Source organism: Oncorhynchus kisutch, linkage group LG13 (genome assembly GCF_002021735.2).
Source record: "Oncorhynchus kisutch isolate 150728-3 linkage group LG13, Okis_V2, whole genome shotgun sequence".
In the NCBI taxonomy this organism is placed as follows: Eukaryota; Metazoa; Chordata; class Actinopteri; order Salmoniformes; family Salmonidae; genus Oncorhynchus; species Oncorhynchus kisutch.
Genome location: NC_034186.2, coordinates 50,021,591 through 50,165,769, shown reverse-complemented (window position 1 = coordinate 50,165,769; position 144,179 = coordinate 50,021,591). Strand labels below are relative to the sequence as shown.

The 144,179-nt window shown below is 42.9% G+C and overlaps 3 protein-coding genes and 1 long non-coding RNA gene across 7 annotated transcripts in view; 2 read left to right on the top strand and 2 right to left on the bottom strand.

Annotated features, from left to right (window-relative positions):
- Positions 1–1,360, bottom strand: part of LOC116353089 (uncharacterized) — a 4,574-nt gene extending 3,214 nt beyond the window's left edge. Inside the window, exons 1-2 of the mRNA XM_031786494.1 lie at positions 1,081–1,360; positions 1–277 (exon numbers count right to left, since the gene is read on the bottom strand). The exon at positions 1–277 is cut by the window's left edge and continues 3,214 nt beyond it. Of these exons, the coding sequence (XP_031642354.1) occupies positions 1–277; positions 1,081–1,099 (296 nt within the window). The 5' untranslated portion in view covers positions 1,100–1,360. The remainder of the gene's footprint in view (positions 278–1,080) is intronic.
- Positions 1,361–8,464: 7,104 nt separating this feature from the next.
- LOC109902229 (alpha-N-acetylgalactosaminidase-like) lies at positions 8,465–13,067 on the top strand. The gene is made up of 9 exons (XM_020498404.2): positions 8,465–8,595; positions 9,014–9,170; positions 9,576–9,716; positions 10,013–10,224; positions 10,422–10,516; positions 11,210–11,371; positions 11,755–11,952; positions 12,183–12,323; positions 12,510–13,067. Exons 2-9 carry the CDS (start codon positions 9,016–9,018, stop codon positions 12,732–12,734), a joined length of 1,329 nt encoding a protein of 442 aa, XP_020353993.1. The 5' UTR covers positions 8,465–8,595; positions 9,014–9,015; the 3' UTR covers positions 12,735–13,067.
- Positions 13,068–51,589: 38,522 nt separating this feature from the next.
- LOC109901517 (uncharacterized) lies at positions 51,590–104,531 on the top strand. The gene is made up of 3 exons (XR_002256746.2): positions 51,590–51,770; positions 98,126–98,369; positions 104,316–104,531. It is a non-coding gene; the product is annotated as an uncharacterized LOC109901517 (long non-coding RNA).
- Positions 104,532–117,689: 13,158 nt separating this feature from the next.
- LOC109902230 (vascular endothelial growth factor A-A-like) lies at positions 117,690–137,408 on the bottom strand. 4 transcript variants are annotated; one of them, XM_020498406.2, is made up of 7 exons: positions 136,645–137,354; positions 135,311–135,353; positions 130,477–130,673; positions 129,831–129,907; positions 129,289–129,321; positions 122,519–122,650; positions 117,690–119,956 (listed from the first exon to the last, which is right to left on the bottom strand). In XM_020498406.2, exons 1-7 carry the CDS (start codon positions 136,711–136,713, stop codon positions 119,935–119,937), a joined length of 573 nt encoding a protein of 190 aa, XP_020353995.1. In that variant the 5' UTR covers positions 136,714–137,354; the 3' UTR covers positions 117,690–119,934. The 4 variants fall into 4 exon arrangements, 3 of the variants coding, with proteins under 3 accessions (XP_020353995.1, XP_020353996.1, XP_020353994.1); XR_002256843.2 differs by lacking the exon at positions 117,690–119,956 and adding an exon at positions 123,870–124,133 and having other exon boundaries at positions 122,559–122,650; XM_020498407.2 differs by lacking the exon at positions 122,519–122,650 and having other exon boundaries at positions 136,645–137,408.
- Between the last annotated feature and the right edge of the window lie 6,771 nt (positions 137,409–144,179).

Here is a 144,179-nt window from a genome sequence, read left to right as displayed (position 1 = left end):
CTCCTGGCACCCAGCAATACGGAAGCCATAGCCGCTGCGAATATGACCCCAGCCACCATTGAAGTCATGACTGTGGTTAGTGCCGTTGCTCCCAGGAGGGTACCCAGCCCCAAGGGCCCCACAGTCTGGACGCCGTCAGACACATGCTTAAGCAGGGCCCCTGAGGTCATCACTGACATAGCCTCATTCACTGGCTCCTCAGTGGCCCCCAGCACACAGCCTCCCACCACTCCCAGGACAAAGCCCAGAACTGCTTCCAACATGGGGCTCCTGGCCTCTGAAACAAAGCAGGAAAAGGGGGGGTCACTGACAAAAACACTGGATGTGGTATAACAGTTTTGTGATATAGTTTCTATATATTGCCTGAAGATGTGTAATAAGTAAATATTGATGAAAAAGTAAATAAAGAGATCCAATCATCCCTGATGTTTAATTGTTAAGTGGTTGGCAATTTGAGTACATGAATCATATTCTTCTATTGTACTTACAGTATTGACAGTATAAATACTGTAGGCCTATGTATTTGTATTGTACCATGCAACTGAACGAAACCACCAACCGTGAAGTGCCTGTAGCAAGTGACTGTCAACAGACTTGCTGATCGGGTTTAACCAGCAGAGCTGCCATGCATGGTGCCATGATATGTACTGTATACGTTGTTCACATTGCTCACATGGTTCCAACACTTACAATACTAGGATTTAGCTAATGTTCAAGCACTTTACTGAATATACTATATATGTCCCATTGACTTCTCTCTGAAGCAGCAAAGTTGTTCTCCAACACTTGTTTGCTATAAGATGTCACAAAATAAGTGCATGGTCAACATTATTCACAGTGTGCTGTCTGCACATGTATATCAAGACAAAACAAGAGTTTCCATCTCATTGATAAATAGAATAATTTACCTCTTGCGAGGTGCAGTACTTAATGGCAAACATGTCAACTCAAAACCAGCTATCAAACTATTTGCCTCATAGGAAAAGGTTGTTGCACACTACCTTATACAGCATAGGGAAATCATTCACCACCACCCCCATTATATGAAATTAAAGGTTTAGTAAAATGCAAGTGACTTACTCAGCTTTGATGGAACCATGATGATACAGGAAGCTCAGTGTACAGTAGATGAGTTCGCCCCTTCTTCCAGTGATTACAGTGCAGCTTCTCCACCAGCCCTTTGCCTCAGGTGAGACTCTAGCTCTGTCTGTGTGTGATACAGGTGAAGTACTCCTCTGCTCCCTACCTGAGAGGCTGACTAGAACAGGATATACCCACTAACTGTTCCACGAATTCTCCCATCATTCTGTTCATACTAATCTCCAGGATCTCTAATACATCAAATGACTATCAACACTCACATGAGCATCAATGTTCTTCCTTTATCTGGCATCTGCCATGACTCCTCCCTGTCCCTGTCCTGTCATTCATCCACACCCTACTGGTGTGTGAAGATAAAATAAGATAAAGATATAGTAGTAATGTATTCATCAATGGCTTTCTTTCATAAGTGTAATAGAGTTCAAGTGCCCTTGCAGTTGTCTAAATGGGTTTGAATAAAAGAAGGCAGCTCAAATGACAAAATATTTGCCATTGTATAAGTACATTTTGACCAATTAGTTTTTCAGGGACCATGATCAGAGTGACATCCAGTGACATCCAATATGGATATATATGGATAACAGTATGGATAAAAATATACTGGATAACAGTATATTTCCAGTCCACCCAGATGACCCCAGTTCAGTTGTTAGTAGTTCTGCTGCTCCCAGCACCATAGCCCCGAATGCCCCTAAAGCCAAGGCATCTGACTATGTTCTCCTCATCCAAGCAAACTCTAGTATTGGCAAGGCTAGCGTTCGTACCAGAGCTGTATCTACTTTGCTCAATGTCACTGTTAGGTCTCCCAAAATGGTGCCAATCATTGACCCAAAAACTGCCAGCCCAAGTCCCATCTATGAATGTCATTTCCCTACGACCATAACAGCTGCTTCTAGATACACCCCCGATGCCCCAGCCATGCCCATCAGCAAACCTATCGCTCCCAAGGGATGAGTCTCCTTCATGGCCGACCAGTGACATATCCACCTGTATGTTGTTGAGCACCACAACCATCATAAGAGATATACTCACCCAGCCAGCTGTCTGCCTCCATGGAGGTAACTGAAACTGCCCCCAGAACAGAGCCAACTGCCCCAACTAGCATCACTGCAATATGAACCCATGTGTCATGGATGTTTAAAACTGAGGGTGACTGCCTTCCTTAGCACTCAGTCCGAACAGGAATCCTGCCAAACTGTCAACTGTCCACACCGGGCTCAATTCCCTGCAACTGTACTTGGTTTCCCCAAGATAATCTCTGCCAAAAAGGTCAGATGACCAGCTGTAGGTAACAGAAAAATGCCTGCTAAAGGAATGGAAGGCAGGATACCCCCAGCAGTGCCACTGCCAGCCAAACTCCTATATGCATAGTCATGAATGTCACAGCCATGAATAACAGCAACAGTCCAATCTGAGTAGTTGTCGTTGGCCTCTTTATTTGCCGTCTCAAGGGAAGTAAGGAGAAGCTGAGAATCAGTCCCATGACACAAAGCCCTTTTGGTCCCACTGTCATCAAAGTAGATTCTAGTACTGCTCCCCCTATTCTGGATCCCCATTGCAATTTACCAGACCAGTTAAACCCATCTCTACAGCTGATCCGACTCTTGTTCTCGTGACCAGTAACATAGCTCCAGCTCCAAAGAGATGGATAAAAAGACCATCTAAGTACTAGGAAGCCCAACAGTGTAACCAGTCCAGAAAATTGCCATGCAATCATCACTTCCACAGTCTTCATGGCTTTCACTGCTGCCATGATCAGAGCATAAGTACCTAGGCCTGTGCTCAGCCCGATGTGATATTACTTCTGTATTGATAGAAGCAACATAAGTATCAGCAATATGTGGCTAAAGCCTCTCTCTCTCTCACAGTTGTTTCATACCTGAATGAAAATTAGTAAGAAAAGCAAATTAAGCCTTACCCATCTGTGGCAGTCTGTAAGAAGATACAGACAGCTACTAATAACCTGTAAAAAAAAAGTGCTGTTCTCAATTGATCCCAGTTGGCTAGACAGTGAGGAGACAGTGCAGACTTCATCAGAGTGCAACGCATGCTGAACGCGGAACAAGAGAGAGCTCAGTTTGCTGTTTTGAATGTTTCTGAAAAGGTTTTTCCTTAAAAAAACTATTCTCTTTCCCAGGACACTGCCAAACCATAAAGTCTGAAGAGCTGATGCTTGGCGAAGCAGCTAGCCTAGCTGCTAGCTATCAAGCTAGCCATGTTTCCTTGACAGTTTGAACACAGCCCGCTACCGTGGATAGTCCCAGACTTGTGGCTGTTTGAATCCCTGCTGCTTGTTGCTGTTTCCATCGGCCCTGTGAGCTGTGCTGGCTGGAATTGCGTGGAGTACCAGTGTTAGTCTACGTTACTACCATCATGCCGCCCAAAGTTAAAGAAGGTTGGAGTAATGGAGGGGACAGTGCTTCGCTATCACAGGTGAGTGATCTTTTAAATCAACAAAAATATGTCTACAAACCATTGTTACAGCAACAGGAAAATGGCTGTCACGTGTCTCTCGCCCTTGTTTCCCCCTAACTGGAGACCGGACCATTTTGTGTTTATTTATTTTGAGTTTGCAGGGATCTTTATTCTACATCTACTATCTTTATTGGCATGCATTATTTTAGCCTGTGCTTTCCTTGGTGTTCTGTGCCTTTCTTTTGTGTGTCTCCACGGGGATCGGCACACCCCTAATTTACACACCTGAGTCTAATGTCCTCAACGAGCCATGTTCCCTGTACAAAAAGGTGCTCCCAGCTCACTTCAGCCCTTCTTCTGATGTTGAGAACAGCCATTATTACTGAGGCTGCCGCTGCCATGCCACCGCTAGACGACCGCAACAGAGCCATGCTGTCACCTAGAGGGGCGATGGAGGACAGAGCCGAATGAAGAGTGTTACGATGCACAAAGCCCGGACGGTCTTTCCTGAACTGAGTGAATGAAGATTAAGTGCTACAGAGAGAATGCTGGCCCCTCACCCCTGCTCTGGTCTTTGTGCCAGTGGCGAGGCAGCATGTACCAATGATGGAGTAATGTGACGGGAAATATACCCCTAAAAAATATATATATACAGGTGGACACCCAATGGATGGACAATGCACGGTGGCGGTGCCCATTTTTGTTCTACCTTAGCAGCAGCCAGGATTTAATTATAGGACTGAGTGTTTGTGTGGGCCGTTTGTGTGCTGAATTCTTGTAAACCCCTGTGGCCTCAAGTAAAGCGAATCTAAACTCTTATTAAACATTGTCTGTGTATTGACCTGGGATCGTACTTATCTTTGTCCAAATACTGCTGGGCTCAACTAACAAAATAATGGATGATCTGACCAGATCGGTCCAAGACCTAAGAACAGTTCAGAGTTCTCCCAGGATGAGGAGTGTTACGATGCACAAAGCCCGGACGGTCTTTCCTGAACTGAGTGAATGAAGATTAAGTGCTACAGAGAGAATGCTGGCCCCTCACCCCTGCTCTGGTCTTTGTGCCAGTGGCGAGGCAGCATGTACCAATGACGGAGTAATGTGACAGGAAATATACCCCCAAAAAATATATATATACAGGTGGACACCCAATGGATGGACAATGCACGGTGGCGGTGCCCATTTTTGTTCTACCTTAGCAGCAGCCAGGATTTAATTATAGGACTGAGTGTTTGTGTGGGCCGTTTGTGTGCTGAATTCTTGTAAACCCCTGTGGCCTCAAGTAAAGCGAATCTAAACTCTTATTAAACATTGTCTGTGTATTGACCTGGGATCGTACTTATCTTTGTCCAAATACTGCTGGGCTCAACTAACAAAATAATGGATGATCTGACCAGATCGGTCCAAGACCTAAGAACAGTTCAGAGTTCTCCCAGGATGAGGTGCATGTCCTGAAAGAGACTTGCAGCAAGATGACATCAGCACCGTCTGTGAATCATTATTACAGACTTGTCTAGAGGGACAATCCAGGGGGAATAACACTGTTACCAGACTCTCCACAGGTCTGGAAAACCTGTAACCAGCCCAGGTGACAGACCCAGGCCACTAGTTGTCAGGTTCAAGGACAATATGGTTGTTCTGGAGAGATGCAAGAAGTTGAGAGGAACCATCTTCCTCAATGCAGATGTGCAGAAAGAACTTATCCCAGCTTTGAAAGTTGCCAGAGATCATGAGGACATTGCTTACAACTGCTACCACAAGCTCATTGTCCACCTTCCCTCTCAAAAGCATGGGAGGAGTGACAGCCAAACTTCTGGGTCAGTAGCTTCAGCACATCACACACACCAACTGACGCAAGTCCCTGATTGACTGACTCTATAAGCTCAACAATGTTTTGTTTTTTTGGCGAGCTACCTAAGGGCTAAGAATAATCCATATTAATATATGTAGCTTTAGAAATAAGGTTCATGAAATCAATAACTTGCTAACATTGGATAACATTCACACAATGGCCATCTCTGAAACTTTCTTAGATAATTCCTTTTATATAGCAGAAGCAATACAAGGACATAACATATACAGGAAAGACAATAATTCTTATGGGGAGGTCTTGCTGTATATGTTAAGATACATATTCCTGTAAAGCTTAGAGGACCTTCTGTTGAAGTGTTGTGGTTGCAAGTTCACCTGCCTCATCTAAAGCCTTTTGTTTTGGGTTGCTGCTATAGGCTGTCAAGTGTTAAGTCAGTATTTGGACCAGTTCCCATTGGCTGTAGTGACCATAACATTGTGGCAATAACAAGAAAAGCCAAAGGGTGGGCCTAAAGTAATTTATAAGAGATTATACAAAATGTTTTCTCATGACTCTTTTGTTGAAGATGAAAATCATTAATGTTGGTCTAATGTGTATGAGGAAGGGAATCCAGATGCAGCACTGGAGGTATTTGTAAGCCAAGATAAATGACATAAACAAATGGAAAAATACTTTGGAGTACCTTAAATGATATCAAGGGCAGAAAACCCCATTTAAGCCCATTTAAGCTCATGTTCATTGAAATTGATGGTTCATTTATAACAAAACCTTCTGATATTGCCAATTATTTCAATGACTTTCAAGAGTAAAGTAGAAAAACTCAAGTGAAATGACAACATTAAAAAGTGAACCCTCATAATGAAAGGGAAGGATTGCTGTTTTGATTTTGGTCAAGTCCATGTGGGAGAGGTGGTAGGCTATTGTTATCATTAATAACATTAAGCCACCAGGAATAGACAACCTTGATGGGAAACTATTGAGAATAGTAGCAGACTGTATTGCCCCCTCTCCCTATTTGCTGTATCTTTAACCAAAGCCAAAAGGAGTGTGTTTGTCCACAGTTGTGGAAGGAAGCTAAACTAATTCCACTGTCTAAAAGCTGCCCAATCAGTTTGCTGCCTGTTCTTTAGTAAACTGATGAAGATAATTGTATTATCAACTGGAGTACAAAATCGAAAAGCCCCAACAGTATTATTTTTGGCTTTAATAAAACAAAAAAGGAAATGAACGTGTGGCTGCTGCCTGATGTCCCAGTCATCCATCCCTCTGGAGCAAGATGGAAAGGAAAGAGAGGAGATCCATCATGAATCCAGTACATCAAGGGAGTTTAATTCTACTATTAATGAATCAATCGCTAGTATTATAAATTGATAGTCAGTAATGGAGTTAATCGGTTCCTGTCTGTCCTCACCGTTCTCTCGTGTTCCTTTGACTTAAACTTTATGGCCAATGTTAGCAGGGCTCAAGACTAACCTTTTTCATCACCATCCCAATGGTATTTTGTTTTATATGCCATATTGGGTCTACTCCAGAGCCTATAGGTCATTCATAGTGATTTAATGTTAATTATCCTACATTATAGCTGTCAAACATAACTGGCGTTTAGCCAATATTTATGTAATTAAAAGTCTGTTTGGCTATATTTTCTGTTGCCTCCCTCATGTCAGAATTGGTGTGGACATGTGGCTGTAGCCAATACACAACCTAGGCTGCACTATTACATTTAGGCTAATTATTTATATACGTTACGTTTATGCTAAATATAATTCCAATGCTCTTTTTAGAGGCATTTTTGGGGGGAATTTCTGGCTCAGTTGACAGCCAATTTAGGCCTATCTATTTCTTAAGGGTCAAAAATGACCTTCCACTTTGTTTAACATTAGAGAGAACCCCATAAATGATCTTGGATCAGTTATAGAACCCATTGCCCTTTATGGTTGTGAAGTCAAGGGTCCACTCACCAACCAAGAATTCACAAACACCAAATTGAGACTGCATGTAGAAATCTGCAAAAACATCCTCCCTGTACAACGTAAAACACCAAATAATGCACACAGAGCAGAATTATGTCGATACCCGCTAATGATCCAAATCCAGAAAAGAGCTGTTAAATTCTACAACCACCTAAAATGAAGTGATTCCCAAACCTTTAATAACAAAGCCATGACCTACAGAGAGATTAACTTAGAGAAGAATCCCCTAAGAAAGCTGGTCCTGGATCTCTGTTCACAAACACAAACAGACCCCACAGAGCCCCAGGACAGCAACAGAAACACAGTTAGACCCAACCAAATCATGAGAAATCAAAAATATACATACTTGACAAATTGGAAGGAATTTACAAAATACAGCGCAAACTGGAATGCTTTTTGGCCCTAAATAGAGAGTACACAGTGGTGGAATACCTGACCACTGTGACTGACCCAAAATGAAGGAAAGCTTTGACTATGTACATGCTCAGTGAGCATAGCCTTGCTATTGAGAGAGGCCGCCGTAGGCAGACAAGGCTCGCAAGAGAAGACAGGCTATGTGCACACAAAATGAGGTGGAAACTAATCTGCACTTCCAAACCTCCTGCCAAATGTATGACCATATCAGAGACTCATATTTCCCTCAGATTACAAAGACCCACAAAGAACTTTAAAACAAACCAATTTTGATAAACTCCCAAATGTATTGGGTGAAATACCACTGTTTGCCATCACAGCAGCAAGATTTGTGACCTGTTGCCAAAAGAAAAGGGCAACCAGTGAAGAAATAACACCATTTTAACACCATATTTTCCCTTTTGTACTGTAACTATTTGCACATCGTTATAACTGTGCATAGCCATACTATGACATTTGAAATGTCTCTGTTCTTCTGATACTTTTGTGAGTGTAATGTTTACTGTTAACATTTTATTTATTTAACTTTTGCTTTATCTACTGTATTTCACTTGCTTTGGAAATGTAAAAACGTTTTTCCCATGCCAATAAAGCCCATTGAATTATATGGTGTGATTAGAATCACTCATGTTTCAGTCATGATCCTGCACAAAATGTGTGAAGCAGCATTCTTAGTTCAATTGCTGTGTGCTTGCTAAACTAGTGTAGCCAGCAATCCCTCCACCTCTGGTTACCATGTGACAGAGATAAGTCACATGACCAAGGCTCTATGTACAGGAAATAGAGACCAGCAAGAGAAAATAGAAAGAAAGTAGCGACAGTGAGTAATTTGCACCAATAAAGTGGGTTTACTGACTGCAAAAGTGAAACGTTGAGCAGGTATAGTACCCCAATTTAGTTTTGTAATATCATTTGTAATACAACATTATTGAAAAAGGACTTATTTCCTTTTACTGCTTCTATTGTTGGTGATCTGGTTCTTGATTGACCAGAATCTTGCAGGCTTCATAATCTGTTATTATGGTATGTAATAAACAACCCATGTGCAGACTCAGGGCAAAGTGCTTTCTGGCTAAACAGTTTTTTCACGTTAACCAAGATCAGTATTATAGACACCAAGATCAGTATTGTAGACACCACAAATATGATCTGTGCATCAAATCTGGGTGGTGCTTTCAGTTTATCTTTGCTGGGCAATACAATTTGTTGTTTGTTTTGCAGAGTTTGTTCTGCGACCTAAATATAAACATCTAGGATAAACCTTACAGTTGCTTTGCATATCACTATTTCTCCTCAGAGATGAAGCTGTTGCCAGTGATTTCCCTCCTGGCATTAACCTCAGCTACCTCTGCTTTGGACAATGGTTTGATGAGGACCCCACCCATGGGATGGATGTCCTGGGAGCGTTTTCGCTGTAATATCGACTGTGAGAATGATCCCAAGAACTGCATCAGGTACATAATAGTAGACATATTTATGTGCAGTTTTACAGACTGACTCTGCAGTCACTCCTATTGTAGAGCTATTAACCTCATCCCCAGGCTAATTGGAACCGCATATCAGGTAGTTTCCCTGTATACAGATTAAGATTAGTCTTGGACTAATAAGCACTTTCAATCGAGAATCTCTTTTGAACATCATTTTTTTGTCTATAACTAGGCTTAATCTGTGTCCGATAAACTGGCCAATGGAGTATAACTCGACAGATAGTGACCAAGCTGATAGACGAGACTATTTAGGTGTATATAGGCCTGGGTTACTTGTAGATTAATTTTCTTCTCATATTGACTCTGATATTAATAGGATGCTGGACATTTTACATCAAATAATATAATGAATAAATTAATATCTCCCTACAGTGAGAATCTCTTCAGAGACATGGCAGACAGACTGGCTGAGGATGGGTGGAAAGAGATGGGATATGATCATGTCATGATAGATGACTGTTGGTCCTCCATGCTCCGGGATAAAGATGGACGGCTGCAGCCCGACCCACAAAGGTTAGCCTCTCTCTCACCCTTCTCCTAACTCTCTGCATCTTTGACTTTCTTCCTTATTTCCTGGCCTTCTACCTCTTCCTTTCCCTCTCCATTTTTGCAGTTCCTCTTCTTCCCATTCAACCTTAATTAAAGACTGTAAATCTGGTGTACTAAAACTGTGCTGCTTGTAATGAATACCTTAGCATGGGTTAATAAAGGATATTGACTTGAGTTTAAGGTCTTATCTACTACAACATTATAAAAGGACAATATTAGGTATGAGACGCAAGACTTCACTGCCATCTCTCTAACCCCAGGTTCCCTGGGGGCATTGCCAAGCTGGCGAGGTACCTCCATGACCGCGGCCTGAAGCTGGGCATCTATGGGGACCTGGGCACACACACCTGTGGAGGGTACCCTGGCACCACGCTGGACAAGATTGATACTGATGCCCAGACGTTTGCTAGTTGGGGTGTGGACTTCCTGAAGTTGGATGGCTGTTACTCCAATGAAGAGGAGCAACAGAAGGGTGAGTGAATCTTGAGGGGGAACTGTAACTGTACATTGGGAGTTACTATATAGAGTGTATCAGCATTGGTGGTCCTTTGGGTAGACTGGCATGGTAGTATTTAAAAAGATGGTTACAAGAGAGGGTAGAGGGAAATAGACTCAGAGGGGGATAGTGTGGATTTCTATTGACGCGTACTATGTTCTTCTGTCATACAGGTTACCCTCTCATGTCCAAGGCTTTGAATGCAACAGGCCGTCCAATTGGCTACTCCTGTAGTTGGCCAGCCTATCGGGGTGGACTCCCTCCCAGTGTATGTTTCATTATGCTACCGGTGACACAATAACAGAAATAAGGGACCACGCATGCCCCCTGGCGACAGGGTTTGAGCCCTGGCTCGGCGGATTGTCTGTGCTCTTCCTCTCTGTCTCCCTAGCCTTTGCTTCCTACTGTGCTGTCATGAAAATAATATAATACAGAAGGAGATCAAAACAAAAATAAGGGTTAGTGAATAGCTAGCTATGTGTTGCAAAGATTTTTAGTTTTACAATAACAATTATGGCTTGGAGGAAAAGGTAATGGATGACCCTTCTCTTTGAATAATGCTTCATTCATTGTCATATTTTCACTGATTACATTAGGGTTTTTTTCTCGCGTGAGCTACTTTTGCATAGTTACAGGTATTCCGCGACAGCACTGCTGTAGTTAAATGAGAAACTGTTGCTCCTTCACGTTTGATCCATCACTCAGATCATTCTTGATCAGAGGTGTTTGATGATAGTTTTTTCCCCCCAGAAGAATCTGTTTTTTGATATGTTTATTCGAGATGTTATGAAAACACTGTAGACTGTTGAATGTTGAATCAGGATGTCTTCCAAAGACAACAGTATAAAATCTAATATCTTTATAACATTTGTACCATTTTGGAAACTAATCAAGGTGTATGTAAATACATTTGTATTGCTCACAAACACTCATACAGTCCATATCTCTTTTTTCTCTTCAGGTGAATTACACTCTGCTGGGGGAAATCTGTAACCTGTGGCGTAACTATGATGACATTCAGGACTCGTGGGACAGTGTACAAGACATTACAGACTGGTTCTTTGACAACCAGGAGATACTGCAGCCTGAGGCCGCCCCTGGACGCTGGAACGATCCTGACATGGTCTCTCTGCTCTCTTTCCTATGTCCGACCATTGTCTGTCCCTTACTTACACCAATCCCTCTGTCCTTCTTTCTGTGCTCTCCTCTCTGTTCATGTCTAATACTGTACTCTCCTCAGAATTGAATTGGTAGGGTTTTCACCCTATTTCACATTTACTTTGGTCTGTATCTTACATTTATTGAAGCCTGTATACATTACTTGCTACGTGTCACTCTTACCCCGTCCGCCTCTCTTGTCAATATTCACCTTGTTCTTGCATTTGGAAGGGACTAGGAGTCACTCTCGCTCATATTGTTTTATTTATTTAATATGTGTATTTGTTCCACCATCAGTATTGTTGTACAAGTCATTAACCTTACATATTTATAATTTTTCTCTCCCAGCTGATCATAGGAAACTTTGGCCTCAGTGTGGACCAATCACGCTCTCAGATGGCTCTTTGGGCGATCATGGCTGCACCTCTCATTATGTCTAACAACCTTCGAACCCTAAGCAGTGAGGCCAGGGCCATCCTGCAAAACGGCGCCGCCATCGCCATCAACCAGGACCCGATGGGCGTCCAGGGAAGACGCTTGCTACAGGTGACCCTCAATGACAAAATTACACATTTGTTTATGATTCCGGCAGTATGAAATTCACTTCATTCAGACAGTTGGGAGACAGGCAAGTAGGAGAACAGTAGGAAGTGGATTGAACCCTGGTCTCCAATTGGGAGTGGAGTATGTGACTGACAGGGAGCATTACTGCTAGACCACAAAATTCACTGTTTACTCTCCTTTTCTTTGGCTGTATGTCACTCTCTTTTTTTCAGGAGAGGAGTCAGATTGAAGTGTACTGGCGGCCCCTCTCCCAGTCAGCCAGTGCTCTGGTGTTCCTCAGCCGTCGCCAGGACATGCCCTATCGCTACCACACCTCCCTGGCCAAGTTAAACTACACAGCAGGCAGCTACGAGGTGTGCTCCTCTTTCCTAGTTCCATTCCTAGTTCTCTCCAACCACTTTGTAGCGCATGATGACTCTATTTCTTCCAGCGTATGATGACTGTGTTTATTCCTGTTGAGGGAAGTGGAAGTTTGAGCTGTGTTTTTGTAAGTGACACAGTATTGTACCTCTTCATTTGTACTCTTCTATATCTTTCAGGCTTATGACGTATTCACTGGGAAAACATTGAGTGGACTGTCTGCCGCCACAGAGTTCACCGTCTCCATCAACCCCTCAGGAGTCGTCATGTGGTACGTCTATCCCAAAATGCACTACAAGCATCAGCAGGATGATGGTAGATACCCCTACATCCGACAGAAATACAGGATGTCCTCCTCGCTCCGCTTCCACAATCCGAGGGTTGTGCCTCCTAGTCTGCTCTGAGGGGACTTGAAGTAAGCAAGCAGGAGGGCGAATCTGTTATTTTAAGAAGTCCTCCATAAATCCAGATCCAATCAAAGATATTTGAATCAGGAAGAATATTGATATTTTTTTTAAAGTTTTAACCCATATGTAATCTTGGTAACCCGGAACTTAAATCGTGCGCCAGCTACTTGGTTAAGGTCTTGGGGTAGACGAAAGAGAAAAGATACTAGAACCAGTGGCAGAAACAGGTCGGCAGCTTCATCACCGTCTCTGTCTGCAACATTTTATGTTATGTGTGTCTGCCCATGAGAGATTAAACCATGTGTAATGTTTGAACATTTATGAAAAGTAGATTTTGTATTTTGTTGTGTGACTTTATTCTAACAGGAAGGAGCGGTTCATATCTTGCCTATGTTTAAAAATAATAATAATAATAATAAAAAAGTGGTGCAATAAGGTGCAGAATTGAGACTGCATAGAGTAAGAAGATGAACAAAACATGCCATTTAAGACTTCAATGTTTGCACTTTCAATCATGCAATAGTGCATATAGTTTGGAGCTGTGTCAAAAGAGGAAGTGTGCCCATAGCAGTCATTCCCCCTTTCCACCACTGAGTGGCAGTGTAGACAGATGTCCACAACAACCATTAGTGGGTTTCCTTTACCCTTGAAACACCAGCATGGCTATATCACAGTAGATTAGGTTGCACAAGGAAATGAGATGTTGTGCTCCAGATTAGGCCAGGCATGTTTATTTGGTGATGGGATAAACTGCTGGTGATGTGTCAGTATGGAGAGATGAGATTGCTTCCCAGTCAATGCCGGTCTGATAGGGCTTCTGGATAAGCGATATGGTGTGTCTTGTTGTTGGTATAACCTCTAGGTAGGTATGCCTTATGTCAGTTCTGTGAAGGTGGCACACATGCACACACACACATCTACCCAGTACAGCCAGAAGAGGATGGGCCACCCCTCTGAGATGGGATTGATTAAACATGATCAAACCTGCACATCAAATCACGTGAGCATATGCACATGTTATACAAGGGACACCAATTCACTTATATATACCTCTGACGCTCTCACACACATACATGTTATACCAAAACATCACACATCCTTACTCATCTCCAGTCCACATACAAAAACAATTTAGCCTGTTCCTCTCTCTTCCAAATGGTCCTCTTCTTTCCTTCCTCTGGCGTCCCTCTGTTTCGGCGAACGTGCAAGGAGGGACCATCAAGGCTGGCAGGAGTCCTGACATCCTCTCCTGGTACAGAACATCTCTGTCCACAGTGCTTTGTCTGTGTATTTCTCTGTATGTTACTTTCCATGTGCCCATACAGTAAGCAGAACAAAATGTTTCACTGTGGGTGCATGTGTGTGTGTCTCATGCCATGCCATGTTCCATTCTGTCTATATGACACTGAAATTAGCAGGTTTATGTGTTGGCTGTGCTACACTGCAGTCCAGATCTCAGAGAAGGCCTTCAAACTGTCCTCCATACAATATCACAGACGTTATCCTAAATTCTAGAGGCAAGTCGTGTTTTTGGGCAGTAATAAGCAATTTAACCACTTTACCCATACCCTAACTAAGCCTAAGCCTACACCTAGCCGTAACCTTAATCCTAATTGTAACAGAATTCTTGTGCCTCATTTTTAGATAATTTCAGTCACTTCCAGGTCTGCAATAATGGTGAACGGGAGAGGTGGCAGGAGGAAGAGGCAAATTAGCCAACCAGAGCTCAGATCTTAGCATGTTGTGGCACGTTTGTAGGTCTACTCTATGTTTTACCTCCATATTTTCCTCCATTTGCCCTCCATTCCTCCACAGAAATCCTCCTGAACTCTTATACAGTCCTCCATACATTACCACAGAAATCCTCCTGAACTCTTATACTGTCCTCCATACATTACCACAAAAATCCTCCTGAACTCTTATACTGTCCTCCATACATTACCACAGAAATCCTCCTGAACTTGGAAGAAAGTCACAACAGCCAGGTCACACAGCAGATGCCTCCGAGTAGGACAGTGTCTCCCGGGCTGCTGTGCTGTATATGGCATCCACTGCTAGCCCCATCCGCAGACCCACGCATCCCCAGTGCTCAGCCCGGTCTTTATTGTGTCGTAAAACAGGAGGCATGCGGTGCCCAGGTCTCATAGAGGATGCCACATAGGTGTTCCTATGCAGCCCTGTGATGTGGGCTCTATGGATGCTCAGTTCTCATATACAGTTATCAGCCTGTCGCACAGCATTATTAGATCTTTGAGGGCCTTGTGGAACCGAATTAAAACCACAAAGAAGGAGAACTCTAAATTGCGTCATCCAGTGGTCACGTGGCCAACAAAATGGGCTCACGTACAAGAGACACATGCAACAATTACAGTGCTGCATTCAGAAGCTTTTGGATTCATAATTAGATCATGTGTTTTGCTGATATAGGATGGAAAGAGTGAGCATAATATGCGGTAGGGGACTATGTGAACTGCTTTGTTTTGGTGAAATGGGCCGGTCCCTCCTGCTCCATCTATGACAGCGAACAGATGAAGGGGCCGATTGTCATTCTGTTGCGGAACCCATCGGAGCTTGGCAAGGGCAGCTGCTCCACAAACTCTGTGGTCGACTTTGACTTTGAGGTACCCATTGTATTTAGTGTCATCTGTTCATCTGAGTTCAATGTTTCCGAAAGGCTGTATTGTAAATGTCATCAAGGGAATCAATGATACACCATACACACATACACATGCTCAGCCATACACACGAACACACACACACACACACACACACACACACACACACACACACACACACACACACACACACACACACACACACACACACACACACACACACACACACACACACACACACACAATGACACTGGTGATGTTTGTCATGTGTCTGATCAGGGCCCATGTGGGAATCAAACCCCTCCGCACTCTTCCGATGTCCGGAATCTCGTCTCAGAAATCCAACACTTGCCCCATTGTTACACTGTCTCATTAGGCTAGTGTAGAGAGAGAGAGAGAGAATTGTGGCGAGCGAGACAGGCTGGTATTGAGAAATGTATCCCTGACTGTACTCACGTAGACACTGTCTCTCTTTCTTCCTCTTTCTTCCTCTGACTCTCTCCTCTCTATTTCTCTTTTACTCTTTCTCCCACTTTCTCTCTCACTCCCTCCACCATCCTCACCTGCTGCATTGCTGTGAGGAGATGGCTTTATCCTGCCTCCCTCACACTGCTTCTTTTGAAGAAAAGCCTCTCTTTCTTTCCTCTGTCTGTTTCATCCTCAGGGAGCTGCAGGTGGATGAAATAGGCCATGCCCGTTAAGAGAGGAGTGGTTGAAAAGTGAGAGTGACTGATAGAGCTGGAGCAGCTCACAGTCACATCACAATGATGGCTGACATGGTGGAAAAGATATACAAAAATAGCCCGCTATCCCAACCACCATTTTCTAGCCACAACACAGCACCTGATGTAAACACCCACATCATAGCACCTACAATCACAGACGAGTCATTTTGCACTTTTCAAATATAGCCTAGTCTTCCAAAGCAGCTGAGTCAGACTAGAAACCACATATATCATTTGAAGAGAGATGAGCCAGTCTAGTTGTCTCCTCACATCTCCACCCCATCTTCTTGTCCGGCTGCTTTCTTCCCACAGATATCTGACACCTCGGCGGTTCTCTGCCCTATTGTGGCGTCCTAGCCTGCTTTTATGTATGGCCTCTGAAGGGAAGTCATCTGTTCAAATAAACCTGGAGACTGTTCTGCAAATAGGATTCAGGTGTTTCTTAAACGTTCTGTTGAAAAAAAATGGAATTCGTACAGGCTGCTAGGTAAACCTGCTGCTGTTTAAGCTGGGGTCACTGAAAAGGGGTGCGTGGGTGTGTTTATGTGTGCCCCGTGTGTACCTGTGAGTGTGTGTGCATGTGCTAATTGACAGCCTTAAGTAGTTTAGAAGAGTGGGTGCTTTCTAAAAGGGAATTTTCCCTAGGGGAAATAAAAATGCCAGGGTAGAGCGCATCCCTAAAACCCCAAAGCATTCAAATGTATAATCTCTTGTAGCTTGACCCCACTGCTCTTCTATCCTGTTTCCTCTTGGCCTATATTCAAGTTTAATATAAGCCAAAGACAATCATCTGTACAGCGCTCTCCATTGTGAATTAAACTTCTCCTCTCATGTGGTTTACAATATTTCTGAAGATTTATTTTACTAGGCAAGTCAGTTAAGAACAAATTCTTATTTTCAATGACGGCCTAGGAACAGTGGGTTAACTGCCTGTTCAGTAGCAGAACTAACAGATTTGTACCCTGGCAGCTCGGGGATTACAAACTTGCAACCTTTACGGTTACTAGTCCAACACTCTAACCACTAGGCTACCCTCCCACCCCGCAAGATGCTGGGCTAAGACCTGCATGGAACCAAATTCCACAGATTACATACATGAGGGAAAAGGTCTTCCAACTGTGTGATCTCAAGTTATTTTTCTGAAGAGATCCATAGAGCATATCCAATTGAAAACCCAGGTCAGTGCATGTATCCTTTGAGGTTGTAGTACAGAGAACGTTCTATAGAGCGCAGTGTTGCTTGGTCAACGGGGAGGTTGGAAAAGCAAAATCGATGAGGAGACTAGAACCAAACCCAGGTGCCTTTTATGAGAAGGACATTGTGTTAGTGCAATGCTATTTGTTTTAGTGCTCATGCATTGTATGGCCGCTCTAATGCTTTTCTGCCTCTGTGTGCGCTTTGGGCTTGAATACTGATTACTGGATCACTGTATTCTGATCCCAAAACTTCTCGCGGGAGATTAACCTGGGTGATCTTCGCATCGGCACTAATCCAGCCCATCATTATGACTTACTGCCATTAATACGGCCTCCGCACCTTCCATCCCCTCTGCTCTCTCACCCCACTGACCACTGTCTGAGGGCAGGGTAGGGATGTGCCAGGGATGGGGCCATGGGTCACACTCACCATGAAAAAATAGTACCAGCAGCAAGATGAAAGAATCTCACGCTTGCTTTCCTAGAACCCATTGCTGTGGGGCTGACATACAACTAACATACAGTTTCAGGTAGGCTTACATGGGATCTAATACTGACCCCACTGCTCTTCTACATTGTTTCCCCTCATATCTGTCTCCTCAAGGCCTACATTCAAGTCTATCCCTGTCAATAAAACAATACAAATACCTAAGGAGAGTAGATTCCACTACCACTCTCCTTTAAAATAAAAAGTTGACAGAAGCTGTTCTTGTGGCCTGGTTGTTGGCATTTACACTGTCGTGTTTAGATATTGACGTCATACTGGAGGTGTTGCGGAATTTCTGGTTCCTATTTTGTGACAAATGCTTGCCAAGACTCCGGGTCCCTCACCATTATGACCAGGCCTGGTGGCACTGGTGCCACCCTGTCCTGGCACTAGAGCCACTGCAAATGGGATCCAGTGACGCAGATTGACACTCTGGACCCGACTGCCGGCACGTACAACCAAACCAATTAACAACCTCAAATGACCCATTATATAACCAATTGCAACACACAATACAGTCCTCCCACTTAGGTGGACCCAACTCAATCACACAGCCACAATAAATACCATGTAATAACTCCATCACATTTAACCTCTGGTGAAGCAGGACGTCACTCTGTGGGTGGCCTGGATATCCTTGAGCTGCTGGCAGTGGCAGTGGTTGGAGGAAGTTGATCATATACTCACCAGCATACAGTCCAGTAAGTATTCTCTGTTTTTATGAATGGGTCTCTGGGTTTGCCCAGCAGTGGCTGCTCTTGACCTGTGAGGACAGACTTGGTTAACCCTCGCACCACTACACCCCACCCACCCCCCTCTCTTTCACACCCCAGCCAATCCTAATCCCTGGGCTTGTGCCCAGGCGCATACATGGCCGGCTGCACGTTGCAGCAGCTTAAGTCCCTTGGTGGCAGAGGGCCAGCCTGTCAGCTGCTTTCTGGCAGGAGAGAGTAGGTCAAAGTCAGAGCCACCTGCCAGTAACCAGCTCAGAGAGCAGCAGGCTAGAAAATCAAACCACACAGAACCTGCTTGGTAACCCTAGGCTAGAGCATGCTAACAAAGTAGGGCATACAGTAGCATGCTAGCAAAGTAACATAGTATATGCCAGCAAAGCAGCATAATGTAGATCAGGCGGCATAGAGTGCACTAGGCAAACATGTCCACATTGGCACGATGTGGGTCCAATGTGGGCTGAACTATTGGCCCATGTAGGCTGCAAACATTGGTTGTTGCTATCCTACATATATTGTTTTACATAATATGCACGTATTTATAGTACATTTGGAATGTATTCATACCCCTAGACTTCTTTATCATATCTCCTCCCCTTCAATCACTGTAAATAATGTGGATTTAACTGGTGACATCAATAAGGGATCATAGTTTTCACCTGGATTCACCTGGTTAGTCTATGTCATGGGAAAGAGCAGGTGTCCTTAATGTTCTGTACACTCAGTGTGTATGCAGTGCATTCGGGAAGTATTCAGACCCCTTTACTTTTTCCACATTTTGTTACGCTACAGCCTTATTCTAAAATGAATTCAATATTTTTTTCTCAACAATCTACACACAATACCCCATAATGATAAAGTAAAACAGTTTTCTGGAAATGTTTGCAAATTTATTAAAAATAAAAAACAGAAATACCTTATATACCTTATATACATACCTTTGCTATGAGACTCGAAATTTAGCTCAGGTTCATCCTGTTTCCATTGTTTATCCTTGAGATGTTTCTACAACTTGATTGGAGTCCACCTGTGGTAAATTCAATTGATTGGGCATGATTTGGAAAGACACACACCTGTCGATATAAGGTCCCACAGTTGACAGTGCATTCAGAACAAAAACCAAGCCATGAGGTCGAAGGAATTGTCTGTAGATCTCCGAGACAGGATTGTGTCGAGGATTGTGTACCAAAAAATGTCTTCAGCATTGAAGGTCCCCAAGAACACAGTGGCCTCCATCATTCTTAAATGGAATAAGTTTGGAACCACCAAGACTCCGCCAAGATTCCTACAGCTGGCCACCCGGCCAAACTGAGCAATCGGGGGAGAAGGGCCTTGGTCAGGGAGGTGACCAAGAATCCGATGGTCACTCTGACAGAGCTCCAGGGGTCCTCTTTGGAGATGGGAAAATCTTCCAGAAGGACAACCATCTCTGCAGCACTCCACCAATCAGGCCTTTATGGTAGAGTTGCCAAACAGAAGCCACTCCTCAGTAAAAGGCGCATGATAGCCTGCATTGAATTTGCCAAATGGCACCTAAATTCTATGGTCTGATGAAACCAAGATTGAAATCTTTGGCCTGAGTGCCAAGCATCACGTCTGGAGGAAACCTGGCACCATCCCCATGGTGAAGCATGGTGGTGGCAGCATGCTGTGGGGATGTTTTTCAGCGGCAGGGACTGGGAGACTAGTCAGGATCGAGGGAAAGATAAACGGAGCAAAGTACAGAGAGAATTTGATGAAAACCTGCTCCAGAGCGCACAGAAACTCAGACTGGGGTGAACGTTCACCCTCCAACAGGACAATGACCCTAAGCATGGTGTGGGATAGCCCATGTTGGGCTTGGTGTGGGCTGGCCCATTTTGGGCTGCTGTGGGCTAGCCTGTGTTGCTGTTGTAGGCCAGCCCATGTCGGACTGGTGTGGTGGTGGCCCATGTTGGGTTGGTGTGGGCTAGCCTATGTTGGGTTGGTGTAGGCTAGCCTGTGTTGGGTTGGTGTGGGTAGCCTGTGTTGGGTTGGTGTAGGCTTGCCCATTTTGGGCCGGTGTGGGCTTGTTGTGGGATAGCCCATGTTGGGCTTGATGTGGGCCGGCCCGTGTTTGGCTGGTGTGGGCTAGCAGATCAAAATCAAATCAAATGTATTTATATAGCCCTTCGTACATCAGCTGATATCTCAAAGTGCTGTATAGAAACCCAGCCTAAAACCCCAAACAGCAAGCAATGCAGGTGTAGAAGCACGGTGGCTAGGAAAAACTCCCTAGAAAGGCCAAAACCTAGGAAGAAATCTAGAGAGGAACCAGGCTATGTGGGGTGGCCAGTCCTCTTCTGGCTGTGCCGGGTGGAGATTATAACAGAACATGGCCAAGATGTTCAAATGTTCATAAATGACCAGCATGGTCAAATAATAATAATCACAGGCAGAACAGTTGAAACTGGAGCAGCAGCACGGCCAGGTGGACTGGGGAGAGCAAGGAGTCATCATGCCAGGTAGTCCTGAGGCATGGTCCTAGGACTCAGGTCCTCCAAGAGAGAGAAAGAAAGAGAGAAAGAGAGAATTAGAGAGAGCATACTTAAATTCACACAGGACACCGGAAAGGACAGGAGAAGTACTCCAGATATAACAAACTGACCCTAGCCCCCCGACACAAACTACTGCAGCATAAATTCTGGAGGCTGAGACAGGAGGGGTCAGTAGACTCTGTGGCTCGATCCGATGATACCCCCGGACAGGGCCAAACGGGAAGGATATAACCCCACCCACTTTGCCAAAGCACAGCCCCCACACCACTAGAGGGATATCTTCAACCACCAACTTACCATCCTGAGACAAGGCCGAGTATAGCCCACAAAGATCTCCACCACAGCACAACCCAAGGGGGGTGCCAACCCAGACAGGAAGATCACATCAGTGTCTCAACCCACTCAAGTGACGCACCCCTCCTAGGGACGGCATGAAGGAGCACTAGTAAGCCAGTTACTCATCCCCTGTAAAAGGGTTAGAGGCAGAGAATCCGAGTGGAAAGAGGAGAACCGGCCAGGCAGAGACAGCAAGGGCGGTTCGTTGCTCCAGAGCCTTTCCGTTCACCTTCACACTCCTGGGCCAGACTACACTCAATCATATGACCCACTGAAGATATGAGTCTTCAGTAAAGACTTAAAGGTTGAGACCGAGTTTGCGTCTCTCACATGGGTAGGCAGACCATTCCATAAAAATGGAGCTCTATAGGAGAAAGCCCTGCCTCCAGCTGTTTGCTTAGAAATTCTAGGGACAATTAGGAGGCCTGGGTCTTGTGACCGTAGCGTACGTGTAGGTATGTACGGCAGGACCAAATCAGAGAGATAGGTAGGAGCAAGCCCATGTAATGCTTTGTAGGTTAGCAGTAAAACCTTGAAATCAGCCCTTGCCTTGACAGGAAGCCAATGTAGGGAGGCTAGCACTGGAGTAATATGATCACATTTTGGGGTTCTAGTCAGGATTCTAGCAGCCGTATTTAGCACTAACTGAAATTAATTTTGTGCTTTAGCCGGAAAGTAGAGCATTGCAGTAGTCTAACCTAGAAGTAACAAAGGCATGGATTAGCCTGTGTTGGGCTGGTGTAGGCTAGCCCATGTTGGCCTGATGGGGGATTGGTGTGGGCTAACCCATGTCAGGCTGGTATGGGATTGTTGTGATCGTATGAGCCCACTGTTGGGCAAATGTGGGATTGCTGTGGGCTAGCCCATGCCCACCATGTACTCCTGTGAGCCTACAAAGTAAATTAATGAATGGTTGAATGTTTGAATGGTGAAATGCTGCAATTGCTTCCATTTCTTTAGATCCAATCGTTATTTTGTCACGTCATCCCTAAGAGCATAATAATGGGTTGGCCAGCCCACGCCAAGCCCAACATGGGCTAGTCCGTGCCCACCATGCCCACTCACAAAGGGCCAATGGGGTTATGTTTGCTGGGTGGCCTATACTAGCAAAGCAGCATAGATCATAATAGCAAAGCAGCATAGAGCAAGCTAACAAGCAGTGCACATTTTAGTTTTGTCTCTTATCTGGTTATTATTATGCTCTTAGGGATGACGTGACAAAATAACGATTGGATCTAAAGAAGTGGAAGCAATTGCAGCATTTCACCATTCAAACATTCAACCATTCATAAAATTACTTTGTAGGCTCACAGGAGTACATAGAGTACATTGATATGGTGCTCGGAAGTTAAAGTACGACTATGGAACAGACCTTGAACTTACTGTATTATGTCATCCACCGTCAGACTGAGACTGGGACCTCAGGTTCCAGCTGACAATGAAGGAAGGGTGTGGACATGAAGGGCTGATAGTTGCGGCTTCGAGATTTCACACTGAATTCCCATGACCAGGAAGTAAGGTGATGTGACACAATAAGGAATCCGAAAGAACTGGAGCAAAGAGTAGTGGGCGTACTTTTGTGTACAGAGTCCGGGGGTAGACTTTTGGGGAGAGGGGGTGCAAAGCCTATTAGTCCAGAGGACGTGCAGTGCTGCACTGCTGCCACCCGAAATATTGTACGCTTCATGCTCCACCTAGCTTCAATACCACAATCATCCCCTTGTTTAGTAGAAATGTTCAGTGGTCAGCTTCTACAGGGGCTTTCCTATATACCAACTTTATGTATAAAAAATGTTTTTTGACCTTATCAATCACTTCATACTTTGCAATGCTTCGCAAATACATTGTAGGTACAGTACCAGTCAAAAGTTCGGACACACATACTCATTAAAGAGTCTTTCGTTACTTTGACTTTTTTCTACATTGTACGAAAATAGTGAAGACATCAAAACTATGAAATAACACATTTGGAATCATGTAGTAACCAAGAAAGTGTTAAACAAATCAAAATATATTTTATATTTCAGATTATTCAAAGTAGCCATTGGTACGATGACAGATTTGCACACTCTTGGCATTCTCTCGAAAAGCTTAATGAGGTAGTCACCTGGAAGGCATTTCAATTAACAGGTGTGCCTTGTCAAAAGTTAATTTGTGCAATTTCTTTCTTTCTTAATGCGTTTGAGCCAATCAGTTGTGTTGTGACAAGGTAGTGGTGGTATACAGAAGATAGCCCTATTTGGTAAAAGACCAAGTACATATTATGGCAAGAACCGCTCAAAGAAAGAAATGACAGTCCATCATTACTTTAAGACATGAAGGTCAGTCAATCTGGAAAATTTCAAGAACTTTGAAAGTTTCTTCAAGTGCAGTTGCTTAAACCATCAAGCGCTATGATGTAACTGGCTTTCATGAGGAACGCCACAGGAAAGGAAGACCCAGAGATACCTCTGCTGCAGAGGATACGTTCTTTAGAGTTAACTGCACCTCATATTACAGCCCAAAAAAATGCTTCAGAGAGCTCAAGTAACAGACACATCTCATTGTCAACTGTTCAGAGGGGACTGCGTGAATCAGGCCTTCATGGTCAAATTTCTGCAAAGAAACCACTACTAAAGGACACCAATAATAAGAAGAGACTTGGTTGGGCCAAGAAACACAGGCAATGGACATTAGACCGGTGGAAATCTGTCCTTTGGTCTGATGAGTCCAAATTTGAGATTTTTGGTTCCAACCGCCAAGTCTTTGTGAGACACAGAGTAGGTGAATGGATGTGTGGTTCCCACAATGAAGCATGGAGGAGGAGGTGTGTTGGTGTGGGGGTGCTTTGCTGGTGACACTGTCTGTGATTTATTTAGAATTCAAGGCACTCTTAACCAGTATGGCTACCACAGCATTCTGCAGCAATATGCCATCACATCTGGTTTGCGCTTAGTAGGACAATAATTTATTTTTCAACAGGAAAATGACCCAAAACACACCTCCAGGCTGTGTAAGGGCTAGTCGACCAAGGAGGGTGATGGAGTGCTGCATCAGGTGACCTGGCCTCCACAATCACCTGACCTCAACCCAATTGAGATGGTTTGGGATGAGTTGGACTGCAGAGTAAAGGAAAAGCAGCCAAGTGCTCAGCATATGTGGGAACTCATTCAAGACTATTGAAAAATAATTCCTCATGAAGCTGGTGGGAACCGCCAGAGTGTGCTAAGAGTGTGCAAAGCTGTCATCAAGGAAAAGGGTGGCTAATTTGAAGAATCTCAAATATAAATATATTTTGATGTTTAACACTTTTTTGGTCACTATAGGATTCCATTAGTTTTATGTAATAGTTTCGATGTCTTCACTATTGTTCTACAATGTAGAAAATTGTAAAAATAAAGAAAAATCTTTGAATGAGAAGGTGTGTCCAATTTCTTTACTGGTACTGTATGTATCTACATTGAGTGTACAAAACATTAAGAACACCTTCCTCATATTGCGTTGCACCCTCTTTTGACCTCAGAACAGCCTCAATTCATCTGGGCATGGACTCTACATGGATTTTGCATTGTAGATTTGTGGTAGTAGGGTAGTGGCCTGAGGGCACACACTTAATGTGTTGTGAAAAGTTTTATGAAATGTGATGTCATATTTTGTATTTTATATAACTGCCTTAATGTTGCTGGAACCGTGTAACATTGCCTTGGCAGCAGCTATAGGGATCCATAATGTGGATCCATAATAAATACAAGGTGTCGAAAGCATTCCACAGGGATGCTGGCTAATGTTGACTTGAATGCTTCCCACAGTTGTCAAGTTGGCTTGATGTCCTTTGGGTGGTGGACCATTCTTGATACACAAGGGAAACTGTTGCTAGCATGAAAAACCCAGCAGCGTTGCAGTTCTTGACACTCTCAAACTGATGTGCCTGGCACCTTCCATCATACCCCATTCAAATGCACTTATTTTGTCTGGCCCATTCAGCCTCTGAATGGCACACATACACAATCCATGTCTCAATGTTCTCAAGGCTTAAACATCATTCTTTAACCTGTCTCTTCCCTTTCATCTACACTGATTGAGGTGACATCAATAAGGGATCATAGCTTACACATGGATTCACCTGGTCCGTCTGTCATGTTCCTAATATTTTATACACTCAGTGTAATTCACCTCCCAAATGGTAGAATGAAGTCAAAATAAGGAATACAGCTTTAAGGTTACCTTCTCCCCAAGCTGCCTCCACTACTGTTCCTCTCTCTCTCCTCTCACTCCCCTCTCTTTTTTCTCTCTCTGTCCTCTCCACAGCTTGATAAGATTATCCTCCTGGTCGAGGCTGGTTTATACTTCCAACCTGTAATGGGCTCCCATAACACTAATGAAAACTGCTTTGTCACACTGCCCTCGCCACTGCTGGCTGATATGACCAAACTGTTGTGTGCACCCTCGTCACTGATCATTGTTAGAGTAGAATAGACCTACAGTAACTGTATACTGTTATCTCTGCTCATGGCTCTGCCAACAGCCATAAAGTATCTATGGGCAACCTATCTATGACTTATTTTAAATGACGTTATAGTGAATGGAGTTACAAACTCATCGGAATCCTGAACTGTTAATTTGATCACCGATATTGGATGTGATTCCTATTTGCTAGCCGGGATGATTGATACTGGTAAATTGATAATGGTAAGAGTGTTGAAAAACAGCTTCTATCTCGAGGCCATCAGACTGTTAAATAGCCATCACTAGCACATTAGAGGCTGCTGCCTATATACATAGACCTGAAATCAGTGGCCACTTTAATAAATGGAACACTAGTCACTTTAATGGTGTTTACATATCTTGCATTACTCATCTCATATGTATATGCTGTATTCTATACTATGCTACATTATCTTAGTCTATGCCACTCTGACATTACTCGTCCATATATTCTTAATTCCATTCCTTTACTTAGATTTGTGTGTATTGTGTATGTGTTGTGAAATTGTTAGATATTACTTGTTAGATATTACTGAACTGTCGGAGCTAGAAACACAATCATTTCGCTACACCTGCAATAACATCTGCTAAACACGTGACCAATAACGTTTGACTTGATTTGAGTCTAATGCCATGAACATCAATTATGCCGTGCCCAATGCCATCAGAGTGCTGATGCTAATGCTGTGAGAGGACAGTGGACTTGGCCGCTCATATAATATATTTAAAAGAGTCAGTGGCTATGGTTCCTATTCGCTGGCAGTGCAAACCTCCTTGGTAGTAGTGGTAAATTGATGGGTTGTCAGAGTCGTGTGTATAGGTGGCAGGGAAGTCAGGCACAGGAGAGTCAAACGGAGTGTAAATGGAGTCTTTTAATATAAGTCCACTTAACATGCTCCAAACACATACATACATAAATGAACATGGGTACGAGGACCCATCACAACATAAAACAATCTCTGACAAAGACATGAGGGGAAACAGAGGGTTAAATACACAACAGGTAATGAATGGGAATGAAAACAGGTGTGTGGGAAGATAAGACAAAACCAATGGAAAATGAAAAATGGATCAATGATGGCTAGAAGGCCGGTGACGTCGACCGCCGTGCACCGCCCGAACAAGGAGAGGCAACGACTTCGGTAGAAGTCGTGACATGGGTGGTGTGGACGGTTCAAATTCAGGTCCAGACAAGAGTCCCGATGCCAGAGGAATTACATAGGAATCAACTATAAAGTGCCAAATGATATCAGAGTGCTGATCACAGAGTTCTGATGCTAGTGCTGTAAGGTTCAGTGGAATGACGGTCGACTAGGATGCTCAAGTCCCTAGTAATTGCCCCCTCAGGTCATCACAGTGATGAATCATTCTAAACAGAGCTTTGCCGCGTTGACATTTGTGTCCTACTGCAGCTTTTACGTGTGTGTGTTTATCAAGTTATACTGTAGAGTTTATACATCTTTGATGCATCCAGTAAAAAGAACAGCTGATGTGATAAGAACATCTGATGCTAAACGGCTGCATACCAAATGGCATGTGTGGGGCCCGGTGTGTGTATGTGCATGTGTTGGTGTGTGCGTATATACGTGTGAGTGTGATTTAATGCTTCCACATTGCTTCTGTCACAGGCCACACACATACCTCTCCTGACTCATCACTTCTCCTATTCGTGTAGAGGTCCAGTGACCTTACTGACGTCCATCTGTCTGACGCCCAGTGACCACAAGTGCCACTGTAAAACAGGAACTAATCTAAAAGACGTCAGGGATCAACCACTATTCATAAAGAACAAGTGAGATCATACCAATAAAATGTCTCATACACTTCCTAAAGGCATCATAGCTACATTGAACATGTTCAGAATAGAAAATGGGAGAAAAGAAAGATCCCAGTGAGCATTATTGTTTCCTCTCAGTCAATTCACTCATTGTAAGGGTTATGTCACCAGCCTTTCCCAGGGAGCAGCAATTATTTCAGGGGCACAATGACTTCACTTTGAGCTCAGAGATAAAGAGGGAATCCACTACACATCATAAACCCCTCTTTTAGGAATGGGTATACGCTTGTGGATTGACTCACCTTTACATGGGCTTCCGAGTGGTGCAGGGGTCTAAAGGCTCTGCATCTCAGTGCTAGAGGCGTCACCACAGACCCTGGTTAAATTCCAGGCTGTATCACAACCGGCTGTGATTGGGAGTCCCATAGGGTGGTGCACAATTGGCCCATGTCGTCCTGGTTAGAGTTGACCGAGGTAGGCCATCATTGTAAATAAGAATTTGTTCTGAATTAACTGACTTGCCTAGTTAAATAAAGGTTAAATAAAAAAACAGCCAAAGGTCTTGGTTGACTTGATGGCTGTCATAGAAATAAAAGGACAGAGGCCAAAGCTTCTCACAATAATATCTGACGGTGACCGCTCTGGCCGTCTTACATGTCTGCATGATGACAGAGTCAATATTGGAAAGCTGGCCGTTCTGCCAAATGGGAGAAGTCCACTTTACAGACAGAGATAAACAGTTACCAATTAAGCTATGGTCACACACAGAAACAAATACTGTATTCAAACAGTTGATGTATACAGTATAACGAGGGAAACAAAAAGGCATTTTTGGCTCCTGATTATGTGATCTTTTTTGTCTGAACGCTGACATGGTGCCTCTTGTATATAAGACCGATTTAAACATTCTAAAATATAGCAATGTCATTGAAAAAGCGCGTTTGATATTTGTGTGATATTTAGCTACACATTTGTAAACTAATTCACAGACACTTACACACTCACTCAAATATGCACGTGAATGTCCTCGTTCACCACAATGTATTTGAAACGCGAGATTGTTGTGCTTTGGCGCTTGGATACCAAGATACTGACAAGATACTGACAAGTGTTGATCACTTTTCAACTTTTCACCTGTTGCTTATAACCATTGCGGAAAGTTCAGCAGACATGGTAACAACTCCAGTTGACACACAAAAAGGTCATCAGTTAATGAGAAGTTTGATTTTAATTGGTCAACCTTCCCCAATAGTGGCAGTTTGAAAGGTCAGTGATTGGTTAAGAGGAGAAGTATAACACAAAGAGAATTAAACCCCCTGTAACTGTGGCAGGCGGGGATGCAGGGCAGAATTTTGTTCGGCGAGAGCCCCTTTGGATACCCTCCAGTGTCACATAGTGCAGGGGTCAAAGACCAAACATTGTCCTCACCCTCTATCAACCCCCCAGCTCACATTTCTGGCAGGGCTCTGAGATCAAGGCCGATGGTTTAAAGGCAGAGGATATCAACTTCATGAGGACTGATATGGGTGATAAATGACTGGAGAGGGCAACAAGCTCTGTTTTCCTCCATGCTCCCAGTCACGGGATTGAGAACCATTATGACCACCTTTTAATGACCGCATTATTAGGGGTCAGCAGGATGGCCTCTGAGACCCGAGGGGTTGGAGATTTTAGATTGCTGATTTGTACATGTGTAAATAAATACTAACACAACCTAACTTTCAAACACATACACACTATAGCTCATGAATTCATGTTGACATAATAGAGAATGTGTGTACAAACACCATTACGAATTATCTTTACGATGTCTCACACTTGACTCTCCTAAAGCCTAAAGTTCAAGGCCAGGCATGACCAGAATATGACCTGGGCAGTGTTGGCAGTCAGAACTAGCAGAATTGCTGAAAATGCCCAGGCAGGATCAGGAGAGCCTGTCCGAAGTAAGCACACCTATGATATGCTCCACCATCTATACTATAGCAGACATAATGTGGCTCCAAGGTTAGACATAAGAGGGATCAAGGACCCTCAAGCCAGGATAAGAGCCTTAAGAGTCTTTCAAAATCAGGGAAGCTCACAGTCTGATCCACTGGTCCTAAGGCTGCATGATAGGGCCATAAAATCTAATTGCCATTTTTGTACCAAATTCTGGCAATGCGATTTTACTTGTGATTATAGATAAAAACCCTTGAGTAAACTGTTGGAATCATAGAAATAGAATGGTCATTCTAATTTCATAGTTGGAATACAGTGGGCACTTGGAATGCAGTTTTGTTCGTCATGCCAAACAAAACTGCATTCCAAGTGCTCACAGTATTCAAACTACTGTATTATGTAAGAAACAAAGTGGAAAGCTGCGTCGTTCTTGTTTGGAAAAATCTGTTCAGCATCATTCACAGCCTCTTAAGCTTTAGCCCCGCCCATCTTTTTAAGGTGTGATCCGAATGTACTAACAACAGCAGTCAAGCACCCAAGCTAACTTGCTAGCTACTTCCAGACATCTATGTGTGAGAGAACAGCTTACTGCACATTACTCACCCTAGCAGAGCTGGTTAGGCTCCAGAGCGTTGATGACTGTGCAGTCAGATTGTCCATTCGTTACTGACACCAGCCATATTCAACAGATGTTGAGCATTCATAAATTCAGAAGTTATTCTATGCTCTCTGGCAGAGATCACAACTTAATTATCTCATGATCACAACATAACAAAAGTTATTTTGTCGAGATCACAAGATATCAAAAGTACCACTTATCATCCATTAATTTGTTCAGATGCACAATAACCACTTCATCAAGGAGCCCTGTGGCTGCGTTGATTGCAATGCGGGGCATTTAAGCCCTGAACGATACCTGACAGCCTGTTCACCCACTCTGTAAATGTAAATATTATCCTTAAAACATGAAGTGTCTTTTACAATTATACACATATCAGTTATGCAAGATAACAACCAGAATAGATAACAAGCTAGCTAGCTAGCTAAGAAAACTACCTAGCTGACTAGCTAGCTAGCTCGCTCACAAGACTAGCCAAGCTAGCTACATTGATGCTTGCATGCGATTGGCTGTGGTCTTGTCAGGCATCTTTCAAGGCTTAAATGTGTCACGTCTGCTCCCGCTCCCCCCCCTGCTTGAGGGCGCCAGGCTGCCCTACATCACGCACTCCTTCCATCCATTAAGCACACCTGCCTTGCCTCGTCACGCGCATCAGTGATATTGGACTCAACTGGACCCACTCATCATCTGTTTATTTCCTCCCTTATATTTGTCAGTTCCCTTGCTCTGTTCCCCGCTGCTGCATTGATTGTCTTTTGTTTGTGTTACCTGTTTTCTGACGCTGTTCCTGTCTCGTTCCATGTCCGTTCTACATTAAATGTTTTCTGCCCCGTACCTGCTTCATCTCTCCAGCATCAACTCATGTGACAGAATGCAGCGGAAGCCATCACATGAAGCATCGGGTAGTACTGGCGTTCCGGTTGGTATGATGGCATCGGCTCTGGGTCGCCAACGATGGAACCGGGGGTGCCTAGCCAGCTCGTCGGGCTTCCACGCCCTAGCTGGCTCGAGAGGTTTCCTTGCATCGGTTGGCTCGACGGCTTCCCATCCCATGTCACACTCCACCAGATCTTCGGACTCCCTCTCTGCAGTGGGATCGACAAGCGTCTTGCCTCAGTCGGATCGTCGGGCTTCCATGCCTCAGCCAGCTTGCCCAGTGCACATGTCTCGGCCGGTTTGCCCAGGTGGGACGCTGGGTGGCGCCCCTAGAGGGCTGGTACTGTCACGTCTGCTCCCGCTCTCCCCCCCCCCCCGGCGCTGTATCTAGTTTTGTCCCGTGAAATAAATATTGTGGATCTAAATGTTTTTCTTCATAATCTTGGACTTTCGGACCACCATTTTATTATGTTTGCAATCACAACAATTAATCTGCTCAGACCACAACCAAGGATGATCATAAGCTGTGTTATAAATTCTCTAACAACCCAAAGATTCCTAGATGCCCTTCCAGACTACCACCGCCTACCCAAGGACGTCGGAGTAAAAATCAGTTAACCACCTATCCGAGGATCTAAATTTAACCTTGCGTAATACCCTAGATCAGGGCTTCCCAACCATCTTCCTGGAGATCTACTGTCCTGTAGGTTTTCCGTCCAACCCTAATTCAGCATATCTGATTCAGCTAGTTAAGGTCTTGTTGAGCAGCTAATCAGTAGAACTTGGTGTGTTAAACTAGGGTTGGACTGAAACCCACAAGACAGTAGATCTCCAGGAAGATGGTTGAGCAGTCCTGCCCTAGATGCAGTCGCACCTCGAAAAACAAAAAACCTTTGTCACAAGAAATGAGCTCCCTGGAACACAGAAAATACCCGAGCCCTGAAGCAAGCTTCCAGAAAATACCCGAGCCCTTGAAGCAAGCTTCCAGAAAATTGGAAAGGAAATGTCACTCCACCAAACTGGAAGTCTTCCGACTAGCTTGGAAAGACAGTACCGTGCAATATCGAAGAGCCCTCACTGCTGCTAATTTAGCCTACTTTTCCAACCTAATTGAGGAGAATTAAAACAATCCCACATTTATTTTGATACTGTTGCAAAACAAACTAAAAAGCAGCATTCCCCAAGTGAGTATGGCCTAATGATCATTAGAAAGCAAATTACGGACTCCTCCTTTAATCTGGGTATTTCTTTAAAACTCAGTTGTCCTGAGTTTCCACAGAACTGCCACAAGCTAGGATCAATGGAGACACTCAAGTTTTAAAAAATCCTGTATCTCTTGACACATCCATGAAAATAGTCATGCCTTTTAAACCTACTAAAATAGCTACTTCCTGTGTTTGGCACTCCTATGTTGAACATAATATATAGCTCCCTATCCTCTGGATGTGGACCAAACTCACTAAAAGTGTCAGCAATAAAGCCTCTCCTGAAAAAGCCAAACCTTGACCCAGAATTCTCTAACTATTGGCCTATGATGAATCTCCCATTCCTCTTAATTTTTTCAGAAAAAGATGTTGCACAGCAACTCACTGCCTTCCTGAAGACAAATAATGTACATGAAACGCTCAAGTCTGGTTTTAGACCACATCATAGTACTAAGACTGCGCTCGGGAAGGTGGTAAATTACATTTTAATGATGTCAGACCAAGGCTCTGCATCTGTCCTCGTGGTAATAGACCGTAGTGCCGCTTTTGATACCATCGATCACCACATTATTTTGGATAGATTGAAAACTCTAACTGATCTACAAGGACACATTCTTGCCTGGTTTAGATCTTATCTATCAGAAAGATATCAATTCGTCTCTGGAGATGGTTTGTCCTCCTGACAAATCAATGGTAAGTTTGTGTCCCTCAAGGTTCTGTTTTTGGACTACCTTTTTTTCACTATATATTCTAACTCTTGGGGATGTCACTTTCACTGCTATGTGGACGACACACAGCTGTACAATTCGATGAAACCTGGTGAAGCCCGAAAATTGCCTATCCTGGAAGCCTGTGTTTCAGACATCAGGAAGAGATGATAGTTCTAGGTCCCAAGAAACAAAGAGATCTGCTGCTTGATCTGACAATTCATCTTGAGGGTTGTACAGTCGTCTCAAATAAAACTGTGAAGGACCTCATGTTACTCTGGACTCTGATCTCTCTTTTGACTAACATATCAAGAATATTTCAAGGGCAGCTTTTTTTCATCTTCGTAACGTTGCAAAAATCTAAAACTGTCCCAAAATGATGCAGAAAAGCTAATCCATGCTTTGTCACTTTTTAAATTAGACTACTACAAGGCTCTACTCTTTGGCTACCCAGATAAAGCACCAAATGAACTTCAGTTAGTGCTAAATACGGCTGCTAGAATTTTGACTAGAACCTCAAAAATGTATCACATTGCTCCAGTACTAGCCTCTGGCTGGCTTCATGTTAAGGCTCGGGCTGATTCCAAGGTTTTACTGCTAACCTACAAAGCATTACATGGGCTTGCTCATAACTATCTCTCAGATTTGATCCTGCTGTACATACAGTGGGGCAAAAAAGTATTTAGTCAGCCACCAATTGTGCAAGTTCTCCCACTTAAAAAGATGAGAGAGGCCTGTAATTTCTATCATAGGTACACTTCAACTATGACAGACAAAATGAGAAAAAAAATCCAGAAAATCACATTGTAGGATTTTTTTATGAATTTATTTGCAAATTATGGTGGAAAATAAGTATTTGGTCACCTACAAACAAACAAGATTTCTGGCTCTCACAGACCTGTAACTTCTTCTTTAAGAGGCTCCTCTGTCCTCCACTCGTTACCTGTATTAATGGCACCTGTTGGAACTTGTTATCTGTATAAAAGACACCTGTCCACAACCTTCAAACAGTCACACTCCAAACTCCACTATGGCCAAGACCAAAGAGCTGTCAAAGGACACCAGAAGCAAAATTGTAGATCTGCACCAAAGTAACAAAGCCTACCATCAGTAACACACTACGCCGCCAGGGACTCAAATCCTGCAGTGCCAGACGTGTCCCCCTGCTTAAGCCAGTACATGTCCATTCCCGTCTGAAGTTTGCTAGAGAGCATTTGGATGATCCAGAAGAAGATTGGGAGAATGTCATATGGTCAGATGAAACCAAAATATAACTTTTTGGTAAAAACTCAACTCGTCGTGTTTGGAGGACAAAGAATGCTGAGTTGCATCCAAAGAACACCATACCTACTGTGCAGCATGGGGGTGGAAACATCATGCTTTCAGGCTGTTTTTCTGCAAAGGGACCAGGACGACTGATCCGTGTAAAGGAAAGAATGAATGGGGCCATGTATCGTGAGATTTTGAGTGAAAACCTCCTTCCATCAGCAAGGGCATTGAAGTTGAAACGTGGCTGGGTCTTTCAGCATGACAATGATCCCAAACACACCGCCCGGGCAACGAAGGAGTGGCTTCGTAAGAAGCATTTCAAAGTCCCGGAGTGGCCTAGCCAGTCTCCAGATCTCAACCCCATAGAAAATCTTTGGAGGGAGTTAAAAGTCCGTGATGCCCAGCAACAGCCCCAAAACATCACTGCTCTAGAGGAGATCTGCATGGAGGAATGGGCCAAAATACCAGCAACCGTGTGTGAAAACCTTGTGAAGACTTACAGAAAACATTTGACCTCTGTCATTGCCAACAAAGGGTATATAACAAAAGTATTAAGTATTAAGATAAACTTTGTTATTGACCAAATACTTATTTTCCACTATAATTTGCAAATCATAAAAAATCCTACAATGTGATTTTCTGGATTTTTTTTCTCATTTTGTCTGTCATAGTTGAAGTGTACCTATGATGAAAATTACAGGCCTCTCTCATCTTTTTAAGTGGGAGAACTTACACAATTGGTGGCTGACTAAATACTTTTTTGCCCCACTGTGCCTACATGTACACGACGGTCACAAGATGCAGGCCTCTTTATTGCCCCTAGAATTTTTAAGCAAACAGCTGGAGACAGGGTTTTCTCCTATAGAGCAGACTTTTTCTTGAATGGTCTGCGTATCTATGTGAGAGTCTAATTGAGTATAGTCTGGCCCAGGGGTGCGAAAGTGAGCGGCAAGGCACAGGAGTGACGAAACGCCCCTGCTGTCTCTGCCTGGCCGGCTCCCCTCTCTCCACTGGGATTCTCTGCCTCTGACCTTATTACGGGGGCTGAGTCACTGGCTTACTGGTGCTCTTCCATGACGTCCCTAGGAGGGTTGTGTCACGTCATGCCTGGCTTTTTCCAATATACTTGACTTGAGTGGGTTGAGTCACTGACGTGATCTTCCTGTTCGGTTTTGCACACCCTTGGGTTTGTGTGGTGGAGGAGATCTTCGTGGGCAATACTCAGCCTTGTCTCAGGGTAGTAAGTTGGTGGTCTGTTGATATCCCTCTAGTTGTGTGGGGCCTGTGCTTTGGGAAAGTATGTGGGGTTACAGTATATCCAATTCTCCTGTCTTATCTGGCATCCTGTGTGAAATTACTGTAAGTAGTATGTGCCAAGAGCATTAGTGCCAGTGAGGCACTGATTTTGGGCGATTAGGTCTGGCCTGCAGTCGGCGTTCCAATTCATCAGAGGGCTCTGTGCAGGCCAGTCAAGTTCCTCCACACCGATCATGACAAACCAGTTCTGTATGGACCTCGCTTTGTTCACGGGGGCATTGTCATGCTGTAACAGGAAAGGGCCTTCCCCAAACTGTTGCCACAGAGTTGGAAGCACAGAATCATCTAGAATGTCATTGTATGCTGTAGCGTTAATATTTCCTTTCACCACGATAAACAGCCCCAGACCATTATTCCTCCCCCACCAAACTTTACAGTTGGCACTATGCCTTGGCGCAGGTAGCGTTCTCCTGGGATCCGCCAAACCCAGATTCGTCAGATCTTTGTTCGTCTGCTCGGACATGGAAACCCATCTCATGAAGCTGCTGACGAACAGTTATTGTGTTGACGTTGCTTCCAGAGTCAGTTTGGAAGTTTGGAACTGGGTGTTGCAACCGAGGACAGACTATTATTACGCACTATGCGCTTTAGCACTCAGTGATCCTGTTCTGTGAGCGTGTGAGCTTGTGTGGCCAACCACTTCGCAGCTGAACTGTTGTTGCTCCTAGATGTTCCCACGTCACAATAACAGCACTTACAGTTGACTGGGGCAGCTCTAGCAGGGCAGAAATTTGATGAACTGACTTGTTGGAAAGGTGGCATCCTATAACGGTGCCACATTGAAAGTCACTGAGCTCTTCAGTAATTGTATTCTACTGCAAATATTTGTCTATGGAGATTACATGGCTGTGTGCTCGATTTTATATACCTGTCAGCAACGGGTGTGGCTGAAATAGCCAAATCCATTCATTTGAAGGGATGTCCACATACTTTCATATATACAGTGTATATACAGTGCATTCGGAAAGTATTCAGACCCCTTGACTTTTTCCACATTTTGTTATGTTACAGCCTTATTCTAAAATGTATTAAATTGTTTTTTCTCTCCCCATCAATCTACACACAATACCCAGTGGTGTAAAATACATAAGTAAAATAATACTATTTATATTTTTGACTACTTTTACTTCACAACATTCCTAAAGATAGTTATGTACTTTTTACTCCATACATTTCCCTGACACCCAAAAGTACTAGTTACAATTTGAATGCTCAGCAGTAAAGGAAAAAGTTCAAATTCACACACTAATCAATAGAACGTCCCTGGTCATCCCTACTGCCTCTGATCTGGTGGACTCACTAAACATGAATGCTTCCTTTGTAAATTATGTCTGAGTGTTGGAGTGTGCCCATGGCTGTCAAAAAAAGTAATAACAGAACAGCGCAAACTAACCAGAATAGAAAGAGGAGTGGGAGGCCCCGGTGCACAACTGAGCAAGAGGACAAGTACATTGGAGTGTCTACTTTGAGAAATTGGAGACCTCACAAGTCCTCAACTGGCAGCTTAATTAAATAGTACCCGCAAAACACCCGTCTCAATGTCAACAGTGAAGAGGCGACTCCGGGATGCTGGCCTTCTAGGCAGAGTTCCTCTGTCCAGTGTCTGTTCTTTTGCCCATCTTAATCTTTTCTTCTTATTGACCAGTCTGAGACATGGCTTTTTCTTTGCAAGGCCACGATCCCAGAGTAATACACAGCATTGTACGAGATTTTCAGTTTCTTGGCAGTTTATCACATGGAATAGCCTTAATTTCTCAGAACAAGAATTGACTGATGAGTTTCAGAAGAAAGTTCTTTGTTTCTGGCCATTTTGAGCGTGTAATCGAACCCACAAATGCTGATGCTCCAGATACTCAACTAGTCTAAAGAAGGCCAGTTTTATTGCTTCTTTAATCAGAACAACAGTTTTAAGCTGAGCTAACATAATTTCAAAAGGGGTTTCTAATGATCAATTAGCCTTTTAAAATGATCAACTTGGATTAGCTAACACAACGTGCCATTGGAAAACAGGAGTGATGGTTGCTGATAATGGGCCTGTGTACGCCTATGTAGATATTTCATTTTAAAAAATTGTCCGTTTCCAGCTACAATAGTCATTTACAACATGAACAATGTCTACACTGTATTTCTGATCATTTTGATGTTATTTTAATGGACAGAAAAATTTGCTTTTCTTTCAAAACAAGGACATTTCTAAGTGACCCCAAACTTTTGAACAGTAGTGTATATATATTTTTATTTCATTATAAATTTGCAAACATTTTGAAAAACCTATTTTTGCTTTGTCATTATGGGGTACTGTGTGTAGATTGATGAAGAAAATGTTTTTATTTAATCCACGTAAGAAAATGTGGAAAAAGTTAAGGGTCTGAATATTTTCCAAATGCACTGAAGATAACGATATCCCCTGATATTGACTATTTTCGCCCAGTGCACGTTCTCCAATAGAACGGAGGGTAGAGGCAGTTTATCCACTCTCCAGTGTAGTCTCGTCAGGTATGCTGCACGCCAACCTCGAAAAAGGAAGAGGCGGCGTTATAGAGGGGAATTTGGGCCTGGTCTGGGATGAGGAGTGTGTCCTTCGCCGCCGACTCATTGAAGTAGAAATCCCCATCCAAATCGAGGTTAGTGATCACTGTTCTGATGTCCAGACGCTCTTTTCGGTCATATGAAATGATGCTGGAAACATTATGTTGAAGAAAAGTTAAGACCAGCGCAAAATAACCACACAAAATAGCACAATTGGTCAGCCCCATTCTAGATACCATCTTGCAGAAGGGCATTGTCTAACTAGATCTGTGAGAAGGTGGTGTCTAGCCATAACTGAAACTCCAAACCCACCTACAATTCAACCAATTCAGACAACTTCTGCCTCTATACAAGTAATTTACTTTACATTTAGAGCTAGATTCAATCGGTAGCGTGGAAGATCTGTGTTTGCAGCCCGATTGACATTTAAAGGCACCTTTACCGTGGAGATTGCATTCACGATAAACTCTGCATATGTTGGCTCAATCGGAAATTACTTTTAAATGTCAACTGCGCTTACAACACAGATCTTCTGCTCTACGGATTGAATCGAACCCTTAGTTTAGTATTTACTTTATCTATGTTACATATTTTGGGAAAACTGTACATTAAACATTTATTTCAAACTATGTCTATCTAGTGTTTCACTTAATGTGTGGAATCTGACTGTAGAATGTAATGAATGAATGAGGTGTCAGACCTTTATTCTATTCACTGTCTAAACACCTTCACTGGCAAACAAGAGGCCTCTACTAAACCCTTTTTTAATATTAGAAATGACTATATTTGGAAATGTTGTATTTTCCTCATGAACCAAAAAGTTAACACAAACTCAGATTTTTACCATGATTTGAACCTGAGTCACACTGAGGATGAGGTTGAATCATGAGATCATGAGACGGAGCAGATGACACAACAATACCTCTTGACTTGCAGGTGGTTATGTTATGTATGTCCCACATGATTTTAGACAAATGGGGGAAAAAATGGGGGAAAACTTTGACAAGTTCAGAAATGTCAAATCATTTTCCGATCATTCAGTTTTCCATTCATGTTTGCCGTTTCTCTCCAGACACTTGATAAGGGAACTGCAGCGATCTGTTCTGGCAAATTATAGAGGCTGTTTAGTGGAAGAAATAGCTCTGAAAGGGAACATTTCAAGGTTGTTGAAAAATGATTGATGCGATTCTGCACACTGTGAGGAATTCAGCCTTGAGGTGATGCAAGTTAGCCCATCTATGGTGTTATAACACATTGGTCACCCCTGGTTCCACTGGGAAGATTGATAATAAGTCAGTTTGAGCAAAGATTTCTGCTTTTAAACTTAATTTCTAGGTTAATGGGCCCAACTTGAAGAACAAATGTTAGACACTTGATCCGTACTAACAATCTCATGACAAATAAGTTCTTATGTGGATTTCATGAGATTTAGGGAAATTTGATCGAATATTCAATTGAAGTCAGAAGTTTACATACACTTAGGTTGGAGTCATTAAAACTTTCAACCACTCCGCAAATTTCTTGGTAACAAACTATAGTTTTGGCAGGTCGGTTAGGACATCTACTTTGTGCATGACACAAGTCATTTTTCAAACAATTGTTTACAGACAGATTATTTCACTTATAATTCACTGCATCACATTTCCAGTGGGTCAGAAGTTTACATACACTAAATTGACTGTGCCTTTAAACAGCTTGGAAAATTCCAGAAAATGATGTCATGGCTTTAGAAGCTTCTGATAGGCTAATTGACATAATTTGAGTCAATTGGAGGTGTACCTGTGGATGTATTTCAAGGCCTACCTTCAAACTCAGTGCCTCTTTGCTTGACATTATGGGAAAATCAAAAGAAATCAGAAAAAAAAATCAAAACACCTGAAGGTACAACGTTCATCTGTACAAACAATAGTACGCAAGTATAAACACCATGGGACCACGCAGCCGTCATACCGCTCAGGAAGGAGACACGTACTGTCTCCTAGAGATGAACGTACTTTGGTGTGAAAAGTGCAAATCAATCCCAGAACAACAGCAAAGGACCCTGTGAAGATGCTGGAGGAAACAGGTACAAAATAATCTATATCCAAAGTAAAACGAGTCCTGTTTCGACATAACCTGAAAGGCCACTCAGCAAGGAAGAAGCCACTGCAGCTAAACCACCACACAAAAAAAGCCAGACTATGGTTGCAACTGCACACGGGGACAAAGATTGTACTGTTTGGAGAAATGTCCTCTGGTCTGATGAAACAAAAATATAACTGTTTGGCCATGATGACCATCGCTATGTTTGGAGGAAAAAGGGGGAGGCTTGCAAGCCGAAGAACACTATCCCAACTGTGAAGCATGGGGGTGGCAGCATCATGTCGTGGGGGTGCTTTGCTGAAGGAGGGACTGGTGCACTTCACAAACTAGATGGCATCATGAGGAAGAAAAATTATGTGGATATATTGAAGCAACATCTCAAGACATCAGTCAGGAAGTTATAGAAAATGTGTGGGCAGAACTGAAAAAGCGTGTGCGAGTAAGGAGGCCTACAAACCTGACTCCAGCTCTGTCAGGAGGAATGGGCTAAAATTCACCCAACTTATTGTGGGAAGGTTGTAGAATGCTACCTGAAACATTTGACCCAAGTTAAACAATATAAAGGCAATGCTACCAAGTGCTAATTGAGTGTATGCAAACTTCTGACCTACTGGGAATGTCATGAAAGGAATAAAAGTTGAAATAAATCATTCTCTCTAATATTATTATGACATTTCACATTCTTAAAATAAAGTTGTGATAAACTGACCTGAGACAGGGAATTTTTACGATGATTAACTTGTCAGGAATTGTGAAAAACTGAGTTCAAATGTATTTGGCTAAGGTGTATGTAAACTTCCGACTTCAACTGTATCTCTTATTCTCACTCTCTCTTTGTGCTCTCTCTGCTCTCTCCTCTGTGAAACTGAAGCTAAGTTTAAATGTATTTGGCTAAGATGTATGTAAACTTCCGACTTCAACTGTATCTCTTATTCTCGCTCTCTCTTTGTGATCTCTCTGCTCTCTCCTCTGTGAAACTGAAGCAAAGCTTCACTGTATCTGTGTGAATGGTTTGTCAGTTATTTGGACGAAACTCTAGCCTGTGTTGGATTACCTGCTGATGAAAGTGTGTTCATACTCCAAAATCCTGCAGACGACCCCCACATGCACAGGATCTCTGGACAATTACCCCCCCCCCCCATCCTTTATCCCTCTGATCTCCCTGTCTGGACTGTAAACTCACTCATATCATTGGGATTCGACTCTCCTCCAGTTGCTGCTCGTTTTCTCACAAGCCCACCGAAAAGTCTGCCATCATGGTTCTTATTAGTTATCTTATATACATACAGAATTCACACCAACCATATTATCTGTCTGGAGGTGAGGTTTTATGTATGTTTCTTCTTAGAGACTGAATGAAGGTTTTGTGTTTCTCATCATGGCTCTGTCTTTGTAGTATTGTCAGCCAACTCCCAAGAGAGCTTTGTTGCCATGCTGTCCTTAGATATGACAATATGTTATTGTACATACCTTTTTCTTTAGCCACTGTAAGGGCCATGATTGGAGTGAAACAATATAACAGTGGTTTTCAATGAGTTATGGTTATTTGCCAGTGTTCCATTGCATGTCGCGACATTGCACTGATAAATCTGTCCAACTGAAACATTGATTGGTTCTGGAGCAGGCCAAACACCTTAACCAGACTGGTCACAGCAACAGAGAATACTTCTTTACAGCATTCATATGATGGGGTTAAACCTGCTATGTGTGTCATCAATTAAATCAATTAAGGTTCTAAAGGTAAATCCTTCTTTTTTTCCCAGAGTGAGTTGACCTCGGGACCAGTAGGAGGAGCTGTGGTCCCACTGAATGTTGTGGCTGTAAGTCACCATAGTTCCCACTGCTATGCACTTAGTTGTGACCCTCGAGGGACTGGCCAAAAAAGGCTCTATGACTGTAGTGAAATGCTGCATGACACCAACCAATCCATAGGAACTTCTTAAAGAAAGTAGGTCAGTCTGATTGTAAAATGTAGGTGCCACCTGGATTCTTTTGTAATTGTACAGGTGCATTCGGAAAGTATTCAGACCCCTTCATATTTTCAACAGTTTGTTACATTATTCTAAAACTTATTACACTTATTCTAAAATTGATTATATTGTTTTCTTCCCTCATCAATCTACACACAATACCCCAAAATGACAAACCAATAAAGGGAATTTAGACATTTAAAAAAATGTATTACAAATAAAAAATATAATATCACATTTACATAAGTATTCAGACCCTTTACTCAGTACTTTGTTGAGGCACCTTTAGCAGTGATTACAGCCTCGAGTCTTCTTGGGTATGACGCTATAAGCTTGCCACACCTGTATTTGGGGAGTTTCTCCCATTCTTCTCTGCAGATCCTCTCAAGCTCTGTCAGGTTGGATGAGAGCGTTGCTGCACAGCTATTTTCAGGTCTCTCCAGAGATGTTAGATCGGGTTCAAGTCCGGGCTCTGTCTGGGCCACTCAAGGACATTCAGAGACTTGTCCCGAAGCCACTCCTGCATTGTCTTGACTGTGTGCTTAGGGTCTTTGTCCTGTTGGAAGGTGAACCTTCGCCCCCATTTGCTGTGAATGCACTTTCAACTGTGGGACCTTTTATAGACAGGTGTGTGTCTTTCCAAATCATGTCCAATCAATTGAATTTACCACAGGTGGACTCCAATCAAGTTGTAGAAACATCTCAAGGATGATCAGTGGAAACAGGATGCACCTGAGCTCAATTTCGAGTCTCATGGAAAAGGGTCTGAATACTTATGTAAATACGTTTTTAGAGTAAAAAAAAAAAAAGATAAATTAGCAAGAAAATTGAAAATCTTGTTTTCGCTTTGTCATCATGGAGTATTGTGTGTAGATTGATGAGGATTTTTTTTATTTAATCTATTTTTAGAATAAGCCTGTAATGTAACAAAATGTGTAAAAAGTCAAAGGGTCTGAATACTTTCCGAATGCACTGTATATGAAAAACCAATATGGGACTTAGTATTGCACTGTTGGCGGACATATCTTGTAAGGTAGATTTGGATGCTTTCCGGGATACCACTGTTAATGGCCAATGATGTTATTGTCAGTGCTTTTAAATAGCAGCCATAACGATCAGGTGCTGATAGGATTTTTAACTCAGGTCCTATTTAAAGGTCAGAGCCTCTGCCCCACAAGGGCTCTATCTGTGCACTGGGTCATTGGTTTCCACAGAAGCGAGAAAACGATGCCAATGGAGGGGTGCCAATTGGCCCAAAATTTTCGTCAAGTTTTGTGTAGTGTCCACATTTTAGCCTCATGAGATAAATATCATATGCATTGTGTTATAATGTATGCACTAATTCATAGAATGACTTAATTTGCCCATGCATTAAAATAGTGACCTTGTAGAAATATTATTTTCGGGCACATACACATAGGGGAGTTGGTTGTCACACTTTTGACTAATTAGTGTATTTCTCAGTACCAGTATATCTTACAAGACTATTTTCAATATTAGGAGAAGAAGATCTGAGGTTGAAATAGGGACCCTTTAAATCCTCATATATAATTCCAATATTGAGTTATAAGCCATTAAACACATTCTGTCAACTTAAGACAACCAGCCCCATCCCCTGTCTATTCCACAAGTTACCACCGACTAAATCTTTGATGTTAAAATGCGTATCATCAAATCAAATCAAATGTATTTATATAGCCCTTCGTACATCAGCTGATATCTCAAAGTGCTGTACAGAAACCCAGCCTAAAACCCCAAACAGCAAGCAATGCAGGTGTAGAAGCACGATGGCTAGGAAAAACTCCCTAGAAAGGCCAAAACCTAGGAAGAAACCTAGAGAGGAACCAGGCTATGTGGGGTGGCCAGTCCTCTTCTGGCTGTGCCGGGTGGAGATTATAACAGAACATGGTCAAGATGTTCAAATGTTCATAAATGACCAGCATGGTCGAATAATAATAAGGCAGAACAGTTGAAACTGGAGCAGCATCACGGCCAGGTGGACTGGGGACAGCAAGGAGTCATCATGTCAGGTAGTCCTGGGGCATGGTCCTAGGGCTCAGGTCCTCCGAGAGAGAGAAAGAAAGAGAGAAAGAGAGAATTAGAGAAAGCATTTATTTACTCTGTTTCATCTGACTGTGCAACCCATTGTCTCATCAGCACAGCCAGGGAATTTATGAACTTGACCTCCATTATAAAAAGCATCTAGACATTATCTCACATTTCTTTAGACTAACATTTCGTTTTTGACAGTGGACATTTTCCCCCCTCATCAATCTACACACAATACCCCGTAATGACAGAGCAAAAAGAGGTTTTGAGACATTTTTGCTAATTTATAAAAAAACAAAAAAATGAAATATTACATTTACATACGTATTCAGACCCTTTACTCAATACTTTGTTGAAGCACATTTGGCAGGGAGTATAGCCTTGAGTCTTCTTGGGTAAGACACTACAAGCTTGGCACACCTGTATCTCTCCAGAGATGTTCGATCGGGTTCCAGGACATTCAGAGACTTGTCCCGAAGTCACTCCTGCATTGTCTTGGCTGTGGGCTAAGGGTCGTTGTCCTGTTGGATGGTGAACCTTCACTCCAGTCTGAGGTCCTGAGCACTCTGGAGCAGGTTTTCATCAATGATCGCTCTGTACATTGCTCTGTTCATCTTTCCTCGATCCTGACTAGTCTCCCAGTCCCTTTAGCTGAAAAACATCCCCAAGGGATGATGCTGCCACCACTATGCTTCACTGTAGGGATGGTGCCAGGTTTCCTCCAGACGTGATACTTGGCATTCAGGCTAAACAGTTGAATCTTGGTTTCATCAGACCAGAGAATCTTGTTTCTCATGGTCTGAGCGTCTTTAGGTACCTTTTGGAAAACTCCAAGCGGGCTGTCATGCACCTTTTAATGAGGAGTGGCTTCCGTCTGGCCACTCTACCATAAAGACCTGAGTGGTGGAGTGCTGCGGAGATTGTCCTTCTGGAAGGTTCTCCTATCTCAACGGAGGAACTCTAGAGCTCTGTCAGAGTGACCATTGGGTTCTTGGTCACCTTCTTGACCAAGGTCCTTCTCCCCTGAATACTCAGTTTGGCCGGGCAGTTGGCTCTAGGAAGGGTCTTGGTGGTTCCTAAATTCTTCCATTTAAGAATGATGGAGGCCACTGTGTTCTTGGGGACCTTCAATGCTGCAAAAATGTTTTGGTACCCTTCCCCAGATCTGTGGCTCGACACAATCCTGTCTCGGACCTTGACAGACAATTCCTTTGACCTCATGGCTTGGTTTTTGCTCTGACATGCACTGTCAACTGTGGAACGTTATATAGACAGGTATTTGCCTTTCCAAATCATGTTAAATCAATTGAATTGCCCACAAGTGGACTCCAACCAAGCAGTAGAAAAATCTCAAGGATGATCAATGGAAACAGGATGCACCTGAGCTCAATTTGGAGTCTCATTGCGAACATTTAAAAACCTATTTTCGCTTTGTCATCAAGGAGTATTGTGTGTAGTTTGCTGATGAAATATATATATTTAATCAATTTCAGAATAAGGCTGTAACTTAACAATATGTGGAAAATGTCAAGGGGTCTGAATTATTTCCAAAGGAACTGTATATACAAAGAAAATCAATAGAAAACAGGTAGTGCTGCTAGTTTACAGTCTTTCCAGCTTAAATCTGAAGTTATTGCGTTAGCTGTTTTGTTGACTAGTTCTTCTGAACAACAGTGTACTGACGAGGGAGTATATGTTCCAGGTGAAATCACACATCATTCGCTCATTGTTATGGATGTATCCAAATAAATGTCACTAAAAAAACTGTTTAAACAATTGCAAATGCAGACACTTTGTTGTTTTTCTGTTTGACGTGACTTTAAGTTAGCCATAGTTGGCTAGCTAGCAAGCAAGGAATAAGAACACTGCCAGCCAGTATGGCAATTGAACATTTAGAACAAACGACTGGGTTGCGTCCATAGATACAGAACAAAAATAACGACCGATCCGATAGTACGAACGACCAGCGGGCTTGTGTAGCAATGCTAGATTCGTGTCAGGACTACATCTTGTGGAAGGATGAAATAGTATGAATGAATTAATCAAAATAACGTTTTTCATTCAAATACATAAATCATTATTTGAATATGTTGGTAAGCTGTTGTATAAATGTGATAATGCCCTCGAAGGCAGTGTTTGGAGGATACATTGGCACGGTTTGCTAGCCGAGACGAACAACACCGCTGCCAATATGTCCTCCAAACACCGGCTTAGAGGGAATTATCACTTATGGGGTTGGTTGTCACAGTGTTGGCCATTTGTTTTTCAGCAACAATTGAAACAATTTACAAAGTTTTTGAAAAAGTAAAGCCTTTATTTATTGAACAGTATTTATATCTAACATAATAAAAAATAAATAAGTCAAAATAAATTCTACATATTTGCTTTGATGTAGTTCTTACGCCACTAAAATTTACATATAAATGCTTAATAAAACAAACAACAGTAATCATCTGATATTTGGATGAAAATGAAATGTTTTGATAAAGTGGAAAAAAGTAAAGCTGTAAACATTTGTGTTAACCATATTTTTTTGGAGGGGGGGACAATGAATGCTTTTTCAAACAGGAACAGGTGTGTGTGTGTGTGTGTGTGTGTGTGTGTGTGTGTGTGTGTGTGTGTGTGTGTGTGTGTGTGTGTGTGTGTGTGTGTGTGTGTGGCTGACTCTCAGAGTTGCATGACTCACAGTTTTGACAAGCAGGTCCGGACCAGACCAAATCTGAATCAATTATAGATGTCTATGTTTCACAAGTTTGGACAGCACAGTATATGGTATAGTTCAGTAAAGTAAATTAAAGAAAAGTACTGTGTATTCAGTAGAGTAGAGTACAGTAAAGTAGAGTATAGTTCAGTTCAATACAGTATAGTACAGTAAAGCACAGTATGATACAGTAAAGTAGAGGATAGTTCAGTTCAGTACTGCACAGTAGAGTAGAGTACAGCACTGGGTAGAGTACAATGTACTGCACTCTACTATGCTCTAAGCCCTACCAAGCAAAAAGGCAGTAACTGCTCATTCGGTCGAAAATGAGTTAATGTCGTTTTTGCTACAGAGTATGCATGCTTAATCATGTGGACAAGTATCCTGCCTATATTGTATTGTGTTTAGGAGAAAATGGGGGGTCATGTTAGCAATAACTGCATAAAGTTACTGTTTAACCAAGGTAAATAAAAGCAATTTTTCTCAGCTCCAAGCAATGAGCAGTTACTGCCTTTTTGGTTTATAGGGCATATATAGTATATACAGTGCCCTGCGAAAGTATTCGGCCCCCTTGAACTTTGCGACCTTTTGCTTTTGCCACATTCCAGGCTTCAAACATAAAGATATAAAACTGTATTTTTTTGTGAAGAATCAACAACAAGTGGGACACAATCATGAAGTGGAACGACATTTATTCGATATTTCAAACTTTTTTAACAAATCAAAAACTGAAAAATTGGCCGTGCAAAATTATTCAGCCCCCTTAAGTTAATACTTTGTAGCGCCACCTTTTGCTGCGATTACAGCTGTAAGTCACTTGGGGTATGTCTCTATCAATTTTGCACATCGAGAGACTGACATTTTTTCCCATTCCTCCTTGCAAAACAGCTCGAGCTCAGTGAGGTTGGATGGAGAGCATTTGTGAACAGCAGTTTTCAGTTCTTTCCACAGATTCTCGATTGGATTCAGGTCTGGACTTTGACTTGGCCATTCTAACACCTGGATATGTTTATTTTTGAACCATTCCATTGTAGATTTTGCTTTATGTTTTGGATCATTGTCTTGTTGGAAGACAAATCTCCGTCCCAGTCTCAGGTCTTTTGCAGACTCCATCAGGTTTTCTTCCAGAATGTTCCTGTATTTGGCTCCATCCATCTTCCCATCAATTTTAACCATCTTCCCTGTCCCTGCTGAAGAAAAGCAGGCCCAAACCATGATGCTGCCACCACCATGTTTGACAGTGGGGATGGTGTGTTCAGGGTGATGAGCTGTGTTGCTTTTACGCCAAACATAACGTTTTGCATTGTTGCCAAAAAGTTCAATTTTGGTTTCATCTGACCTGAGCACCTTCTTCCACATGTTTGGTGTGTCTCCCAGGTGGCTTGTGGCAAACTTTAAACTTTAAACAACACTTTTTATGGATATCTTTAAGAAATGGCTTTCTTCTTGCCACTCTTCCATGAAGGCCAGATTTGTGCAATATACGACTGATTGTTGTCCTATGGACAGAGTCTCCCACCTCAGCTGTAGATCTCTGCAGTTCATCCAGAGTGATCATGGGCCTCTTGGCTGCATCTCTGATCAGTCTTCTCCTTGTATGAGCTGAAAGTTTAGAGGGACGGCCAGGTCTTGGTAGATTTGCAGTGGTCTGATACTCCTCCCATTTCAATATTATCGCTTGCACAGTGCTCCTTGGGATGTTTAAAGCTTGGGAAATCTTTTTGTATCCAAATCCGGCTTTAAACTTCTTCACAACAGTATCTCGGACCTGCCTGGTGTGTTCCTTGTTCTTCATGATGCTCTCTGCGCTTTTAACGGACCTCTGAGACTATCACAGTGCAGGTGCATTTATACGGAGAATTGATTACACACAGGTGGATTGTATTTATCATCATTAGTCATTTAGGTCAACATTGGATCATTCAGAGATCCTCACTGAACTTCTGGAGAGAGTTTGCTGCACTGAAAGTAAAGGGGCTGAATAATTTTGCACGCCCAATTTTTAAGTTTTTTATTTGTTAAAAAAGTTTGAAATATCCAATAAATGTCGTTCCACTTCATGATTGTGTCCCACTTGTTGTTGATTCTTCACAAAAAAATACAGTTTTATATCTTTATGTTTGAAGCCTGAAATGTGGCAAAAGGTCGCAAAGTTCAAGGGGGCCAAATACTTTCGCAAGGCACTGTATATAGTAACTACACTCTACTGAATTCAACTGAACCTTACCGCACTGTACTGCAATGTACTGTACTGTACTTTGCCCTACTGTACTGCACTGTACTGTACACTTTACAGTATTCTGTACTAACTGTGCTGTGCTGTACTGTGCTGTCCAAACTTGTAAAACATAGACGTCTTTTCAACATCTTCTAGGCGTCTTTTCAACGTCATTAACTTACTTTGTTCCAATGGGGATGATAATATTCCTCTCAATGTTTTGTGATCTTGACCTATAATTGACCACATGGATGACATCTCATACGGAGGACACACATTTTTATCTTGACATTTATTACACAACAACCAACCCGTGCAACAACCAACCCCAGTCTCCCCTACACTGGACTGGATTCAGAGTTCACATGACTTCTGCTGGACTGACGTGGACAACTGCTGTGGGGTCAGTGGGTGTGTGTTACATTGTGACTCTTCCAGAGAGGTTGTGGGTGGCTGTGCGTGCATGTGTGTGTGAGTTCCCTTGTGGCATGGTGTGAGGTCTGTAGCATTTGACTTTGATGGGTTTGTGCTAGTGCTTGTGTGTGCTAGTGTGTGTTTGTGTGTACGTACGTGTGTGCGAGCGTGCAAATGGGTGATTGTGAAGACGACAACGTGAGGTCATTGGGTCATATGAGGACATAGACAGGGGGTGTGGTTGGTGTTGGTAGGTTGATGGAAAGTACACATTCCGATCCTCCTCCCACCATGCAGTGACACACCCATAGAATGTAAACTTCACCATAATAACCAGCACTTTTAACAAACTCATGAGAGCAGTAGCCAGGTGAATGACAGTACTCATATCAACCTAGACTCACAAAGTGAAGCACATATTGAATGCTGCTTTACCTACATTATTTTTGTAAAGTTGGAAACAATGAATGTTTAACTTTGTGACTTTGTTCTATTTATAAATGAACCAGCAATGATTTACTGAGACATGCTCCTTCCTGGTAAGAATGGTATTGCATGAGTCCATTTTCATCTTTTGATTGATTAAAAAACGGCACCTAATACCCCGTGGTGCCAAGGTCAAAAGATGAATACATTAAATAACATAACCGACAAAGGTTGGTGTTTGATTGTAATGTATTACGCTGAGTACAATGACAACTGGCAAACCCCCCTGAGGGACTTCCAGATCTGTCACAGTCAGGATCTGCCTTGCAACATGTGCAGCAAGGCCCAATTATAAAAGCTGCACAAAAAGGCCCAAAAAGCCAAAGCAAAGAAAAAACTTTGGTAAAACAAAATACATTTTTATTTGTTATTTATTTGTCCCCCTATCCATCCAGTGGGGATATGTAGCACATATGTAGGGTGTCAAACCCCTCAGCATGATAAGACAAAAGACACAGGAAACAGGTTTTACCTCACACATCACATCACGTACTATACCATGCCAACATATGCACAATGTATTTTCTCCTGCCTTTCCTCTATACCGCACGAAAAGGCTAAATGTTGCAGTCAAGCCATTTGTCACACTCCATATGCAAAAAGGCCATTTCCCAGCTTGGAATAGTAGGAGAGGAAAGACAAAAGTGTAGAGCAATCAAATGGTATGAGTCCCCCCAAAAATGAACCCTTCGCAAGTGCCTCAATGCAAGCAATCCCCCCTCTGAATGCCTGTAATTGCATGTAAAAAAGCTTTTTACAGCTTTGTTGCGTGGCTCATATATATGACCAAGAAGTAATTTTACGTGGCTCATATATCTGACCAAGAAGTAATGTTACGTGGCTCATATATTTGACCAAGAAGATTTGGCAGGCTCGGATGGTGCCTGGCTGAGGTTGGCGTGCGACACGGGTGACAGCTCCCACCTCTTCTAGCTGAGCGGTCTGTCATTACCCTTTTCTGGAAAACAGGCATTTTCCCCAAATCCATGCTTTCATTTTTTTCTTCTTGTAATAAAACATGTCGCCCACGTAAATGCACGCAGACATATTTAGACTTAACTACATGTTTGCACTTTTAGCGATTCATGGGTCCTACTTTAGACATAGTCTCTGAGATCGTGGGGAGCTGTGAGGGACAGAGAGAGAAATACAGGCAGACACCAGAGACCAATAAAACCTAAGACTATACCACATTCAACATGACAATCAATATCATTTGTGCACAGCAGTATGCATGTTTTATGTGTGTTTGAGTTATGTGTGCATGGGCATTTAAAGTGGAACTGGCAGCATCTTAGCAACATGAAATCTTTTAAAAATCTGTTCATATACAGTACACTCACAGGAAGAATATGAAACTTAAAAATAACAAAAATCTGACAAGTGAGCACTTGGATATGGTCATTTTCACATTTTCATAAATTCCTAGAATGTTTGGGATTTACGTATACTAAGGCATTTGTGAAAATTCTATAGCAATGTGTTTGGACAAATTGCAGTAAATTATAAAACCTGATAAAAACATCTCTCTTGTCCAGGACCAGAGTCCACACAGACCACTGCACCATAGCCAATCAGAACTACAGTAGACCTTTATGCAAACAAGTCATTTGCCACACAGGCCTGCCATCACTCACTTTGAACTGGACTGTGTGTTTACAGGTAGTTGCAACAGCGGGATTTTAGCTTATTAGAATGCATTCGCCAAAAGCCACAAAATACAGCTGAACGGATTTCTACAAATACCACAGGAGTCTCTTGCATTTGGGAACTTTACAGTCCTATTGGTCAAACAACCATGAAAAGGTAGGCTCTCTCTCCCTCAGGTATGCACACCAACAACAACAAGATCAATAACTAATGCTAGCCAGAGCAAGATGTGCTGAAATCTAACAAAGGAACATTAGATAAACCCTCTCAAACTTTTTCAGCTAGTTGTCCATCAAAATTGCACTGATAAACGATTGGAAATTGTACTGTAGCCTACTCATCCTTCTGCAGCTTGCCTGCCAATGTATGCTTGTCCCAACCAAGCACCCAAGCTAACTGGTTAAAGTTGGCAAGCTTGCTAGCTAGCTACTTCCAGACACAAATGAGAGAACACTTCACTCTGACAATTTTACTCACCCTAGCAGAGTTGGTTAGACTGTTTACGCTCTGTTATCTAGAGCGTTCATGACTAACTATAACTTTTTTGCCTACGTTTACTGACACCAGTCATATTCAGTGAGTGTTGTGCGTTCGTAAATTCCTCAGATATTCTGCTTTGAAATCAGAGTAGCTAGCTAGATAGCCAGAGTGAATTTGCCAAAGTGAAAGAGATATGCTAGCTAACAGATAACAGTTGTTTAAGTTCTTGCTAGCTAACCAAATGACACCTGCATCTAGCTGTTTATAGCCACCAAAAAATGACATGAGGGGTAAAAGTCAGTCAGTCAGTCACTCACTCACACACTCCTCCAATTACATGACTGGATAATGGACATCCTGACGGGCCACCCCCAGGTGGCAAAATATTCGCCACGCTGACCCACAACATGTGTGCCCCCCGGGGTACATGCTCAGTCCCCTCCTGTACTCCTTGTTCATTCATGACTGCATGGCCAGTCACGACTCCAACACCATCATTAAGTTTGCCGATGACACAACAGTGGTAGGCCTGATCACCGGCAACAACGAGACAGCCTATAGGAAGGAGGTCAGAGACCTGTCCATGTGGTGCCAGGACAACAACCTCTCTCTCAACGTGATCAAGACAAAGGAGATGATTGTGGACTATAGGAAAAGGAGAACCGAGCATGCCCCATTCTCATCGATGGGGCTGTAGTGGAGCAAGTTGAGAGCTTCAAATTCCTTGGTGTCCACATCACCAACAAACTAACATGGTCCAAGCATACCAAGACAGTAGTGAAGAGGGCATGACAAGACATATTCCCCCTCAGGAGACTGAAAAGATTTGGCATGGGTCCTCAGATCCTCAAAAGGTTCTACAGCTGCACCATCGAGAGCATTGGTTGCATCACTGCCTGGTATGGAAACTGCTCGTCCTCCGACCCCAAGGCACTACAGAGGGTAGTGCGTACGGCCCAGTGCATCGCTGCGGCCAAGCTTCCTGCCATCCAGGACCTCTATACCAGGCAGTGTCAGAGGAAGGCCCTAACAATGGTCAAAGACTCCAGCCACTCTCTTCGTAGACTGTTCTCTCTGCTACCGCATTGCAAGCGGTACCGGAGCACCAAGTCTAGGTCCAAGAGGCTTCTAAACATATAATCAAATGGCTACCCAGACTATTTGCATCTGCCCCCCCCCTTTTTACGCCACTGCTACTCTCTGTTATTATCTATGTATAGTCACTTTAATAATTCTACCTACATGTACATATTACCTCAATTACCTCGACTAACGGTGCCCCCGCACATTGACTCTGTACCGGTACCCCCTGTATATTGTCTCGCTATTTGTATTTTGTATTTAGCAGCAGCTACTCTTCCTGGGGTAGAGCAAAATTAAGGCAGTTTATAAAATTAAAAACAAATTACAATACATTCACAGATTTCACAACACACTGTGTGCCCTCAGGCCCAAACTCCACCACTACCACATACTGTAACTACAGTACTATATCCACGTATGTATAGTGCGTATGTTATCGTGTGTATGCATGTGTCTGTGCCAATGTTTGTTTTGCTTCACAGTCCCCGCTGTTCCATAAGGTGTTTTTGTCTGTTTTTTAAACAAATTTTACTGCTGGCATGAGTTACTTGATGTGGAATATAGTTCCATGTAGTCATGGCTCTATGTAGTACTGTGTGCCTCACATAGTCTGTTCTGGACTTGGGGACTGTGAAGAGACCTCTTGTGGCATGTCTTGTGGGGTATGCATGGGTGTCCGAGCTGTGTGCCAGTAGTTTAGACAGACAGCTCGGTGCATTCAACATGTCAATACCTCTCATAAATCGAAGTAGCGATGAAGTCAATCTCTCCTCCACTTTCAGCCAGGAGAGATTGACATGCATATTATTAATATTAGCTCTCTGTGTACATCCAAGAACCAGTCGTGCTGCCCTGTTCTGAGCCAATTGCAATTTTCCTAAGTCCTTTTTTGTGGCACCTTACCACACGACTGAACAGTAGTCAAGGTGCGACAAAACTAGGGCCTGTAGGACCTGCCTTGTTGATAGTGTTGTTAAGAAGGTAGAGCATTGCTTTGTTATATACAGACTTCTCCCCATCTTAGCTACTTCTACATCAATATGTTTTGACTATGACAGTTTACAATCTAGGCTTACTCCAAGCAGTTTCACCATCTTAACAGCTCAATTTCCACATTATTTATTCCAAGATTTAGTTGAGGTTTAGAGTTTAGTGAGTGTTTTGTTCCAAATACAATGCTTAAGTTTTAGAAATATTTAGGGCTAACTTATTCCTTGCAAGGGGCCTAAACAGCTACCCTGGGGGATTCCTGATTCTAACTGGATTTTACTGCTGCTCTTTAACTACTTCTCACTTTTATTTCTTATTCGTATTTTTTAAACTGCATTGTTGGTTAGGGGCTTGTAAGTAAGCATTTCATTGTAAGGTTGTATTCGGCGCATGTGACTAATACAGTTTGATTTGATTTTGATTTGACAACCTTTTAGCAGCTAGCTAGCTAGGTCTCTAGTTAACGTTAGGCTCCATGTTTTTAGCTTGCTACATAGATATACATGATAGCCTATTAGCCACGTTATGATGGACTTGTGATCATTGCCCTTGCTAGTCTGATTGTATTGACATTCCCAGCCTTATTTACATTTGTCAGTTTTTGTCCAAAATATTGAGTCATTGAAACTGAAACAGTGCATCCCGAATGGAGGCAGCAAACAATGTACCAGGTCAGCTGTGATTTACAACCTGAAAGCAATAGTTTTTGGACTACCAAGAAATGTATTGGTGAATTACATTAATCATGCATTGAATTGCATCCATCTATTTTGCCAACAATGCGTTAGTGTACAGTCGTGGCCAAAGGTTTGAGAATGACACAAATATACATTTTCACAAAGTTTGCTGCCTCAGTGTCTTTAGATATTTTTTGTCAGATGTTACTATGGAATACTGAAGTATAATTACAAGCATTTCATAAGTGTCAAAAGCTTTTATTGACAATTACATGAAGTTGATGGAAAGAGTACATTTTTGCATTGTTGACCCTTCTTTTTCAAGACCTCTGCAATCCGCCCTGGCATGCTGTCAATTCATTTCTGGGCCACATTCAGGGCTTGATGGCAGCCCATTCTTGAATAATCAATGCTTGGAGTGTGTCAGAATTTGTGGGTTTTTGTTTGTCCACCCACCTCTTGAGGATTGACCACAAGTTCTCAATGGGATTAAGGTCTGGGGAGTTTCCTGGCCATGGACCCAAAATATCAATGTTTTGTTCCTCGAGCCACTTAGTTATCACTTTTGCCTTACTGCAAGGTGCTCCATCATACTGGAAAAGGCATTGTTCATCACCAAACTGTTCCTGGGTGGTTGGGAGAAGTTATTCTTGGAGGATGTGTTGGTACCATTCTTTATTCATGGATGTGTTCTTAGGCAAAATTGTGAGTGAGTCCACTCCCTTGGCTGAGAAGCAACCTCAGACGTGAATGGTCTCAGGATGCTTTACTGTTGGCATGACACAGGACTGATGGTAAGCGCTCACCTTATCTTCTCCGGACAAGCTTTTTTTCCAGATGCCCCAAACAATCGGAAAGGGGATTCATCAGAGAAAAGGACTTTACCCCAGTCCTCAGCAGTCCAATCCCTGTACCGTTTGCAGAATATCAGTCTGTCTCTGATGTTTTTTCTGGAGAGAAGTGGCTTCTTTGCTGCCATTCTTGACACCAGCCCATCCTCCAAAGGTCTTCGCCTCACTGTGCGAGCAGATGCACTCACACCTGCCTGCTGCCATTCCTGAGCAAGCTCTGTACTGGTGGGGTCACGATCCCGCAGCTGAATCAAATTTAGGAGATGGTCCTGGCGCTTGCTGGACTTTCTTGGGCACCCTGAAGCCTTCTTCACAACAATTAAACCCCTCTCCTTGAAGTTCTTGATGATCCGATAAATGGTTGATTTAGGTGCAATCTTACTGGCAGCAATACTGCCTGTGAAGCCCTTTTTGTGCAAAGCAATGATGACGGCACGTGTTTTCTTGCAGGTAACCATGGTTTACAGAGGAAGAACAATGATTCCAAGCACCACCCTCCTTTTGAAGCTTCCAGTCTGTTATTCAAACTCAATCAGCATGACAGAGTGATCTCCAGCCTTGTCCTTGTCAACACTCACACCTGTGTTAACATGATGTCAGCTGGTCCTTTTGTGGCAGGGCTGAAATGCAGTGGAATTTTTTTTTGGGGGAAGGATTCAATTCATTTGCATGGCAAAGAGGGACTTTGCAATTAATTGCAATTCATCTGATCACGCTTCATAACATTCTGGAGTATTTGTAAATTGCCATCATACAAACTGAGGCAGTAGACTTAGTTAAAATTAATATTTGTGTCATTCTCAAAACTTTTGGCCACGACTGTACGTCATGGCATGTTGAGTCAAATATAACCTATTTTAAAACCTCTTATCAAGTTGGTTTTGTAGCATAAACTGGGAATTTTATATTTCTTGCTGATATTATGATTGTCTGTTAGTTTCATAAATGCAAAGTAGTTAAAATGCTGTCAATTCCACTTTTTTACAGCTAATGCTGCAGTCTCTGCAATGACACAGTGAAATTTTGAGTAACATAAATGATCCTATCCTCTGGATGTTTTTGGTTAGGGAGCATGGGTATTTAGACCACAGATTGCAGCCACAGTCAAACACCAGCATGTCTCTCACATTCCCAAACTTAAAGTCTTCACAGAGCTGATAGTTATACCACCCACCTTGAATTCCCATATGGACACTAGCTACATGCCAGGTTAAAGCCTGGACCTGAGTCTGCACTGTCCCTGTCTTTCTCAATGTACCATGATTCCTTCTCTATGGAATCCTGAGATACTAAACCTCCTCTTTTCCCATTAGACCACTATAGTATTACTATCTCCGTATATTATTTTACCCCCACACCAAAACCCATTCCCCACCACTGTATGTTTTGTGTAATCTCGGAAACTCAGATACAAAATCTTGCATAACTGTTAAGATACATATATGTTATGCACGTCTGTCCATGAGAGATTAGTGTTGTGTAATGCACTTAAATTGCCCCCCCCCCTCCCGAGATGATGGCCATTTTGTACAGTGTGGCCAGTGATCCCAATGATGATACTGCATAGAGAGAGAAGATTGATAACTGTGTAAAACTCCAGTGGTGACACCAAAGAATTTACATTACAGCTCACATTTTACACTCCCTAGGGGGATGTGATGAGAGTGGTTTTGACTGGGGCTTGTCAGGGGTCAAACTAGGCTTCACTAAATGCTATTATAGGTTCATGGCTGAAATTTACTCATATGCCTGACGGGTATGTTTTTCAGTGATCACCATTTAATCTCTTCATGTTCCTGGAACAGTACTCATGACCAGACATATCCAGTGAATCTCATAACGCTGTATAATAATTAATTGCCAGAGAATCTACCACAGAAAATATGTCCATAGTGATAAAAAAAAACATTGTGGTGTACACTACATTTAATTTGCACAATTTATGAAAAAATCGAATCCAATAATCTATGTCCTGCCAGCCACACCTCCCCATATTGAGATTCCTCTCATTTTAGCAACCACAATATGGAACCCATGTATGGTCATCTTTCTCAGCTCCCAATCTCACCATTCAGTGTGACACTACTTTATATCTGAATTACTACCCTTTTTTCTCTCCATCTCTACATCTGTCCCAAAAGTAACGGTGTTGTGTACTCTAGCAGTGTCATCCCATGGAGCAAACAGGACTCATCTTTAATGGGAACCATTAGTCTTCCTGGATCAACATGAGGTGCACATCTACCTTCACATCATCCCTGACAACATTTCCTGTCTCGCCGGGCCTCAGCCATAATCAGGAGTAAATGAGACGTGGTTGATTCTGGAGACAGGCCGTCTCTACGCTATTGCAGATAGGGATAAAGGGAGCATTACCCCTACCACTCCTCCTTCACATGTTCAGCAGCTTACCCAGAGAGAGAGTGGAGTCTGGGGTATGACGGTTTGTTTTCAGTGTCCTGTTATCTATTTTTGGGGTCTGTGATACGTCTGTCTCAAGTGCATCGTTGGCTCTACTTTACAGGATGTTCATACATCAAAGGATAGTAATTAATCTTACTTTTACCATCTTTAAGGCACACACTTTGTTGACTAATGCACTCCTTGCTAGTATGCAGGAGTTTATTTTTGATTAATTACCAAGTAAATTTCCCAAGGAAACTTTGTAACATACAATACTACACGCAATCACCCAGACAGAAAAATAAACAAAGCAACAAATTTGAAAGTGATATTGGTTCTGTAAACAAACACCAAGCACGAGAGACATGGTGCCATAAGTGTTTGTTGCTAAAGGATCTCTGCTGACTTTGGTGAGCAGGTCACTGCATAAAGACTATTCTCCACAGAAACAAACAGCATGGAGAGCAGTGAGACATCCCTTCAGTCACCTACAGTATTGCCCCTTTGTTTTTACATTTGATTTCAACTCTTGCTAACATATTGTTTAACTTGCATTCACTGGGAATTCAATTTTTTTCTGTAGTACTGTACTGTGTATACTATAGAATTCACTGTAGTGTTTTTGTGGGCATGACAGTACTACACTACAGTATACTACTACTGTAATGTTTTTGCAGACATGACTGTAGCATACTGAGGCGGCAGGGTAGCCTAGTGGTTAGAGCGTTGGACTAGTAACCGGAAGGTTGCAAGTTCAAACCCCCGAGCTGACAAGGTACGAATCTGTCGTTCTGCCCCTGAACAGGCAGTTAACCCACTGTTACTAGGCAGTCATTGTAAATAAGAAATTGTTCTTAACTGACTTGCCTAGTAAAATATAAATAAATACTATTCATTGTAGTGTTTATGTGGACTTTACTGTAGTATTTTTGCGGACATGACCGCACTACACTATCAATCAAATCAAATTGTATTGGTCACATATATGTGTTTAGCAGATGTTATTGCGAGTGTGCTTGTGCCTATAAACTCAGCAAAAAAAAGAAACGTCCTCTCACTGTCAACTGCGTTTATTTTCAGCAAACTTAACGTGTAAATATTTTTATGATCATAACAAGATTCAACAACTGAGACATAAACTGAACAAGTTCCACAGGCATGTGACTAACAGAAATGGAATAACAAAGGGGGGTCAGAATCAAAAGTAACAGTTAGTATCTGGTGTGGCCACCAGCTGCATTCAGTACTGCAGTGCATTTCCTCCTCATGGACTGCACCAGTTCTTTCTGTGAGATGTTACCCCACTCTTACACCAAGGCACCAGCAAGTTCCCAGACATTTCTGGGGGGAATGGCCCTAGCCCTCACTCTCCGATCCAACAGGTCCCAGGTGTGCTCAATGGGATTGAGATCCGGGCTCTTCTCTGCCCATGGCAGAACACTGACATTCCTGTCTTGCAGGAAATCTCGCTCAGAACGAGCAGTATGGCTGGTGGCATTGTCATGCTGGAGGATCACATGAGGAAGGGTACCACATGAGGGAGGAGGATGTCTTTCCTGTAACGCATAGCGTTGAGATTGCCTACAATTACAACAAGCTCAGTCCGATGATGCTGTGACACACGCCCTAGACCATGACAGACCCTCCACCTCCAAATCGATCCCGCTCCAGAGTACAGGCCTCTGTGTAACGCTCATTCCTTTGACGATAAACGCAAATCCGACCATTACCCCTGGTGAGACAAAACCGCAACTTGTCAGTGAAGAGCACTTTTTGCCAGGCCTGTCTGGTCCAGCGATGGTGGGTTTGTGCCCATAGGCAACATTGTTGCCGGTGTTGTCTGGTGAGGACCTGCCTTACAACAGGCCTACAAGCCCTCTGTCCAGCCTCTCTCAGCCTATTGCAGACAGTCTGAGCACTGATGAAGGGATTGTGTGTTCCTGGTGTAACTCGGGCAGTTGTTGTTGCCATCCTGTACCTGTCCCGCAGCTGTGATGTTCGCATGTTCCGATCCTGTGCAGGTGTGGTTACACATGGTCTGCCACTGTGAGGACGATCAGCTGTCTGTCCTGTCTCCCAGTAGCACTATCTTAGGCGTCTCACAGTAAGGACATTGCAATTTATTGCCTTGGCCACATCTGCAGTCCTCATGCCTCCTTGCAGCATGCCTAAGGCACGTTCACGCAGATGAGCAGGGACCCTGGGCATCTTTCATTTGGTGTTTTTCATAGTCAGTAGAAAGGCCTCTTTAGTGTCCTAAGTTTTCATCAATGTGACCTTTAATTGCCTACTGTATGTAAGCTGTTAGTGTCTTAATGACCGTTCCACAGGTGCATGTTCATTAATTGTTAATGGTTCATTGAACAAGCATGGAAAACAGTGTTAAAACCCTTTACAATGAAGATCTGTGAAGTTATTTGGATTTTTACAAATGATCTTTGAAAGACAGGGTCATGAAAAAGGGACTTTTCTTTTTTTTCTGGTTTTAGTTCCAACGGTGCAGCAATATCTAACAAGTAATATCTAACAATTTCACAAGAAATACCTAATACACACAAATCTAAGTTAAGCAATGGAATTAAGAATATATATATATATGGATGAGCAATGTCAGAGTGACATAGACTAAGATACAGTAGATAGTATAGAATACAGTATATACATATGAGATGAGTAATGCAAGATATGTAAACATTATTACAGTATTCACTGTAGTGTTTTTGCAGACTTTACTGTAGTATTCACAGTAAAATCCTCAAAAACATTTCAGTAAATACTGCAGTATACTGCAGTTATATCCTAAAAAACACTACAGTGAATACTACAGTAAAGTCCGCAAAAGCACTACAGTGAATACCATAGTATATCATAGTCATGGCCGCAAAAACACTACAGTGAATACTACAGTTATGTCCGTAAAACAACTACAGTGAATACTGTACACTACAGTCATGTCTGCAGAAACACTACAGTGAATACTACAATAAAGTCCACAAAAACTCTACAGTGAATACTATAGTGTAGTACAGTTATGTCCACAAAAACACTACAGTGAGTATTATAGTCATGTTCTGCAAACAAACTACAGTAAATATTATAGTATACTATAGTAATGTCCGATTTTTTTTGCAGTGAATACTATAGTATACTAAAGTTATATCGGCAAAAACACTAGAGTGAATACTGTATACAATAGTCATGTACACAAAAATATTACAGTATACTGCAGCAAAGTTTGCAAAAACACTACAGTGAATACGACAGTACACTACAGTCATGTCGGCAAAAACACTACAGCGATTATTATAGTATACTACATTCATGTCTGCAAAAATACTAGAGTGAATACTGTATACTATGTCACGTTCTGACCTTTATTTCCTTTTTTTTGTCGTTATTTAGTATGGTCAGGGCGTGAGTTGGGGTGGGAAGTCTGTTTGTTTTTCTATGATTTTGGGATTTCTATGTTTCGGCCTAGTATGGTTCTCAATCAGAGGCAGGTGTCATTTAGTTGTCTCTGATTGAGAATCATACTTAGGTAGCCTGGGTTTCACTGTTTGTTTGTGGGTGATTGTATATGTTAGTTGCTTGTGTCAGCACAGTTCTCATTATAGAGAGAACTGTACATAGTCTATCGGTAAATAGCTCACCCATTTTTACCTTCCTCATCCCCATACTGTTTTTATTTATTTACTTTTCTGCTCTTTTGCACACCAATATCTCTACCTGTACATGACCATCTGATCATTTATCACTCCAGTGTTAATCTGCAAAATTGTAATCATTCGCCTACCTCCTCATGCCTTTTGCACACAATGTATATAGACTCTCTTTTTAGACTCTTTTTTTTCTACTGTGTTATTGACTTGTTAATTGTTTACTCCATGTGTAACTCTGTGTTGTCTGTTCACACTGCTATGCTTTTATCTTGGCCAGGTCACAGTTGCAAATGAGAACTTGTTCTCAACTAGCCTACCTGGTTAAATAAAGGTGAAATATATATATATTTTTTAAATAGCTTCACGGTCATTATTCGTTTATTGTTTTGTATAGTTTGTATTCAGTGTTCACTGCTTTCTTTAATTAAAAAATCATCATGAACACATACCACGCTGCATTTTGGTCGGCTCCTTACGACGATCGTGACACTCCCAGATTGCAATTCCTATGGCTTCCATTAGATGTCAGCAGTCTTTATTCAAGGTTTCAGGCTTGTTTTTTGAAAAACAAGCAAATATTTTGAGTTTTGGTGTGCACCGGAACAATATCAGTTTTATATCAGTCCCTCTGCGAGAGAGAGGGCACACGCATACTAATTTTCCTTTCCTATTAAACATACTACTTTCCGTATGAACTATTATAGTTTATTTACATTTTAGAGTACCTGAGGGTTGAATAGAAACGTCGTTTGACTTGTTTGGACAAAGTTTAGCGGTAGCTTTTTGGACTCCTTTGTCTGCACGTTGAATGAGTGGATTACTGAATTCGATGGCGCCAACTAAACTGACTTTTTGGGATATAAAGAAGGATTTATCTAACAAAACGACCAAAAAATGTTGTAGATGGGACCCTTGGGATTGCAAAAAGAGGAAGATCTTCAAAAGTAAGTGATTTATTTAATCACAATTTGTGATTTTATGAAGCCTGTGCTGGTTGAAAAATCTGTTGATATGGGGCTCCGTCCTCAGACAATTGCATGATATGCCTATTTTAAATCGGACATCAAAGTTAGATTAACAAGACTTTAAGCTTTTAAATTATATAAGAATGTTCATGAATGTTTAATATTACGATTATTTATTTGAATTGCGCACCCTCCAATTTCACCGGATGTTGTTGGCTGGTGTCCCGCTAGTGGGACGCCTATCCCTAGCGAGCATACGAGGCCTCTGGGTGTGTCTATATGTGGGACAAATCTACCCAGGGGACACAAGGGGGGTGGCAGTGTTGGCTGGTGGCTGACGGCCCGATGCACAGAGGACATACAAGTGATCAGGGATAGTTTATCTCTCTTTGGCAACTCGGCCTCAGGCCTGAAAATGTACCCCACCTGATGACATTTACACCATCCCTCCACCCTTCCACACCCACTCCAGTCAGGTTGTCCATTTCATCATCAGGTGTTTCATGGAACATAGCATCATACAGTGGGGCAAAGAAGTATTTAGTCAGCCAAGCGTTTTCTGTAAGTCTTCACAAGGTTTTCACACACTGTTGCTGGTATTTTGGCCCATTCCTCCATGCAGATCTCCTCTAGAGCAATGATGTTTTGGGGCTGTTGCTGGGCAACACGGACTTTGAACTCCCTCCAAAGATTTTCTATGGGGTTGAGATCTGGAGACTGGCTAGGCCACTCCAGGACCTTGAAATGCTTCTTACGAAGCCACTCCTTCATTGCCCGGGCGGTGTGTTTGGGATCATTGTCATGCTGAAAGACCCAGCCACGTTTCATCTTCAATGCCCTTGCTGATGGTAGGCTTTGTTACTTTGGTCCCAGCTCTCTGCAGGTCATTCACTAGGTCCCCCCGTGTGGTTCTGTGATCATTTTGACCCCACGGGGTGAGATCTTGCTTGGAGCCCCAGATCGAGGGAGATTATCAGTGGTCTTGTATGTCTTCCATTTCCTAATAATTGCTCCCACAGTTGATTTCTTCAAACCAAGCTGCTTACCTATTGCAGATTCAGTCTTCCCAGCCTGGTGCAGGTCTACAATTTTATTTCTGGTGTCCTTTGACAGCTCTTTGGTCTTGGCCATAGTGGAGTTTGGAGTGTGGACAGGTGTCTTTTATACTGATAACAAGTTCAAACAGGTGCCATTAATACAGGTAACGAGTGGAGGACAGAGGAGCCTCTTAAAGAAGAAGTTACAGGTCTGTGAGAGCCAGAAATATTGCTTGTTTGTAGGTGACCAAATACTTATTTTCCACCATAATTTGCAAATAAATTCATTAAAAATCCTACGATGTTATTTTCTGGATTTTTTTTCTCATTTTGTCTGTCATAGTTGAAGTATACCTATGATGAAAATTACAGGCCACTCTCATCTTTTTAAGTGGGAGAACTTGCACAATTGGTGGCTGACAAAATTATTTTTTGCCCCACTGTATGCATGCATGTATCGTTTCATATGCACATATAGTTTCATAGAAATATGGAAGATGGAATGTACGTGCTGAGTGAAAGCACAGGAGAAGACAGCATATAAGCTAAGAGTGACATAAAGTCTGAACATCTGATAGAGGACCAAGTCTATTTTTGAGGGAGTTTGAACGGACTTCCAAGTGCTTTTCAGACCGTGAATCAGTTAAACCTCAATCAACTGAAACATGTCTTTGAACTTGGTCACATACTGTAGCTTGGTCAGACGGCTGCCCCTTCAGTTCCTGTGACTTCGGAAACACCTGCAGGCAAAGCTGCAGCAGCTGTGAGACGTGACACAGGTCATGAACAGAACATGCAGGTCACACAGGGAACAGGATTTCAGTTAAAAGTGCAACCATTTGTCACGTCCTCCCCAGATATGGACGCGGCAAGGTGATGACTGGCCAATGAATATCACACAGAGGTTAGTGTACTTGTGAAAATAATAAAGGTTAAGGATGAACATTATAAAGAGGGGTTGAGAGAGAAAGAAGGAGAGGGCAAAGAGATTGCGAGAACATGAGAGTGGGGTAAGTGAGAGTGGGGTAAGAGAGAAAGGAGGGGGAGAATAGGGTGAGAGAGGCGTGAGTTTCCTGCCTGTTTTGGACTACTGCCAAACTTGACCTCCGCTTGGTTTAGTCTACTTGGATGTACTATTTTTGACTCTCCCACGGCCTGATGAAGCGCTTGCCTCCCTCCTGGTCTCCACCAGCCTCCACCGGCCTATACTGGAAACTAAATCCCCTCCAAAGTGCTATACTCCTGGCTATCATGGTAACATGGCCTCTGTTGAGTTGCTGTTTTGATGGGCCCAAGCTCTCTCCTTGCTGTTGTTATACTGGCAAGTTTTATGCCTTGGTTGTGTTTATTGTGGGTCCTAGTGCTGTCTGCTTTCTAGACTGTGGTTGGGATCTGGCTTCCTATAACTGTGGTGATCCTGCAAACTCTGTGATTTAATCTAACTATAGCACTGTGTGGATTGATTGACTTTTAGCTGATTTCTAGCCAACCCATTTTATTTGTGTGGATTTTAATTGACTGATTCCAAAATGGCTTCCACCACTTTCTGCCATATGGGAAAACTGACGTTTTTCAGATTGACTTCTACCACCTTCAGAGACTATGGTGAACATTTAATTTCATCCCATGTAGGAGCTGCACCTCCTTTGCACAGTTCCTGGGTAATATTAACTGTCAGACCACTTTACTTTTCCCACATTTTGTTACGTTATAGACTTATTCTAAAATTGATTAAGTTAAATGTTTCTCTCATCAATCTACACACAATACCCCATAATGTCAGAATGTCACAAAGCGAAAACAGGTTTTTAGAAATGTTTGCAAATGTATAAAAAATGTCAAATAGAAATACCTTATTTACATAAGTATTTAGACCCTTGGAGTCCACCTGTGGTAAATTCAATTGATTGGACATTATTTGGAAATGCACACCTGTCTATATAAGGTCCCACAGATGACAGTGCATGTCAGAGCAAAAGCCAAGCCATGAGGTTGAAGGAATTGTCCGTAGAGCTCTGAGACAGGACTGTTTAGAGGAACAGACTTGGGGAAGGGTACCAAAAAAATGTCTGCAGCATTGAAGGTCCCCCAGATAACAGTGGCCTCCATCATTCATAAATGGAAGAAGTTTGGAACCACCAAGGCTCTTCCTAGAGCTGGCAGCCGGGCCAAACTGAGCAATCGGGGGAGAAGGGCCTTGGTCAGGTAGGTGACCAAGAACCCACTCGTCACCCTGACAGAGCTCTAGAGTTCCTCTGTAGAGAAGCGAGAATCTTCTAGAAGGACAACCACCTCTGCAGCAATCCACCAATCAGGCTTCATGGCAAAGTGGTCAGACGGAAGCCATTCGTCAGTAAAAGGTACATAACAGCCTGCTTGGAGTTTGCCAAAAGGCACCTAAATGACTCTCAGACTATGAGAAAAAAGATTCTTTGGTCGGATGAAACCAAGATTGAACTATTTGGCCTGAATGCCAAGATTCACGTCTGGAGGAAATTATTTTGCACTTTGGGTTTCGTCCCGCTTTTATATATATATATATATATATATATATATATATATTTAGATATGCATATATATAGTGCTATAATAAATTCAGTAGTTCTAAACCTGCGACTGCTTCCTGCCTACTCCTCTCTACACTTGGGACAATTCCAATAGTTTTTTCAGCATTTATTTTGGGAAAAAGTGGCCTTGGTGATCTCGGTGCTGACGGGCCTGGATCTGGAGTGGGCGCACGCTGTCTGGGAGAGGGATGGTCTAGAAGTGCAGTCCTATGAGTGCTTCACTCAACTCTTCCGTGCCGTTTTTGACCACCCTACAGAGGGCTGAGAGGGAGGTGAGCATCTCCTTTGTCTATGCCAGGGGTCCGTCTGAGTATGCTCTGGTTTTCCAGACGGTGGCTGCGTCCACTGGCTGGAACGACCAAGCCCTGTTGACGGTTTTCCGCAGCGGGCTAGAGGCGGACGTCCAGACTGAGCTGGCCTGTCGTGATGAGGATCTCACGCTGGACCAGCACATCGCCATCCACCTGGGTAATCACCTGCGTGCCCATCATCGCCTATCCCGGGGGTTCGGGTCTCTCCTGGAACCTCTAGCGAGACGGAGTCCATGGAGGTGGGCACGATGCACCTTCCCCCAGAGGAATGTCAACGTCGTCATCAACAGGGTCTCTGCTCCTACTGCGGGGAGTCGGACCATCCCTGGAACACCTTTCCCAGAAGGAGAATCAGAGGAGGAAGTGACAGGCCGAGGAGCACTCCTGCAACTTCCCAGATAGGCATGGATGTGCCTTGCTCCTCTCTGTCCACCCAGCCCGTCCTCCTTCCTGTCACCTTTCCTTGACTCCCTATCCCAGTCCATGTCCTAGACAAATGTCCCCTAGGAACAGGACTGGTGTGCCAGACCACGATTCCCATTTCCCTCACAGTTGCCTACAACCACCATGAACGCATCACTTTTCTCATCTTAGACTCTCCTGCACACCCTGTAGTTTTAGGTTTCCCCTGGTTACAGTTGCATAACCAAGGATATTGTGGACAGAGAAGAGGTTGTTGGGTTGGTCGCAGGAGTGTAAGGGGAGGTGTCTCTCTGTCTATCTGTGCCATCTCTGTGGAAAGTCCGGACCAGGCCACCCACATCCCTATCCCGGAGGAATACCGGGAACTACAGGTGGCATTTTCGAAGACTCGTGCCACGTGCCTGCCCCCTCATCGCCCATGGGACTGCTCTATCAACCTACTGCCTGGTTCTACCCTCCCGCGGGGGCACATCTACCTACTCTCGCATGCTGAGACCGAAGCCTTGGAGGTCTATGTCCAGGAGGTGCTGGCCCAAGGATTCCTCTGTCCGTCCACCTCTCCGGCCTCTTCCAGCTTACCCGCTCCTACCGGCCGGGATCTAAGAACGTCAAGACCGATGCGTTGTCCCGGGTGCATGACACAGAGGATCGGAGGTAGAAACACCAGTCTCAACGTCAACAGGGAAGAGGCAACTCTGGGGTGCTGGCCTTCTATAGGTAGAGTTCTGTCCAGTGTCTGTGTTCTTTTGCCCATCTTGATCTTTTCTTTTTATTGGCCAGGCTTTTTCTTTGTAACTCTGCTTAGAAGGCCCTCATCCCAGAGTCGCCTCTTCACTGTTGACATTGAGACTGGTGTTTTGCGGGTACAATTGAATGAAGCTGCCAGTTTAGGACTCGTGGGGCATCTGTTTCTCAAACTAGACACTCTAATGTACTTGTCCTCTTGCTCAGTTGTGCTCCCATGTCTCTTTCTAGGTGTGCTTGGACAATTTTTGTTTGTTGGTGATATGGACACCAAGGATCTTGAGGCTCTCAACCTGCTCCTGTTACGTCCGTTGTTAGAAGGAGTCCAAGGTGCAGCGTGGTAGGCGTACATTATACTTTTATTTTAAATGACACCAAAAACCAATAAAATGCAAAACTAACGTAAAGCTATATGCAGTGCAGAAAGCAACTACACACAAACAAGATCCCACAACTGAAGGTGGGAAAAAGGGCTGCCTAAGTATGATCCCCAATCAGAGACAACGATAGACAGCTGCCTCTGATTGGGAACCATACCCGGCCAACAAAGAAACTAGAATTTCAAGGCCTACCTTCAAACTCAGTGCCTCTTTGCTTGACATCATGGGAAAATCAAAAGAATTCAGCTAAGACCTCAGAAAATGTTTTGTAGACCTCCACAAGTCTGGGTAATCATTGGGAGCAATTTCCAAAGGCCTGAAGGGTTACCATGTTCATCTGCACAAACAATAGTACGCAAGTATAAACACCATGGAACCACAAAGCCGTCATACCGCTCAGGAAGGAGACAGGTCCTGTCTCCTAGAGATGAACGTACTTTGGTGCGAAAAGTGCGAATCAATCCCAGAACAACAGCAAAGGACCTTGTGAAGATGCTGGAGGAAACAGGTACAAAGGTATCTATATCCACAGTAAAACGAGTCCTATATCGACATAACCTGAAAGGCCGCTCAGCATGGAAGAAGCCACTGCTCCAAAACCGCCATAAAAAAAGCCAGAATATGTTTTGCAACTGCACATGGGGACAAAGATCGTACTTTTTGGAGAATTGTCCTCTGGTCTGATGAAACAAAAATAGAACTGTTTGGCCATGATGACCATCGTTATGTTTGGAGGAAAAAGGGGGGGGGCCTTTCAAGCTGAAGAATACCATCCCAACCGTGAAGCACAAGGGTGGCAGCATCATGTTATGGGGGTGCTTTGCTGCAGGAGGGACTAGTGCACTTCACAAAATAGATGGCATCACGAGGAAAGAAAATTACGTGGATATATTGAAGCAACATCTCAAGACGTCAGTCAGAAAGTTCAAGCTTGTTCCCAAATGGGTCTTCCAAATGAACAATGACCCCAAACATACTTCCAAAGTTGTGGCAAAATGGCTTAAGGACAACAAAGTCAAGGTATTGGAGTGGCCATCACAAAGCCCTGACCTCAATCCCATAAAAAATGTGTGGGCAGAACTGAAAAAGTGTGTGCGAGCAAGGAGGCCTACAATCCTGACTCAGTTACACCAGCTCTGTCAGGAGGAATGGACCAAAATTCACCCAACATATTGTGGGAAGCTTGTGGAAGGCTACCCTAAACGTATGACCCAAGTTAAAAAAATTAAAGGCAATGCTACCAAATATTAATTGAGTGTGTGTAAACTTCTGACCCACTGGGAATGTTATGAAAGAATTAAAAGCCGAAAATAAATATTATTCTGACATTTCAAATTCTTAAAATGAAGTGTTGATCCTAACTGACCAAAGACAGGGAATTTTTATTAGGATTAAATGTCAGGAATTGTGAAAAACTGAGTTTAAATGTAGTTGGCTAAAGTTTATGTAAACTTCCGACTTCAACTGTACATTTACATATTACCTCGATTACCTCGACTAACCGGTGCCCCTGTAGCAGTGTGATGTTGTTCCCCTAGATTATGCACCAAGTTGCACACAAGGACCAATTCAAATAGGCCAGGTCGAGGGGATGTTAATAATTTGAAAATAATAATAATAATTTAGTGTGTTTTTTAAATGTAATTACAGCTGCATAGCTAATGTTATTCTTTGGTGTACAAACACTTTTTCATATCAATATTGGACATACACGGGATTGTAAAAGTTTGGTATATTTTGGTGTGGCCCATCGCGGGTTATCTGAATTTCCATACCCCCTTATTGTTCTCTTTTGCCTGACCTTCTGCATAGCAAGGTATGTTGTCCTTGGCTCCGAAATCGTTCAATATAAAACCGTGGTAATGTTACACAATGTGCTGTTATGCAACCATATGTTTGTTACAATATGGACAATATAAAGATTTATGTTAACAAGTTTCACCGAGCTCGCTAGGGTATCTATTGTAACTTGTGAGTACTTGGGACAGTGTTTGAGTGAGTGTTCATGTGCTTGCGCAGGTGCCTGAGAGCTATGACTGCGCCAAGGGCTAAAATATTGTGTATTGTCTCTTTGTGTGCAGGTATGTCTTTTATTTTGTCCGAATTATGTTCTATATCATTTTACTTGTATTGTATAGTGTGCTGTTGTGCACTAAATGTGTGCACGCAGCACCTGTTATTTATTTTTAGCGTTCTCTTTTGCCTGACCTTCGGCATAGCAAGGTGTCTGAGAGCTATGACTGTGCCAAGGGCTAAAATATTGTGTGTTGTCCCTTTGTGTGCAGGGCAAATAAAAATAATTCAACCAGCAGACCTCCAGTTGTGGCAGTGTCCTAATCAAAAGTACACAACGTAGAACGAACCATGCTATACCCCCGCACATTGACTCTGTACCTGTTGTTCATGACCTTGTCAATCCTTTAGACACTAAAATGAACTGTGCTGCTTTGTTTGTGGACCTGTCAAAAGCTTTTGATACTGTTGATAATTTTTTACAAGTTGTCCTCGATAGGCCTGAGCTCTGATGCCTGTTCATGGTTTTATGATGATCTTAGAGACAGAACTCAGGTCATCGTGATTGAAGGGGTTAAGTCTGAATTTCTTGAAGTACATAAAGGTGTACCACAGGGGTTGATTTTGGGACCTGTTCTCTTCACGATTTGTATAAACATTATTGGTCAGTCTGTTAAAAATGTTCAATTCAATCTTTATGCGGATGATACTATTATGTATGCTAATGCCCCGGCTCCCGAGTGGCGCAGCGGTCTAAGGCACTGCATCTCAGGGCCAGAGGCGTCACTACAGACCCTGGTTTGATTCCAGACAGTATCACAACCGGCCGTGATTGGGAATCCCATAGGGCGGCACACAACGGCCCAGCGTCGTTCTGGTTAGTGTTTGGCCAGGGTAGGCCATCATTGTAAAGAAGAATTTGTTCTGACGGACTTGCCTAGTTAAATAAAGGTTAAATAAAATAATTTAAATAAAGACCGTTGATCTGGTTGTGTCAAAACTACAGTCACATTTTATATTTATGCAGGAATCCCTTGCTGATTTAAAACTTGCGCTTAATATGGGCAAAACAAAATGCATGTTGTTTTTAAACCTTCGTAAGAATGTTTCAGATGAATTCACTCATTAGAAAGTGTTCCTGCATATAAATACTTAGGCATCTGGACGGATATGGATGAAATAGATCGTGCCTTTCTCTAAACAGTAAGAAGCAAATTATTCATCAACCTTTTAATCTGTTGTTGATGATGGTGCTATTATTTATGAAAAGTGCAGCTTCCACTACTCTTAAAACCTTTAGATGCCATCTACCATAGTGCCCTTCATTTTGTTACAGGTGATAGTTTTGATACTCACCACTGCATCCTGTATCAAAAGTTTGGCTGGACTTCGTGAAAGACCCGTAGATCTCTACATTACTCCTACTTTGTTTACAAGGCCCTACTTCATAAACTTCCATCTTATCTAACGTCTCTATTGAAGTATAGACACCTGAGTTGCCTGACACATGCAAAGGATTGGTTAGCTCTTTAGGCTCCTAGGGTCTTTGCCGAGCAAGGTAAATCTGCTTTAAGTTTTAATGCACTGTATTGCTGGAACAAAATGTAAAATATATTTAATCTTGATGTTCATGTACCGTTCAGAAAATTTGAACTATTGGGGACTTATGTGTGAAGGAATGTAACTGTTTTTCTGGGTGATGTTTAATTTGTGCTTTCCATGACTGTGTTTTGTATTTTCATATATATATATATATATATATATATATATATATATATATATACATATATATGTGTGTGTGTGTGTGTGTGTGTGTGTGTGTGTGTGTGTGTGTGTGTGTGTGTGCATTTGCCAGAGAACACCAAGATTGGCAAATTCGCCACTGGCGCCCTGTGCTCTTCACAGATGAAAGCAGGTTCACACTGAGCACATGTGACAGAGTCTGGAGACGCCGTGGAGAACGTTCTGCTGCCTGCAACATCCTCCAGCATGACCGGTTTGGCAGTGGGTCAGTCATGGTGTGGCGTGGCATTTCTTTGGGGGGCCGCACAGCCCTCCATGTGCTCGCCAGAGGTAGCCTGACTGCCCTTAGGTACCGAGATGAGATCCTCAGACCCCTTGTGAGACCATATGCTGGTGCGGTTGGCCCTGGGTTCCTCCTAATGCAAGACAATGCTAGACCTTATGTGGCTGGATTGTGTCAGCAGTTCCTGCAAGAGGAATGCATTGATGCTATGGACTGGCCCGCCCGTTCCCCAGACCTGAATCCAATTGAGCACATCTGGGACATCATGTCTCGCTCCATCCACCAACCACCATCCAGTTGCACCACAGACTGTCCAGGAGTTGGCGGATGCTTTAGTCCAGGTCTGGGAGGAGATCCCTCAGGAGACCATCCGCCACCTCATCAGGAGCATGCCCAGGCGTTGTAGGGAGGTCATACAGGCACGTGGAGGCCACACACACTACTGAGCCTCATTTTGACTTGTTTTAAGGACATTACATCAAAGTTGGATCAGCCTGTAGTGTGGTTTTCCACTTTAATTTTGAGTGTGACTCTAAATCCAGACCTCCATGGGTTGATAAATTAGATTTCCATTTGATCATTTTTGTGTGATTTTGTTGTCAGCACATTCAACTATGTAAAGAAAAAAGTATTTAATAAGAATATTTCATTAATTCAGAACTAGGATGTGTTATTTTAGTGTTCCCTTTATTTTTTGGGGCAGTGTATATACAAAGTATGTGGACACCAATTCAAATGAGTGAATTTGGCTATTTCAGCCACACCCGTTGCTGAGAGGTTTATTAAATCGAGCACACAGACATACAATCTCCATAGACAAATATTGGCAGTATAACGACCTTACTGAACGCCCCACAAGCTCACAGAATGGGAGCGTCGAGTGCTGAAGCACGTAACGCGTAAAAAATAGTCTATCCTCTTTTGCAAAACTCACTACATAGTTTCAAACTGCCTCTGGAAGCAGAATCAGCACAATAATTGTTCCCCGGGAGCTTCATCAAATGGGTTTCCACAGCTAAGATCCTCATGCGCAATGCCAAGAGTTGACTTAAGTGGTGTAAAGCTCGTTGCCATTGGACTCTGGAGCAGTGGAAACACATTCTCTGTAGTGATGAATCACGCTTCACCATCTGGCAGTCTGACAGACCAATCTGAGTTTGCCGGATGCCAGGAGAACGCAATGCATAGTGCCAACCTTAAAGTCTAGTGCAGGAGGAATAATGATCTGGGGCGGTTTTTCATGGTTCGGGCTAGGCCCTTAAGTTCCAGTGAAGGGAAATCTTAACTCTACAGCAGTGATTCACAACCTTTTTCGGTTCCTGTACCACCAACTGAATTGTGCTCTGCCCAGACTATCCAAAGTATATGCATTTTACCGGTAGGTCTATGGTCTCATGATTCTTCTCAAGTACCCCTTGTGGATAGGCCAAGTACCTCCAGGGGTCCTAGCACCCCTGGATGGGAACCACTGTGCTACAACATAAAATTACATTCTAGACTATTCTGTGCTTCCAACTTTGTGGCAGTTTGTGGAAGGCCCTTTCCTGTTTCAGTATGACAATTCCCCCATACACAAAGCGAGGTCCATACAGAAATGGTTTGTCGAGATCATTGTGGAAGAACTTGACTGGCCTGCACAGAGCAGGCCAGTCATATATATTATGGCGTACAGCAGGTCAGCCACCAGGGGGAGACTCGTCGAGGCTTGGAGACAGACGGACTATACATCACGGGGCGATGGCTCCATCTGCTGGACGTGCCAGGTCTTAACGGGCTCTCCGCCCAGGATTAATTGGGGCTGATTGGGGAGTTTGTGAGTAATCAAGGGCTGATTGATTAATCACCAGCTGTACAAGCCCCATAAAGCTGCCAGAAGGGCAGCACACAGGAGAGGACTGGGGGAAGTAAGGTGACTTTTGTGTGCCTGACAGGATACAGCAAGACCCAGAGCCCAGAACACGGTATACCTATCTCATGGGGGAGACCTATCCTTTCCTTTCGATTTATTATTTAATATTCACCCTTGAAACTGAGCTAATCATACTCTGTCTGTGTCTGATCTGTGTAAACGTCTTAACCAAACCTCCTGGTCTGCCATAAGTAGTGGAGAATATGGGCAATCTGATAACGTGGTCAGATCAGGGTTGATGTTTACGTAGCATCAGCATGGACGAGTAGATAGCTCGACAGGCGGTTCAGGAATGAACGCTGGAGGAACAGCGATTACAAAATGTCCACTTTGTTGAGGAAATCAGGAGCTGCAAGGAGGAGCATCTCCTGAATCACATCCCAACCAGTTTTTACTCAAAGTAACGGAAGACAATGACTTCGAAATCTACCTCTGTACGTTTGGACGGACAGCTCTACGGGAAGGATGGCCTAGGCCGAATTGGGCCAGTCTGCTGGCCCCGTTCCTCGGGGAATGCCCAAAGGTGTATTGGGACCTGGACAATGAACAGGCAGCTAATGACGACGGACTCAAACGGGAGATACTCAGCCACCAAGTGTACAGCCTGGCCCATCAGGCTCAACAGTTCCATGACTGGAGGTTCGTGGCCGATGCATCCCCCCGAACACAGATGAGCGACCTACTGTGCATCACCAGGGCATGGCTCCTAACCGACGTATCCACCCTCTCCATCCTCGATAAAGTGGTCCTGGATCTCTTCTTACGGGCGCTACCCCACAACATGAAGAGGGCAGCGAGTCTATGCGCGCCCCAGACATTGGAGGGCCTCCTGGAAGCAGTGGAGATGTATCATAACACGCAGGCCCTGCTGAGTGGGAGCCGGGATGAGTCTGAGTCGGCGACCCGTCCGAGGTGACGGAAGGACAGCCCTACCGCGATGTACCCCGAACCGACAGTCGGCAGGGCCAAAGGACCACAAACCCGTGGAGAAACGGCTGGGGTAGGGCCGACTCGTCACCGACAACCCCAGGTAGATGGAGACCAAAGGGGGTGTTTTGAGTGTGGTGCCCGGGGGCACATTGCCTGGAATTGCTCGAGAGTAGTCGATCAGCTAGCCATCAGCTAGGCCCGGAGGCGAGGTGGGTCACGCCGTGAGCTATGTCACCTCCTATTGGGCGCACCCCGAATCAACTGCACCCATGGTCCCGGTGAAGGTTGACGTACACGACACAGAAGCGCTATTGGACTTCGGAAGTATGATTACGCTCGTAACCATGAGCCTGCTGAACCAGGAGACTGAATGGGGTAGGGAGATTTTCATTTCCTGTGTTCACGGTGTAACAAAGCGGTATCTAACTGTATGGACCAACATCGTGACGCCACAAGGGAGCTGCCAGATGGTGGTGGGTGCCGTGCCAGAGTTGCCGGTACCTCTCCTAGTGGGACGGGATTGTCGGCTGTTCACGGCCCAATGGGGGCACGAGTTGAGGAAGAAGATACGAGCCGGCCGAAGAAGAGAGCGGGGATGACCAATAGCCTGTGCGGCCCGGAAGCAACCAGTTAACCAGCATGTGTCTACGGCTCTGGAGTCGGATTCGGAGGGGGCGCCGGAACCCGAACCCCCTGGGGAATCCCTGGAGGAGGAGCCCAGCCTCCCCATCCTCAATTTTTTAGGGGCCAGTCGAGACCCCCGCTGGGGGCCAACTGAGGGGACAATTTGGGACGGCCCATTGGGAGGGTCCAAACTTGAAAGCCGCCACAGCCCAAGTGATAGTGGTGGATGGACAGCTACTTCCGGGGGTGAGTGACAGGCGATACCCCCATTTCCATATCAAAATAACCTTTTGTATCAAGTGTCGCGCCAACAGGGGGAACTTCGAGAGGTATTGTTGCTGCCCTGACGGTACGTGGGAACCATTCTTCAGCTGGCCCACAACCAACTGTTGGGGGCACACCTGGCCCACTTCCAAAGCCCATTGGTCACCCTACGATCATCAAGGTGCCCTTTGAACGCATCGCCATGGACATAGTGGGACCCCTGGTAAAAACAGCACGAGGACACCGGTACATGCTGGTGATAGCAGATTATGTCACCCGGTGTCCCATGGCCATTCCCCTACGGGCGGCGGTATCCAAGGGAATTGCTCTGGAGCTGTTCCACCTCTTTAGCCGGGTGGGCATCCCAAACCAGATCTTGACAGACCAAGGTACGGAGTTTATGTCCCGCCTCATGAAAGAGTTGTGCCCTCCTGCAGATCAAGCAGATCCGGACCTCCGTTTTTCACCCTCAGACGGATGGGCTCATCGAGCTTTAATAAAATGCTCGAACAGATGCTGTGGAAGGTCATCGAGCAGGACAGGAAGAACTGGGACCAGCTACTACCCCACCTATAATGTTTTCAATCTGAGAAGTACCTCAAACCTCCACTGGATTTTCCCTGTTCGAACTCCTCTACTGGAGGAGGCCACGCGGCCTACTGGACCTAGCATAGGAGGTGTAGGAAGCCCAACCGACTCCATTACGCAGCATGGTAGAGCACGTGGAGACGATGAGGGAGCGGATGACAGCAATATGGCCCGTCGTGAGGAAACATATGGAGAAGGTCCAACGCGCCCAAGCCCAGGTCTACAATCGGGGAGCCCAGCCCCGAGAAATCCAGGTGGGAAACAGAGTGCTGGTCTTAATCCCCACGGCCGAAAGTAAGTTCCTGGCAATATGGCACGGACCATACGAGGTGGTCGAGAAGAAGGGACCTGTCAATTACCGCGTACGGCAACCGGGGAGACAGATACCTCAACAGATTTACCACGGAACCTGTTGAAGAAGTGGCATGAGAGGACAGCCTTGGCCGTGTTATGGTCGGGACCCAGGATGCCAACGGGACCAGTGGTGGTCCCGAGCAATGAGGACCTCGACCCGGCCCAGAAGCAAGAGCTCAGGGAGCTTGTCGATTGGAACATGGCGGTGTTCTCCAAGAAGCCAGGCCGCACGACCCTCACATCCGTACCCGGCCCGGCGAAATGTTAAGAAAGAGGCCATATCGGATTCCAGAGGCCCGATGGAAGGCCGTGAAACAGGAGGTGGAGGCTATGCTGAGGATGCGGGTCGTTGAAGAGTCCCACAGTGCATGATGCAGCCCCATCGTGTTGGTGCCCAAACCGGACGGTAGCCTCCGCTTCTCTAACGATTTCCGGGGGATGAACGAAAGATCAGCTTGTTCAACGTATATTACATGCCGATGGTGGACAAGCTCATCGACCGTTTGGTAAAGGCCCGGTACATCAGCACTCTTGACCTGACCAAAGGATATTGGCAGGTACAGTTGGCAGCCTCCTCCCGGGAGAAGACGGCGTTTTCCACACCAGACGGGTTGTATCAGTACCAGGTGCTCCCGTTCGGTCTCCACGGAGCCCCGCCCATATTTCAGTGGCTGATGAACAAAGTACTTCCACCCCACCAGCAGTATGCAGCGGCCTATTTGGATGACATCATCATCCACAGCCAAGTTTGGGAAGAGCACTTGACGCGCCTCCAGGCGGTGCTGGACGCGCTCAGACAAGCCGGGTTGACCGCAAAACCCCAAGAAGTGCAAACTAGGTTTCGAGGAGGTGGATTACCTGGGGTATTTGATTGGACGGGGGAACATCAAGCCCCAGGAGAGGAAGGTTCATGCGATACGTGACTGACCCGTTCCACGCACCAAGACACAGGTCAAGTCCTTCCTGGGACTGGCAGGATACTACAACCAATTTATTCCCAACTTTGCGGCTATAGCTTCCCCCCTCACCAATCTAACCAGGGCCCGCCTCCTGAAAACAGTGAAATGAACGAATGAGACAGAATCGGTGTTCAGCCATCTGAAGGAAGCTCTGTGCTCCCATCCGATTCTAATAACGCCCAATTTCCAGGTGCCGATGGCGGTCCAGACAGATCCGTGTGATACGGGACAAGGCGCCGTTCTGTCCCAGATACACGATGGGGAGGAGCACATTAGCAGAAAGTTGGTTCCTAGAGACAAAAAGTACTCCATTGTTGAGAAAGAGTGTCTAGCGGTGAAGTGGGCGCTAAACACTCTCAAGTATTACCTGTTGGGTACCCACTTCACCCTGGTCACGGACCATGCTCCCCTGGTCTGGATGGCCAGGGTAAAGGACACAAACGATCAGGTTATCAGGTGGTTTGTGTCCCTTCAACGCTTCTCTTTTTCTGTTGTGCACAGGTCAGGGGCGAAGCATGGAAACGCCTGGCACCTATTACCATAACCCGTTCAAAGGCACTAAAATGTTTTGTCTTGTCCATTTACCCTCTGAACGGCACAAATACATAATCCAAGTCTCAATTGTCTCAAGGCTTAAAAATCCTTCTTTAACCTGTCTCCTCCCCTTCATCTACACGCATTGAAATGGATTTAACACGTGACATCAATAAGGGATCATAACTTTCACCTGCATTCACCTGGTCAGTCTATGTCATGGAAAGAGTACGTGTTCCTAATGTTTTGTATAGTCAGTGTATATTTGTGTTGTATGATACAGGACGCATTTGAAAAAGAGTCCCCTGCCTTGAAGCTCAGCAGAGACGCTTGCTATAAATGGAAGGAAGCCTTCCTCCGACCAGCTTTTCAGTTGACAGACCAGATCCCGGCCAAGGTGTAATGGCAAATCAGCAAAGCCAACGTGGTGCTGCCTTGGCTGCTTCTGGGGAATAAACACCTCCAAAGAACCCCCTTTTCACCCCCTCTATTGATTTTCCTGATTGCTTATAGTAGTGTATAACCTTCAGGGTGAGTAGGGGGAGTTTAGACCCTGTGCTCTGCTGGATGGGGAACTGGCTGCACCTCAACCACTTGGATAAGGCACCTCAACCAGGCCTTATCCAAGTGACATTCCCTTGGATTGATACAGAACGAGCAGAATGGGGCTATGCTTATGGAAATGAGAGGAGGGGGATTGTATGTTTGTGTTTTTGTGTATATGCATTTGTGTGTGTTCATGCATGTGTAATTTGGAAGATATGGCGAGTCTGTTTGCAAATAGGGTATGTTTGAGAAAAGTATTTTACGTGCGTTTGAGAATGTTTATGTAAGAGATAGAAACAGAGAGAGGGGAGCGTACAGTACATGTTTATGAGCTGTGTGTGTGAGTGCGCTCGCTCTTGTGAGAGAGAAGTTGGCTAAGTTGGCAAACATGCGATGTGGCTTCCCTGTGTTTATTTGCACACGTCAGAGATGTTTTCCATGATCAGCTGACCAGTGACCTCACAGGGTATGTCAGTTCCATGCTGTATTGAGAAGGTGACCTTGCCCTTATTGTCTATAACCATCTCTGGGAGGGTATCTTGAGGTCAGACCACACCAGCGGGAGCGCTTGGACTGCTTTGCCTCCTGCTCTGATAAGGTACACTCCCACAATACAGCTGCAAAAACCCAACCTTGCCCAAAAGCACCTCTCATGGTGCCAGAGATGCAGAGTGGCCAGTGTTCACAATATACACAACTTCATACAGTGTAGTCATTTATAATTTGCGACTGTATACGAAGTGACTTAGTTATGTCTTAACGTGTGGCTCATGTAGGAATAAATGCCCACACATCTTTTTTTGTGTTTGAGTGTGTACCACATGTGATGCTTGATGCTGTTCATATTTCTACAATAGTATATTGAAGCAGGGTCACAGTGACATGCTTCTGTTGCACAATCTACTACATGTGTTGCTTTTTTGCCATCCTCCCTCCTACTCCCCTATCCTGCAAACAGCATATCTAACTTAACTGATGTATATACATCAGTCAGTGCATAACAGCAGTAAATACCATCCCTTCCCAGTGACAGTCTTACCCAACCAGATGACAACATGTAGTGTGTGTGTTGTATAAGAGAACTCAGACAGCAGACACAAGGTCAGTCTAAGGGAGGCTTCTTTCACTCAGGAAACAAATAAGGCTTTGACATTATCTGGACAGGATGAGTGACCAAGTCACTGGACATTTGATCATTCAAGCATTTACAGTATGTGTGAATATAGAAACTGACCCATAGACATTGGGGTGAAGTGACATTCTGGTCGAGTCAAACCTGAACACATTCTTCTGCAGGGCAACAACAGCATCTGACAACTCCTCACAAATTGTTCCCACTATTGGCTCAAGATCTTCATGATAAATCTTGGCAACAGACCTAGTAAATGGGTGAGGGAGTGTTCGCCACAGTAACTTTAACTGGGGCAATATTTAGATGTATAATTCAGGTGTGTACTGTTATGGAGATTGGTGATGACATTAACTATGAATGAATGTAAATATACCCAATCTGTGTACTATTCATGGTGACATCATAACACTGCATGAAAATATGCACGTGGTTGTGGTCCCTTGTGCAATGCCTGGCTATTATGGAAGCAACAGGTTACTATGGCTCACCACATTGATTTCTTTCTACTCTCCAACTGCAAAGGTGACTCTAGAAGATTCCTTCCATTCCTGAGTGTAGTCTAGAACGCATGAAGTCCAGTGGCAACACGGTGCTTTCCTCTTTTAGCAGGCACAGCCCACACTACTTGCCCCATGATCCTTTACCCCCTGTTTCCACTCACTCTCCTATAACACTCTACCTTTTAGGCCTTCAGAACCTCTGCTGATGTGATGGTCACCAAACCTGTTGAATAGCAGCATGTGCTCTCTATGGATCTGAGAATAGGAAAAGAATAGGATAAACAATGTAGAACATACAGAACGATCAGAATTGAGCAGAATATAGGTACAGGAGAGCAAAGAACATGTACTATGTATAAGAGCTGGTGGAGCTGAGGAAAATGCAATGGGTTGGGAGAAATCATTTGGAGCTGTGACTGGACAGAGCGAGAAAGGGACAGAGAGAGATGTATAAATGTATAAAATATATAAATGATTGCAATCTGCTACTGTTCAGTGCACCTCCCCTCAGCTTTGAGGCACTGTAAGCTTCTGGGACAGAGAGAAAGAAGCAGTATCATAAACTGTGTCCCTTCACAATCTGGCTCGTGGTACACAAGGTGTCTCGGAGGGCCTTGGCTGGAGTCCAGATTTAATCCATATTTCATTCCTGAGTCAATCATAGGCTTCTTTTAAAACCCAGATGAGTTTTCTTATTAGGTGGTGAACCTGACTAATTAAGGCCTGCTGACGTCAGCATAAATAGAGCGAGGGTGATACAGATGTAGGATCTTAATTTGATCACCCTGTTGTAGGAGAACTTTCCTGCAATGCAGGGGGTCTAAAAAGGCTTCTGAAGTTTGTAATTTACACTTTGAAATTTCAGCCTTGATTTTCCACTATGAAAAACATATAAACCACTACAAAAATGTCCATTAAGTATAATCCACATAATAATTCACATTTCCTGTTGCTGAACGATTATTTTCCTGCTGTATCAAACTGGCTCAAATTAAGATCCTACATCTGTACTCTCTCATTGGGTTGGAAATATCTTGCCATTGCGTAATGGGTAGACAGGGAGGTCGCAAGGGGAGTAAGTTAAGAGGGAGGTATCCTTCAAGACACCCCTACTCCCAGTCGTCAAGTCAACACATGGAACAAAATAAGCCCTTGACGATCAAAGCATATTCAGGTTATCACATCCATCCAACCCCTACTGTGGCCAGAGGCCCAGGACACTCAATGTCAACTTTAATCACCAGCAGTGCAAATGTGATTCCTCCTGTGTCCTGCTGGTGCTCCAGGACAGCCAGGCAGGGTGTCAGTTCTGGGGGAGGTTGGGTGGTGGTGAGTGCATCTTGTGACTGCTGCTCTTTGCCTGCACCAGGTGAAGATGGCTATTAATAAGACGTTCCTATGCTTGGTCCTCCGCTCCGTGGGGCTTAATTTAGACCTGCCAGAGAACATTGATAGAGTGTCAACTAGTCAGAGCCTCCATATGCAGTTATCTCACATTTCACACCAAGAGAGACTCTTCTAGAGTTATGTGTGGGAGATTGGACTTAGAGAGTGAGTAGGCCTAAGTGAGAGAGGGAGTGAGATAAAGAGAGCGGGATATAGAGGTAGACAGGTAGAGAATGAGATAGAGAGGGAGTGAGAGTGTGTGAGAGAGAGGGTGGGACAGACAGAGCGAGAAAGGGACAGAGAGAGATGTATAAATGTATAAAATATATAAATGATTGCAATCTGCTACTGTTCAGTGCACCTCCCCTCAGCTTTGAGGCACTTGGAGGTGATGTAAATAACACTGGGCTGACCCCAGAGAGGGGTCTCTCCCTGAGAGGGAGGCTGAGTCAGAAGGATCACTCCCCTCCCATAGTTCAGACTGGGAGGTCGTTTCCACATATACGACAGCTGGGCCTGACATCATGGTCACATGCTCCTCATCGACTACACAGGCAGCTGCTCTGGAAAACTGAGCAAGCCAGGCGGTCCATCCTGCCAGCTGAGCTGTCGTACAACCTGTGGATCCATATGTACATAAAGGCATACTTACACGTATAAATGCACACATACTGAGCTCGAGATGTGGGCAGAACCTTGCTTGTTTGAATAGTTATTTCATTACTGAATATTGGAGTCTGGCTTTATGTTTACATTTCGGATGCATCTAAGATTCAAACAATCCGCTCATAAAATTCAACATGCCCAAATATTTATCTGATTGTAAAACTTCCAGCCTGACCTTTCTGAGGGAAAATAATCTTTCAAGTCTGTTTTTCGTAGGAACATTACAAACTGGAACCTGATCAAATGCTTCTACACCTGCATTGCTTGCTGTTTGGGATTTTAGGCTGGGTTTCTGTACAGCACTTTGAGATATCAGCTGATGTACGAAGGGCTATATAAATACATTTGAAACTATAAAATATATCTCCATGTTAAAACGATATATGTCGGTCTGAAGCACTACATTGCTGTGCTAGAGGGTTCGATCCCGGGCTGTATCACAACCGGCCGTGATCGGGAGTCCCATAGGGTGGCGCACAATTGGTCCAGGGTCGTCCGGGTTAGGAGAGGGTTTGGCCGGGGGGCTTTACTTGTCTCATCGCGCTCTAGCGATTCCAGCCGGGCACCTGCAGGTTGACCTCGGTAGTCAGATGAACGTTGTTTCCTCCGACACATTGGTGTGTCTGGCTTCCGGGTTAAGCGGGTGGGTGTTTAATAAGTGTGGTTTGGCTGGTCATGTGTCCGGAGGATGCATGATTCGACCTTCACTTCGCCTCACCTAAAAGCTCAGACACACCGACAGGATTGTCAAAAATATGTCTGTCTACAGTGCTTAGCACCTCTGAGAAGAGTTTTGGTAGTCAATCTCTTTTGTGTTCACAAAGCAAAGACATTGGAAGTCGTCAGCCTCCGTGCGTATTGCTAATAGTCTAGATTGCAAGCTCTCTGCGCTAATGTTGTTATTTTGTAGAAAGCCCTTGTTGATACTAGCCAGATGGCCACATCTAGATAACTACCTAGGAAGATGATGAAGAAACAATGTAATTCACTCTCCATAATCCATACTGCCAGTGCCAGCCCATAACCAAAATGGTTAGATAGCTAGGTACTGTAACTTTAGCATATTTGCTAGCTAGAACAACATAACTAGCTAGCTAAAGACACTGCAGTAATTCGGCAGCTAACACAGGCAGCTGTTTCATGGAAACTAGCTAATCCGTTGTGTTTCAGTATAATGTCAATACTAACTACAGTGGTAAGCTAGCTTGGAGGAAGTGTTTAGTGTTGTATGCATTGCATCTGTGTACTTAACTAGCTACCATCCCATAGCCTACATTGCATATGAAGTGTGACTGGCTCATCTGTGGGTGTAAGGAGAAAATTCCCTTTAAAAAATAAATAATTGTTGGCTCCCCCACGAGGGGGTTCATGCTCTCTGATTGGCTTAAAGTCAAGTTGTTGGCCACTGACAAGCATTACGATTTTACAAGTAGAATCGGTGGGTTCATTGCTGCCGGGTCTGCACGCAGAAGATATTCTAGCAAGAGAAGGATAAGTACCTATCGGCAGTCTATTGGCAGTCTATTGGCAGTGAGATTCTCAGTGTCTTTCATGCTTTAGGCTCCCACAGTCATTTCCAGGCCTGTCTGGCATGTTTTATTGTTTTTCTAGACAACCTGTGTAGTCAGAAGCTTCTGAATTAAACATTTTAGTTTGACCAATATTTCTCATGTGTCTGTAGTACGGCTCCCTAATGCAGGATATACGGTAAGTTCCCCCATAACTCATTGCCATCCCTGCCCCTTATTAACCATCCAAAGCTTTTCATAAATTTGCAACACAGTCTGCTTGTGTTTATTGGGAAGCAACTCTGATACGTAGGTCAGTCCATCAGGAAGAGAAAATCCAGTTTGATATTTTGTCATGTCTCTTATCTATTTGTTATAAAACCATTCTTTACCCCGGATATCACATTTTTTTGTTTTCCTTTTTATTCTGTTTAGACTTGGCAGCATAAATGCATGTTGCTTTCGTGTTGCTTTCGTCTCTCTCCTCACCCCAATCTGGGCTGGAACCAGTGACACCCTGAACACATCAACAACTGCCTCCCTCAAAGTATCGTTACATATTTCTCCACAAAAGCCGTGGCCCTTGCAGAGCAAAGGAAACAACAACTTCAAGGTCTCAGAGCGAGTGACGTCATGATTGAAACGCTACTAGCGAGTTGCAATTTGTTGTCTCTTTTCTGACAAAAAAATTGTCGTTTACAGGGGTTAGTTACAGTTCAAGTCGGAAGTTTACATACACTTTGGTTGGAGTCATTAAAACTTGTATTTCAACCACTCCACAAATTTCTTGTTAACAAACTATAGTTTTGGCAAGTCGGTTAGGACATCTACTTTGTGACATTTTTCCACTCTATCACATTTCCAGTGGGTCAGAAGTTTACATACACTAAGTTGACTGTGCCTTTAAACAGCTTGGAAAAGTCCAGAAAATGATGTCATGGCTTTAGAAGCTTCTGATAGGCTAATTGACATCATTTGAGTCAATTGGAGGTGTACCTGTGGATGTATTTCAAGGCCTACCTTCACACTCAGTGCCTCTTTGCTTGACATCATTGGAAAATCAAAAGAAATCAGCCAAGACCTCAGAAAAAAAATTATACACGTCCACAACTCTGGTTCATCCTTGGGAGCAATTTCCAAACACCTGAAGGTACCACGTTCATCTGTACAAACAATAGTATGCAAGTATAAACACCATGGGAACACACAGCCGTCATACCCCTAGAGATTAACGTACTTTGGTGCGAAAAGTGCAAAATAAATCCCAGAACAAAAGCAAAGGACCTTGTGAAGATGCTGGAGGAAACAGGTACAAAAGTATCTATATCCACAGTAAAACGAGTCCTATATCGACATAACCTGAAAAGCCGCTCAGCAAGGAAGAAGCCACTGCTCCAAAACCGCCATGAAAAAGCCAGAATATGTTTTGCAACTGCACATGGGAACAAAGATGGTACTTTTTGGAGAAATGTCCTCTGGGCTGATGAAACAAAAATATAACTGTTTGGCCATAATGACCATTGTTATGTTTGGAGGAAAAGGGGGGAGGCTTTCAAGCCGACGAACATTATCCCAACTGTGAAGCACGGGGGTGGCAGCATCATGTTGTGGGGGGTGCTTTGATGGCCACTCAAGGTATTGGAGTGGCCATCACAAAGCCCTGACCTCAATCCCATAACAAAAATGTGTGGAATGGTCCAAAATTCACTCAACATATTGTGTGGAAGCTTGTGGAAGGCTTCCCGAAACGTTTGACCCAAGTTAAACATTTTAAAGGCAATGCTACCAAATATTGAGTGTATGTAAACGTCTGACCCACTGGGAATGTGATGAAAGAAATATAAGCTGAATTATATAATTCTCTCTACTATTTTTCTGACATTTCACATTCTTAAAATAAAGTGGTGATCCTAACTGACCTAAGACAGGGAATTTTTACTCGGATTAAGTGTCAGGAATTGTGAAAAGCTGAGTTTAAATGTTTTTGGCCAAGGAGTATGTAAACTTTCGACTTCAACTGTATATTAAAGCTTATTTTCAATCAAATGTTACATTACTGAATAACTTGAGATTGTTTCCATGGTTGATTAAAAGTAATTCCGAATTGTGTTGACTTGTTTACCAGTTCCCATGACAACTCAGGACATTAGCTCAAAAGCCATCAGCAATGACACACGGTGGCACCAAAAGAAGCCATCCAATACCAAGAACTTGTTTATGTTTGAAAATGACTTTGAGAGGAAGGGACTGCCTCTCTGGTTAATTTGAGCTGTCTTACCCTGAACTTGTTAACTTCTTCAGTGAATATTTAGCATATCATCATGATATGTAAGATGCATAGCCTTTAACATTAAGTTGCGGCTATATTCAATTTGCATCGCGGAAGGTAGTGTGATTTAAAGGCAATGTTCTTGCTTTAGCAGAGACTGCATTCATGGTAAACGCTGCATATGTTGGCTCAATTGGAAATTACCTTTACATTTCTAGCGCAGAAAGATTGAATAGAGCCCTTAATGTTACCTTATATGGAGCAATCATAGGTTGGCACTGCAATTTTTTTATTTTTTTTACCATGATTGACACAGACTACAAATGCCAATGTGTTCAATGACAATGCGTTTCCATGCACAATGGGCCAATGTGTAATGTGCCTATCTGTCCTTGCTCCGAAGAACATAAATATCCATGTGATTTTCTGCTTCTATGTTGTGAATATTTAAGGGAAACTATAAACGGAAAACATGACAGAACCACATAGCTCATTTCACACACCTAGGCAGAGCAGGCTAAACAACACATAACCATTAACAAATAGGCTGTACAGTCTGTTCTCGTTCTCTCCTTCTGTAGCCAGACGCATTGACTTGGACTTGGATCCTGAAAGGCGGGTGGCACTTCCGGTCACTGGGTTAAGTTCAGATAGCTGGATGAACAAAGCTGCTTTTCACACAGGATGTCTCAAAGCCCACAGTGCTATACTCGTGTGACGTAGGTTACTTTCTCGTGTCATAAGAACTCAATCACCAATCATTCTAATGTCCTGTCTCAGCCTGAAACCATTAGAATGTTGACGCCTGTCAAGTCTACAGGCGTCAAGTCTACAGATAAGGGGAGGAGACTTTGTGTGAAGGGTGTCTACGTTATACTACCTCCATTTAGAATAAATTATTAAAACAGTGTATTTTTCCAAAAAGCATTAGTTACAGTGTGTAGAATAATACTTTCTCTATGGCCTTTACTAGTACTTGGCATCATGAAATCAAGGTGGATTTCTTTCTCAATTTGACATTTTGTAACTGGGATATGAGAATTCTTAAGTCGAAAGTGTGCATGGGGTCTCTTTCCATTTGTGTTGCCTTCAGTTGTTTATGCACAAGGCAGATGGATAGGGAACAAATAATCTGTTCAGTTCTTTCAGCAATGTATTTTGTTATTGTGCATTAAACCACATTTTATTGTGTTATATTCTATAGTGTCAAATTCCACACTGAAGAAAATCAGACACATGGAACAGTTTCAAAATGATCCAGAGACTGTGACGTACTGTACTGAACACACAGCCAAGACACTGTGCACACATTCAGTCCAGGGCTGTTCATGCAAGTCGGACCCTAGGGGCGATATCTCCCTATTAAATGCATGAAGAGTTAATCCTATCCACCCTGAGTTGTTGGCACATCATCAGCTGGATCCTTGACAGCATGAATAGCTGCAAATGCAGAAAGTTGAGTATGGGAACCAAAAAATCTCATTAAGTTTGATCTGACTCATAAGAGCTTTTCACTCTCTCTACTTTCATGTGATATCGAGACTTGTGGGGATACATATATATGAATTACTTTCACAAGTGGAAACATGCATACTTCACTCCAATGCTGTGTATGATTCTATAAGGGTTTGTTTCATCTCTGATTTGCAAACTAAGTTTAGATAGCTACTTAGCAATTCGAGGGCTGACTTCTCATAAAAGTTTGTGTAGTGCAAAAATAAATTAAGGATCTAGCTATGGTGGTGTCATGACGTTGCCCTCTTTGGGTACAGCGAGCACCCTCCCCCCCCTCTCTGCTTCTACAACCAGGCTGCTGTGGTCAGAGAGGTCGTAAATTCCTAGGGAAGACCCTGCATCATGGCCACACAGTACAGAGACAGAGTGAAGTTTCATAGAGAACAAAATCATTTCTTCCACCTCACAGAACTTGAGGTCCGAACAACATTTATGTTCCGGAGAAGGTATAAAAGATCGGTGAAGAATCCAGCTGTGAACTGGTCCATTTGGTACAATTTTGTGAAACTCATGGGAGATGGTGCGGTCACATTACCATAACGCTGTTTATATAATAGCCTCAGATATGAGGTTTACATCTCATTGTTGTATAAGATGAATGAGTGAGGAAGATACTGTTTGTAAAATTGTGTAATATGATTTTGGACTGTTTTAATGAAGCAAACTCCAATTCCCTTTTGAGTTTCACTAAATCAGAGGACCGCCCATGAGCCCAGTTAGGGTCGGGCATCCTGGGACAGGCCCTTTTCTGCAACTCCTGAATAAAACCCCAACTTTGAGAAATTCTCACTAGACTAGGTTTTTCTCCATTACGAGAGGACAAAGGTTGCAGACCATTGCTGAATCCTTTAACCATACCACGTTGTTAAACTCTTAGACTCTCGATACCGACAGAATAAGAACAAGTCTTTGATATTAATTACTAGTCTGCAGATAGGAATTTGGTATCATTGAACGCGAAGAACGACAACTGCCGAAACATCCATTCTACAACAACATGAATGAATGTCACTCTGAACTACCCATGACAGAGAGAGAGAGAGGACGGAAACTCTCCAACAGAAACTAACTTTTCAACAGCGATCAAGACAACACACTGAGAGAAAATATATATATTGATTGCAATTGTTCCCAAATGAGTGAGCGTTCATGTGCAAAGGATTAGCATTTCAATTGTTATAATTATCAACTCTGTAGTTACTTCTCAGTCGACCCCCACTTCCCTGTTGTACAACAAGCCGCCATGCCGGTTTAGCCCACTGGGGCACATTCCCCGATCATTTCTTGTAACCATATTTACTTTGTTTGTTTATTTGTGCATTTCTGTGATTGTTTAGTTAGTTAATAAATAAATGATTTAAGACAATTGATGTATGGATGACTCATAGTGAAGACTGGGTTTGTGCAGATAACCAACAATTTACGACGTTTGGAATTAGACTGACATGAGGTCAAATAAATAAATAATTCATTCAAAGACTAATTGATCAGATATAAAATATCTGAGAAGTTATATTAGGAAATTATAACTTTGTAATCTGAATATTTTCCTTGGTGCCCCGACTTCCTAGTTAATTAGAGTTACATGATTAATCAGTTTAATCGCGTAATAATAATTACAGAGCATCTTTGATAAAAACTAAGTCTTCAGTTAATGATAGTAAAGACACGACAGTGGTAATTCATGTAAATCTGACTACAGCAGTATTGCTTGTCAATGTGCTAGCTAATAGCAACAAGCCCAGACAAGCTAGCTAAACGTGATCAGCTGGTATTTGCATAATAACGGCGTCACCATTTTAATCGAGCTGGCACCAGTTGTAAAACTGGCCCTTATTTTAAGTGCCAGTGGAAATGGGGCTTAATTGACAACTAAATTCAGTTAAATTATTTTAATTCGATTTTTTTTGTGAGCTCAATGTGCACATTGTGCAGTTTCTCAAGAGATAAATCGGATCAAGCCCAAACTGTGCGATGTATTAGGGATTTGTAGTTCCAATAGGTCAATATTCTACATAGTTCAACGCAGGAAACTTTGTAATGAACTACAATGACGATAATCCATTGCCCGCCTACTTGTCCGGTGTGAAAACAGCCCCAGAACATTATTTCCTCCTCTACCAAACTTTACAGTTGGCACTATGCATTAGGCAGGTAGCATTATTCTGAATCTCCTGATTCATCACTCCAGCTTTACACCATTCCAGCCAAGGCTTGGCAATGTGCATGGTGATCTTAGGTGTGTGTGCAACTTCTCAGCCATGGAAACCCATTTCATGAAGCTCCCAACGAACAGTTCTTGTGCTGAAACTCGGTAGTGAGTGTTGCAACCGAGGACAGACAATTGTTACGCACAATATGCTTCAGCACTCGGCCATCACATTCTGTGAGCTTGTGTTGATGCTCCACTTCACAATAACAGCACTTACAGTAGACCGGGTGCAGCTCTAGCAGGGCAGAAATTTGACAAACTAACTTGTTGGAAAGGTGGCATCCTATGACGGTGCCACGTTGAAAGTCACTGAGTTCTTCAGTAAGGCTATTCTACTGCCAATGTTTGTCTATGGAGATTGCATGGCTGTGTGCTCGATGTTATAAACCTGTCAGCAACGGATGTAGCTGAAATAGACGAAACAACTCATTTGAAGGGGTGTCCATATAATTTTCTATGTGTAGTGTACCTGCCAACCCTGAGACTACGGGGCACCCAAACACAAGCCACATGAATTCTAAACCCCCCACCTACCCCTCCTTCCCAGATACACAATCACAGACACACATTCACCGCAGTATATCTTCCATCTTCGCTGACTATTAAAGGTGACTAAAAACTTGGCAGCCTGTCACTCAACTCAATGTACGTCAGTGTGTGTGTGCCTACCTACCAACAGGTCACATTTCTGTCAGTCTGTCTGGCAAATAGCCCATGTATCTGTGTTGTTAATTTCCAGAGAAACACACAAACATACCCTTTTTGAGTGGTTTCCTGAATGTTTGATCTGTTCCCTCGGCCACCTCGGCCACAAAGCAAGTCAGTTAAATATCATTATGCCGTTATGCAAACACAAACTACAGCAATACAGGATTTCAGACAGGCAGTGCTTGGTGTAGCATGAAGTCAAATATTGTACCTGCTTAGACAATAGATAGAGAAACGGTTTATACAGTTTATTTTTTCCTACCTGGAAATGCACTTGATTTAGGAATAAATTCAACAGAATCAATGAGCAAATAGGTAATGTAGCTGATTAACCTGTCCACTTGTTTTCTCTTTTCACACCTGTCCCTCAATATTTATTCCCTGATGTTTCTGAGATGAAATAAGGAATCCTAGAAGGAATCCTATCACGTTTGTTTTCTTGACTGACATTGCAATATAATGAGGGGATTACATTACTCCACTCCCATACATTAAACTCTTCTTTAAGAAGATTATAAAATGTATTAATGTAGTATTTTGGAGAATTATATTACTACATTACTCATGGTTAACCTATTTGTACCCTGCTTACAGGGACATTAAATCATATTTGAATCTTTAATCCACAAATTAGCACTGCAACAGGGGTGGACTGAGACAATAATTTGGCCCTGGCATTTTACCCACACCAGCCCACATCATTGCGTGCACAGCCAACTCTACCCCAACACCCCATCCCCACACATACACCCTAACCCTTCACACCCTACTTAGACACAGGCAGTATTGCTGACACATAACATTGGCAGTACAATACAGTGTTTCTCAACCATGTATGTACCAGTGACTGCTGAGACATGGTCCTCCTCCTCTTTTTAACCATCTCATGTTTAAAACAAATACAATATGTAAAAACACCACTGGAGATTACAACTGACCACTATATATCTATGCCCCTGCTCTAGCCATTTTGTTTGCTTCCCTGTTGTGCTGTCTATCTGTCTCAGCATCTCCTCTACTGTCACTGTCTGTCTGCTTAAGCCTTATAGGCATACATTATAAAAGCTAACCTAACGACTTAGGCTATGTTTAAGCAATAAGGCCCGAGGGGCTGCCAATATACCACAATATTATACCACGATTAAGGGCTGTTCTTATGCAGAACGCAATGCGGAGGGCCTGGATGCTATCAGGAATCAAGGTAAGGCCCAGACGCAGACTATCAAATTAACATTGTTTATTGTAGCAACAGGGGCAGGCAAAGACAGGTCAAGGCAGGCATGGGTTGAAAATTCAGGGCAAGGCAAAAGTACAGGAGGGCAGGCGGACTCAGGGTCAGGGACAAGCAGGGTTCAGTAATCAGGAGGTGGAGCATGGCAGGCAGGCTCAGGGAGAGAGGGCAGGTGGGCGGGTAACGGGACAGGCAAAGGTCAAAACAAAGAGCAAAGGGGGGCTGGGAAACGACGCTGGGGCTGGGAAAGGTGCTGACAGGTCAAACGCTGGTAAGCTTGAACAAACAAGACGAACTGGCAACAAACAGACAGAGAACACAGGTATAAATACACAAGGGATAATTGTGAAGATGGTTGACACCTGGAGGTGGGTGAAGACAAGCACAAGGACAGGTGAAACAGATCAGGGCGTGACAGATACAACCCTTAGCCGTGGAATATTCGCAATGTAACACAAACCCCCGAAGTGCCTTACTGCTATTATAAACTGTTTACCAATGTAATTAGAGCAGTAAAAATACATATTTTGTCATACCTGTGGTAAACGGTCTGATATAGCACAGCTTTCAGCCAATCAGCATTCAGGGTCTCGAACCACCCAGTTTATAATGCAAATTAGTGCCTGTCAAATGAGTTCCCCTGCAACACCTACCCTAATTAAGGGTTAATTACTATATTACCATATATTTTTCAAATGTGCTGTTTCACAAAGGTTCTGAATCTATATATATTTTACAAAACAGTATATTTTACATTAGTTATCTTGTTATTTTTAATCGCACCCTTCAGCTCCACTCAGCCCATCCCATCGATCTCTGAACACCATCCAGTTTTGATTTGTATTTGGCAACGGGGTTATGGTATGGGCAGGCATGAGCTATGAACAACGAACACAATTGCATTCTCTCTATTGCAATTTGAATGCACAGAGATACCGTGACGAGATCCTGAGGCCCATTGTCGTGCCATTCATCTGCCGCCGTCTCCTCATGGTTCAGCACAGTTATTGGAAGCTGAAAATGTCCCAGTTATTTCATGGCCTGCATACTCACCAGGCATCACCCATTTAGCATTTTTGGGATGCTCTGGATTGACACGTATGGCAGCGTGTTCCAGTTCCCGCCAATGTCCAGCAACTTCGCACAGCCATTGAAGAGGAGTGGGACAACATTCCACAGGTCACAATCAACTGCCTGATCAACTTTATGTGAAGGAGATGTGTCGTGCTACATGAGGCAAATGGTGGTCACACCAGAAACTGACTGGTTTTCTGATCCACCCCACCTACATTTTTTAAGGTATCTGTGAACAGATGCATATCTGTATTCCCAATCATGTGAAATTCATAGATTAGGGCCTAATTAATTTATTTCAATTGACTGATTTCCTTAAATGAACTGTAACTCAGTATAATCTGTGAAATTGTCGTATGTTGCATTTCTATTTTTGTTCAGTGTAATTAGCTGGATGGCTATAGACATTAGCCCTAAATCATTACCAGTGGTGCAGACCAATTTATTGGATGCCTATTACAGTTCCCCAAAGCGCAAGAAGTATGAATGCTCTGTCTTCTGTGGAGGCCGCATTGCAGTAAATACTGTACCGCTACTGCAGAGTGACAACACAGAGTATTTTACAAATTTTGGGAGGCGCACAGCTTAGCTGTAAGGAGCTTGATTGTGCCTCCGCAAGCCTCTGGAGGCTAAGCAATTGAGTCACACACTCAGTACGGAGCCTTTGGATGACCAGATCAAGCATAAATTGGCTTTAACCAGCTAATATAAAATGTGCTATAGGCTACAGTCAGCGACGGCGGAATTACTTTTTGACAGGGGATACAGGATTTTTTTTTCCAGATTTTTTTCCTGATTTAGATTAATTTCTGTCATTTTAGTAGGGCTATTTGTCAGTCAACTTGTCTATAATTAGATACATGAAGCTTCTCTTCAGTCATTATATGTTGCTCTAAAACACTAGTTCTCAATCCTGGTCCTGGGGACCCAAAGGGCTGCACATTTTTGTTTTTGCCCTAGCACTACACAGCTGATTCATATGATCAACTCATAATGAGGCTTTGATGATTTGAATCAGGTGTGTAGTGCTACAGTAAAAATAAAAATGTGCACCCCTTTGGGTCCCCAGGACCAGTATTGAGAACCACTGCTCTGGAAGACTAAGTAAAGCTTTGCTCACCAGAAGAATGTCCTAATTCGATAGAATCAATGCTTCAATGTAAGCCAGTTGACATCTGCAAAGATAATTTTGTGGAGAAAAGACGTTCAGGTACCAGGTACCAAGATTTTCTGTGCAAAATATAGAAATTATATCAGTTTGACCGATTGTAAGGAAATAGACAACTGTGAAAATGTCCAAACATGTTTCTAATTGTCACGCCCTGATCTGTTTTTCCTGTTCTTGTGATTGTCTCCACCCCCCCAGGTGTCGCTTATTTTCCCCAGTGTATTTATCCCTGTGTTTCCTGTCTCTCTGTGCCAGTTCGTCTTGTATGTTCAAGTCAACCAGTGTGTTTTTCCCATGCGCCTGCTGTTCTAATTCTCTTTTACTAGTCCTCCCAGTTTCTACCTTTGCATGTTTTTCTGGACTCCATTCCTGCCTGCCTGATCTGGTGCAACCAATTACCTTCAGAAGTCACATAAATAGTTAAATAAAGTCCACCTTTGTGAGATCTAAGTGTCACATGATCTGTCACATGATCTCAGTATATATGCACCTGTTCTGAAAGGCCACAGAGTCTGCAACACCACCAAGGAAGCGGCACCGCCAAGGAAGCAGCACTATGAAGACCAAGGAGCTCTCCAAACAGGTCAGGGACAACGTCATGGAGAAGTACAGATCAGGGTTGGGTTACAAAAAAATATCTGAAACTTTGAACATCCCACAGTGCACCATTAAATCCGTTATAAAAAATTGAAAGAATATGGCACCACAACAAACCTGCCGAGAGAGGGCTGCCCACCAAAACTCACGGACCAGGCAAGGAGGGCATTAATCAGAGAGGCAACAAAGAGACCAAAGACAACCCTGAAGGAGCTGCAAAGCTCCACAGCGGAGATTGGAATATCTGTCCATAGGACAATTTTAAGCTGTACACTCTACAGAGCTGGGCTTTACAGAAGAGTGTCCAGAAAAAAGCCATTGCTTAAAGTAAAAAATAAACAAGCATGTTAAGTGTTTGCCAAAAGGCATGTGGGAGACTCCCCAAACATTTGGAAGAAGGTACTCTGGTCAGATGAGACTAAAATTGAGCTTTTGGGCCATCAAGGAAAACGCTATGTCTGGCACAAACCTAACACCTCTCATCACCCCACAGTGAAGCATGGTGGTGGCAGCATGCTGTGGGGATGTTTTTCATTGGCAGGGACTGGGAAACTGGTTAGAATTGAAGGAATGATGGATGGGGCTAAATACAGAGAAATCCTTGAGGGAAACCTGTTTCAGTCTTCCAGAGATTTGAGACGGGGACGGAGGTTCACCTTCCAGCAGGATAATGACCTTAAGCATACTGCTAATGCAACAGTTGAGTGGTTTAAGGGGAAACATATAAATGTCTTGGAATGGCCTAGTCAAAGCCCAGACCTCAATTCAATTGAGAATCTGTGGTATGACTTAAAGATTGCTGTATACTTGCAGAACCCATCCAACTTGAAGGAGCTGGAACAGTTTATCCTTGGAGAATGGGCAAAAATCCCAGTAGCTAGATGTGCCAAGCTTATAGAGACATACCAAGAGACTTGCAGCTGTAATTGCTGCAGAAGGTGGCTCTACAAAGTATTGACTTTGGGGAGGGGGGGGGGGGGTGAATAGTTATGCACGCTCAAGTTTTCAGTTTTTTGTCTTATGGTAGCATGCTGTGTAAATCAAATGATAACAACCCCCCCAAAAATCTATTTTAATTCCAGGTTGTAAGGCAACACAATAGAAAAAATGCCAAGGGGGTGAATACTTTCACAAGTTACTCTAGCTGTGGGAAGTAGGGGTACTGAAAAATCGGATAAAAAATATATTAATAATCAAATCAATCAAGCAAACTTTTTTTCACAAAAGTAGTGCACTGGGCCTTATAGATGTCTATAATGCCAGCAACCTTTTTTTTCAGCATCCCAGTTTTGGTATAAAAGGTAGTTTATTAAGAACAGTATAATTAGTAAAGTATAATTAAGAACAGTATCTTGCAAGATTCAATAATTGGAATTGTAAGAGTTGTTGCCCTGTCCCTTTTTCTGTGATTGTCATTCTAATGGAGTCCAGAAAGAACAAAACCTTGTCCTCAAATATTTAAATAAATTGGTGCAAAGTTATGGGCAAACACAAAACATCCACATCAAATATGTTTCTTGATCAAATAACATTGTTGTATTAATATCCCATCCTTACAAACCACTTAATATAAATGTACATTACTGGTCATCTAGGTTTGTACCTGTAGACTTTCCATCACAATGAAGAAAAACAATGCACAATACAGTAATTGAGTACATTGAGATGTCAAGGGTGGCAGGGTAGCCTAGTGGTTAGAGCGTTGAACTAGTAACCGGAAGGTTGCAAGTTCAAACCCCCGAGCTGACAAGGTACAAATCTGTCGTTCTGCCCCTGAACAGGCAGTTAACCTACTGTTCCTAGGCCGTCATTGAAACTAAGAATTTGTTCTTAACTGACTTGCCTGGTTAAATAAAGGTTAAAAAAAAAAGTGATTTGTGAGGATGTGGTTCATTTGGTAGTGCATGGTGTTGCAATGCTACGGTTGTGGGTTTGATTCCCACTGGGGACCCGTATGAGAAAAATTATACTACTGTATGTTGCTTTGGATAAGTGCGTCTACTAAAATGGAAAATCAATGAATAGACCATTTCAGTTTTCACATAGAAATAAGTTGCATTTGCAAATTATTTAAAGAAACTGGAAAACATACATCAAGCAAGTGTTTTATATTCCCAAGTATAATCAGACTAATTGTTTTGTACAGATAATTATCAGATTCAAGTTACAAATGCTGGTAAACACATTTAGTTCACAAAAGTAGTGCAATTGACCTCTACTAGTCCTGTATTAGCGGACCGATATAGAAGTCTTCAGTGCAGGCAAATTATATTTTTCTTTCCCCCCTCCCTCTTGCCAAAAAAATCACAGCACCCCCAAACTACTTCCCACGTCTCTGTTCACATGGATTGGGTTTAATCTAGAAGACATATTTTGGTTGAATGCATTCAGATGTGCAATTAACTAGGTATTCCATTTCCCTCTCTCTATCTCTCTATCTATCTCTCTCTCTATCCACGTTCCCCACACCCTTTCAGTCAGTCAAAAATTCTGATTATATTTTTCTCCTCCTCACTGTCTCATATGTCTTTCCCAGTTGTGTAAAGTACTACTTAAGTAATTTTTTTGAGTATCTGTACTTTACTTTTACTTTTACTTCACTACATTCCTAAAGAAAATAATGTACTTTTTACTCCATACATTTTCTCTGACACCCAGAAGCACTCGTTACATTTTGAATGCTTAGCAGAACAGGGAAATGGTCCAATTCATACACTTTTCAAGAGAACATCCCTGGTCATCCCCACTGCCTCTGATCTGGCGGACTCACTAAAGACAAATGCTTTATTTGTAAATTATGTCTGAGCATTGGAGTGTGCCTTTGGCTATATCCATAAATGTAAAAAAACAAGACAATTGTGCCATCTGGTTGGTTTGATCTAAGGAATAAAAAAATATTTAAACTTTTTACTTTTGATACTTAAGTATATTTTAGCAACTACATTTACTTTTGATGCTTTAATATATTTAAAACCACATACTTTTAGACTTTTACTCAAGTAGTATTTTACTGGGTGACTTTTACTTTTACTTGAGTAATTTTCTATTAAGGTACAGTATCTTTACTTTTACTCAAGAATGATTTTCCCACCACTGGTCTTTCCTCCTCTCTCTCTCTCTCGCTCGCTCTCTCTCTCTCTCTCTCTCTCTCTCTCTCTCCCTCTCTCTCTCTCTCTCTCTCTCTGTGACTGGGTGACTGTGACTAACCGTCTGGCTGTTTGTTTTCAGGCTGATCCATGGCATCCATGGGGGGACAGATTGGCAGAGCTGTCTAGGCTACAGGGCAGCAGCTGAGCAGACAGGGGTAGCTGATCGCTCCTTGATACACTGGCTCACCGTCACAGCACTCACGTGCAATGCTTTCATTGCCCTGTAAAAGATGCAGCAGCAGCTTCATAGTAATGCAGATGTGGGATCTTAAATTGATCACTCTGTTGTTGCTGAGAATCTTCCTGAGCCACAGGAAATGCAGGTGAGTGTCGTGATTACATAAGTTCACTGAAAACCTGCATTAACACATGGTTATATTAACAATATTACACTTTTCATGTAGCCAGCTAATAGCCTGACCACTGATCAAGCAACATTATGGACTAAAACATCAAATCATTTTGCTGCAGGATTATTTTTCTGCGACGAACCGAGTCAAATTAAGATCCTACATACACTACCGGTCAAAACTTTTAGAACACCAACTCAATCTTCAAAATTGCCGCCCTTTGCCTTGATGACAGCTTTGCACACACTTGGCATTCTCTCAACCAGCTTCATGAGGTAGTCACCTGGAATGTGTTTCAATTAACAGGTGTGCCTTGTTAAAAGTTAATTTGTGGAATTTATTTCCTTCTTAATGCATTTGAGCCAATCAGTTGTGTTGTGACAAGGTATGCAAAAGATAGCCCTATTTGGTAAAAGACCAATAGGGACCAATGTCCATATTATGGCAAGAACAGCTCGTTAAGCTTATTTGAGCTTTTCTTGCCATAATATGGCTCAAACGCATTAAGAAGGGAAGAAATTCCACAAATGAACTCTTAACAAACCTGTTAATTGTAATGCATTCCAGGTGACTACCTCATGAAGCTGATTGAGAGAATACCAAGAGTGTGCAAAGCTGTCATCAAGGCGAAGGGTGGCTCCTTTGAAGAATCTAAAATATATTTTGATTTGTTTGACACTTTGTTGGTTAGTACAATGTAGAAAATTGTAAAAAAATAAAAACCCTTGAATGAGTAGGTGTGTCCAAACTTTTGACTGGTACTGTATATCATTCCTCACCTCTCCACCTGATAGCTGATGTGTGGTGAGCGTTCTGGCCCAAAAATGGTCTCTGTGCATCACTGAGGTGGGTGCTACACATTGACGGTGCATGAGGTGAGTTTCCCATACGATGTAAAGCACTTTTTGTACCTCGTTTAGTAGAAAAGCGCTACATAAATCCAATCAATTATTATTAATTATTATTATTTGTGTACGATCACATATGTCTCTCTTTTACGCCTGGGAATACTTGGGAACAGACTTACAAAATTAAAATCACTTGGAGCTGATTTTGACAATCTTTTATCTCCCAAAAATATATACATTTTGGGGATCAGAAAAGTTAGGGGGCCAAATTCGAAAGTGGCCCGCTAGTTGCGGACCCCTGTCCTAAGGGGACAGCCCAAAAAAACCTTTTGGAACACTTTTTTTTAAGAGTGTAGTATGAAATAACTTTTTGGGGGTTTCGAGTAGCATGGGAGTCATGAATATGAAGCATGGTAATGGGCACATAATTTGTTTGCTCATTGTGGAGTGGGAACTGATCATAGATAGATAGAGGACTCTATTGACCAAAAGCCTGTTTTAGCATGGGCAGCGCCATTGAGGACTTTCACCATTTTGAAGTAGTCAACTAGATGGGACTTCCTATGGATTAAGGAAGGATCACATAATTCCATCCAGGTCACCAGGAGGTATCAGCCAATTAATTAAACTTGCGAGGAAACATTCCATAACTGCAGGTGGCAGTACATCGCCAACCTTGGCATTATACCTGTTCAAACAACACAATCTAGGTGGCAGTGTGCACCCTTTCAGTTTGTTTGCCAACTCATAAATGTAGTAGAAGAAGAAAATTGACTATTTCAAAATGGAGATGGCCTTAATGGCGCTGCTCATGCTCTCACAGACATCATAATGGGACAGATGTCTATCTTATGTCTATGGGCCTGATTCATGGAGTCATTGCCAATATTTATGCGGTGTTATCAGTCCACATCTAGCCTTGTAACTCCCCCTCTGCTCTGTCATCATCACCTGCTCCTGCTTACATAAACCACGACAGCTGTGCTTAACCATTCTCACTGACTTTTACCCTATTACTCAATGGCTGTCCTTCATTACGGAGGCTCTGTTTGTGTATCTCCACACACCACTTGTTTGCATAGCCGGCTGTTTGATCCAATACACAAGTGTGACACATGGGAACATTATATTGTTTTTCCTAAAGAGAGAGAGAGAAAGAAAGAGAGAGAGAGAGAGAGAGAGAGAGAGAGAGAGAGAGAGAGAGCCAAAGGACTGATTTGGTTGAAACAATGCTACCGTTTGAAGGGTGGGCAGAGATGGGCACTGGCAGGCACTGGCCATGCCCAAGTCCTGTGAATAAGCGCCAGGCCAGACACGCCCACAAGGATACCATGAGTCAGGAGACCAGTCCAATGTGTCAATGTTTTGACCTTTATATGACTTGTGTGGTGGTTTGAAATGACATTGCAGAGATAACATCTCGACCTGGGATCGAACCCCTAACCTTCCAATTTCAAGGCAGACTGTTTAACCACAAGGTCACTGAATGTTTTCTGCAAAAAAATAATACTGCTAATTTAAAACGTATCCGAAGGAGGGAGGATAGAGGAATGCCTAGCGATGGAGTTCAGTATATCTGTGTAAAGAGGACAGTAATGTTATCTTCAGAGAAAAGCAACCAGAAACCAAGAACAGATAACGCCTTTCTGTGACTCTGAGATTATAACTACCTATTTACTCATACTATTTAATTGGTTGGTGATAAAAAAAATTACAAACCTATCGGGTGGGCCCTGCATGATACTGTAGTATCACTTAACCTTTTGAAATTACAGGGCAGAAGTTGATGTACAGTATATAACCCGGAATAGCTATAAACCCATGTAGTGAAATAGTTCAGGTGCTTGCTATAAGCAATATGGTGTAACTGCAGACCGCAATTAGGGGTGTTTTTTGAGGGTTATGGTGTTTCCAGTAAACGTTGGTGTGTGGTGTCAATGACACCTTGAATGGGTTGATCACTGAAGTCATTGACATGGGCATGATTCCAGAATCATTACTGTAAACTGGTTTTGATTTCTATGTTTTTATCGGTGGCGTGATCATCATGACATCATTTACAGAGCTATTTAGCTATTTAGTCACTTTCAGATGAGGCGTGGCTCTAGAGTTACTGTCATTATTATTGGCTGATTACATTTTAGAACCTGGATTTAACTGCTGTAGGCTAGTTGGTAGTGGAATGACAGGGAGACAGACACACAGACGTGAGAATCTGTCTCATTTCTGGCACAGGATGTTGTTGGAGAGTCATGCATTTGTACTTTCCATTTCTAAACCACCATGCCTGCATGCATGTGAGTCTGTCTGTTTGTCTGTCTCTCTGTCTGTCTGTCCATTCATCTGTTTTCTAAGTGGATATGTGTGTTAGGCAAGCCTAGAAGTAGTTTATTGCTATACTAGGGCTGGATTCAATCTGTATTGTGGAAGTATCGCAGAAGATCTATGTTATAGCTCAATTTAAATTTAAAGGCAATGTTCCAGCATTCGCAGAGACTGCACTCACGGTAAATGCTGCATATCTTCCACGATACTTGCGTGATACAGATTGAATCCAGCCCTAAGCCAATGTAAACGTGATCAAAATGGGAAGCGGTAAATAAATGAATGACTAACATACTGGCAAAACTCGTCATCATTAAGATTCACAGTTGCGCAAACATTTACTTTTGTTACAGTGCCATTATGCCCATTGTTAGCTTCTTAGTGTTTTTGTGTGTAAATGCACACATTGGCTTTTATAAACCAACAGTCTAGCTTGTTAGTTAACTAGCTAGCTAACTTAGATGGTGACTTTCCTTAGGCTTAGCCAAATGAGAATGTCCTAAGTCTCAAGGTCTGTTTCGGAGGTCCAGTGCAAAGGGACTTTGTGAAGAAACTTTGAGCTAATGGCTCTTTTCTCCCCTGTGTATTCGTAGTACCGTCACTTACAGCCAGGCAGTTCCAATAACTATAGTGAGCAGACCAAGACATTTGTCAATACTGTATGTAAACAGCCCACATGAACAAATAGTACAGTTTATTATAGAATACTATTGTACTTACTGTAGAATTCTGTAGCAAACTGTAGTATACTGAAGAATACTATAGTATACGTTGTAATATACCTCAATCATGTGTAGTACTTACTATAGAATGTTGTAGTATACTGTATAACACTATAGTAAATGATACAGTATACTACATAGCACAAAAACACTACAGTAAATACTACAGTAATGTTTGCAAAATCACTAGTCCGCAAAAAATACTACAGTATTTAATGTGGATATACCCTGCACATTCCCCTCTCTATATTCCAATTTGTGCCACCCATAAGTGAGACACCTACATGCCAAGTATAAACCATATATTGTGCTCCCTACAGGATATTAAAAGAGCAGAAGCTCTGACGTGTCCATTCAGACCACAGCCCTACATATCCTAAATGCTCTTTGAATATTTTGCCCAGTAGGTCTCCTCAAGGACAAAGTTCTCACTGCTATGTCAAAGATAATAAACACTACAGTAAATACTACAATATACTACAGTCTGCAAAAACACTACAGTAATTACTATAGTATATAGTTACTATAGTTTTTTTCCCCATACTACAGTATTTATACTACACTTTTTCCATTCACTCGCTACGTTGTATCCTGTCCCAACAGATTATGTATTTTTTATGACTCTTTTCGGTGGAAATCCCCACGGGATTCTCAAAGGAGATTGTTTCCTGAAGCAGGAGTCTGGAATGCAGCAAACAAGTCTGGGCTCCCATTGGAATGTACACCTACTCCCATTTATATGCACACGCAGACACAAGCGTGCATGTACATGTACACACACATATACACACACTTGAAAACAGGTGGACACAAATGCATGTGTTGGAACACACACACACATAAACACACAAACACACACAAACACACACACACACACACACACACACACACACACACACACACACACACACACACACACACACACACACACACACACACACACACACACACACACACACACACACACACACACACACACACACACACACAGAGGATCTACATACATCCATAATGTGTTTACTTTCATATTTCTATTTGGTAAATTGCACATTTGCATATTCCTCTTTGTCTGCGACTTTATCTGTCTGTTGCTTGTGAAATTACAAAAGCATCGTGTAAAATTGCCCACACAAAAAAATTGAACTGGGTCAAATGTATAAACAACTCCAGCAGAGAGCTTGAGTGACATAAGATGAGTGTGTTCACATGAGCAGATACAAGACGCCCACCTCCCCGCCACGCTAACCCCCTAAACACCTCTCCTCCCACATGTATTTAAACAACAGTTCCAGTGGGAATACACAGGTAGCCATTAATGCTCAAACATTTTTTACAGCAACACTGTTCAGGGCACAGCCTCATACTTCTCATGATCATAAATACATCAGACGTGTTGATGTTCTAGGGGAACTAAGCCACAGACAGATAGCAGCAAAGAGACACCAGTTAAGAAAGAAACCGGTCGCGTCACCCTAACCCCCCACAGTGGCCTACCCCTAATCTTACCATGCTCCATATATCACAATATGCTTTACTGTGGGATGAGGTCACTTTGCCGTAATGCACCCTGCTTTGTATTGTTCTTCCCACTGGATGTTTCCCTCAGAGCCCCTGGGGCATGCTGGGAATAGAAATGAAGTAGCTGAGCTGCCCATAATTCTCAGGCATCCTGACTCAACAAGGGGTCTACTGCATTTCAGCCGTTCCAGAAAGAGATTCTCAAGAGTGGAGACTGATCGAGTAGAAGGCAGCGAAGCAGAGAGAGAGAGAGAGAGAGAGAGAGAGAGAGAGAGACAGACAGAGAGAGAGAGCCAAAGCCAAAGGACTGATTTTTTTTCACTCCCTGATCAGGAGTGATCAGGGAGTGCTTGTCTCCACCCTCCTCCAGGTGTCACCCATCTTCCCCATTATCCCGTGTATTTATCTGTGTTCTCTGTTTGTCTGTGGCCAGTTCGTTTTGTTTCGTCAGGCCTACCAGCGGTTTTCCCTCTGCTCCTGTCTCTCATTTTGTTCCTGTTTCCTAGTTTTCCCGGTGTTGACCTCTCTGCCTGCCCTGTCCCTGAGCCTGCCTGTCGTCTTGTACCTTTGCCCCACTACTCTGGATTACCGACCTCTGCCTGACCTGACCCTGAGCCCACCTGCTGTTCCTGTGTCTTACACCCTCTCTGGATTATAGGCCCCTGCCTGCCTTGACCTGTCGTTTGCCTGCCCCTGTTGTATTAAACATTATTACTTCGACAGTCTGCATTTGGGTCTTACCTTAAACATGATATACTTGGGTGAAACAGAGCAAGGAAGATAAATTAGTGTAAGAAAGATTAAAAAGATCAAATCAAATTTTATTTGTCACATACACATGGATAGCAGATGTTAATGTGAGTGTAGCAAAATGCTTGAGCTTCTAGTTCCAACCATGCAGTCATATCTAACAAGTAATCTAGCCTAACAATTTCACAACAACTACATTATACACACAAGTGTAAAGGAATGAATAAGAATATGTACAGAAAAATATATGAATGAGTGATGGCCGAACGGCATAGGCAAGATGCAAAAGATGGTATAGAGTACAGTATATACATATGAGATTAGTAATGTAGGGTATGTAAACATTATATAAAGTGGCATTGTTTAAGTGGCTAGTGATACATTTATTACATCCATTTTTCCATTATTAAAGTAGCTAGAGGTGAGTCAGTATGTTGGCAGCAGCCACTCAATGTTAGTGATGGCTGTTTAACAGTTTGATGGCCTTGAGATAGAAGCTGTTTTTCAGTCTCTTGGTCCCAGCTTTGATGCACCTGTACTGACCTCGCCTTTTGGATGATAGCGGGGTGAACAGGCAGTGGCTCTGGTGGTTGTTGTCCTTGATGATCTTTTTGGCCTTCCTGTATCATAGAGTGGTGTAGGTGTCCTGGAGGGCAGGTAGTTTGCCCCCGGTGATGCGTTGTGCAGACCTCACTACCCCCTGGAGAGCCTTACGGTTGTGGGCGGAGCAGGCGGTGATACAGCCCAACAGGATGCTTTCAATTGTAATCTGTAAAAGTTTGTGAGTGTTTTTGGTGACAAACCAAATTTCTTCAGCCTCCTGAGGTTGAAGAAGCGCTGCTGCGCCTACTACACCACGCTGTCTGTGTGGGCGGACCATTTCAGTTTGTCCGTGATGTGTATGCCGTGAAACTTAAAACTTTCCACCTTCTCCACTACTGTCCCGTCGATGTAGATAGGGGGCTGCTACCTCTGCTGTTTCCCGAAGTCCACGATCATCTCCTTTGTTTTGTTGACATTGAGTGTGTGGTTATTTTCCTGACACCACACTCAGAGGGCCCTCACCTCCTCCCTGTAGGCCGTCTCGTCATTGTTGGTAATCAAGCCTTCCACTGTAGTGTCGTCTGCAAACTTGATGATTGAGTTGGAGCCGTGCATGGCCACGCAGTCATGGGTGAACAGGGAGTACAGGAGAGGGCTGAGAAACCACCCCTGTGGGGCCCCAGTCTTGAGGATCAGCGGGGTGGAGATGTTGTTACCTACCCTCACCACCTGGGGGCGGCCTGTCAGGAAGTCCAGCAAATTGGAGTGGGTCTAAGGTGTCAGGTAGGGTGGAGGTGATATGGTCCTTGACTAGTCTCTCAAAGCACTTCATGATGACGGAAGTGAGTGCTACGGGGCGGTAGTCATGTAGCTCAGTTACCTTAGCTTTCTTGGGAACAGGAACAATGGTGGCCCTCTTTAAGCATGTGGGAACAGCAGACTGGGATAAGGATTGATTGAATATGTCCGTAAACACACCAGCCAGCTGGTCTGCGCATGCTCTGAGGCCAGGGGATGCCGTCTGGGCCTTTAGCCTTGCGAGGGTTAACATGTTTAAATATTTTACTCACGTTGGCTGCAGTGAAGGAGAGCCTGCAGGTTTTGGTAGCGGGCCGTGTCAGTAGCACTGTATTGTCCTCAAAGCGAGCAAAGAAGTTGTTTAGTTTGTCTGGTAGCAAGACATCGTGGTCCGCGACGGGGCTAGTTTTTCTTTTGTAGTCCATGATCGAATGTAGACCCTGCCACATACCTCTCGTGTCTGAGCCGTTGAATTGTGACTCTACTTTGTCTCTATACTGACACCTAGCTTGTTTGATTGCCTTGCGGAGGGAATAGCTACACTGTTTGTATTCGGTCATGTTTTCCGGTCACCTTGCTCTGATTTGCACTTTCAGTTTGCGCGAATGCTGCCACCAATCCACGGTTTCTGGTTGGGGAATGTTTTAATAGACTCTGTGGGTACAACATCACCGATGCACTTGCTAATAAACTCGCTCACCGAATCAGTGTATTCATCAATGTTGTTGTTCGACGCTATGCGGAACATATCCCAGTCCACGTGATCGAAGCAATGTTGAAGCGTGGAATCCGATTGGTCGGAGCAGCGTTGAACAGACCTGAGCACGGGTGCTTCCTGTTTTAGTTTCTGTCTATAGGCTGGGAGCAACAAAATGGAGTCGTGGTCAGCTTTTCCGAAAGGAGGGCGGGGGAGGGCTCTATACGCATCGCGGAAGTTAGAATAACAATGATCCAGGGTTTTGCCAGTTGAAGTCGCGCAATCGATATGCTGGTAAAATTTAGGGAGACTTGTTTTCAGATTAGTCTTGTTAAAATCCCCAGCTACAATAAATGTTGCCTCAGGATATGTTGTTTCCAGTTTACATAGTCAAATGAAGTTCTTTCAGGGTGTAACACTCATCGTCGGTGGAAGGAAGAGTGGACCCCCGCAGCGTGGAAAGTGTTCATGATATTTATTTTCAAGAAAAACAAAAGCGAACAGTTCTGTCAGACACAGACACTAGATAGATTTTCCAACCCGAGTCACACCCTGAACTAACCAAACATAGAAAATAAATAATGATCTCTAAGGTCAGTGCGTGTAACACTCATCGTCGGTGGAAGGAAGAGTGGACCCCCGCAGCGTGGAAAGTGTTCATGATATTTATTTTCAAGAAAAACAAAAGCGAACAGTTCTGTCAGACACAGACACTAGATAGATTTTCCAACCCGAGTCACACCCTGAACTAACCAAACATAGAAAATAAATAATGATCTCTAAGGTCAGTGCGTGGCAGTACCCCCCCCCCCCCCCCCCCCCCCAAAGGTGCGGACTCCGGAACATATAGGGGAGGGTCCAGGTGGGCATCTACTCTTGGTGGGGGCTCCAGTGCGGGATGCAGACCCCGCTCCGCTTTAGGGTCCCCCAACTTCGGTGGCGCCTCCGGTGCAGGGATCGTCGCCGGGACCTCCGGACCGTAGATCATCGCTGCAAGCTCTTGACTGGGGACCATTGCTGGAGGCTCCGGACTGGGGACCGTCGCTGGAGGCTCCGGACCGGGGACCGTCGCTGCAGGCTCCGGACTGGGGACCGTCGCTGCAGGCTCTGGACTGGGGACTGTCGCTGGAGGCTTCTTACGTGGAGTCGGAACAGGTCTCACCGGACTGAGGCAACCTACTGGAAGCCTGGTACGTGGAGCTGCCACAACGCGTCCTGGCTGGATACCCACTTTAGCTCGGTGAGTGTGGAGAGCTGGCACAGGATGCACTGGGCTAAGAAGGCGCACTGGAGGCATAGTGTGTATAGCTGGCGCAGGATATACTGGGCCGTGGAGGTGCACTGGAGGTCTGGGGCGTAGAGCTGGCACAACGCGTCCTGGCTGAATACCCACTCTAGCACGGCAACTGCGGGGAGCTTGCACAGAGCACACCGGGCTGTGGATGCGCACTGACGGCACGGTGCGCAGAACCGGAAAACGTGGCACTTGAACCGTGACCAACTCCTCATTGTATTTACCCCTTAGTTCCGCTCACCAACCCGTGTGCCTCCCCCCAAAAACATTTTTTGGGGCTGCCTCTCGTGCTTCTCTTCGTATAGTTGCCGTTCCACTCTCGCTGCCTCCATCTGCTCCATTGGACGGCGATACTCCCCGGCCCGTGTCCAGGGTCCTCCCCCTCCAGGATTTCCTCCTATGTCCAGTTCTCCTGGCCACGCTGCTTGGTCGTTTTTTGGTGGGGTGTTCTGTAACGCCTCTCGTCGAAAGGAGTGGACCAAAGCGCAGTGTGGAAAGTGTTCATGATATTTATTTTCAAGAAACACACACACACAAAAAAACTAAAGCGAACAGTTCCTTCAGGCACAGACACTAAACAGAAAATAACACCCCACAAAACCCAAGCGGAAAATCACACCTTATATATGATCCCCAATCAGAGACAACGATAGACAGCTGCCTCTGATTGGGAACCACACTCGGCAAAACAACAAAGAAATAGAAAACATAGATTTTCCCACCCGAGTCACACCCTGACCTAACCAAACATAGACAATAAATAAGGATCTCTAAGGTCAGGGCGTGACACAGGGCCGTCGATGTGTCTGCATGGGGGGAAATATATACGACTGTAATTATGATGGAAAATAATTCTCTTGGTAGATAATGCGGTCGGCATTTGATTTCAAGGAATTCTAAGTCAGGTAAACAAAAGGACTTGAGTTCCTGTATGTTGTTATGATCACACCACGTCTCGTTAATCATAAGGCATACACCCCTGCCCTTCTTCTTACCGGAGAGATAGATGCTTGTTTCTGTCGGTGCAATGCGTGAAGAAAGCAGGTGACTGTACAGACTCCGATAGCGTGTCTCGAGTGAGCCATGTTTCCGTGAAACAAAGAACGTTACAATCTCTGATGTCTCTCTGGAAGGCAACCCTTGCTCGGATTTCGTCAAGAGACTGGACATTGGCGAGTAGTATGCTCAGGAGCGGTGCGCAATGTTCCCGTCTACGGAGCCTGACCAGAAGACCGCTCTGTCTGCCCCTTCTGCGGCGCCATTGTTTTGGGTCGCTGGCTGGGATCCGATCCATTGTCCTGGGTAATGGACCAAACAGAGGATCTGCTTCGGGAAAGTCATATTCCTGGTCGTAATGTTGGTTATACTCTTTAACTGTCTTATATTATACAAATTTAACATTTGTAAAACTTCTGAGCCCTCTTTTTTTGGAGTGGGTAAATTGAAAAGGATGGACAATGTGCGTGTGCACCCTGGACCTATAGCACCCTGTCTCGCTGTCCGGCTGCCTCCTCATCTGTCACAATTATTCTTTCTATTCTATTATTTTATTCTTCACAACCAATATACATCACTTTATCTTTTTAATCAATGGCACAAACACATATACAGACACTCAGACACAAAGGGCAAAGTTTTTAAAGAGAAAACGTTAACAGATTTCATTAGCGCTCTTGGATACTAGTATTGTAACCTACATTGGTTTAGCTAATTAGGGTCAGTAAGGGCACAACTGATCAGTGGTCAATAGAGGTGCTTTACTGTCCAGACACTTGGAAGTAGTTAACAAGATACAGTATACTGTCTGGTCTGGGTGACACTTGAAAACCATTGCCACAGTGGCCCTTGTACAATCATCATGTGAGATAGAATAAGCTATTATAAACTATTTGGGAGATGTCATTTGACATTTGAAAGAGGGCAGACATCTGCATCCAGACTGAAAGAAGCAACACTGCAATACCAAACCTCAGCAATTTCCCAACCAGTGACTTTCCACTTAAATAATTACTCAGGCAAATCAGGGGCAGAGTTACACCACACAGGCAGGATGGAATGGAAAATGCCGTCTGTAATCTCTTTCACACTCTTGCTCTCTCCCTGGGAGGTGTGTGTGTGTGTGTGTGTGTGTGTGTGTGTGTGTGTGTGTGTGTGTGTGTGTGTGTGTGTGTGTGTGTGTGTGTGTGTGTGTGTGTGTGTGTGCGTGTGCGTGTGCGTGTGTGTGTGTGTGTGTGTGTGTGTGTGTGTGTGTGTGTGTGTGTGTGTGTGTGTGTGTGTGAGGGTGTGTGCGCACCCTTGAAGCTGGTAGACATTAACCTCATAGCGAAACAGCGCCAGCCTGACATATGAAGGGTAAAAGTTGAACATGTGTGACCGTCCTCCCAGACATGTTTACCAGGATGCCCTCAAAATATGGTATTGGAACTGACCCTGTATATACAGTACCTTCAGAAATGATTCATGACACTTGATTTATTCCACATTTTGTTGTGTTACAACCTGTTTTTAAAATTTATGAAATTAAGATTTTTTCTCACCTACACAAAATATCCCATAACGACAAAGTGAAAACATGTTTTTTGTTATTTTAGCAAATGTATTGAAAATGAAACACAGAAATATTGAATTTATGAAAGTGTTCATATCCCTGAGTCAATACATGTTAGAAACAATTTTGGCAGGGTCTTAACCTTTAATTAACTAGGCAAGTCAGTTTTTCCAGGTTTTGCTCTAGGATTTTGCTTGAAAATATGGATAGTGGTACTCAGTAATGTGTTGAAATGGATTTGCCCCAAACATAACACTTTGCATTCAGGACAAAAAGTGAATTTCTTTGCCACAGTTTTTGCAGTATTACTTTCCTGCCTTGTTGCAAACAGGATGTATGTTTTGTAATATTTTTTATTCTATACAGGCTTCCTGTATAGAGTATTGTGGAGTAACTACAATGTTGTTGATCCATCCTCAGTTTTCTCCTATCACAGACAAAACACTCTGCAACTGTTTTAAAGTCACCATTGGACTCATGGTGAAATCTCTGAGCTGTTTCCTTCCTCTCCAGCAACTGAGTTAGGAAGGTTGCCTGTATCTTTGTAGTAATTGGGTGTATTGATACACCATCCAAAGTGTAATTAATAACTTCACCATCCTCAAAGGGATATTCAATGTGTTATTTTGTTTAAAAAAAACTAATTTAACAATAGGTTCCCTTCTTTGCGATGCATTGGAAAACCTTCCTGGTCTTTGTAGTTGAATCTGTGAATGAATTTCATTGCTTGACTGAGGGACCTACAGATAATTATTATCATGGCTCACATCAATACCATCATCGCAGAAACCCTAGACCGAATCCAATTCGCATACCGCCCAAACAGATCCACAGATGACGCAATCTCAATCGCACTCCACACTGCCCTTTCCCACCTGAACAAAAGGAACACCTATGTGAGAATGTTGTTGCTTGACTACAGTGCAGCATTCAACACCATAGTGCCCACAAAGCTCATAACTAAGCTAAGGACCCTGGGACTAAACACCTCCCTTTGTTACTGGATCCTGGACTTCCGTACGGGCCGCCCCCAGGTGGTGTGTGCTTAGTCCCCTCCTGTACTCCCATTTCACCCACGACTGCGTGGCCAAGCATGACTCCAACACCATCATTAAGTGTCCTGAAGACACAACGGTGGTGGGCCTGATCACCGACAACGATGAGACAGCCTATAGGGAGGAGGTCAGAGACCTGGCAGTGTGGTGCCAGCACAATAACCTTTCCCGCAATGTGAGCAAGACAAAATTTTTTTTTATTTTACCTTTATTTAACTAGGCAAGTCAGTTAAGAACAAATTCTTATTTTCAATGACGGCCTAGGAACAGTGGGTTAACTGCCTGTTCAGGGGCAGAACAACAGATTTGTACCTTGTCAGCTTGGGGATTTGAACTTGCAATCTTCCGGTTACTAGTCCAACGCTCTAACCACTAGGCCACCCTGCCGCCCCAAAGGAGCTGATCATGGACTACAGCGCAGCGACAGGGCTGTAGTGGAGCAGGTTGAGAAGTTCCTTGGTGTCAACCTCACCAACAAACTATCATGGTCCAAACACAACAAGACAGCCATGAAGAGGGAACGACAAAGCCTTTATCCCCTCAGGAGACTCAAAAGGTTCTACAGCTGCACCAGCTAGCGCATCCTGACCAGTTGAATCACCGCCTGGTATTGCAACTGCTCGGAATATGACTGTACGGCGCTACAGATGGTAATGCGTATGGCCCAGTACATCACTGGGAACAAGCTTCTTGCCATCCAAGACCTACAGTGCCCTCCGCTAATATTGGCACCCTTGGTAAATATGAGCAAAACGGCTGTGAAAAAAGTGTCTTTGCTATTTATCCTCTTGGTCTTTCATTCAAAATATTCCTAAAAATCTAAACTTTCATTGAAGTAAAATGATCGAAAAAAAATAAATGTGGGAGAAATTAAATAAATATTATTCCCCGAAACATGTGTGGCACAATTATTGTCACCCCTAGAAATGATTATGAGTCAAATCTAACTGAAGTATATTTGTATTCATATTTTCTTTTACATTTTTAAGGTCACCTGAGTGATTACGAAGTTTGAAGCCATGACTTCCTGTTTCCTGTTTCACTGGGGTATAAATATGAGGTGACACACATGCCAAGTTCCCATAGTCATCCATCACAATGGGAAAGACCCGAGAATGCAATTATGATGTGCGACAAAGGTTGTTGAGCTGCACAAATCAGGAAATGGCTATAGGAAAATAGCGTTTGAAATAACGTTAGAAAATGCCAATTTCCACTATCAGGGCATTAATTAAGAAGTTTAAAGCATCTGGAGATGCTTGTTTGATGTTTTTCTTCCAAAGTCCCTGGACAACTTGTTACATGGTATCATAGACTGGGCCGTGGTTGGATCTTCCAGCAGGACAATGATCCAAAGCACACCTCAAAATCAACACAAAAAATGGTTCACTGACCACAGAATCAAGGTTTTGCCATGGCCATCCCAGATCCCTGACCTAAACCCCATAGAAAACCAGTGGGATGAGCTGAAGAGGAGAGTCCACATGTGTGGACCCTGGAATCTGATGGATCTGGAGAGATTCTGTATGGAGGAATGGTCTCAGATCCCTTGCCATGTGTTCTCCAACCTCATTACGCATTACAGGAGAAGACTCAGAGCTGTTTAACTTGGCAAAGTATTGAATTACTTTATTATCTATGCATTGTTACTTTACCCCTACCTACATGTACAAATTACCTTGACTAACCTGCATTGTTGGTTAAGGGCTTGTAAGTTACCATTTCACGGTAAGGTCTACCTACACCTGTTGTATTCGGCATACGTGACAAATAACATTGGATTTGATTTGAAGGTACTTTTGTGCCTAACCAAAGAAAGGGGTTAAATATGTGTGAAAAAATATATAATTCAGGCTGTAACACAACAAAATGTTAAAAATGTCAAGGGGTATGAACATTTTCTAAAGGCACTGTAACTTTCTTCTCGTGATCTTCTTATTTTTTTTTATTTATTGTGTATTTTTGTTTTACCTTATGTTATTTTTAGTAAGACATTGTTATTGATTTCTGAATTGTTGGGTTTAGAGGTAGCAAGAAAAGGATTTGACTGTACTTGTGCACGTGACATTAAAACTTGAAACTTGAACTACCCTATGCTTTAACTAACTGACAACAGCAATCAGCTGTTGATTGCATCATCTCTCACTCTCCATCCTTCAAAGTCACTCTCATTTATAGCTATAAGCCTCTCATTATCACACAATAACCTCTCTCTCTGTTTCTCGTTCTCACACACACACACACACACACACACACACACACACACACACACACACACACACACACACACACACACACACACACACACACACACACACACACACACACACACACACACACACACACACACACACACAGCATCTGAGTGTGGTAGCGGGTGAGACTGGTGACGTAGTGTGGATCTGGTGGTGTGGGCAGTATCCACTGCCTGTAGCAGAAGACCAAGATTACCTGATCAGAAGCACATCGTCCTAGTCCTAGTGACAGCATGTTAACTGAATACAGCACAGTGGGACTCTTAAAGATACAGTACATATTGACATGTATTCAGAGGAGGGAGTGCTTAGCCTGTGAAAATATACTTTAAAAAACTGTTATGAAAAGCCCAAATCATTAAAAAATATATGCACAATTGTCATCCGTTTTTGTTATCTAATGTTTTTTTCTAAATGATTCTGATAGTTTCTATGCTCAAAATACAAAACATTTTCTGAAACTGTATCATCAGGAAAGGCGCCAAGATATGCATGCCTTCCCAATGTCCATTCATCCATTAAAATTGTTGAAGCGCGTGGCCAATCCTGACTCCAATGACTGTTAATGGACAGGGTCTGCATAGGCCTCGCTGCTTTGCCGAGCTAAACGTGTTATGTGGGTATTGCCTGGGGAAGTTGTGGAAAATTTGGGCGTGTCTGCCTAATTTGGCGCTTGCATCCCTTGAACTGAACAAACTTGAAGCTAGCTAGCTAGCAAAAACAACCTGACAGTATAGCATACTGCACCTCAAACAATTTTCCTATTTAGAATAATGTATTGCGCCGTTTGGAACTTTGGAGGGTGCAAAGAGTAGAACGCCAACTACAATGAAAATGTATGATTCGGATGAAATTTGTCCATATATTGGTCTTTTAGTGCCACCTATCAGTTGTAACTGTGGATACTACATTGGTCTATGACTGAGCTGAGTTGAGCAGTGTGTCATTTTGTCAGATGACATGAAATATGTCGCCATCAGAAGCTATCAAATGTGTTTCTTGGCTACATTGGTGTTTACATTGGTTGTTGGCGCTATCTGTTGTATGGTGAATTTGGGCTTCATCAAGGTTTATTTTTGAGTAAATCTGGCTTTCATAACAGCCAGTTCTTACCCAGCCACCAAACCTGGCACACATGCACGCACAGCTCCTCTGCCCTTCGTTTTCTATTCATTTCAATAGTCCTCACTACAGTCATTCGCAATACAGAAGGGAATTTAGAAAGGTAGCCCGAGCTATACAACCTCTTCTCTATTAATTCAACACAAACTTTTTGAGCAGGTTGCTGGTGTTGCATAATAGAAGGTACACTTTCATTCCACCTAATTTCTTCATGTTGTCCTGTATGTGTGATTTGAATAGCAAATTCCCAGTGGTATTTCCCTAATTAGACTGCCAAAACCTTTCAAAATCTTTCTGTGCACACAGGTCAGTCTGACAGGCTTGGTCATTTGGGTTTCTCCCTCACATTATTTCAGGAGGACTCCATGAGATGAACACACACACAAGCATACAAGCACAATCAAGCATGCACGCACAGGCACAAACACACACACGTACAAACACTCATGCACGCACATGCACATGCACACACACGCACACACAAACAGCCATACATGCAAGCACGCACACACACACACACACGCACACACACACATTTTTTTTAAATTAAGAGAGAGGTAGAGGTTTAATGTTAGCAACAGCAGCTTATAGTTGCTAAAGCTGCACTTTAAGTCCAGCGCAACACTAGCCCTTGAAGTTAATTCCTCTCTAATCACAAATTAAATGATTTACAACATTCTTCTGAGAATTTAGCCCAACAACGTCCCTGGTTTTGGAGGAAGTGTTCTGTCTCATTTATGGTACTAAATCTGATATTTAGAAGTGTTTCAGCCCTGTTTTATGGCATTAATCTCGGTTATTCTTTGTTAGGTGTTACTATAATTTGTAACTGTGATCTGGATGTCAGTCAAACAGCTGGATTGGCACTGCGCGGAAGGGTAGCCTAGTGGTTAGAACGTTGGACTAGTAACCCGAAAGGTTGCAAGTTCGTAATCCCCGAGCTGACAAGGTACAAATCTGTCGTTCTGCCCCTGAACAAGGCAGTTAACCCACTGTTCCTAGGCTGTCATTGAAAATAAGAATTTGTTCTTAACTGACTTGCCTAGTTAAATAAAGGTACAATTTTGAAAAAATGATGATCTCTGCCTCATAAGGGCAGCAATTCAAGTCAATGTTACTGGGAGTCTACAGCGCGATAACACGCTCCTGTAATCACCTGTTCATTCAACAACCGGAGTAAGGTTCACTAGACCCTAAATCATTTGAGCTATGTCAAGTGAACCTGAATTACATTTGAGAAAAGACAACAAACCAATCCAGAGTGTTGTGTTTAAAATAATGAAATCCCTGATCCAAATCAACCCTGGTAAAACAGATCATACAAAATGACTGTATATCAGTGGTAAACAGCCAGCTGGCTGAATCCATATAAAAAGACCCAACCCATTACATTCCAACCTGTATGAAATTGATAACACTGAACAGTCCACAGAAATGTGATCAAATAATCACTCATGGCTTTATCGATAGTCTGCAAAGCTGAAACATTATTGACCGCTGACTGTACAGGACCTTTATTAAACATGCCCCTACACTGTATCATGTACTTCCTCCATATTCTTTTCAGTTAAGTCCATTTCACAGGAAAATTGAATCTTTTTGTTCCTGGCAGACAACACCCACAAACAACAGAAACTCCCTTCATGTAGGCCTCATGATGCAATACTAGGGCGAGTGAGGCACCTGTGAAACAATAGATGAAACCACACATTCTATCGAATCAAGTTGAAACTTCCTTTTACGTATACAAAGTGAAAATGATTCAGAACCTGGTGGTTAGCCATTACCTGAACGTTATTTGAATGTTATTCAAATACAGGCCTCATCAGGCATTTCCTGGAGTGGTTGGGTCAGCGTTTCCATGTTGTTCCGGGACTAAGCAATTTCTTAGTGCCAGTGTGCAGTTTACTTTACTAAATGTGATTAATGACCTACAGTAGTACACAGGCATGCTGACGCTGACCAACTCAAGAGGAAGAAGGAAGAGATGGAGGGAGGAGGATGAATAAGAGGAAGATGTCAAATAAAATACAATACAATAGGCTCCCTCCTTCCTCCTGCTCTCTCTGAGGTTTATTTTAAGAGAGAGCCACTGCTAATCTTTTCTTAGTGGAGGTAGAATGCATGAAATTACATAACCACATAGCAATTTGTACTTTTGGATTCTAATTAGAGAGGTTCGGTTTAAAAATCCCAAACCACTCATGACAAAAAAAACTCCACTGTTTCAGAGATTCTTTGTGAACAATTTGGGTAAATTATTTGAAATATGGCACATATTGGTTCTGACATTAATAGGGAGTTTATTTTCTTCTCCTCTGTTGTTCATTGTAAGTTGTGTTGAGGTGTTGACCACTTAACCAAGGGCTATAGTGCTACAGCGTGATTGTAATGTGAAGGTAATGTTTCCAAGAACTGCATTCACAGTAAACACTGCATATGTTGGCTCAATCGGAAATTACCTTTACATTTCAATCACACTATAGCACGGGACTTCTGCGATGCGGATTGAATCGAACCCTAAGTGAATCTATCACTTTTTTATGAATAGATCAAAACCTTTTGCGGTTTATTTTGTTAAAATGTTAATTTTATGGTTTAAGCACCAGTTGGACTTACTTTGATCATGCAAAGGAAAAATGTCAACTTCCAGGAACTGTATTGCACTTTGTACTGCACTTTGTATTGCATTCAGTGCTTAATGTAATGTAATTTCTGAATCTTTATGAATGTAGGCCTACATACAGGTAACTGCCAAAATAATGGAAACACTTGAGTACAGTAAATGAGGAATACAAAGTATATTGAAAGCAGGTGCTTTCACACAGGTGTGGTTTCTGAGTTAATTAAGCAATTAGCATCCCATTATGCTTAGGGTCATGCTGGGCAGACCATCATTTCAGCCATTATTTTGGAAACAATGGCTATCTCCCCATAGGATGACAATGCCCCCATCCACAGGTCACTGAATGGTTTGATGAGCATGAAAACGATGTAACGGTTGTCTCAGTCACCAGGTCTCAACTCAATTGAATACTTATGGGAGATTCTGGAGCGGTGCCTGAGACAGCGTTTTCCACCACCATCAACCAAACACCAAATGATGGAATTGTGCGTGTAAGAATGGTGTTGCATCCCTCCAATAGAGTTCCAGACAACTGTAGCATCTATGCCAGGGTGCATTGAAGCTGTTCTGGCTTGTGGTGGCCCAATGCCCTATTAAGACACTTTATGTTGGTGTTTCCTTTATTTTGTCTGAAACCTGTATGTTGCATTGCATGTATTTTAATGTAGTCTTGTACTCTTATGATGCCTTATCAATTGGCTTGGGAATGATTAATAAAGTAGGATTGTGTTGTATTGTTACTTGATCAAATTATTTTAGATTGATCAAAATGTCAGAGATCATTTCAAAACAGTTGAAGATAGGCTTCCAAAGAGATCTGCATTTTCTGTTTAATAAAAAACAATATATTTTCTAAATAAATATAGTTAATAGTTACACTAAAAACAAAAAATTATGTTACTATTGTAAAATGGATAATTTTACAGCACCAATAAATATATTAATGTGAAAATATACTAAAAATGTGTCTGTACATGATACAACAAACAAAAAAGTATTTCTGACACTGAAATACAAATAGAATGTTTCTTTTTTTCCATAAAAGGGTAGAGAGCATAATCTCCTTCTACTGCTCCTGGTTCCCCACTATGCCAAGTCCTGTTCTGGCTAAACTGGGCTGGCCAGAGTCTCAGTCTCTCACTGTGGAGTTTGCCCAAGATGACCAAGGTCAGTGAGACGCCCTCAGTCCTCCTCATGACGTGTCTTCGGGCACTCAAGTACAAAAACACATGTCCCGACTCGAGCTTAAAACTGCAACGTTGGCTGTGCGTCTTTTTACAAACATGTTTGTGGCGGGGTTCGTTTGTAACAAAATCAAAACACATGCTCCCAGCCCCTCTAGCCCAACAAAACATACAATATCTCATTTTCAGGAATGTTGAAGTTTTATCTTTCTGTTCTTTTTTTCCTTCTTAAAAAAAGAAAAGAAACACATCTACAGTTTTCAATGTTTTCCATGGCCAAACAGATTGGTGATAACATTGCCAAGTGAAGAAGTAAAATCAATATCAACCATAACACTGTATATAAATATATAAATTAAATGCACAAGAATACTGAAAATATTCTAGCATTATAAATTAGTTGTAGTGTACTAGACAAAGGGATATTAGGTAAGTATATACAGATCGTTATTTTTTCTTTAATGGACTATTCTTTATTGTGTGTGTGCAATTATATCTTTGGAAAACAAATGAAGACATTAAACAAAGCAAATAGAGATCATTGATTTTGACAGTGGTGAGTTAAATGCCACTGTTCCTTGGCGGAAGATGGAATCAAGTTCAGTATTCTCTCATCTCCATATATACCTACATTTAATATCCCTTTAGAAGTATTCTCACACCGAGTCCTATCTGGTGTTAGTTGATACAGTGGTGACAAAAACTTCACCCCGTAGAGGAAGTAGTTCTGCTTTCTGACAGTTCTCTAGACCTTCAGAGGTCCGAGGAGAAACATGTTCCCGTTGCACCTCTCAGTGAAGTTATGGTCACAATTTCGCTTAGTTTTTATATAGATATATTTAAGATACTCATATCCACAGCAGACCAAGATCCAGTGAAGTGTTAAATAAAATAAAATGTATTCTGACAAACTCTCAGTCCTATCCACGTTCAGGCCCAAACACCCTGGCAACTAAACATTTGTCCAATTCACACGCCAGACAGTGGCGCATTCGTTCACTTTATAATGTTTCATTTTTCATAGCAGCAATACACATTGTCATTGTCCTTTTAGAATATATATATATATATATATATCTTAGAAATATACAACAGCATGTTGTTATCTCAGTCTCTCTCCATCGTTCTCGATTGCTCGTTCTTGCGTTGTAATTTTCTGTCCATCCAGGGAATGCGTCCTCAGGTTTCAAAGTGCTGTGCCAAGAAAATATTCCTTCATTTCATTGTCCCACTCTCCCTCTCCTCATCTCATCTCATCTCCTTGGTTTGTCACATCTGTGGATGACAAGACATGACAGACAGTAGGTTAAAAGATGGGCAACAAATCCTCCTCCCAGCAGGGGTATAGCCTTGAGCAAATCACATCACTGCAAATGTGGAAAACTCCTGCAGCCCCTCCCTCTTCCTCCCCTGACCCATGACCAATTGGAATCATGTCGCTGGTCACCCCACTCATGTGTGGCTCTCTAAATCCAGCACACTAAGGTTCAAAGGTCAGGATGTATATAGTAGTGTCAAGGGAGGTCATCAACACAGGGCCTTGTGGGAGTTTCCCCGGAAGCAGTCAGATCTCCATTGGCCCACTGACTGAATACAGACGTTATTTGCAACCAATGGAGTTGAAGTTTTAATCCCCGATTAGTAATTGCGTTTAGGGCTTCGCCTCGTAGGACTTATGAGTAGGACCATTAGAAACGAGCAGCATGGACACCAGCTCTACATTCACTCAATTAAGAGCCTGTTCGTTCACAGTTACGAACCAAGGGAAACACTTTCCCTTTGAGTGTTAGTGTCATGCATGAGTTAGTTCTGTCTTGAGTCCTGTACTGTGCTGACTTATAAACATGTCTGTCCAATTTGTGTGATCAAGACTGGTCGAAGTTAAAAACAACAATGGATGCTAAAATTCCCCTCCTACGCAGGAGGTTATATATATATATATATCCATGTAGTGATGGGAAAAAGATAAGGAGACTATGTTGGGAGATGATAAGTAGGATGGTAAGTGTGGGTCAGAATAAATGGGCATTTTACTACAGACTGACCCAATATAGTGCGGACTGTCTCACACACATAAAACCCAACCCCCTACACATATCTTGAAGGGTGCTAGAATTTAGTATATACAGTGGGGCAAAAAAGTATTTAGTCAGCCACCAATTGTGCAAGTTCTCCCACTTAAAAAGATGAGAAGCCTGTAATTTTCATCATAGGTACACTTCAACTATAACAGACAAAATTAGAAAAAAAATCCAGAAAATCACATTGTAGTAAGCAGCTTGGTTTGAAGAAATCAACTGTTGGAGCAATTATTAGGAAATGGAAGACATACAAGACCACTGATAATCTCCCTCGATCTGGGGCTCCACGCAAGATCTCACCCCGTGGGGTCAAAATGATCACAAGAAAGGTGAGCAAAAATCCCAGAACCACACAGGGGGACCTAGTGAATGACCTGCAGAGAGCTGGGACCAAAGTAACAAAGCCTACCCTCAGTAACACACTACGCTGCCAGGGACTCAAATCCTGCAGTGCCAGACGTGTCCCCCTGCTTAAGGCAGTACATGTCTAGGCCCGTCTGAAGTTTGCTAGAGAGCATTTGGATGATCCAGAAGAAGATAGGGAGAATGTCATATGGTCAGATGAAACCAAAATATAACTTTTTGGTAAAAACTCAACTCGTCGTGTTTGGAGGACAAAGAATGCTGAGTAAATAATAACACCATACCTACTGTGAAGCATGGGGGTGGAAACATCATGCTTTGGGGCTGTTTTTCTGCAAAGGGACCAGGACGACTGATCCGTGTAAAGGAAAGAATGAATGGGGCCATGTATCGTGAGATTTTGAGTGAAAATCTCCTTCCATCAGTAAGAGCATTGAAGAAGAAACATGGCTGGGTCTTTCAGCATAACAATGATCCCAAACACACCACCCGGGCAACGAAGGAGTGGCTTCGTAAGAAGCATTTCAAGGTCCTGGAGTGGCCTAGCCAGTCTCCAGATCTCAACCCCATAGAAAATCTTTGGAGGAAGTTGAAAGTCCGTGTTGCCCAGCAACAGCCCCAAAACATCACTGCTCTAGAGGAGATCTGCATGGAGGAATGGGCCAAAATACCAGCAACCGTGTGTGAAAACCTTGTCAAAAGTCTTCACCTCTGTCATTGCCAAACAAAGGGTATATAACAAAGTATTGAGATAAACTTTTGTTGTTGAATAAATACTTATTTTCCACCATAATTTGCAAATAAATCCATTAAAAATCCTACAATGTGATTTTCTGGATTTTTTTTCTCATTTTGTCTGTCATAGTTGAAGTGTACCTATGATGAAAATTACAGGCCTCTCATCTTTTTAAGTGGGAGAACTTGCGCAATTGGTGGCTGACTAAATACTTTTTTGCCCCACTGTATAATATAGATACTGCATTAATATAAAGGGAATCTAAAGCGCGAAATGGGCTGTTTTTTGTGTATTGTCTAGTTTAAGTGTCTACCATGCAAAGGGAATACACTATACTAGCTAGCTATAATATGCTATCTTTATAGAACACACAATAATAGAGTCACAGTTCTAACATCAAGGATGATGTTAAGAAGAGTATCAGAATATTACGCACGACAACAAACAATATAAACACACTTACAAGCAAACATAGTCCCACACAATTCTCTATACAAACAAAAACATATTCTATAAGCAAGTGAGAAGCATGCATTTCTCAGCAGGAGAAGAAAATCAAGCAAATGACAGAAGTGGAAACAGGTGGATGGATGTAGATGTGGGTGAATGGAGTATAGATCATGTCACGTTGTTTATCATAATGTTTCGTAAACAAACCTGCAAGTTCTTTCGTTTAACTCAAGTTGTCTTGACTTGCAGTCTAATTGTGTGAATTTGCAGGAACATTTACAGGTGAGAGGGTCCTGCACAAACAAGCGCTTTCTTCTCTCTGAGCAAGGCTCACAGTGGCTGCAAGGGAAGCAAAAAGGGAGAGAGAGAGAGAGAGGTCTAAGCTATAGAGCGTATCCAGCTATAGAGCCCCCGCCCCAACACACCAACATTGGACGAACATTTGAGCAACATTAGCTCAATACTTCTGCAGCCGCTGGGTGGTGTGAAGGTTGTTTGAGGTTGTGGAGCATTGTGATCGGGTTAGAAAGAGAGCACATGTAAAGACTTTTCTACACACGTGCCTCATCATGCTTGCATACACTCACACACTCTTTCATTCATCCTCTCTAATGGCATGAAAAGCACATGTGTGATTGGGTATATGAAAAGCAACATTGAATGAGAACATTTGCACTTATACACCCATGATCATGTAGACACACACACACACACACACACACTAACAACCACACACACAGACACACAAAACAGGTGCATGTGATAAGGTAAAGGCCACAGCAGAAACAAAGAACACATAGCATTTGCTTCCCGATCCATCCAATGACATGCTCACAAGGGAGCAGCCATCTTTAAAAACCATCCCTCCCTAAATCTGCCTATATTTCCCACTACAATTACCCTACAGACATGCTCACATGATTGCCACAAATTAATGGGATGTTAGGATGACATTAGAATGATGGCTTTGCTGAGTAAGCACAGGCTCAAGCACAATGTAAGGATTATAAAATACAGATCAAAGACAATCTAATCGTATTATTTTCACTAGCCTAGTTTAAAGTCAAAGTAGATGCCATCGCTGGTGCTTAAAGATGCAGTATCTTTTATGGAGGTGAACAATGACAGAGACAGGGGAGTGCTGTGATGCACCAGATGAGATGAAGCTACGCTTTGTTACAGACAACTCAGTTGGCAGTATTTCTACTAGCTCTGTGAGGTCAGATCACGTCTGCGTCACGTTCAAGACCTTCCCGTCTAAAAGCATGAACAAAGCAGCCCTTTTCGGGGTTACCACTCAAGGTGACAATAACTCTTATCAAACATAAACTGGCACTATTGGCACTATTGTGGTAGAAATGTAAGACAATAGTGTTGGTTCATCCACCTATCTGCTAAAACAAAAGGCAAAAGAGAAACAGAGAACAAGCTCCTAGCAGCATGTAGCCTCAACATGGCATCGACCCTGCTGCCATGGATTAGTGAGGGGGTGGTAGACAGCCATGCTTCATACAGACATCATCATCATTACCTGAAAGTTCTCACTCACGTTACTCACATTACTGCCCTCGCCACGGACTTAAGTGGTGCATACGCCAGACAAAAAAAGGTTTCTTTAAAAAAATGGAGCCTCCTCATGCCAAACAAAAAGAGGTTTGCATTTTACAAGATACAAACAAGTTCCTCCAAAATCAAGCCAACCGTCAAGAGAGACATAGTGCCCATGTGCAGACACGCCACAGAAGAGGCGCTGGCATAGGCCTCAGACCTCATCGTGCCAGTGTCTCTCTCTTTCTTTCTCTTTCTCTTTTGGTCATTGCCCCTAGAAAATAGAGAACAGGGCAAAAGAGAAAAGACACCTAAGTGGAGGCAGGGACAATCGTACAGAGTTCAATCAATAGAGGTTTAGGCCAAAGAGGAGACAATCAATCAAGTCGGGCATCTCCCTTCTAATCTAGTCTCCTCATTAGCAGTGGGATCGATGCCTGTTTGAACGTGTGTGTGTGTGTCTCAATGTAAATGCGTGTGTCAATGTAAATACATCCACTGTTGCCTTTGTAAATCAGTCTATGCATATCGAGAGTTCTATTTTCGGCTGGCATTAAGGTAGTACTACTGTGAAATGCGCTTTAGTTTGCAATTTTGTCATGTAAAATCTAGAGCACTTTGCATTTTCCAGCTCTAACGCCAGGTTCGGTAATTTACCCGTTTTATATCAGCACGCTTGCGCTCAGATGGGAGGAAATATTTTAGGCGTGTCCTTAAAAACATGATCCAAAGTGCTAATTTCAGGCAGTGCTGATAGGGATGTTTAAGACCAACCAACTGGTTTTAGCGGTAACGCAGTTGGTTATGGCATGAATGTTGACAGAGGAAACACATTGACCATTTTCTGTTTCATATGTTGAAAACCCAAGCCCTCCCTTAAGCGTACCATAACGAAGGCTGGTTCAATAGCGATGAGTTTCTTTTTATCCTGACGATTTTATGATATCACTACATTTGACAATTATTTATTGTTGTTTAAAAAAAAAACAGATTGGTTGTAATAACATTAAAAGAAAAACAAGCAATCTTATTAGAATGATTCACCTTCCTTGTTTTATTTGTATTTTTATTTTTTTTTGATTATAACTATTCGTTCTCTTTGTAGGCCAAATCAATAATTAATTTAATATTGCTTATTGACAATGTTTGGCATGTCCGTGCTCAGCTATAATGCAATTTACAGTAGGCCTAGCCCCTAAATGTGAACGCTATTAAGCCATACAATTACTTAGAACAATGTGGACTGCAAATGGGGAAAAGTTAACATATTTAGCAAAGATAGGTCTTCATTTTGTTATTTAAGCCTCTTAACCTATAGCGCTACCGCCTGCTCTTATATTTACCATTCCGTTAGGTTTGATAAAATAGAGCCCCAAGTATGTGTCTAGAGCAGTGGTTCCCAAACTTTATATAGTCCCGTACCCTTTCAAACATTCTACCTCCAGCTGCGTACCCCCTCTAGCACCCGGGTCAGTACACTCTCAAATGTTGTTTTTTGTCATCATTGTAAGCCTGCCACACACACGCTATACGATACATTTATTAAACATAAGAATGAATGTGAGCTGTCGTCACAACCCGGCTCGTGGGAAGTGACAAAGAGCTCTTATAAGATTAGGGCACAAATAATAATATAATATTAATCAATAATTTTGCTCTTTATTTAACCATCTTACATATAAAACCTTAATTGTTCATAGAAAATTGTGAAAAAAATCACCACAGGTTAATGAGAAGGGTGTGCTTGAAAGGATGCATATAACTCTGCAATGTTGGGTTGTATTGGAGAGAGTCTCAGTCATTTTCCACACACAGTCTGTGCCTGTATTTAGCTTTCATGCTAGTGAGGGCCGAGAATCCACTCTCACATAGGTACGTGGTTGCAAAGGGCATCAGTGTCTTAACAGTGTAATTTTCCAAAGGCAGGATACTCTGAGTGTAGCCCAATCCAGAAATCTGGCAGTGGCTTCTGATTAAATTCAATATTCACATAACTACTTGTTGCAATTTCGATGAGGCTCTCTTGTTCAGATATCGGTAAGTGGACTGGATGCAGGGCATGAAAGGGATAACGAATCCAGTTGTTTGTGTCATCCGTTTCGGGAAAGTACCTGTGTAATTGCGCACCCAACTCACTCAGGTGCTTCGCTATATCATATTTGACATTGTCTGCAAACTTGAGTTAATTTGCACACAAAAAAAATCGTACAATGATGGAAAGACTTGTGTGTGGTCCTTGTTAATGTAGACAGAAAAGAGCTCCAACTTCTTAATCATAGCATCAATTTTGTCCTGCACATTGAATATAGTTGTGGAGAGTCCCTGTAATCCTAGATTCAGAACATTCAGGCGAGAAAAAACATCACCCAGATAGGCCAGTCGTGTGAGAAACTCGTCATCATGCAAGCGGTCAAACAAGTAAAAATGATGGTCACTAAAGAAAACTTTAAGCTCGTCTCTCAATTTAAAAAACGTGTCAATATTTTGCCCCTCGATAACCAGCACACTTCTGTATATTGTAAAAGCATTACATGCTCGCTGCCCATTTCATTGGATAATGCAGAAAATACACAAGAGTTCAGGGGCCTTGCTTTAACAAAGTTAACCATTTTCACTGTACTGTCCAAAACATCTTTGAAGCTGTCAGGAATTCCCTTGGCAGCAAGAGCCTCTAGTTGGATGCTGCAGTGTACCCAAATGACGTCGGGAGTAACTGCTTGCACGCGCGTTACCACTCAACTATGTCTCCCTGTCATGGTTTTTGCGCCATCAGTACAGATAACACATCTTGACCACCAAAGTCCATTTGATGCCACAAAGCTGTCCAGTACTTTAAAAACACAAATTCACTGTTGTCCTGGTTTCCAGTGGTTTGCAGAAGAGGATGTTTTCCTTAATTGACCCCCATAAACATAACGAACATATACCAGGAGCTGTGCCAGGCCCGCCACGTCTGTTGACTCATCCAGCTGTAACGCATAGAATTCACTGGCTTGTATGTGGAGCAGTAATTGTTTCAAAACATCTACTGCCATGTCACTGATGCGTCGTGAAACAGTGTTGTTTGATGAAGATATTGTCTGTATATTTTTTTTTTTGCCTTTTCCCCCAGCATTGTCCCAGCCATAGGAAGTCCTCCACAATAGTATGGGACTTGCCTGTCCTAGCCACTCGGTAGCTCACCATATAAGACACTTCTATTCCCTTCTTATTAATGGTATCTGTTGCTTTTATACATGTCTTACTACTCGAAAGTCATCTAGATTCTCGCCAAAAAATTGGCATATTTTGCTTCTAAATGTTTCATTGAGTTGTGGATAGTACTTTTGCACATATAACACACTGTGGCTGAGGAAAGGCACTACTCCCAATATAAGTGAACCCCAAATCAATGTAGTTCTCATAATATTTGCACCTCTTCGATGGTCCAACGTCCCTGTCTGTTGTTCAGTGCTTTGCCGGGTAAAACTGTCAGTGTCCATGCTAGCTGGGCTAACAATAAATGTAGAACTACTGATGCTAGCATTGGATGTGCTCGTGGAAGCAGAACAACTTGTGTCGTCGACAGGTGTAGTACTGCTGGTTGTAGCAGTACTACCAGTAGAGCTGGTATGTGTCTCTATGGACGAGGGCCATACCTTTTTTTAACCATTTATCAATTTTCGAGCAAAAGGAATGAGCAGCAGCTACGTTTGGCTACGTTTGGCTGCGTTAGTGGAATTCCCATGAGAGAGTGACGGTTAATTTGATTAGATGTTCATTATTTGACTAGGCTACATATATTTGACATGGTGTTGTTATTTCGTTGACCACTAGATGGTTTCATCTGATTTTTGACAGTGAAACGAGGCTACTCAGGCGAGAAAAAAAAACTTACCCAAATGTATAGCCCCGTTGGAAAATATAAATGGACTGTTTGAAAATGTGAAGAATAAAACAAATAAAATAATAATAATTAAAAAAAAATCTTTGTTGTGCCCCCGACAGCATTGCGCGTGTAACCCACTTTGGGAATACCTGGTCTTTAGTATTATGTACAGTATGCATTTGAGTGAATGACTGAGGTTGTGTCTGAGCTCATGGCCTGTCTTTTCCCTTCACTCCACCCTGGCCTGGCTAGGGTGAGCTGTCTGCCTACGTGCTGGGTGGCAGGCAGAGGTGTGTGTGGCACAACGCGGGGACAAGGCTCAGCTCAGCCTCATGAATGGATTTGATTTAGCCCTCTCAGGTAGCTAACATGATCCCATCTCTCCTCCACTGATCCATGGGGCTTTAACCCTGCGTGGTTCTTATCCAATTAAAACAAGGGAGGTCCTCTGACGTGCCAGCTGCAGCTGAGGTGGCAAAAGACATGTACACACACACACGTCTCACACACACACCCCTGCATCAACACTGACCGTCAGTCTGTTTCCCTCCCTCCACACTGCCTGTAACTAACCACGTCCACTGCATCTCTGTCTCCAGGCTCATCCACTATTTAGAACTTTAAAAATAAAAATGGGTTAACTGAATGACACCTGTTGCAATGATTACAGTGTGGAAGTAGCCACTAGGGCCGAGGGTCAGGCATGAACAACTGGAGCTAAGAAGAAGGCTGCTGGACAGCCCGGTCAGTGACGGGTGGTCTGGCGCTAGCTAACGATCTCAACCCAACTGTTACAGCCACATAGTAAAGCACTAAACCAACCGCCATAAAACAAATAGACCCTGGGAGGAAGACAAACTGAAAAAGATCTTATCAGCACCAGTAAAGATAGAGAAGAGAGGCTGTTTTTTCCCCCATAAGGTGTGCTGCTAGTCCTCTAACTCCCACAAGGTGTGAAGGGAACATGGAGAACTAGGCATCTACCTCCCCTCCCTCGCTATGTTAAAAAGAGAGAGACAGGGCTATGTGGTGTGGTGTAGGAGCCTATGAGGTGCTGATAATCCCAATCACTAGTAGAAGGCAACCTAACACTTCCTCTCACCACCCTTTAAAATGATCGACTCAGTCCTATCAGCAGGAGCATGGCAGCTGCTGACTTCTCAGTGCAGCAGGGGTAAAAGATACTGTAGCTTCACCATTACTATTAGCATTAGCATTAGCGCTACCCCACATTGTTGCTGGTATCACAGTGTCCAGCTGGCTTCTTCTCATCTGCATGTTGCCAATCTACATGAGGAACACTGAATACATGAATACTTATTGGTTTGGGAGGATTAGGTCCCAGCCCTCTGTGTTAAGTTAAAGCATCTGGGGGAACGGGATGATGATTGGTTGGGAAAATGGTCAATCAAAATATTCAGATATTTTGGGGCTGGCAGATAGAGTTGTTTTGACAGTTTGAATATCAGAGTGGAAGCCAAATTGAACACAGACAGCTCCCTCCCCTCATCCCACAAATAACTCATAACAATAACAATAACAACGCAAAACATGTACTTACTTTTCTTTCTTTGCCTTAACCTCTGGCTTTGGTCTGAAATTAAGAGGAAAATAGAGAACAAAACCTTTAGCTTTATATTTAGCTTTTTATTAAAGGCCCAGTGCAGTCAAAAACATGATTTCCTATGTTTTATATATATTTCCACACTATGAGGTTGGAATAATACTGTAAAAATGATGATTAATGCCCTTTTAGTGTAAGAGCTGTTTGAAAAGACCGACTGAAATGTCAGCCTGTTTTGGTGGGATGGAGTTTTGGCCTAAATAATTAGTTAATAGACCAATAAGAAAGAGATTTCCAAATCTATCTGCCAATAATAGCTTGTTTTCAGTTTCCCCCTCCCTACTCAGAGAGTAATAGCAAAATAATAAGCTATTTTTGTTTCTTTTTGAACATTTAAATTGAAAACAATCACGGTAAGGTACTTAATTATTACCCAGAAATGATTTGATATTGAGATAAAAACAGCTGCATTGGACCTTTAACCAGTAAGCAAAACAGTGAAGCCTGAAATCATTATAGACCTGAGAAAAGATTCTTACCTGCATTCACACTTTCGATGTTCTGTGAAACTTAACTGAAAATTATGCTGCGATACTCTCTGTTTCACTTGTATTACCTGTAGAGAAACATAAGATATGAAACATTACAATTCACATTGAAAAAGGGTCAATCCCCAAAACAAATCCCTCTGCCGAAACATTACTACCTCCGAGATTCTTAGTGAGTGATTGCTCTGACCATTGACATAGTGGCCACAGTCTGAATACTAGCTGATCACAAGCTAACCAGTCGGTGAAGATAGGCCAACACCATAGCCAGGCAGGTGCTGTATCACATTCCTATTGCTTATTCCTTTCCGCCCTAGGCTCATGCCAACAGTAAGTCCTGACACCTGACCATGGCCAAGAGAGACTTCAACCACATAAACAGGGGCGTAAACAGGGTGTGCAAGGGTAAACAAAATAGCTGACATGCTAGGCCCCTGCTGCTTCACTTTTTCCATGGGACAGAGAGAAAAGCAAAGAGAGAGAGAGAGAGACCTAGATAACCAGTGAGAAGAGGAATGGAAGAGAGAAAGGACAGGGAGATGGAATGAGAGTGAGAGGGGAGAGAGAGAGAGAGAGAGAGAGTGTTGAACAAGTCCCCTGTTCACCGGTCCCGGCGAGAATTGGAGTTAGCGCTTACCTCCATGGTAACATTTTTTGTTTCCGTGGGGACACACTCGAGCGCCTCGTCGTTGCAGCATCCGGCGCAGCGCATGAGCACCACGCACGAGGGGATGTAGGTGTGCTCAATCTCATCTGGATACTCCTGGAAGATGTCCACCAGCATCTCCCGTGTCCGACACATGCTCTTGTTATACACGTCCATGAACGGGACCACTGCAGGAGGAAAGAGCAGAGGGAGAACATCAGTACTGCTTCCTTCTCATCCTCACTGTGCCATAGAGAACTGTCAGTAACAGTGAGATTCCTTGAGGAGAAGACAGCAACATCAGTGGCAACCCTGCCACAAAACTGCTATACTGTAGAGTACAGCACATCCAACCTCTCCACATTGTAAAACTCTCCAATGCATTCTCTTTCATCCTTCTTTCCTCCCTCATTCCCCAGTTGTGTTCCTTTTTCTCCTTTATCCTAACTCTCCATGCCTCCTCTATTTCCTAGAATCCCCCTGTCATCCCCCCATCTGCTCTGGTTCCGCTTGGCAGTGGAAGAGAGTACTTGTGTTGCCTTTGTGGTCGTCAAAAGGTACAGGCATTTGTTTCCTGAGTGGTTCCCATTACTAAAGCCAGCTAAGCAGATAAACAAAGCCACATATATGTGGCTTCAGATGCAACAAAGCAGACTATTGTGCTGACAAGGATCTTAATGTCCCCCAGCAAAACAAAACAAAATAGTGTCAAACCTGCGCATGTGCTCACAGCTGTCTAAAGCCCACCTAGGGCTGGGCGATATGGCCAAAATATTATATCACGGTAATAAATAAAAAAATGGACGGTATGACGGTATTTTTTATGTTTTGAATAATAAAAGTTCAACATTTGCTTTATTCGTAGTGAGTGATTCTAGGGTGGCAACACATACATTCTAAGTGATTTCAATGAGTCTTTCTCCTTTGTTATTGTTTTATACTGTTCAATTCAACTTCAACCAAAACAAATTTCTGCATTTCCTGCCCTTAGTTGCAGTGGTGGAAAAAGTACCCAATTGTCATACTTGAGTAAAAGTGAAGATACCTTAATAGAAAATGACTCAAGTAAAAGTGAAAGTCACCCAGTAAAATACTACTTGAGTAAATGTCTAAAAGTATTTGGTTTTAAAATACCTGAGTATCAAAAGTAAATGTAATTGATAAAATGTACTTAAGTATCAAAAGTAAGAGTATAAATAATTTCAAACTATTAAGCAAAACAGATGGCACCATGTTCTTGTTTTTATTTTATTTACAGATAGCCAGGGGCACTCAAACTGTTGGACTCATGGAAATAGAATGACTATTCTAATTCTATAGTTAGAATATAATAGTGGGCACTTTGAATAGTGTTGTTTGAGATGACAATGAATTAAAATGCCAGGGAGGAGTTATTGTGACAGGGTAGGAACTAAAGTGTTGATAAGTATTTCCTAGGGGACCCTATAAGCTTTGGCTACTTCATGTAGCTAATATATTCTTGCTTTGTATATTCCTCTTTGATTTAGAAGATACTGTTGCACAAACAACATGCTGATTTAGGTCTACACCATCACTGGTATTATCAGGCTGTATTAGCTAGCTACGTTTGCTCTTACTCTACATTTATTAGCATTAGCGGCTAGCAATTAGCATCTCACAAGATTTAGGGCAACTTGTGAAGAAAAGACAAACTAGCTGTTTGCTAATGTAAGAAACACAAACTAATAGTATCATTATAGAACGCTAGTGGATTTATAATAAGACGCAAAGTGAAAAAAGCATTGTTGTCATTAACGTTGTTGCATGTGCTGCATCGACCATGCAGACTGAACTCAAGTGTCTCGTGGTTGATTAACCTCAAATGTGCTCCTTGAGTGACAGGGGGCGTGGCTAGGTCTGTGTGGAAAGTGGCGCGGAGAGAGATGACTCAAGTAGAAAGTAAACTATAAAAATTGACATGACACATAGCATATCACATTTAACAAACCAAACATTCAAATACCGGTATAGAAGGTAAAGTAAAAACCCAAACCGGTTCCTGCCCTAAAGCACCACACATTCAAACCCACACACAGGGACAATTACAACACATCCACACGTTTAAGCTACATGATCTGAACTCACTCACACGCCATATACATATAACCCACAATTCCTCAGATGCTGACTAATCCTACCTGTCTCCATCTGAGAATAATCCCCCATCCTCCATCCTATGGACTGGTTTCCCAGCGACCCCGTCCCCCTCCTGACCCCCAGGTAATCCGAGGAGCCCATGACCTCAGGCTGTGCGGTGCCAGCGTTCACCTTTGACATGTGACCCCCGACAGCCCACCCCTTAACCAGTCGGCCTGGTCAGTTCTGGCCTAATGCTGCAACAACATCCTGACACACCACTGCCTGCCGTAGCTGGCTCTGTTACTCCTTCTCAAACCATGCACCGCTGCTGCTAGCCCCTGGATGACCTGCCTGGTCAGCAGATGCGGTGTCCACTACCTCCCCTTATCCCTCCCAGCACCTGCTCTCAGAGGAGAAGCCCAGGCCAGCCTGTAGGCCTGTGGGGAGAGAAAGGCTGTCTGTCTCACTGCCATAGTCTACAGCCCAAGGTCACCAGCTCAACACTTCTCCCTGTGCTGTTCTGGCTCTGCGGAGCCCCACAGTCTCCCTCTGCACAGCTGCTGCTTCACACTCTGTCTAGCAGCGTTCTAGTACCTAGGCAACATTTGTTTTAATGTGATTGTGTGAGTATGTGTGTCTGTAAGCCCATTAGAGCAAGCTTGACGTCTTAGCCTACCTATGTCATGCACATTTTTTCTATGGTAGGCTATGCATCACGTTTTGAAAAGGCAATGCGGTTTTGCCTCCCTGAATTATGTATATATAATTTCCATAATGTAATTGCATGTCATTAAGCCATGCATCAATGTATGGAATTAGCTTATTATACAGCAAGACTCCAATACATTATATTTAGGTGACAAGTAATATTGCCTCTTCTGACCAAATTCACATGTAGCCACCACAGACACAAGTACATCTACATAATGACAACTCCCCTTCACAGGAAATATTGAGGAAAATCTGAGGGAAAGCAGACATGTCAAGAATATGTATATTAGAATGAATGCAATATGCTGTGGTGCCAGATACATCCTTGTTATATTGATTACATATCCTATAGGATGTATCTAAACCCATGCATAAATCTGTGTGTGAGTGTTTTGAAATGGTATGTGGAATATTTCCATTCACCTCAAACTTTGCTCATTAAACATTAGTCACAAAACCTTTCTATGCTCTACAATAGTCATTTGAATGCCAGTCATACTTTGAATAACTGTACCTTTCCATAGTTGGAAATATACTATTAAGTCTACTTGTTCTGTCTCCACAAATCTAAATATTATATTTTGTATTTATAAATTCTAATTCTGTGTTTGACTATTCTCTAAAAAGTTACTTTTAAAACACGAATAACTTATCCATGTAGGGGAAATAAACCGTGTTGTTTTACTCAATACCTTGCTTTGTGTATGGGTATGTGAATCATAGATGGGGAGTGCTGGGCTGGACAGAGTTTGCTGTACTCTCATTAAACTGATATTGAAACTCCTTTAGAAGCCTCAGGAAGCTAATCAACACAACAGGGTCCTTAGCCCTGGGGCTGTCCTCGCTATAGATCCCGTCTCATGTGTGAAAGAAAGGAGAAAAGACAACAACGAACAAGGTGAGGGAAGTTGGAGATGCCATAAACCCTGGAAACTAATGTGGAGTGCCTCCACTAAAGCAGTGTTTGAGACAGAGAGCAGTGACCCATCGCTGTGATGGCGGAATACTGGTACAATGTTATAGTGAATGGGGAACATGCATGCTTCTACTGGGGCAAAAAAAGGATAAGCTGGTGCAGGGGAGATGAGATATAGAGGATATGGTTATTCTGTCTCTGCGTATTTTGAGATTGAGTGTGTCTTAGTGAGAGTATGTTTTGAGGGGAAGTATTGTTGACATGCGGGACTGTGTGTGTGAGAACTGAAGCGAGAGAGGGTGGAGGTTCTCTGCATCTCGCACTCGCTCTCTGTGTGTGTGCGTGTGAAATGAAGGTCAAAAGCCGCTCACAGGTGTCAGAGAAGAGGAATGGAGTCGCTGCCCTTGTGCTGCGAATAACAAACAACCACAATTCAATTCCTGTGTTTTCTCTGCTGAGGACGAGTCCCTGACGTATCACAGTGAGTAACCTGTCTGTGTCCACTATTGACTAGCATGGCTAGCCTTGAACACAGCTAACAAGTGAAACACACTCTGTCACTGTCAATAAACAAACATAACCATGCATACAGACATGCTTTGTCCAATATAAACGATACAACCTGACCATGTGTTTGCCATGTTCCCAAATCACAAGAGGAGGAAGAAAAAGCCTAAATAAAACATGAATTCATGCAGTGGCCTTGTCTGTTAACATATAGAAGACTATTTGGATCAGACACACTTTTATGGTAATTCCAAAGTCCCAAGTAAAGCCTTTCACTCAGGGACTCACCACTAAGACTTCAATATAGTACCATGGGGTCCTATATGTTACTCATATTCTCTCACTGAAAGAGAGGGAGCATTGACACAATGTAAAGATTTTGTTATGACAATAGCCATGTGCAACAGCCAATTTGTCAAAAACTAATTTTCATTGAAGGCCTAAACTTGAAAGTCTGCTCTGGGAAAATCCAGATTCAGAATATGTCCACTAGGTGGCTATACACACACCAAATGCCCCAATAAAGGTAAACACTGAGAATAAACTTCTACAATATTGCACTTGTAATACATTTGTACATTCGGCACTTACCGTCATTTTTACTCTTCTCCCCGTTCTTGGGTATGTGGGCTGTCTGTAAAAATGCAAACATGTAAGCCATTAGAGCAAGCTTAACGTTTTATCTTATGTCATGCATATTTTTTCTATGGTAGGCTATGCATCACGTTTTAAAAAGGCAATGCAGTTTTGCCTCCCTGAATTATGTATATTTGATTTTCATAATGTAATTGCATGCACAATCATTAAGCCATGCATCAATGTATGGCATTAGCTTATTATACAGCAATACTCCAATACATTCCCCTTTATTATGACAGCTAGCCTACTTCATTGAATATTTTCCCGCCTATGGGCAAGTGCAGAGAGAAAATGGCATCACAGCAGCGCTTCAGTCACGTTATCACCTGACGTAGACTGTCGCAACAGCTCTTCAATATTGCGTGAGAAAGAAGCCGATTTAATTTTATAGATGAAAGACAGTGAGGTGGGTTGCCCATTGTTAGCGTTTACTGGTTGTACTGATTATCATAAACATTTGAGCGAATGTTTTAATGAACAAGGCCTAATTTTAATAGAAACGGGCTATTATTAGCCTTGAGTACGGAGTGAAATACATGTTGACACTTTATACCCTCTGCGACCAACTAGGCTATTCGGTTAGGGGCCAACAAGTTTGCACTATCCTTGCGCTCTCAAGAGACGGGTCGTCTGGACTTTGCTTTTCATTACAGTAGACTAGTCTACAAACTAGAGCAAATACATTGCAAATATTGGAATCTGGACACACACATCAATTCAACCTCTATTCCACGTTGGTTCAATTGAAAGAACGTTGGTCCAACCAGTGTGTGCCCAGTAGGAATAGTGACATTATGTTGTCGTGATTTTATTCAATAGGAATCCAATTGAATTAAATCACGACAACATATTGTCGTGATGTTGGATTATGCTAGTGTAATGATGCAACTCATTTCACATCACTCAAAATTCCGATTTAGCCTTGCCTACTATTTTGTTGACATTAATGCCAGGTGCATTGTGCATTTTCAAAAGTTATAATAATAATACAAATAATAGCCTAGTAATAATAGAAAATACAGCGTTAATTGGATAGGCCTATGACACTTTTCCCTAAAAAGACCAACATGTATGTCAAACGTCATTAACAATTCAACAGTGACATAAACCTCTTTAGGCCTATGATTCACAGAAAGTGAATACATTATAAGTGACCTACAGACCTAGCAGCAAGTGACGAGATTGAGCGACAAGGGCGATCACCTCATTAATGAAACATGAACAGCATTATATTCCTAATTCATCGGACGCATCTGATCCCCCTCCGATTTAAATATAATTCTCACCTTAACTGCATACAAATGAAGCTGAAGAAGCGCTGCAAATAATAATTGTACAAAACTGCCAATGTTCATGATTGTAATTCCGAAGGTGAGTTGGACAGTTGTACTAAAATTTCAGCTGTCGTTTGGATCAGACACAATAATAAAGAAAAACCACAAAAAAAAAAATCAACAATTTCTTGATAATCTTGGTTATAGTAAAAATCTAATCCATCCAAACATGGCAGATGTGCCACCTGAGAGGAATCCTTTTTTATTGTTTTGTATTGCAACCGCCTCTAAGGAATCTCAGAGAATAGCCCCAAAGAAAGGTAACATCCAAAATGCGTCGGTCATCCGGAGACTCTTCCAAGATTTCTATTCTACATCCACATTAGAAACCCCATAATGGACTGAACATCTCCGTCCTATTATCTGCTCACCAGGATGACAACTTTCACCAACTTCTGAATGCAACTTTACGCATTGCCTTCACCGTGTGAAAGCGGCGGTTGAATTATTACAAATTGATCAGAGTAGTGTGAGCGTTTGCCGGTGCAAAGTGATCCGTTAGCATTCCTCCTTGAAACGCACTTGAAACGGTCTCCCTTTCCTTGTCTTGATTTTTAAAATGTATTTTACTATGACTTTGTTTCTCTTCAAGGTTTGGACGTCCAGCCGCAGAATACGGAGATCTTGTCACACACCTCCGTTTCTCGCTCGTGTAAGCGCGTTTACTGTTCTATGATCATGAGCTATTGCCTTTAGCAATCGGACGTGTCTACAGTATGATGATGCTTGCGCTCATTGGCTAGATCACCAATGTGGGCGGTACTGGTTGGCAGGCAAAGGGTGGTGGGCGCGCTCCCATAAAATATTTAACAGTGATGTTCACATTGTGCAATTTGGTGAGTGTTTAAGTCACAACTTTGACGCAAAATATAATACATGACACGTTTAAAAAGGTAAGTATTAAATGTCCAATAGTTAGTTGTGTTGTTGGTGCCTTTCATGGTCTCTTTTTGCCTTTCTGGCTACAATGAATCATTCAAAAGCTGCAAATAATAGTTTTGTGATAGCCTTTACCATTTTGTGGAAATATTATAATTTACATACTTTTTTATTTTGCAACCAAAGGTTTTTGTATGTTATAAGTATTGGCAAGTGAGACAGTTACCATAAATAATGTGAAAATACCCAATTAGAATCAGGCTAGGCCAGGACTAGTGCAGGAATCGCTTTTGCACCTAAAGTTAACTTCCATCGCTTGGAGGTGGTGGTGCACACATATTTTTAGTTCATCAGTTAAACAGAGATTATATCCTATATTGGACATTCGAGATGCCTGGATCTCTAAAAGAATACAGAGTACAGTAGGTGAGAATATTCAGGTATGAAAGAGTGGAGAGGGACTTGTAATGGCCTGGACTATATAGTGTTTGCTTTTGTGAAATGACACACATGATGCAGAGTTCAAGAATCATAAAAGGGCTCATTCCATAGCCTCATTATCATAGCACTTTCTAGGTGCTGAAAGTTGAAAGAAATTGTCCTTATTAGAAAGTTAGTCAAACTTTAATAGTGGGACTGCATGAGACACACACACACACACACACACACACACACACACACACACACACACACACACACACACACACACACACACACACACACACACACACACACACACACACACACACACACACACACACACACACACAGCGAGGGATAGAGCGAGATAGAGAACCTCCACCCTCTCTCGCTTCAGTTCACACACAAAGTCCCACATCTCACTAATACTGCCCCTCAAAACACACTTTCTCTAAGACACACTCAATCTCAAAATACGCACAGAGACAGAATATCCATATCCTCTAAATCCCATCTCCCCTGCACCAACTACATCCCTTTGTGCCCCAGTAGAAGGATGCATGTTCCCCATTCACTATAAAATGGTACCAGAACTTCCCTCACCTCATTCATTGTTATCTTTTCTCCTTTCTTTCTCACATGAGATGGGATCCATAGCGAGGACAGCCCCAGGGCTGAGGACCCTGTTGTGTTGATTAGCTTCCTGAGGCTTCTAAAGGAGTTTCAATATCGATTGAATGAGAGTATAGCAAACTCTGTCCAGCCCAGCACTCCCCATCTATGATTCACATACTCATACACAAAGCAGGGTGTTGATTAAAACAACACCGTTTATTTCCCCTACATGGATAAGTTATTCGTGTTTTAAAAGTAACCTTTTAGAGAATAGTCAAACACAGAATTAGAATTTGTAAATACAAATATAATATTTAGATTTGTGGAGACAGAACAAATAGACTTAATAGTATATTTCCAACTATGGAAAGGTACAGTTATTCAAAGTATGACTGGCATTCAAATGACTATTGTAGAGCATAGAAAGGTTTTGTGACTAATGTTTAATGAGCAAAGCGTGAGGCGACTGGAAATACTCCACATGCATTCCATTTACAAACACTCACACACAGATTTTCCCATCTAGCATGGGTTTAGAGATATATATATATATATATATATATATATATATATATATATATATATATATATATAAGAAGGGTGTATCTGGCACCACAGCATATTGCATTCATTCTAATATACATATTCTTGACATGTCTGCTTTCCCTCAGATTTTCCTCAATATTTTCTGTGAAGGGGAGTTGTCATTGTATGTGCTTGTGTCTGTGGTGGCTACATGTGCATTTGGTCAGAAGAGGCTATATTACTTGTCACTTAAATAGAATCCCCCAAAAAGTGAAGTGTTATTTACTCTTCTATGGGATGATTATGGTTTGACCGGCAAGTCACAGGTGCTAATGTATTTCACCCTCTGTTCATTGCACTCATACTGTTAACCTGTAGAGGACACTGTGGAGTAATTTGACCCATCATTTATCAGTGAACTAATATGATTTTACAGCAGACAAGAACATATTTTCACTCAAAACGTGTCCATAGCAAGAAAGGGTACATTTTGCTCTGTTCACATGTTTGTGGGAATAATTATTTACAAGAAGTCAATCTTGTTCTCGCTTGTCCCGCTCTCCTCTCTCATGTCTATTTCAAAATCACTGCTCTCTGTAACCACACTATTTTATTGACATTATTGCCACGTCTCATATATGCTTAATCCACTATACGATTAGATGTTACACTTGCTGAGGGAATCGATGAAAAGTAACTTTCTATATGTCTTTGACAAGGAACTTGAGCCTTGACCCCGAAGTGTGTGGGCACATATTGTCCCATCTTAGATGTCTTGTCTAACAGTCTCAGACCTGTTCTTTATCAAGGTCTCTTCTCCCCTTTTATTTTCTGCTGTTGCTCCTTTTATTATGTATTTGAGAGATTCGATAATCTATGAAATTGTACCAGAGTAAGACACGGATAAACTCATGTCTATGCTTATAGAAATCATAATATACAAGTAGTTTGGGTGTTAGGATGATATTAGAATGTTGTTTTCTTCCCCCACCCAATGAATTGCATCAAAACCTCACGTTGCCAAACTTTGTGAGCCTGAAGGTCAAAGCTGAACCACTTCACAACTCTAGGCCATAACCTCTGTCCTTAATCCTGAGAGCCGGTCTGAGGCCTATAAGACCTGTCACATGCTTTCTGCAAAAATATTTAGTCTGGACCCCACGTCCAGGGGAGTCACAATGATAACATGTGCATCCGCAGATCAAGACTAGGGCTGGGAAACCCATCACACCATGAGTGCAGGGGGAGGAGGAGAAGAGAGGGGGAGAGTAGATAAATGAGGCATAGGGAGTCCCTCTTTGCTGTGGTGTAACCTAAGCCGGAGGACGGCGAGGACTCATCGTGTCCACAGTGTCACTCCTTTCGTTTGCAGAGCTTTGAATTTTAATTGAAAGATAACAAGCAGGTGCCTCCATAAGAGCCTCCCTGCTCTGTGCTGATTCTACAAAATCTCCTCAGAGTTTTGGGCCAAGAAACATAATGAGCTTTCTTCCTGTCCCATCAGTGATAACACCCACACCAAACACACACACACACACACACACAGAGGTACATGTTTGTGTGTACACAATTATGTCTGTTGGTTAAGCACACATGCTTCCTAATTAGTTTACATGTCACAGCAGGAGAGTGATATTCAGCATTTGGATCTACCATTGTAAACCACTTGTAATTTAGACCTTCCTGAAACTTAATAATCAGAGGACCTCATCGGAGTCAGAGACTAAAAAAGCAGGACAGTGAATACCCACTACCCAAGATATGTCAATCAGGTAATGTCCATTGAAGAAAAACTCACAAAATTAACACTTCTAAAAAAAGAAAATCTACCCCACCTTCACCTTTTGTATAACTACTAAACCCTAATATCAGGATTTGAACACCACAATGGCCACTTACATTTTTCAGAGACCTCAGCTCTTACATGCAGCTCTTACCTCAGCTCTTACATCACACTCGGATAATCAGAGAGGGGGCAAATTATTGTGGCCCTGGTGGCCACATACCGGGACCGGCACGACCAGAATATTGATTAGGCCTATAAGTTTAGTATAGCCACTTAATAATAACATTTTAGTTTAAGTAGGTCTAACTTGATGATATTATAAAAGCATAAAGTGCATATTTTTCTCTAATGACCATATAATGACAACATTGCAACTCACCATGTCGCTGAATCAGTGGGATCCTTGAGCTTGTTTCCCGGCAACAAGACGGTCCCGTCTAGGGGTGATTTCGTTGTTTTGCCGTCATTGCAGAAAACCCCGCTTTGCAGAGATAGGATGTTGGAAGCCACTTTATTGCAGCCACTTTATCTGCCAATTTAAAGACAGTTGTCATTCTCCCCTGAAGTGACAGATTGAGTTCGTTGAGCATGTTGAATATGTCGCACAGGTAAGCGAGTTTTGCGACTCATTCCTCGTCATGGAAATATTCTGCCAGCGGTGACTTTTTTTTCTGAAAGAAATCTCTACATTGGCTCTTGTAGCTCAAACACTGGCAAGCGATCTCCCCTAGATATCCAGGGGGGAGATCTAAGAGAAGGCGTTTGTGCTCTGCGTCCATTTCCTCACAAAGCTGCCCAAACAGATGTGAGTTAATGGCATGTCAAATCAAATCAAATCAAATTTTATTTGTCACATACACATGGTTAGCAGATGTTAATGCGAGTGTAGCGAAATGCTTGTGCTTCTAGTTCCGACAATGCAGTAATAACGAACAAGTAATCTAACTAACAATTCCAAAAAACTACTGTCTTATACACAGTGTAAGGGGATAAAGAATATGTACATAAGGATATATGAATGAGTGATGGTACAGAGCAGCATAGGCAAGATACAGTAGATGATATCGAGTACAGTATAACATATGAGATGAGTATGTAAACAAAGTGGCATAGTTAAAGTGGCTAGTGATACATGTATTACATAAGGATGCAGTCGATGATATAGAGTACAGTATATACGTATGCATATGAGATGAATAATGTAGGGTAAGTAACATTATATAAGGTAGCATTGTTTAAAGTGGCTAGTGATATATTTACATCATTTCCCATCAATTCCCATTATTAAAGTGGCTGGAGTTGAGTCAGTGTCATTGACAGTGTGTTGGCAGCAGCCACTCAATGTTAGTGGTGGCTGTTTAACAGTCTGATGGCCTTGAGATAGAAGCTGTTTTTCAGTCTCTCGGTCCCAGCTTTGATGCACCTGTACTGAGCTCGCCTTCTGGATGACACCGGGGTGAACAGGCAGTGGCTCGGGTGGTTGATGTCCTTGATGATCTTTATGGCCTTCCTGTAGCATCGGGTGGTGTAGGTGTCCTGGAGGGCAGGTAGTTTGCCCCCGGTTATGCGTTGTGCAGACCTCACTACCCTCTGGAGAGCCTTACGGTTGAGGGCGGTGCAGTTGCCATACCAGGCGGTGATACAGCCCGCCAGGATGCTCTCGATTGTGCATCTGTAGAAGTTTGTGAGTGCTTTTGGTGACAAGCCGAATTTCTTCAGCCTCCTGAGGTTGAAGAGGCGCTGCTGCGCCTTCTTCATGATGCTGTCTGTGTGAGTGGACCAATTCAGTTTGTCTGTGATGTGTATGCCGAGGAACTTAAAACTTGCTACCCTCTCAACTACTGTTCCATCGATGTGGATAGGGGGGTGTTCCCTCTGCTGTTTCCTGAAGTCCACAATCATCTCCTTAGTTTTGTTGACGTTGAGTGTGAGGTTATTTTCCTGACACCACACTCCGAGGGCCCTCACCTCCTCCCTGTAGGCCGTCTCGTCATTGTTGGTAATCAAGCCTACCACTGTTGTGTCGTCCGCAAACTTGATGATTGAGTTGGAGGCATGCGTGGCCACGCAGTCGTGGGTGAACAGGGAGTACAGGAGAGGGCTCAGAACGCACCCTTGTGGGGCCCCAGTGTTGAGGATCAGCGGGGAGGAGATGTTGTTGCCTACCCTCACCACCTGGGGGCGGCCCGTCAGGAAGTCCAGTACCCAGTTGCACAGGGCGGGGTCGAGACCCAGGGTCTCGAGCTTGATGACGAGCTTGGAGGGTACTATGGTGTTGAATGCCGAGCTGTAGTTGATGAACAGCATTCTCACATAGGTATTCCTCTTGTCCAGATGGGTTAGGGCAGTGTTCAGTGTGGTTGAGATTGCATCGTCTGTGGACCTATTTGGGCGGTAAGCAAATTGGAGTGGGTCTAGGGTGTCAGGTAGGGTGGAGTTGATATGGTCCTTGACTAGTCTCTCAAAGCACTTCATGATGACGGATGTGAGTGCTACGGGGCGGTAGTCGTTTAGCTCAGTTACCTTAGCTTTCTTGGGAACAGGAACAATGGTGGCCCTCTTGAAGCATGTGGGAACAGCAGACTGGTATAGGGATTGATTGAATATGTCCGTAAACACACCGGCCAGCTGGTCTGCGCATGCTCTGAGGGCGCGGCTGGGGATGCCGTCTGGGCCTGCAGCCTTGCGAGGGTTAACACGTTTAAATGTCTTACTCACCTCGGCTGCAGTGAAGGAGAGACCGCATGTTTTCGTTGCAGGCCGTGTCAGTGGCACTGTATTGTCCTCAAAGCGGGCAAAAAAGTTATTTAGTCTGCCTGGGAGCAAGACATCCTGGTCCGTGACTGGGCTGGATTTCTTCCTGTAGTCCGTGATTGACTGTAGACCCTGCCACATGCCTCTTGTGTCTGAGCCGTTGAATTGAGATTCTACTTTGTCTCTGTACTGGCGCTTAGCTTGTTTGATAGCCTTGCGGAGGGAATAGCTGCACTGTTTGTATTCGGTCATGTTACCAGACACCTTGCCCTGATTAAAAGCAGTGGTTCGCGCTTTCAGTTTCACACGAATGCTGCCATCAATCCACGGTTTCTGGTTAGGGAATGTTTTAATCGTTGCTATGTGAACGACATCTTCAACGCACGTTCTAATGAACTCGCACACCGAATCAGCGTATTCGTCAATGTTGTTATCTGACGCAATACGAAACATCTCCCAGTCCACGTGATGGAAGCAGTCTTGGAGTGTGGAGTCAGCTTGGTCGGAC

What these genes read in the sequence shown, in the direction of transcription:
- LOC109902229 (XM_020498404.2), top strand. Translation starts at nt 9,016, where the DNA reads ATGAAGCTGTTGCCAGTGATTTCCCTCCTGGCATTAACCTCAGCTACC. An exon ending in GATCCCAAGAACTGCATCAG is followed by an intron (nt 9,171 to 9,575) that starts GTACATAATAGT and finishes ATCTCCCTACAG; the next exon opens with TGAGAATCTCTTCAGAGACA. An exon ending in AGGGAAGACGCTTGCTACAG is followed by an intron (nt 11,953 to 12,182) that starts GTGACCCTCAAT and finishes TCTTTTTTTCAG; the next exon opens with GAGAGGAGTCAGATTGAAGT.
- LOC109902230 (XM_020498405.2), bottom strand. Translation starts at nt 136,713, where the DNA reads ATGAACATTGGCAGTTTTGTACAATTATTATTTGCAGCGCTTCTTCAG. An exon ending in CATCGAAAGTGTGAATGCAG is followed by an intron (nt 129,322 to 129,830) that starts GTAAGAATCTTT and finishes TCTTAATTTCAG; the next exon opens with ACCAAAGCCAGAGGTTAAGG. An exon ending in GTTAAGGCAAAGAAAGAAAA is followed by an intron (nt 124,134 to 129,288) that starts GTAAGTACATGT and finishes TCTATTTTCTAG; the next exon opens with GGGCAATGACCAAAAGAGAA.